The following is a 137,672-nucleotide window of genomic DNA, read 5'->3' as shown; positions in this document are numbered from 1 at the left end:
CAGAACTGCGTCGATGGCTTCTTATATCATCGTGGTTTATTATCAGGAACCAGGGTGGCCTTCATACACAATTGGCCCACTAGCTGATTATTGCTGGAAGAAGGGCTTCAGGCCAAAGACTTCTCCAATTTGATCAAGGATAGAAATCATAAAAGGGCTCACTATCTTTTAGGGAGAGGAAGGTAAAATACTTTTGTTTCTCAGGAATAACTTCACACCCTGAAGACAGAAAAGTCATACAAAAAAATTTTAAAGTTTTCCACCTGCCAGATGTTACTCTGGGGGTTCAGAGCGAGTCACCCCAAGATGTACCTCTGTGATATGTGGGTTGTTTTGAGCTAGAGGCAACCAAGACCCTATGGGCTCAAGAGAAACTTCTGCTACCACCTAACTACCTAAAAGAATTTGAATTATGGAACATGCCCACAATAAGAGATTATCAGAGATAAACTTTTTTTAAACCTATTTATATGGCAGGGCAAACTTTGTAATTACTAAACAATTGCTCTTCTTGTCATCCTGCAATGACCCTTTAAAGCCCCTCACCTTTAACTCAGAATGTCATATATACCCAGTTTTCTCTTTCTGTCTTTGAATCGCTCATATATGTGGGGTTCCCATGTGTACATATGAGATATGACAATTATGTTCACAAACTCATCCTAGAAAAAGTGCTACATACCTCATTTGCTGAATATAGCAATGGTCACCTTCAAAATACTCCCCTTGGGAAGCTATGCACCAAGTGCCTAGTCCACCCTTCAAAGCAATTTTGGAACTTTTTTTCTGGAATGGCCATCAGAGCTGTCGTTGTATTAGCCTTGACGTCCTGAATGTCATCAAAATATCTTCCTTTCAATGTTTCCTTTATTTTGGGATAAAGAAAGAAGTTATTGGGGGACAGATCAGGTGAGTAGGGATGGTGTTCCTATAGTTATTTGTTTACAGGCTAAAAACTCCCTCACAGACAGTGCTGTGTGAGCTGGTACATTGTCGTGATGCAAGAGCCATGAATTGTTGGAGAAACGTTCAGGTCATTCTCATCTAACTTTTTCATGCAGCCTTTTCAGCACTTCCAATTAGAAACTTGGTTAACTGTTTGTCCAGTTGGTACAAATTCATAATGAATAATCCCTCTGATATCAAAAATTGTTAGCAACATCGTTTTGACTCTTGATTTGGACTGATTTGGAACTTTTTTGGTCATGGAGAATTGGCTGACTTCCATTGTGCACTTTGATGCTTTGTTTCAGGGTCATGTTTCATCACCAGTGATAACACAGCCTAAAACATTGTCTTGGCTCTCCAAAAGGTCTTGGCAAACTTCGACTCTCCTTTGCTTTTGTTCATCTGTGAGCTCCTTCAGGACCATTTTTGCACACACCTTTCTCATGCCAAAATTTTCAGTTAAGATTTTCCTAACCATTTCTCTATCGATGTTTACTTGGTCTGCTATGCTTCTCACAGTCAGCTGACGATTTTGATGCACAGTTCGATGAATTTTTGCAATGCTTTTGTCAGTTCTGCTCATTATTGGCCACCCTGACCTCTCTTTATCAGTGACGCATTCTCTCCCCTCAGAAAAACATTGAATCCACTTGTACACTGCAGTTTTCTTCATGGTATTATCACCAGAAACTTGGACTCACATGTCCCTGGTTTACAGGATTATTAACAAGATTATGTGCTCCCTTGAGGGTGGTTACCTCCCAGCGGTCTGGAAAAAGATTACTCTGGCATTTGAAAGCTGTGTTAACCTAGAAACAGTGGACAAGGCTTGCTTAAGGCAAAGAAAACCCTTTTACTAGGGAAGTTATAGGTCTGGGCATGACTGCTCACCGTGACCTGCCCAGTTAGGAATTTATGATCAGATCAGCCTGTGAGGTTCCATCCATAAAATCCCTTTTTTGTCTACACATATAATAATAAATGTTGATGCTTTACACAATTTCTTATCTGTGTGAACTTGGAGGATAAACACAAACCCCTCTGTACTCGATAACAGTATCAAGTAGTGGGTGGAGATGTGCACGCTATGAGATAAGAACTTTGCAGAACACAAATTGTTTCCCAGTCTCCTCCTAGAGGAAGCTGGAACTTTGGGAATGACAGAAGCTGGTTTTTGGTGAAGAGAAGGAAAAATAGAGACAGTGAGCATTAAAAAGAGGCAGCACATGAAAAGGTGTTCAGAGTTATGCACGTTAAAGTTGTTGTTGCTGCTATGAGACGGGGTCAGAATATCTGGGTTCAGCTACCAAATGTGTCTAGTGCCTTTAAGCAAGTCACTTCCATGGGAGGTACTTGCTATGATTCCTTTGTCAAATGGGCTTCACCATCCTTAGGATTTCTTCTGTTTCTAAAATTCTGTAATTGTGTGACCTGAGAATATGCAATATTTCTAAGGGATGCTGAAGCCCTTAAAAACATTTGAACACTGTAATATTCCTGGTATTTGCTATTTAAGAAGAGTTTGCAGCTGAGTATATTTTTCCTAATATGTGCTCTTATACATTTTGCTCTTAAATGATTTTTCTACTTTTTTTATTTTTAAAGATTTTATTGGGGAACGGGAACAGGACTTTATTGGGGAACAGTGTGTACTTCCAGGACTTTTTTCCACATCAAGGTGTTGTCCTTTCAATCTTAGTTGTGGAGGGTGCCGTTCAGCTTCAAGTTGTTGTCCTTTCAGTCTTAGTTGTGGAGGGCGCAGCTCAGCTCCAGGTCCAGTTGCTGTTTTCTAGTTGCAGGCGGCACAGCCCACCATCCCTTGCGGGAGTTGAACCAGCAACCTTGTCGTTGAGAGGGACGCACTCCAACCAACTGAGCCACCTGGGAGCTCAGCGGAAGCTCAGCTCAAGGTGCAGTGTTCAATCTTAGTTGCAGGGGGTGGAGCCCACCATCCCTTGTGGGACTCGAGGAATTGAACTGGCAACTTCGTGGTTGAGAGCCCACTGGCCCATGTAGGAATCGAACCGGCAGCCTTCAGAGTTAGGAGCATGGAGCTCTAACCGCCTGAGCCATCGGGCTGGCCCCCTGCTTTTTCTAATTTTAATTGAACTAATTAATTAATTCATAGTATGCCTTTATATGGACTAGGACATTGTTCCTCCATTATCCTCCAACAGCTTGGCAAAATGACAGGGGCTTTTTTTGTTCTGTTTTTGCTTTTTTTCCAGTTTAGGCACTCCTTCCATTGGACAGACACTTGTTAGGAGCACTGTGCTCTAACCAAGTGAGATATCCAGCTGCCCCAAGTATTGTTTTTTCAATCCTCAATGTTTTAAATGTAAGTGATATTGAAGCCTCAACACATTAAAAATGACGGAGAAGTTTGTATCAGTCAAGACTAACTTTTCTGCCCACTTTCTCCTCCCTCCTTATATCAACTAAGCAGAGCAGAGTAATTGCCAGAACCTGGTACTGCAATTCCATATAAAGGGAGAAGTACTCTTGAACTGAAACTTCAACTAAGTGGTCATATGTACACCCTGATAAAGCAGAAGAAATTCTACAATATAACAGGCTGAAACTTCTTTTCAAATATCTGTGACTCCAGGTTAACCATGGGAAGTTAAGAAAAACGTAATTTTCTCATTTTCAAAATAGAGAAACTGAACGGACTGGACTTGCCTCTAGAACTGATGATACCGCTGCTCAGTTCTCATCTTGTACTATAAGAATAAAAAAATTAAACCCATCAAAAAAATTCATGTTTAAAAGTTGCTTCAAGAGGAAATTATGTGAAGGCCATAATGGGTCTCTCTGCATTATCTTTGCTACTTTCTGTGAATCATAGTTACTCCAAAATAAAACTTTTTCTAAAGTTGCCTCTGTATGGGAAATTGATTTTTAACCGTGGAAACAATTCCTGTTATATCCTTGAATTTAGCAGAAGAATAAGGAAAGGGATGTCTGCACTCAGACCTTTGTCATTTTCAAAGAGTATATTTGGTGTCCATGGAGGGTCCTTTCTTCCAAATCAGTGGCAGCAAGTAGAAAAACGTGATAGAATGTTCTATCAAAAACACCCTTCCTTTTCCAATTCAAGAATTGAAATCAGAAGCAGTAATTAAGGAATACCAACTATACATTTTGTTAGTACGTATTTGTTTTGCTTAACAATTTAAAATATTTTCCTTATAATAGAAATAATACATGTTCACTTTAAAAAATTTGCTAAGTATTGAAAATCATAAATAAATAAGTTAAAATTTCCCACAATTTAAAACTAAGCAATAATTACTGTTGACATTTTATTTCTTTCCATTTTTCTATGTGTAAATATTATTGCATAAAATTTGTATCATACTTTATTTTTATTTGGTGAGCTTACCTTCACATTTAGCATATTGTGAGCTTTTTCCCAAACCAGAAATAAGGTTTTATTGGCTGCATATTATTCCATTATGTAGTTCCATCATAATCTAGTTAATTATTTCATTATTGTGTTGAATATTTTATTTATAATTTTTCACCCACCAGTAAAATCATGGCTCATAACAAATTTTTATTCATTAAACTTTGTGTGCATCTTTGATTATGTATTTTAGATAAATTCTTACAAATGGCATGATTGGGCCAAAGAGTTTTAGTGTTCTTCACACATATTGCCAAATTGTCCTACAGAAAGGGTTTACTAACAAGTACCCACCTGAATTTGAAATTCTAGCAAAGGTCTCTCCATTTGACTTTCTTATAGTCTATTTTCACCTGTCCAACCCACAGCTCTTTTATATGAGGCTAATTCTAATCGACTCCAAAAGGTCATGTATAGGTTAAAGAAAAAACTTTTAACTATAGGCCTCAGTACAGTAAAAGTGGAAAAGATGTCATCACTTTCAGAACATTCTTGCAACCATATTAACATTAGATGCTTTTGCATTTTTCAAACCCATATTAGTCCTAATACTTACTGGACACTAAAGAACCCCAAGTGACTAAGACTAAGACAGAAAGAGAGAAAAAAAGGTGATTTCCTAATATTAAGGATCCTAGAATCCTCATGGAAACGACTTTATTCATCGGTGTTTCTCAAACTTCAATGTATTTATTTCATTACCTAGCAATCTTTTTTTAAATTGAGGTATAATTGACATACAACATTACATTAGTTTCAGGTGTACAACATAATGATTCAATATTTGCATATATTGCAAAGTGATCACTACAATAAATCTAGTTAATATCTGTCATCATACATAGACAGTTACAGTATTTTTTCTTGTGATGAGAACTTTTAAGATTTATTCTCTTAGCAACTTTCAAATATAAATACAGTATTATAGTTGCTGTGCTGTACATTACATCCCCATGACTTACTTATTTTATAATTGGAAGTTTGTACCTTTTGATTCCCTTCATCTACTCCCCACTACCCCATGCCTCTAGCAACCACCAATCTGTTCTTTGTGTCTATGAATTCTTTGTTTGTTTGTTTTTAAGATTCCACACATAAGGGAGATGATACAGTATTTGTCTTTGTCTGACTTCTTTCACTTAGATAATGCCCTCAAGGTCCACCCATTTGTTGCAATTGGCAGGATTTTATTCTCTTTTATGGCTGAATAATATTCCATAGTGTATGTATACCACATTTTCTTTATCCATTCATCCATTGACGGACACCTAAGTTGTGTCCATATCTTGGCTATGGTAAATAATGCTACAATGAACATGGGGGTACAAAAATCTTTTTGAGTTACTGTTTTCTTTTTCTTCTGATAAATACCTAGAAGTGGCATTGCTGGATCATATGGTAGTTCTATTTTTACATTTTTGAGGAAACTCCATACTGTTTTCCATAGTGGCTGCACCAATTTACATTCCCACCAACAGTACACAAGGGTCTCCTTTTCTTCACATCCTTGCCAGCACTTGTTTTTTGTCTTTTTGATGATAGCCATTCTAAGAGTTGTGAGTTGGTGTCTCATTGTAGTTTCGATTTGCATTTCCCTGATGATGTTGAACACATTTTCATGTACCTGTTGGCCATCTGTATGTCTTCTTCACAGAAATGTCTATTCAGATCTCTGCCGATTTTTTAATTGGATTGTTTGGGGTTTTTTTTTGCTACTGAATTGTATAAGTTCTTTATATGTTTTGGATATTAACCACTTATCAGATATGTGATTTGCTAATATTTTCTACCATTCAGTAAGTTGCCTTTTCATTTTGTTGATGATTTCCTGAGGATCTTTTTAAAAAGTAGATTCTATTATATAGATTGAAGGGGACAGGGCTATAATTCTGCATTTATAACAAGCTCCAAGGACCACTCTTTGAGTAGCAAAATTATTTGATTATTAAGAAAGATGAAAGTTTTGGGTACCAATTACTTAACAGGCTCCTCATAAACACTTAACAAATGTCTAAGGTTATTTTCAATATTATTATTAATGTGCATATTAATTATTTTCTGCTCCTGCAGAAGCAATGGCAAATTTAATTCAGGAAATTTTCCTTGGAAAAATATGGTAAATTTCTTCTGTTTTATGAGACAAAATAGCTATTCTCCCAACATATGCCGGATGGCACTGTTTATTTTCTGTCTCTTATTTGTGAAAGATATAGTAGAGGAGGAATGGATTCAGAAAGAAGTGAGTTTGATTCCTTTTTACTTTCCAGGGTTTTCATTGCTTTGTGTGACTACAGATATTGTTTCCAGACTCAGTGAATATACAGACCAGTAACAAAACTCCTTTGAAAAGTTGGGGGGGTGGGAATCTATTCTTCTGCTCTTTCTTTTCTTAGCTAAACACATTTAACTTATTTTTCTTCAAACTTTCTTAGGCTTTCAGTACAAGCTTTCTGTCCTTTTTCCTTCATTGGCCTCTGTGTACTCCCTTCTATCTTTTTTTTTTTTCTTTCTTTCTTTTTGATGTTTACAAATAGGGTTGAGCTAAGAATCTTTTTCGGAAAGAATCTTTTTTGTACTTAAAATGATTTTGTGATAACTCAAAGCATGCGAGAGAGGGGAAGTGATTCAATGAGTGTTCAACAGATTGAAAAAAAAGAGCTCAGAAAGGTAGGTTGTTACTTGTCCATAGTCACACAGCTCATAAGTGACAGAGGCTCTAATATGAACTTAGATTTTTCCAACCTCATGTTCTTTCAAGCATGCCATGCTTCCTTGCAAATCTGGGAGATAAAACAAGCACATGGATTGTTATAATTTAAGCCAAAGTGGATAGCAGTGACATGAATACAGAACAGTGGTATTGTGCTGCAAAGATCAGAAACAAGGAGAGGTGTTTAACTGAGAGGCTCAGACGTGGCTTTGTGGATGGGTATTTCTATGAGGCACTTGGTTTGTGAGAATAACATGAGAAAAAATGGGAAATCCCCGGACTTCTCAGAAGTAGGAAGAGCAGGTTTCAGTGGAAAAAAACCATAGAGATAAAACTGGAAAGGACAGGTTAGGGCCACATCATGGACGGTGATGCATGCCAGGTGAGGCAAGAGCCTGTCATTCAGTGCACAACTAGAAACTGTTGCAGATTCTTATCCAAGAAGTTACTTAAGCATAGCTGAACTTTAGGAGAATAACTTCAATAAAAGGCAAATTGTAACAATTGTCACTGAAATGTACAAAATGCTATCGTAGTTTTACGTTGAGGAAGAAAAACATCTGGAAAGTTGTTCCGTTTTTAGTTGGTCTAGGATAGATTTATTAGGCAATCATCGTCAATGCAGAAAAAAAACAGGTATGATTTCACGAAAATGAATTAAATTGGGGACATTTAAATTTCCTTGAAATTTATATTTCAGCTCATATGTGGATCCAAACAATGAGTACACCATCCCCAAATCAAGCAATTCCTTCAAATACTATTACTGGAAGTCATTTAAAAATTATATATTATTTAGATGCGCGGAGGCAAAATAAGAGTTTGGTTTTTAAAATAAAAGAAAGAACAAATCTACAGTAAGTTTTATTTTTAGAATTGCTGCTTTATCAACTTAACCCAGATGAAACAGTTACTCATTAGATGACAAAGTTGTTTTTTTTTTTCTCCTTAAATTCATTTCTGAGTTAATACAAATCTGACTCATTGTCACCAAAGAAGAGGAACCTTCTTGCAGAGACTTGTGCAGCTGCCCCGGGATCAATTTCTACATAATACATACTTCTTTGAACAATAATAATAATATAAATGCTACTTAATTGAATTCTGGGTTTGATTGTAACTAAATCAGATTTTTTTCAAAAAAATTGATAAATTGGACTAGAATTTTCTTTGAAAACAGTGACATTTAAAAATGTGGCAACCTACTTGTCACTTGAGAAGATGTAAATTCCAAAACACTGACTCATTTTTGCAATGAGCAAGTCCATGAATTTCTCAGAAAGTAAGATAGTGTGGTACAAAATGTCTGTAATGAGCAATAACGCCACATGTGGAAAAACTAGGATTAATGTCATTCTGATTCAAAGCTTTTAAGCTAAGAAATCCATCTGACAGAGGGATAGGAGCTCAAGTTCTTTTCAGTCAAATCAAAACAGGAAGAGCAGTAAGCAGCTAATCCTGATAAGGGAGGGCCAAAAAGGAGCAGCAAAGAAGTTGCTGTTCCCAGACTGAAAGAATTTGTGAAGTCTCCAGGAGTTGGTCAGTGCTGGGGCAAGTTGGGTAAGGGCAGAGTGGTTAAATTCACCACCTGCCAGATTTGTATTGATGTGACACGACTGAAGTGATAGAAAACCTTCTGAGGCACTCGTTAACTGGAGGCTTTGCCCTGATTTATTTAGAAGGAAACACAATATTCAGATTGAAACCTAAGAGAAAGCAGTTGTGTTACTACCCGGGGGGGTGGGGGTGGGGGGTAGGGGTGTTGGGGGGTAAACTCCTAAGATCAGGGACAGGAATACACCTGAGCATCCAGTCAGAAAGTTCTGGCTCTTTATGTCAACTCCACCATTCATTAGGCGTTTGATGGATATTGGAGAGTCTCAGAGGCTAGGGTATTACTGAAGGAGGGGCATGTTTTAACCTCCATTTGTATACCATTTGCATAACCTTTTCCTTAGGTTGTATAGTGACGTGGTAGTTGGGAGAGCTGTTGGAGATGGGGGCGGGGGTAAGAAAGATGGGGATCTGAACCCCACAGGCCCACCCCTCGCACCGACTCAGGACCTTGAACAAGATTTTCCTCTTTCTAAGCCTAAATCTCCTCCTTTGTACAATTAGAGAAAGTCTTAAATCTGCTTTGTTCTTAGAGCATTTTAGATACACATTTTTAGATATTTAGTCCTAAGTGTTGTTTTTTCCCCCCCTCCAGGTACTTTAGAGAAGAGCACAGCAGCTCTTATTTAGACCATCACCACCCTGCTTATATTTCTGGTTCAAATGCAAAAAGCTAGGTCTTCCCACAGAGGACTTAAAAACAGGTAATGATATTACGCCCGTTAGTGCACTCAGCACACACTATGAGAACAGAAGCTGGGTTCTGCCCAATAGTTTTCCTCCATCCTTGGTCCCTAAGGAGAGTGAATTGCTCTAAAAGCCCTTATTCTCTGCTGTCCTGTGGATGGCAAAATGTTACAGCAGCCCCCTTGGCCCTCCCCACATCACATTAAGAACCAAAATGACAACAAAAGGGAATGTAAACTGTTGAAGTAGTTCAAGGCTCGTGTGTTACCTTAGAGCGAAGGAAAAGTAAAAACCATTCCAACCCTTAGAACCTGTGCCCTCCTTCCACCCCAGCTTGACAACCTCACCTGCCAAAAACCACCATTCGTAGACGCATTAATGCTGAATCAAGCATTGTGTTAGCCTGATTCTATGCATTCCTAAATAGCAATGAAGAAACCGTGTTTTTTGTGTGTGAACCCATTAAATACTTATAAATGAATGAATGAATAAATGGAGTTCCCAGTGACCTCGCCTTAGAATTCTGCATTCATTCATTCATTCATTCATTCATTCAGTCAGTCAGTCATTCATCATCCATTCATTCATTAAACAAACACTGATAGGTCCCTACTTGTGCTGATGCTGTCCTAGGACTATAGATATAGTGATAAGACATGAGTCCCCCAGCAGTGAAATTTTGGCATAAAATATTATGCAATTGTAAACCTCTAGATCATACAAAATTATATATTATGCTCCAGACACTGTAATTATGGGCATAATTATATAAGAGGGAAGCTATGCAGAATGTAACTTGAGTACATCATACACTTGACCAGAACTGAATTTGTTATCATTAACAACTTCATTTGACTATCTTAGAATTTATATGGGCTTTTGGAAACATGATTTGGATATCCTGGTCTACTTCGAGAAGATGGCTAAGGAAGTCTGAACTCATAACTCCTTTTTCCCCTAAATATTCTTTGGAGCAAGCAGAGGCATTTAAAGTCATACCCTTAATCTTAGAGATTTGTACTAAAAAACAGGTTCGTTAATGTTTGTTGTTACTGATACTGACAATAGTGTTTCTACCACCAAATAAAAATGTGTAGAAAAATAGTTAATTTATATATCTCCTTTTCATCTTTTTTTTTTTTTTTTTTAACCTTCTAAGTAGAGTCTGAAGACCAGGCTAAGTGGCTTGGTATCAGACCAAAGCAATTGTTTCCATCAGGAAATTATTAATGTTATTACATTATTCTCTCTCAGCTTTCATTGCTGAAGGGAAGTGACATATTGTTTACAGCTATCAGAGCCCTTTATGCTTTATTAGAAAATCATTTGAAAAGTTGCCATATCATTAAAATCAAATTTCAAAAACGTTTCAAAAATCTCTCAGAGAACACCTAAGACAGGTATAATATAATATTACTATATATTCACTCTTTGCCTTCTAGTGTTCAGACACTGGTTGAAGGAGAAATGGGTGCTCTAAAAGTGTGGGAGAGTATCTGGGATACATTGCATAGTATTTCGTGTGATATTCCAGGCACAGAGGGGCAAGGACAGTCCGCTCAAGTTCTTGGTTTTTCAGAGACACAGAAGGAAAGACAGAAGAGCCAGTTTTGGGAACCGCACTGACAGAGATGAGAAGGCAAAGAAGCCACTCTTAGAGAGCAAAAGAACTAGGTGGAGTGAAAAATAGAGTAAAATAGTAAAAGATGAACCTGGAAAGGTAGGTTGGAGCCAGATTATGTAAGGCCATGCATGTCAGGGCAAGGCATGTATCTTCAATTCAGTAAATGATTGGGAACCACTGTAGGTTTTTTTGAGCCAAAAAAAAGAATCTAATTAGTGCTATATTTAAGGAAAATCAGTTTGACAGAAATGCGTGGACTGGATCAGGACAGGGAAAGACAAGAGGTAACATGCACGTGTGGTGCTACAGAAGATTTAAAAAATTAAGCACCATTATGAAATACCACAACACACTTATCTGAATGACTAAAATTAAAACATGTGTATACTGACAATATCAAGAGCTGACAAGGACTCAGAGCAACTAGAACTCCCACACGTTACTGGTGAGAATGAAACAGGGACCAGTCACTCTGGAAAATGATTTGGCAGTTTCTCATAAGGTTAAACATACACTATCCATAGAACCCAACAATCCCCCTCATGATTATCTACCCTAGAGAAATGAAAACATATGTTAACATAAAAAAACAACAACCCTGTACATGAGCCTTTATAGAAACTCTGTTCACAATTGCCCCCAAATGGAAAACACCCTGAAAATCCTTGAGTGGGTGAATGGATAAACAAACTACGGTATCTCTGTATCATGAATACTACTCAGCAATAAGAAGGAACAAGGTATTATGCTGAGTGAAATAAACCAGTCTCAAAAGGTTTCATAGGGTATTATTTCACTTATACAAGTTTCAAAATGACAAAGCTATAGAGATGGAGGACAGATGAACAATTGCTAGGGTTTAGGGGAGGGAAGTGAGGTAGTAGTAGTAGTAGTAGTAGTAATAGTAACAATAAAATGGCATGAGGAAGTTTTTTGGGGGTGATGAAACTGTTCTGTACCCTGATTGTAGTGGTGGTTACACGAATCTATATATGTGTTTAAAATCATAGAATTGCATACCAAAGAAAAAGGTCAATTTTATAGTATGCTAATTAAAAACATTAAAATTAAAAAAGAAAGCAAAGCCAAAAAAAACAAAAAAACAAATTAGGATGGAAAACAAGATATTTTCCATTGTTTGAAATATCTATTGGACAGAGCACAGTAGCATAAATGAAAAAAAAAGTCAATGCTAAATGGAAGGAAGGAATGGAAAAACAGAATCTTATATTGTTACATTCATCGATTAATTCAGTGTTAGCGAATACGCTTGTGGCAGATTGTATTTCCAAAATGGCTGTAAAAACATTTGTCAGCCTACATGCTCTTTTAGAACCTTGCTACTCCTCCATCAAGAGGTTTATGTCCCTATCATTTGAATTTGTGACTGCCTAGACCAAGAGAATATGGTGGAAGTTGTAATATGTGCTTCCTGAGGCTACGTCATAAACATGCAATGTACTTCCTCCTTGTGCCTTTAGAGCATGTGCTCTTGGAAGCCAGCCACTGTAGCATGAGGCATTCCAAGTAACCCATGGAAAGGCCTATGTGAAGAGGAATGGAGGTCTCTGTCCACAGCCCTGGCTGATCTTCCAGTTAACAGCCAGCACCAACTTGCCAGCCATATGAGCGAGCCATCTCGAAAGTAGAGTCAAATGAAGTGACAGTGCCCAGAGCAGACAAGCATGTGTCTGCCAAACCCTGCCCAACTTGAATATTAATGAGCAAAAGAAATGATTGCTATTGTTCTAATGTACTGCATTTTGGGGCGGTACATTACACAGCAATAGGTAATGTTTTCATTCACTTATCAACACCAACATCAGAGTGCTTTCCTGGCATGTGGTGTTCACAAGAATTCTTGTGAGGGGATGAGGCTTAAAGGGAAAGAGTGCAGGACTGATTAGTGAAGTTATACATCGGGCATAGTACTGAGTGATGTCATCATTGACAGTTGCCAATCCCGTTAGAATCCAGAACTCTCATTTCATATATTGAATAAGACAGAATGCAGACGGGTTGTGATCTGCTCAAGATCCCAGCTATTTAGTACCAGAGCCAAAGCTCTAAATCAGATCTTCTGACATGCAGTTTAGTAGTCTTTTCACTTTGCCTGTCCCTTACCAGTAACAGGTTCCAGAGACCTGAATCACAGGACCTAGAGCAGCAAATCTACAACTGGGTGCTTCTACTTCCCTCTCCCATGATTGTAACAGACATCATTACTCAAATACAGCAATTTCCTAAGCTCACTGATGTGCATGTAGACGAGAGACCCAAATTGCCATTAGTTCCCCTGAGTAGAAAGATACAAGAAAGATGCTATCACTGATTTGTTGTCAGGAGTGTCAATAGAAGACAACAAAGGTGGGCTCAAATATAAGCTGTAAAATGGTTAATTATCAAAATATATTGTGTGGGAGTACAAGGAAGGCTTTCGACATGACTGCTGGGCATCAAGGATGCCTGAAAAGACCCATAAACTTACTATTTACTGAATCTACTTAGGGATCGCTTCCCACGTCCTTGGAGAAATCTACTGTAGATCCTATTAGACAATTTCCATTTAATACTTTAAAACGTATTTTGTTGTAGTTTGGAGAAAACTTGCTACTTTAGTTCTAATATTATATATATATATATATATATATATATATATATATATATATATATATATATATATATATATATATATAATTTGGCCTTGTCCTGAATAAAATAGAATTGAAATGCATACAACATGTATAACAAGGCAATACTGGAAAACTGTACACTTTAATGGTTCTGCTCTTCATAATACACTTGGCATTCTCTGAGAACAAAGTAGGCTCAGAAAGAAACAGACCATTTCTAGGGTATGATTCAAAAGCAGGGATTACGAATTTATAGCATTGTGGATTTCAGCATAACTCACCGAGACCAGGATTCAGATTCATCTATGTACATAATACAGGACCGAGAGCAAAGCTTCTCCGAACTTGATCACAGGAGAGCAAACACCCTACAAAAACAACTGCAACTAAACTTTCAGAAAAATAATGATCACTCTCCTCTTTCTATGATTCTAAGTAGGGAATGAGCGTGGGGTTAGGCATAAAGATAATTTGAGTAAAATAAGTAGCCATGTGCATTCATTCATTCATTTGTTCGTTCATTCACTGAGTACCTAGTATGTACAAGGTATTCTGTTATACATTATAGGGAATGCAAGGATGAAACGGTCAGGGATTTTGTTTTCAAAGTTTCTCTAGCAGGAATTCCACCATCCTCTCTTAACAAACTAGAATTTGAGAACATGGGCCTAATTTGGGAACATGGGATGATATCTAAATATCGTCCAGTGGCACCTAAACATAAGAACATTGGGTTTATTCACTAGAAGCAGAATATATCACTACAATTGTCTACACAAATCAGCAGTCTTCAAAAAATATTAACAGTACCTCTCTCTCTCTCTGTCGCTCCTTTTTTCTACATGGATTACATTATCACTTGAAAAATTACTAATTGCTGGATCACTTAGATGCATTACTGTACTCTTAGGTAATTATTGTTGTTAATGAAATTCTTTTCATCAGCTCCACTTTCAGATTTGCAATACAGGCTTATCCTTTAACAAGTAACTGTTCTTTTCAGAAAAATATGCAGCAGATGTGGCAAAACAGAAATATAATATTCTTAGAAGTGAACTAATTTGGATAATGATCGAACTTTCCTTTATTGTTCTGGGAACTTTATTCTTCTAGTAATTTTTCTGTCCACATCGAATTTTCAAGAAGGTTAAAGCCATCATTTTGTGTAATTTATTCTCAAATCTTCAAAGGTCAGTACAATTCTTGTTACATCTTTTCAGATTTTTGTGCTTAGAAGCTGCTGATTTATATTTCCCGCAACCTTTTCTGGAATAGAATGTTTTAGTACTCTCCACTGGGTTTTCTTACATACCAGTCACTTGTTCTTCAACTAATAATCTTAACCCAACCACCTCTGGAAGCCCCATAATATCTGTTAAGTGGTAGTGCCCAAGAACAAGACAGAAACAAATCTAAAGTGGGCTTTGGAGTCAATCCAATCTGGGTTCCACATAAGGCTCTGCCACTCCCTATGGGACTCTAGATACATTACTTAATCTCACTAAGCCTCTGTTTCCTTATCTGTAAAATGGGGATACAACACATATTGTAAGGTCATTATGAGAATTAAGTAGGATATAAGAAAGCAGAGAGCCTGGTACTTAATAGGCACTCCTCAAATAACAATTTCCCTTTGTTTCCTCCTAAAAAAGACAATAATAAGGTGAGGATTTAATCATTAAAACATATAAACAGTTACAGATGCTCATATCCCAATCAATTTTTCTGACACTTTGATACGTAGACGATTTGACATTTCTTTCCTTTCTTCCCAATGGAAAAAAAGCAGGCTACATTAGGAAAAATGAAAATTTGGGGGACAGCCCTCATCATCACAGCCTCACGACTGTTTTCCATTTTTGTTATGGTCTGGCTTTATACAAAACGGTCACATTTTTTCACAGTCGCCATCAGGGTGTGCTTATCATGGCATCATCTCTTTTCAGGTACTAAGAGATTTATTCCCCGGGATAATGGGAAGCTGCTGAAGAAGACGGAATAGACGACTGCGGAGGTGTTGAAGTTCTCTTATGATATTGTTCAAATCTTTCTGCAGCACAGAAACTCCACAAAGAACTCCTCTGCAGTTTTCGTTACCCAGGGCTATTTCTTTAAATCCTTTGACGTCAGAGAAGGAATGCTATAGCAACAGTCTGTCAAACTGGAATTAACTCAGAAGAAAGATGGGGGTGGAGAGAGGAAAACTGCTCCCGGCGGGTACTGACTTCAGAGGAAGCAAATTGGGTAGAGGCATTCACTTAATGACATTTTAAACATAATACATCCAGAGAAATATGAAAAAAGTTGGTTGAGATGCATATGATGTTTAACTCATGCAGAGAAGAGCGACTTGACAGTGTTATCTGGAAGGCCTGGTTTCATCAGTGACAATAGTAACAATAACTTCCAAGTATTGATCACTTATTTACAGGCAGGCTCGGTGTGGACATCATCTCACTTAATATTTTAGCACCTTTATGAAGCAAGTATCATTATCCCTATTTTCCAACGACGAAATTGAGGCGCTGAGACGGGATGCAGCCGCACAGCTAGCCATGATAGAACTGGGACCTCAATGCAATTTTGTTATGACTCTGGGCTTCAGTTTACTTTCTTATATTTAGCATTCCACAATATTAAATCCAAACGGGGCCCTGGGGTCTTCTAACTCAGACCCCTTATTATGCCTCCTGAGGCTTATGCGGTACCAGGAAGGAAACTGGCCGCACCACTTGGGCGCTACTCAGAAGTATGAACCGGCGTCCAGGCGCCACGCCGACAAGAAAACGAAACTGCCGGGAATTCATGTTTTTCTTCTTTAGCAGGAAACCAGAGAGAAATAGGAAGCAGAAGCTGCTCTCGGTGCAGGCTCCCTTCGCCCCTCGCCCAGGCCAAGCGCGCTCCATTGCGCGCGCCCGCGGCGCGTCCTCGCCCGGCCCGCGCGCCTCGTGCCTCGTGCCTCGCGCCTCGAGCCACGTCCCCGCCCCAGCCCCTGCGCGCTGCGGAGTTGGCTGCTGGGTGTGGCCGGCGGATCTCGGCGGTGCGCTGAACTCCGCGCGCCCGCTCCGAACGCCAGGGGCTGCAGAGTGCCCAGCGGACTCAGGCAGCGTCGGGTCGACCTGGGCCGGAGCTCACGCCAGGTAGGCGATGGTCGCGCAAGCTGAGGCTGGTGGGTGCGTCCCGCAGGGGATCCCCGGCGTCCCGCAGGGGGCGTGAGGCCCCGCGGAACCCGGCCCGGTGGTGGCGCAGGACTGGCTGGATCCCTCCTGGTTCGGGGACAGAGGGCTCCGAGCAGCAGACCCTGCCAGGGAGAGACGGGGCTCCCGCGCCTTGGTCGCGCTCTGCTCCCGCGCGGGACTGGTCACTCGGCCGCCGCCTCCACCACTTCCTGGGCCCCTCGGTCCACTGGCTCTGGGAAGCAAGGGGGCGGTCAATATCCCTGGTCTCAAGACCCCCAGGTTCCTCCTCTCTACGCCCCTAACCCCCTCTGGGGGACGGAGAGGGAGCTCGTGTTTACACCGAATGTAGCAGTTATTCGGGACTGCCCAGAAGGGTTGTTGCGTGGACAGCTCTGGGAAAGTTCATAAAAGTTCTCCACTGGGTACTAAAAATGATCCAGTGGTTTCGTGTTAAATTTGTTTTGGAAATGATATGATGCCCAGCATTTTGGGGGTAGGGTGGGCAGATTACTAGATTTTGAATACTTGTAAGTTCAGTACATGACAAAATGTTTTCCATTTCTCTCCACATTTCTGCTTCAAAACACAAATGACTGTCTTGTATTTCGATGTTTATTGCTGTTCAGTAAGGGAAGATTGAATTTCTAAAAGTTTTAAAACAGCCTTTCATTTGTTTATAGAAGCAATGCTTTGTTATTTGCATCTCAGTCTCTTCCCCATTCTCCCACTCCTTCCTTTTCTCTTTTAGTAAAGGATGTGGATGCATCCCTCTGCCTCTCCACCACTGGCAGAATAGCTTGGCATGTGGATTAGCACCCTATTGGGAGGTTTTCGAATTTAATTGTTGATGAGATCGCTTTGTTATCAGCCCATCTCAGTGTTGCAAACTAAGACTGTGACCTTTAAGTACATCTTGTAGAATAGAGATAGAGCACACACTGCTTATTTAAGATGAAAGAGAAGTCATATCTAGTCTGCAAGGAAAACGATGCTCTGTATACCCCAAATTGCAGGCTTTGAGTCTCTTTGACATTGCACATTTCAAGATTTCAGTATGGGGCTTTTGGATTATTACTGATCCTAGGCTCTGTTGATGTAAGAACAGCCAAAGCTTTAGAGAATTTTTATAAGAGTTTATTTGAGCTTATTTGAGCCGAACTGGTGACATGCTGGGAAGCAAGATCTCAAATGCCCTGGAGAATGACAGTTTTATAGTTTCTTTTATATATTTGGGATTAAGGAGGGAACATATTATGTGAACCTGTGGGAGAAAGCAAGGCAGGGAAATCTCTAATTGGATTAAGGGTAGTTAACAAGATTGTGTGCTCTATTGAGAGGGTCTGAAAAAGAGGCATTTCAAAGGTGTGATACCTAAACGCACAAAAACAATGGACAGGGCTCGCTGAAGACAAAGATAACCTTTTACTAGGTAAGTTAGAGGCCTGAGGTGTAACTACCCACCATGACCTGCCTAGTTAGGAATTTCTGATCAGATCACCCTGTGAAGTTACTCTTGTTTAAATTTATTACAGAGCTCTTTTTTTTGTCCACAGCCCTGAAAGTTTATTGTATATCTCAGCATTTGGTTAAAGATCACTTTAAGATTTTCCTTGTTGCATTTTGGTTTGTAGATGAATTTGAAACTGAAATAGAACTTAACATGTTATTTTATTAAACATGGTTAACTCTCTTGTGTGTACACATTTATAAAATTATAAAATTAGTCAATATGGCTTGTGATCTATTTAGGTTCATCTATTTGTGAGCCATAGGCATTATTTAGGAGATTAGTCTGAGTCATTTTTCTTTGTTAACCTGTAGAATTGCTTCTTGTAGTATTTTTTCCAGCTTTATTGAGATATAAGTGACATATAACATTGTGTAAGTTTAAGGTATACAACTTGATGACTTGATACATGTATATATTGCAAAATGATTACTACAATAAGGTTAGTTAACACATCCATCACCTCACATTATTACTTTTGTGTGGATGTGGAGGGTGAGGGCATTTAAGATCTACTTTCTTTGCAACTCCCAAGTATATAATGCTGTACTGTTAACTATAGTCACTATGTTGTACGTTAGATCCTCAGAACTTATTCATCTTATAACTGGAAGTTTGTAGCATTTGATCAACATCTCCCCAGGATTGTTTCTTTGAAATCATTGGTGCTTCAGTACGCCAGTACATATTTTTATGCTTTAAAAATAGACTCTGGGACATTTTGAAAATTGAGAATTGGAAGTAAGTGTTGGACATTTTTCTGTCCTTACCAAATACTGCCTGAGATGTTGTGATTTCTCTGATTTCTCTCCGGCACGTTATTGAAGTAGAGTGACTGAATAGTTTCTTTACCTTTGCTGACTGGTTTAATCTGCATTTATTATAGGAACATCTGTTTATTGAACATCTGTTCTGCATCAGGGGTGATACATTGTTCTATTTATATCGCACAGTAATTTGGCAAAGGAGGCATTATCCAGTTTTACAGGTAAGGAAACTGCCGTTGAGAATGCCAGTGGTTATGTAGCTGTTAAGTAACTCAATTGGGATTCAAGGTCAGACCTGTCTGTCTCTAAAGTCCATGTTCTGTCCTCTGTGCCACATTGACTTAGAGCCAGGGCATGAGGCATGATCCTCAGTTATTCACATACATTATTAGCATATTTGTACATTTTCTAGTACATGCTCGAGACATGGCTTTGTTTTTCCAGGGTGATCATTACTATTCATCTGTGTTGTTATACAGATCCTCACATAAGCCATTCTTCTCTTGCCTCTCTTTTCCTGGTTAAATGTCTAGCTCAGAGTTCAAAACCTCCCTATTGCTAGGGCAGAATTTCTTCCATTGACATTAATAGGTAGTGAAAGCTTAATTATTCTTGCAAAATAATAACCCCATTGTAATGTGGGTTCTCTAGAGTCATAGATATAACTGTCATTAATGTGGAAGGTTACAAACAGGAAGGCAATTTATTTTGGATTATGGGAACCCTTAGCTATCCCTAAAATTAAACCAGAAAATATTTTGACAGTTATTTCCCTTGTAATTTTTCTGTCCCTCCCACAGCTTCAATTTCAGTTTCTGTGGAATTATTTACATTATTACACAAACATTCTGTGATGTCTCCCATCTTAAAGTTCTCCCTTGATCCAGTATTCTGCCCCATTTCTCTGCTCCACTTGTAGAAAGTATAATTTTTTGACAGAACAAAAATAAATACAGGAGAGATAACTAGAAACTAGTTACCTACAGGGCTGGGTAGGAACAGAGTAAAAGGGATGATGGAAGGAATGACACTGTTCTGATTATACCTTTTTGTATAGTTTTGAGTTTTGGAAACTTGTTAATGTTTTACATATTCAAAAATAAAATTAACAAGGTTGGGAGAAAAAAAAAGCCTCCAAAATTGAATACAAGAAACAAATGAACCAACTATATTTCAATGAATAACATCAACTCTCTGAGGGGGAAAAAAAAAGAATCTAAGTATGTTTTAGGACTTTTACTATATACCTTTAATCTAAAGATAAAAAGGGCTGCCAAAAAAATCTTGAACCCTGTAGTAGGCTGTTATTTATAGTGGTAGAGACATAGCAGTTCTTAAACTCTTTTGTGTATATTGTAGGATTCAGCAAATAAGTAAATTTATTGATATTTTTGGAGCTGGAGTTTTTACTGTGGGAGAAGGGAAATAAAATTATGAAATGGAAGAAGACATTGAAGAACTCCCTGGTGTTGGACTGGAATTAGAGTTATCAATATGAACTTGTGCTAAACATATACATACATACATATACATACAAATAAACATATATTTCCTAGCTCCTAATGGAAGGGCCTAGAAACAATGACACCCTAGTAACAGTGAGCATAACTACCATGTTTCCCTGAAAATAAGACCTAGCTGGACAATCAGCTCTGATGTGTCTTTTGGAGCAAAAACTAATATAAGACCCAGTCTTATTTTACTATAATATAAGCCCGGGTCTTATATAAGATTGGGTCTTATATTTATTTTTGCTCCAAAAGATGCATTAGAGCTGATTGTCCGACTAGGTCTTATTTTCGGGGAAACACAGTAGAGCCCAGATCTAAATGGCTGGTTCCAGAGCTGGGGCAAGGAAAGTATAAGATGAGCCTACCATCTTGATTTCTGGTCAAGATGGTAGAGTAGGTAAACACTGCTCACTTTCTCTCAGGACCACATCAATTACAACTAAACCACAGAACAACCATTACTGAGAATCATCTGAAGTTGAGCTGAACTGAAGTCCTACAACTACGGACATACAGAAGAAGCCACCTCGAGACTGGTAGGAGGGTCAGAGACGCAGAACAGGCTGGTACCACACCTGCATGTGATCGTTAAAAATAGGGAGGGATATCTCAGCTGTGGAGGTCCCCCCTTGAGGAGCGAGGGGTCCCAGCCCCTCCCCAGCCCACAGTTTCAGTGCTGGAGAGAGAAGTCCCCATAATTTCTGGCTGTGAAAACCAACAGAGATTATGGCTGAGTGAAACAGAGGGCAACTGCACTCCCAAGCTCTCCTCTTAAAGGGCCCAATGCATGGACTTACTCGCTGGTGGACTTATTCACTCTGAGCTACAGCTGCTGGGGCAGCAGCTCAAAAGGCGCCAGGGACATACGAGGAAGAACTGAGTTGTCTAGCTTCAGGGTGAGGGCTGGAGTGGCAGCTCCGGACGGAGGAGCTGGTGGAAGCCATTGTTTCTTTGTTAAGCCCTCCTCCTGCCTGTGTGCAGATGCAGACAGATGCCACATCTGCATCTCCATCAAAGTGGCTATCACCTTTCATCTGCTCTGCCCTAGTGACTCCCTGAGACCACACCTCACCCAACTTTCAGGCATACCCACACTGCTTCCAGTGGCTTTTCTGTATAAACGGCCTGCCTAGGCTCATGCTTCAGAATTTCCTAAAATCTCACAGAGGTTCAAAACTCAAACAAACAGCATCTGGCTTCAGCATGTCCTGTAACTCTAGGTGAGAAGCCCTAAGCCCGGCACTAGTGACAACTGTCCTTGTTTCATGGCTTGGCTTCCAAAGGCACCTCCAAATACAGTGCGGGTGGCAGCCATCTCTGGATTGCTTTGTGGCTCATGCCAGGTGGCCCTGGGCAGACCACAGACTGTGGCTGAATTTGGCCTGCAGTGGGCCCCCTTCCTGGAGGCCCCAGGTCTGCCAGCTTCAGATTGGGCAGACCATCACCCAGCCACCTCCAAGGACGACACACCCAAAGGAAAGACTGGACATTCACCAGAGCCCTGTTAAAGTGAACCCTGCTCTGTAGGGTCAGCCCCTGCACAGCAGCTCCTTCATTGTAGTCACAGCCAGTCCTCACAACCAATCAGACTGAGGGTCAGTCCCTTCCATTGATGTGCAAATAGCAATAAAGTCTTAACTACAACAGAAGGGCACATACAACCCACCAGATACCTGACTCTGGTGACCAGGGAGACTGTACCACTGAGTCCCACAGGACATCTACTACATAAGCCACTCTGCTAAAACCAAGAGGCATAGCAGCTCTACGTAGAAACAAATGCAGGGAGGCAGCCAAAATGGGGAGACAAAGAAACATTTCCCAAATAAAAGAACACAACAAAACTCTAGAAAATGAACTAAACAAAATAGAGACAAGCAATTTACCAGATGTAGTGTTCCAAACACTGGTTATAAAGATGCTCAGTCATCTCAGGGAGAACTTCAACAAAGAGATAGGAAACATAAAAATGGAGATAGAAAACATGAAAAAGAACCAGTCCGAAATAAAGAATAGAATAATGGAAATTAAGAATATATTACAGGGAATCAACAGTAGATTAGATGATGCAGAGAATGAAATCAATGACTTAGATGATAAGGTAGCAGAAAACACACAAACAGAACAGCAAAAAGAAAAAGGAATCCAAAAGAATGAGTAGAGTTTAAGGGGCCTCCTGGATAACATCAAGCATACCAACATTTGCATCATAGAGGTACCAGAAAGAGAAGAGAGAGAGAGAGAGCAAGTAATTGAAAACCTATTTGAAGAAATAATGGCAAAACTTTCCTAACCTGGCAGAGGAAATATATAAATAAGCCCAAGAAATGCATAGAGTCCCAAACAAGATGAACCCAAAGAGGCCCACATCAAGACAAATCATAATTAAAATTCCAAAGGTTAAAGACAAGGAGAGAATCTTAAAAGCAGCAAGAGAAAAACAAGTAGTTATCTACAAGGGAGGACCCATAAAGCTATCAGCTGATATGTCAACAGAAACTTTGCAGGCCAGAAGGGACTGGCAAGAAATATTCAGTGATGAAAAACAAGGACCCAACCAAGCCTGTTCTACCCATCAAAGCTATCATTTAGATTTGAAGGACAGATAAAGAGCTTCCCAGATAAGAAAAAGGTAAAGGAGCTCATCACCACCAAACCAGTATTACAAGGAATGTTAGAGGGACTACTTTAAGACAAAAAAAATAATAAAAATAAAAAATATGAATAATAAAATGGCAATAATTACATACCTATCAACAATTACTTTAAATGAAAATGGATTAAATGCTTCAGTCAAAAGATAGGGTGGCTGAATGGATAAGAAAAAAGATCCTTACACATGTTGCCTACAAGAGACTCACTTTAGATCAAAAGACACACAAACAGAAAGTAAAGGGATGGGAAAAGATATTTCATGAAATGGAAAAGAAAAGAATAAAAAGCTGGGGTAGGAAAACTTATACCAGATGAAATAAACTTCAAAAGGAAGGCTATAACAAATGACAAAGAAGAACCCAGTTATCCCAATTCTGGGTTATCATCCGAAGAAACCCAAATGCTACTTCAAGGGGACGAGAGCATCCATATGTTCATTGCAACACTGTTTACAATGGCCAAGATGGGCAGGCTGCCTGGTGTCTGTCGATGGGATGAATGGATAAAGAGGAGGTGTACATATATACAGTGGAATACTGCTTGGCCATGGAAGGGAATGGGTTCTTGCATATGCGTGGTATGGATGAACGTAAAGGATATTGTGCTGAGTGGAGTATGTCAGACAGAGAAAGAGAGATACAATGTGATTTCGCTTATATGTGGAATCTAAAGAACAAAATAAACAAACGAAACAGAAACAAACTCATAGATACAGAGAATGTTTTGATGGTTGCCAGACAGGAGGGAGGTTGGGAATGGGTGCAAAAGGGATTAAGAAGTACAAATTGGTTGTTATAAAGTAGTCATGGTGATGTAGGATATAGCATAAGGACTATAGTCATTAATATTGTAGTAAACTATGTATGGTGTCAGATGGATACTAGGTTTATTGGGGTTATAGATGGGAGGAGGGCTGGGGAGCGGTAAAAAAGGTGAAGGCATTAAGAAGTACAAATTCATAGTTACAAAATAGTCACGGGGATGTAATGTAAAGCGTAGGGAATACAGTTAGTAATATGGTAACAACTATATATAATGACAGGTGGGTACTAGACTAGTCACAGGGATCATTTCTTAAATTATATAAAAGTCAAACCACTGTGCTATACACCTGAAATTAATATAAAATAATATTGAATGTCAGCTGTAACTGAAACATCTAAAAGGGGTGGGGGGCAGAAGGTGAAGGAGAATAAGAGGTCCAAATTTCCAGGTAGAAAATAAGTCATGGGGATGTGATGTACAGCATAGGGAATATAGTCAATAATATTGTGATAGTGTAGTACAGTGTCAGATGGTTGCTGGACTTATGGTGATCACTTCTTTAGGTATATAAATGTTGCATAACTATTCTGTACACCTGAAACTAATATAATATTGTATATTAACTATATTTTAATAAAAATTTTTAAGGAAAATAAAAAGAGCAGCCTAGGACACAAAATAAGGAACTGTTCAAAAAAAAAACTTGATAGGGGCATATGAAAAGGAAATAGGAACTAGCTTGAATGGCCAAATCTGGGAAAATTTGAGAATAAATATGAATTATGTTAATAATGGATTATAACTCACTGAATAAAGTAAGAATCCACAAGTCCATAGTAAATAAAATAAGGAAAAGGGGAAACTGTCGAATAGACTGCCAATAAAAAATGCAGAAGGAATGATAGAAAAGTTACCGGTTTGCAACTATCATGGTAATATTAACTCAGGCAAATGCTACCATGTAATAGAGAGTTTTATGGGGAAAACAATATTAATAATATAGTTTCCAATGAATGACCAAGGGGAAACAGTGACTTTACAGTGAGGAAATCACCTCAACCAAGTGATCAAAGTTAGCATCACCAACAAGGGTAAACACGTTCCTCCTGATGTGCTTGAACTAGGGACAGCGTTACTTTTCTGTGGTATTTCTACAGCGCATAACAAAATCCAATCACGAGGAAACAATTGAGGGGCTTTCACTGAGGATAGTTCTACAAAGTAACTGGTCAGTAGTCTTCCAATATGTGAACGTCCTGAAAGACAAAGAAAGGCAAAGGAACTATTCCTGATTAGAGGGAAGTGCAAGAGACCTGACCATGAAGTGCAGCGCATAATCCTGGATTGCATATTGGATTGAAAAGTTCAATTGCTCAAGAACATTACTGGGACATGGGTAAAATTTTAGTATATACTGGATATTAAATAATAGTCTTGAATCAGTGTTCAGTTCCCTGAATTTGATCATTGTACTGTGGTTATGTGAGAGAATTCCCTTGCTCTTAGAAGATACTCAATAAAGTATTTAGGAGTAAAGGGTCAAAATATCTTCAATTTACTCTTAAATGGATACACAATAATAGTTATTACATATATAGAGAGAGTAATAAAGCAAATTGGTGATTCTAGGTGAAGGGTGCAAGAGTGTTTACTATACTACTTTTTCCAACTTTAAGTTTGAAATTTAAAAAAATGAAAAGTTAAAAATAAAATTTTAAATGTGTCCAAAACAAAACAAAAAATCTTTGAAAGGTTTCACGTACTCTGTCTACTCCCCAACTCATCGTCTCCCATTTTCTCCAGAACCCCCTCCAGAGAGACTTTATCCCTTCTATATACCATGAAACCATTTTTCTCAAGGTCACCAGAGATGTCAGTCTTGTCAAATTAGATCCCCCAGCCTCATTTTTGATTGATAGATATGTGACAGATAACTGCTTCCTTATTGAAGCATTTCCCCCCCTTGGCTTCTGGGACACTGACTCCTATTTTCATCCTGCCTCTCTGGCTGTGGTTATTTACTGTTCTGCACGTCAGCAAAGGGTACCACCATCCATCAGTTGCTCATGCTAAAAATCCTACGAGTTATCCTTAATTCCTGTTTCACTCATCCTATATCTATTCCTCTATTGGCAAGCACTAGGGGCTCTAACTTAAAAATTAGTCCAAATGTGGCTATTTCTTATGACCTCCACGGCCACTACTCTTGTGTCAAATTATCATCTCTCCTGGTTTGAACGACTAGTGTTTCAACTTCCAGCTACTGTCCCACAGCAGCCAGCATGAACTTTAAAAGATGTAAGTCAAATCAGATGATATCACTGAGTCATCCAAACCCAATACTGGGATATAAAATAGGAGGCCTTTACTAAGGTCAGGAGCTTACATGATCCTGTGGTTGCTCACTTCCCTCCCGCCTCACCACCCTCTCTGCTGTTGATGCAGCATGCTGGGTTCGTTTCTGCCTGGTGGCCTTTGCATTTACTGTTTCTTCTGCCTGGAGTGCTCTTCCCCCATTTAAGGCATGACTCCTTCATCCATTTCATTCAGTTCTTAGATTAATTTATTTAAAAATAGCCTTCCTTGTCACCCTCCGACTTTTGGCAGTATTTTTTCTGTATAGTGTTTATCTGTACTTGAAATTGTTATTTACTTATGTGCTTCATTATCTTTCTCTTAGACAGATATAGAATAAAGCTCCATGACAACAGGAACTTTTGTTTGTTTTGTTTACTGCTGAACCCCTAGAGCCTGGAATGTGCCTGGCATGTGTTTGGAACTCAGATATTTGTTGAATGAATGAATGGATACAGGAATCAATGTTTGCCAACATTTTTGCTGTGTTTTGCCTACTCCTGTTTCAAATGGAGAAGACTGTTTCAGAAAATCTTATAACGTTAGTGCTGTTTAAAGTTTTTTGGTGACATTGCTAAAGCTTCTCTGGAAGCTAACAAGTTAACCAACTTTGTTTTCCCTAACTTCATCTTTCTTTTGTCTGCCCTCTAGTGGAGGAATACTAATAAGCAGCAAATGAATAGAGTAGGTCAACCGGAAGAAAAAAATGAAAGAACCTTGATCACAAACTGGATTATTAATTTGTAAATTACAAGCATTTGAAATTTTTACTTTTCGGTGAGCTTCTATGTTAAACATAGTACGATTGGAAAAAAGGAAAAGCAAAAGGGCAAAAGTTAGATTTAAAGAGGTACCTAGCTTAGGATAAAAAAAGTAAGACTAGTTCCAAAATGTTTTGATTACTTAAAATAATTCCTGTTTAAATATACTTCTTTCTATTAAAATATTTTAAATATTTTTTCATCTTTAGTTCAAAGACATATTTTTCATAACTGTAATAATTTCAGTTAATGTTTGTTGATTTTCTACACGTCAGTTAACATGCCAGTGGAAATGCCAGTATTCAAAGCCCAACAGTTGGGTAGCAAAGGCAGCACTCTTAGTTATCATGCCTCACCACCTTCCTGCTAATGCCCCTGGATAGTATAGGTACCAGAGAATTTCCTTTGGTGCAATAGTTACGGGCAAGAAATGCTTTTAAGTTCCTCAATACTGGGTGTTCCCCAGTACCACTTTTCCAGTATGCATTATGGAGAGCTTTTTCTTCCCGAATTGCCGAGAACTGTCTCTTATTTAATCTGCTTTGAACTGGAAATCACATTAAATGATTTCAACACTCGTGTACTACTGGCTTGTTAAAATAATGTTAAAGTTTCTCTTATGTCCACATTTATATTTAAAGCAGTATACAGCTTAAAAATGTTTTCCCAAGTTTGGTTTTAGCAGGGTTGGTTCCTGTACCTTACAATTTTTACCAAGGAAACTTAGTATATACTTTGCTGGGTAAGGGTCAACTCCCACCGGGCTGCTTATCCTACAGTTGGAACCCCAAAGGGAGCATCTGTTTAGGGGGTATCATTAGTGTTGGCATCTTTGCAAGTACTTAGAGCTCTGCTGTTCTCTTCCTTATAGCTACATAACATTTCATTGTATGGGTGTACCATATCTATTCTCCTATTGATTTATATTTGTAATTTTTTTTATATAAACAATTGGGTAATGACTGTCTTTAAACATTCATTCTTACCTATTCAAAAATGCCATATTTTTAGATGCCTTACTGTTTCTTCTTTATTATCTAACTTGTAATAAATTTTAACTATAGAGAAATTGATAGCATCTGTAGCATAAAGTGAGAACGGTACCTTGGGAGGGACAAAGATGAAGACAGTGGTCCCTGTGCTCAAAGAGCTAATCATCTCTGGGTTCTTTACCTGGGAATTTCTGATGTTCTTGTTATGGTAACATTTAGCAATGGCTCGGCTCAGTTTTTCTTCCCTTCAATTTTTATGAGTTCTCCACCTAGACACCTTTACTTAGGAATTGTTTCCAATACAAAAATTGGGCTTTAACTAATTGGTAATGTGAAATTAAAACTCAGTAATGCAGCTTAAGCTGAATGAAGTTGTCTATCTGGCATGTAACATAGATTATACAGTATATTTAGCATACTTAACAAGGCTTATTATAGTGACCAGTTTTTATAAAGAAGTAATTTAAAACATTTTTTTACTTCCTCGACTTCTATAAATTATGTTTTTAAATGGAAAATGGTAGACAGCTAATTACTTAAGGAAATGGAAATTTTGTCAATAAGGGATCTTCATTGTGTGCATTGCTTATTAAATGGGCCTCTAGGGAAGCTGTTGAGGGGGTGGGGATAAACTTTTTGAAAAATGCTGTCTCCTGTCATATGGTATAAAAAGCAAAAGCAATTTGTATTTAAAAAAAATTTTTAAGTTAGATATTAGTTTTCATGGTTATATGTTAACCTTTATGGGAATTAAAATATACCAACAAGGGATTTCATTATATTTATTAATTATTCATGTGCCACTAGGGAAGCTTTTGGGGGGAAAAACATTTAAAAACACACAAAGATTACTCCATGCCTTAATATATAAAGAAGTAGAGAAATGTTGGTATGTATTTTTTCACCCAGGGTTCTGTGCTAACTAATCTTTTAGTGAGGGAACATGTTTGTGAAGTTGTTAGAGGTGATAAGGAGACGGTAGGAAGGGAGGGTAAAGCAAGAAGGGAAATGTGTGTTCACTTAAGGCTGGTGTATGTGCTACTGAGTGTTGCAGGATGAAAACATCAGTAGGAAAATCGGAGCAGTAGAATAAAACTAAATGTGACCAAGTGTAATTCAAAATGAATACACTGTTCAAGCCATCTGGTAGAGATAAGCCCCCTTTGATTGATGGATTTTGAGAAGATTAGTGGTGGGGGTAGGGAGTGGGGTGTGAAGTGGAATCCCAAAGAGCTAGTCTTGGTTATTAATTAGCTGTTGGTCTAAACCCAAGACAGCAATTGTATGGTATTTTGTTAAATAAAGTGTGATCCTGAAGTAGCAGTGGTGGATATCTGTTCATCTCAGACCAAGATCACATAGGTACACTTGCTTTTTAATTAGTAAAACCTCCAAAGTTTTATCTCGTGTCTAGGCATTATGGCTTTATGTTAGAGAGAAGGAAATCTGCAGTGGGAGAAAGACACTGAGTGCTAAGTATAATTGGTACCTTCTACTTATTATTGGTAACTTTGAGATATTTTACTTTTATTAAAGCTGTGAACACATGGAATTGTAGCTATCTTGTCATGAATATGTTAATTGCACAGGTCACATTTTCCTATGAAGCCAAGTCAGCAAATAAACTAGATTGTGATGCCTGTTAGGCATTCATAAATATTTGTTAAATGAAATTCTGATATCCTCAGTTGCCGTATTTTCATCCTTTAGCAATGGGATTCATTTAAAGATATGACTGAGTGTAGTATGTAACCAAGTCTGATAAATTTAAGGGGTTACTTCTGGTAAAACAAAAGCAAATAATGTGACTTTAAGGTGATACAAAACTGTGACTTAAAAAAAAAGACTGTGACTTCGTGATACAGGATGAACCTCACATGATCCTATCAAAAAAATCCAAGAGGTGATAATACTTGAGAGGAGTTATATGAGAAAAGACAGGCTGACACGGTTAGGATTTGTAATTTACATAATCATAATTTATTTTCCTAATGTTTGGTTCACAAAGTCTTAGAAATCCTAAAATTAGAGGGATCTTGACTTAGAGAAGGTAGTTTTAGGACTAAGTAAAAGGAATTACGCTGCTGTTTCACATAGCTGACAGTAAATTTATAGAACTTGTCACTTTAAGAGGTAGTACAGCTAAAGATACAAGCACACTGAAAATGATTTCAGTGGATTCACAGACAGTAATTTCAAGTGTATTGCTTAAAGTTTCAGGGAAATCCTTAGTCTTCTGACTTCAGCGACATTCTCATGAAGCATTTGGTTTTGGTGACATAGTTGAAATGTGTGCTCTATTCTAGCACTTACATCCTCATGTACTTATTATTACTTATCTTTTCTGATTGGGGCCGGTGTTTTTCTGTGCTTAGTGCAGGGGAGGTGTTATATACATGTTCGTTGAGTGGAAGAACAGGTCACATGATAATTTGGATTGACAATAGGTCGAGATCGTGTCATTGCTATGTACTTTAGGACTATAGATAAAAATATCTCTGTATATCTGTATGTAGGAATTTAAACAGGATACACTGAAAAATAGAAATATAGCCATTCTATATTTAAAGAATGCACTCGGCATCAGGCAGCACTTGATGTTACTGTAATTTTAGGTTTTGTCAGCTTTACCTCAAAGACTTCTTCCCCTTTTCTCTTTACTTGATTTAAAGGATAATTTAAAAAAAATTTAATATGAAAATTACTGATTTAAAGACCTTGTGATTAAACACTTAGTTTTTATAAATGGCAAATAATCTAAAACATCACAGCTAGCACACACATTTCATTTATAATACAAATGTAAAAATTGTGTAGGAATGATACAAAATCCATTTGCTTTTAATAGTGCCAGGTGGGTCAGGGGGATCACTTCTTAAATTATATAAAAGTCAAACCACTATGCTGTACACCTGAAATTAATATAAAATAATATTGAATGTCAGCTGTAACTGAAACATTTAAAAAGTGGGGGGGAAGGTGAAGGAAATAAGAGGTCCAAATTTCCAGGTATAAAACAAATAAGTCATGGGGATGTAATGTACAGCATAGGGAATACAGTCAATAATGTGATAGCGTGGGACAGACAGTATCAGATGGTTGCTGGATTTATCATGGTGATCACTTCTTTACCATATAATCACCAATATGGTAATAACTATGTATAGTGCCCCGTGGGTACTGTTGAATAACTATGATGTACACTTGAAACTAATATAACATAGTATGTTAGCTGTATTTTAATAAAAAATCTTTTAAAAATCCATTTGCTTTTAATTCCATGAATTCCTATTCATTTTTTATTTTTATGCATGACATTTACCATCCATCATGGATTATGGAATTTACCATCTCAGGTTAGATTTCAGCAACAGTGACATATCCTAGTCAATGATAAAACCCCTAATTATTATTCAAAGTGTTCAACCTAAATGGATTCATCTGTGATAACAGGATAAAGAACTTTCCTCCAATGGAATAGTTTTAGAATTGTTTCCTTGTGTAAACCAGAGTTTAGGCCTGAAGTTCTCAAACTCCAGGAGGCATCAGCAGAATCACCTGGAGTGTTAGTTAAACGTAGATTGCTGGGCTCCACCCTCAGAATTTCTTATTTTTCAGGCCTGAGAAAGGGCCTAAAAACGTGTGTTTCCAGCAAGTTCCTAAGTGATGCTGCTGTTGCTGGTTGCCACCCTTTGATTAGCTATTTGGTTAATTGAATGGTTAGCACTGTTTCTTCCCTTACACACCCGCATGACTTAACATTAATAATAGTGCCTCAATCTAGACATTGTAGGGGGGATGGGCAAGGTGCTGTTGGGGGGGGGGGGTCAGGTGTTGAAATCTTCAGAAGGTGGGTGTAGTGTGAGAAAGCCCTTCAAATAATTGGCTATTTTTCCTCCTGTCCTGTCTACCCTTTGGAGTCTTTCTTCCTTCCCCAGTCCCCTCATTCGTAGAAATCCTGGTTTGTATGAAGGGGTCCATATGGGATAGGGATGGTTTATGTCCTCTCCCAGCAAACAGAAGAGCACTCTTCCCCAGAGTCAGGGAAGAAGCCTCAGTGCTTCTCAGGGAGTTAAGGACAGGAAAATGTGGTTACGTTGCAGCACAACTAGAATGCTGAGACCATGAAGAGAATTCTTTCTTGGTAATCATTTTGTTTTCCTTTTTTGTTTAAAGTATGGCGGTTGTATTATATCTATTGATCCACCGATAGCTATATAGATATTAGCCTGAGTAGTGTTTATGGTTATAGCTTCTTCATATATTGCCCTTGTTGGGCCAAATTAGCTCTGACTTAAAGTTCTAAGGACATTTTATAAATGTGTATTATTTAATCCCCAAAACAATCCCATGGGGTAGATATTTGTGTCTCCACTGTACACATGAGAGGAGTGAGACTCAGAGAGGTTAAACAGTTTCTGGGATCACACAGTAAGTATTGTCATATTCCAACTCTGTTAGGTTGTGTGAACTTGGGTAAGGCCCATAACCTCCCTAAAATATAGTTTCCTCATCTGTAGCATGAGGACGGTATTAGCTCCTGCCTTCTGAGGTTGTTAAATGAGTTACTATGAAGAGTTTTGAACAGTGCATGGTGCATAATAAGTGCTCAGTCAATGTCATCTCTTGGGTGGCTAACTCCTACTTGGTATCTTTTAAGTTCAGGGCTCATCATGCCTCTGTACCAAGGAATCCTTTTTATGTATTACAGGTCAACAATCTCTTATTCATAGTTTGGAGCTCTAGAATGCTTTGAAAACTATAGTTGTTTTCAGAAATCATTTAATGGCAAAACCTTATGTGATTTGAACTCATTTGGAGCTACAACCTGACCTATACTAACATGAAACTTGCTAGTCTATTTTTTCCCGCCTGGTTGTGGATATACTTAGATTTTGCTGCGGGAGTACTCCTTGATTATGTGGGGTGCTTCTCCAGGGTCCAGTTGGGGTGTTACGTGATATATGATGAGCACAATTTTTAAAAACCTGAATTCTGAATTTGGAAATGCATCTGGTCCTAGGGCTTAGGGTCATGGATTATGGACCTAAATGTTTTTCTTCTTAGACTATAAACTCCTAGAGAGCTGGGCCTATGTCTTATTCATGTGTAGTCCCAATTCTTGGCACATAATAAGCATTCAGTAAATGTTTGGTGAAAGAATGAACTATGCCAGAACACACCAGTGAGGTGAAGGGAAACAGACCTGAGAACAGCACGTTATTTATTTTCTGGAACACAGATAAAATAGACTGCTTTAGTTTACAAGGCTGAATTGTTTTACTTTTGGGGCACTTAAAAATGTTGACTGTAATGAGAAATTTGGTAGCAAAATAAAAAAAAAAAAAAAAAAAAGGACCTAATGCTTACGCTACATTTTCAGCATCTCTAGCTTCTATTTTCCTCTCTTATCTATTCGCCCATGCAGCTATAGGTTTTTAGCTAACTTCTTGAGAAAGAAAGTCGTAAGGGAATATCTGTATATATTGAATACTTGGGGTGGGTAGGCAAGGGTGTATTTAAATTCCTTGGTAAGAATGATCATAAAAGCTTTAATTGCCTTACCTAATTCATTATGGGTTTAGGTTTTTTGTTTTTTAATTTTACAAAGTATGAAAATTATAAATTAGGTTTGCAAAGAGAAAAGTAGAATATTAGAGAATTTAATTATAATAACAAACTTGAAATGAACTTTTCTGATAAATACTTAGTAAGAAAAAGTAGTTTTTGCTTACATTTTTAAAGTGCAATTTAAAATATTCTTTCCTCTCTTAATATGCTTTCATGATTAGTATGAAAATTATTAGTAGCTAAGATACTTGTATTTCCTTGTCTCATATAGATGAAAATAGCTGTTCGCTAAGAGCAGTATAATTGTGTCGACATAATGCCTTACTTTAATAAAAATTCTGTGGACATTTTAAGAAGTGGAGGGGACAGCAGTTAGAATTATGCAACTATTTTTTTCTGTTTTGTTTAATAAATTGGCTTGGATGCAATGGCTCATTGGTATTTTTTGATATTTGTAACTGGTACAGCTGAATTTTTAAAAGATAACTGATATGCTGCATTCTACTCAACTTACAATACTTTCACTATATGATAGTTATTTAAAATGTGTTAAATGAATCAAATATTCATGCTGAAAAAGAACTTAGTCATAAGAGATCCACAATGGTGGAGTAGATAAACACTGTGCCCGCTTCCTTCCGTGAACACGTTGAAATTACAACTAAATTATAGAACAATCAACCTGGAAAACCACCTGAAGTCTAGCCAAACAGAAGTCCTATGACTAAATATAAAGAAGCAGCCACACCGAGACTGGTAGGAGGGATAGAGACGCAGAACAGGCCCCACACCAGCGTGTGGTGGTTGAGAATCAGGAGGGATATCTTGGCCACAGAGGTTACTCCAGGAGGAGCGAGGGACGCCAGCCCTCCACACCAAGCTCCCCAGCCCAGAGTACTGGTGCCGGGAAGAGAAGCCTCCACAGCATATAGTTTTGAGAAACAGTGGGGATTCCGACCGTCCAGGTAGGACAGAAGGCTGTGGGAAACCCAAACATCCTCCTAACAGCCTGCATGCAGACTGACGTGCTCGCCAGCACTCACCTTGGGCTCTGGCGGAAGCACGGTGACTTGGGGTCCTCAGAGACAAACGGGGAGACAGGCTGAGGTGTGTGGCTGCCAGGGGAGGAGTGGAGGACAGTCGGCATTTTCCCTGTGTGAGGTCCTTCTCCTGTGCAACTGACAGGAGGGCGCCATCTTTCTTGCATTGAGCCCGCCCCCACCACGGCCAAATGTGAATCTGATTGGCCTGGTGAGCTCCGTTGTTCTGCCCTGCTGACTCACTGGGACCCTGCCTCACACAGCTCCCCAATGCTGGAGGCACTTTCTCCATGAGCAGCCAATCCTGCCCTGATTGTACTTTCTCTGGGTCTTATGCTTAGAGAAGCAGAGTAAGTTACTCTGTGGAAAGAGGAAAAACAAAGATATGAAGAGGAAAAAAAGGACAGCTAGAGAAAGAATGCTACTGGTTTTTATCCTCTCATCTCTTACTGTGGTGGTCATAGTCATGCCTTTTGGTGGTGTGATTCATCCTAAATCCTTAGAACAAATTTTTCTTTATTAAGCTATTTCAGGTGAATTTATTTACTGGAGAATGAAGTATTGTAGGTGCTAGGGATATAGCAAAGGATAGAGTGAAAAAAATTCCCTGCCTTTAGAGCTTACATTCTTTTTTTTTTTTTTTTTTTTTTTTTTAGAAGAGAGAAAGGAAGGAGAGAAGGAAGAGAGGGAGAAGGGAAAGGAGGGAAGAAGGAAGGATGGGAGGAATAGAGGGCGGGAGGTTTAAGAAGGAGGGAGAGAAAGGAAGGCTTGTTAGAGTATGACTTTCAAAGGAGAATCATTTTCTTTTTTTTTTAAAGATTTTATTGGGGAAGGGGAACAGGACTTTTATTGGGGAACAGTGTGTACTTCCAGGCCTTTTTTCCAAGTCAAGTTGTTGTCCTTTCAATCTTAGTTGTGGAGGTTGCCGTTCAGCTTCAAGTTGTTGTCCTTTCAGTCTTAGTTGTGGAGGGCGCAGCTCAGCTCCAGGTCCAGTTGCCGTTTTCTAGTTGCAGGGGGCACAGCCCACCATCCCTTGCGGGACTCGAGGAATTGAACTGGCAACCTTGTGGTTGAGAGCCCACTGGCCCATGTGGGAATCAAACCGGCAGCCTTCGGAGTTAGGAGCATGGAGCTCTAATAGCCTGAGCCACCGGGTCGGCCCATTTAGAGCTTACATTCTACTAGGAGGAAATAGACAACAAATAAGCAAATACATGCTGGATGGTTGGGCCTTTTAGTGACTTTATATATAGACAGGGTAAAGTGCTTAAGTGGGTTCATATGTGCTATCAGCGAAGGTCCCTCTGAGGAAATATCATTTGAGCAGAAGTAAGGGAGCAAGTGATGAAAACATCCAGGGTAAGAGCATTTCAGGCAGAGGGAAGAGCAAGGGTAAAGATCCTGAGGCTGGAGGCTACTTAGTGTGTTCAAGGAACATTAAGAAAGCTTTTGAGTGGTGGGAGCAGAGTGAGTGAGAGAGAGACTGATAGATGAGGTCAGAGGGGTGTGTGTAAGAGGTTCTGTGGGACTTTGTAGGTCAAAATAAAGAGTTAGGCTTTCCTCGGAGTGGAGTGGAACACCGTTGTAGGATTGAAAGCAGAAGAGTGATGTGTGTTTTAATAAAAACTATCACTAATTGCTATGTATAGAATAGACTGGAGAGTGGTCAAACGCAGTAGAAAGGTGAGAGAGATGGTGGCTTGGACCAAGGTAGTCAAAGTGAACACAGTCAAATCCTGGATTTTTTCTTTTTTTTTAGTTTAAGGTGTACAGAACAATGTAATAGACATTTACACCCCTCACAAAGTGATAACGCCCCTCCCCCACTGGATTTTTTTGAAGGACTAACTGATATGCTTTGTTGATGGTACAGATGTAGGAGATGAAAAGAAAGAGAAGTTAAGGATGACCCTCAGGTTTTTGGCTTAAACAATTGGAAGGATGGAATTACCATTTACTGAGATGCAGAAGACCTGAGGGGTTCAGTTTTGAAGCATTAAGTTTGAGGTGCCTGTTAGACGTCCAGGTAGGGATGTGTATTGGTGCCCTCGGAACTATGGTAAAGTATTTCTCACTGGACTCCATTCCAGTACTAATTCTCTGTAATTTAGTCTCGAATGCTATAGCTCAAGGTTTCTATTCCATCCTCCGATCACATTCCACAATAAAATCCTTTAGTAAATAATCTATATTTACTAAATAATTTCAAGTTCTAGGAATAATTGACTATTTCAATTGAGTTTCAGAAAGACCAAAAAGTTATATATCAATATTTTCAAAGTGGATTGATATGTAAATGGAGAACTGAATCAGTCTGTCTTTATTTTTTATAGTTGCTTTGCGTTGCTAATTTTGGAGTAAACACATTGAAAAATGAGTGAACTGGAACAGTTAAGGCAGGAAGCTGAACAACTGCGGAATCAGATCCAGGTAAGAGCAAACTTCTTCATTTTGAAATTTTAACACTTTTATTCAGTACCAGCAATGACAAAAATTGTTCATTAGTCATCATTCTACATATGTTAAATAACTTATGAGGCTAGAAATGGTCTTTTTTTTTTATTATGCCGCTAAAGAACGCTTCAAAAATCATTAGTAACAAATCAACTCAAAACAGTAAAGAGCATAAGAAACGAAACACAAGCTCCATCTTTAACAAAACTAAAAGACACTCCGAACTACATAATAGGATGAGGGAGAGTTGTGAGACACAGTGATGCTTTAGGGTGTGGGAAGGCTTCTCATACAGAGTACGTCGCACTCTCACAGGAACAACTGCAATAATCCTTTCTTTGAAACAATGGAAACAGGTGCTTCCATGGACTGAGGAGTATCAAGGAAGGCAGAGAAAAAAATGAAATAATACAGACATGCTATCTTTTAGGAAGCCTCTTGTTGACAGGGTGGAGGAAAGAATCTCGTGTAGTCTGGCACTACCTTCTCTTTTTCTCAGGGAAAAGTAAGAGCTAAAACACCTTACAAATATAAATGAAGACCTTCCGCACAAAGCAGGGAGAATCCCTAATAACTTGGAACACTGCTGTTGCCCTCCCCAATATGATCCTTTTGCAATAGATATTTCAGAAGGACTCATCTAATTTGAAAGTGAGGAATAAGAAAAAAGGAATAAGCACAGGCTCTATACAAGGATATTACAAGAAAAGAGAGGGAAGGGAGCAGGACAAATGGTATGGATGAAGAACACTCACCCCCAAAAATGTTGATTCTGAGTAGATTGAAGTCCTGACCGTTTTCATTGCCAGGAATTTAAAGAAGTTAATGATTTAGATGTGAATAAGAACTCTTGAGTTGATACCTTAGGTGTCAGAACAAAGCTGTCAAAACAAAGGAAGGATTTATTTAACCTGGGATGAACAGAGGCAGCTTCGTGAGTTAATCTCTGAATTAAATGTTGCTACCACCACCAGAAAGGATTCTCCCCCATCTCCACTTTGGGTGATTTGCTCCAGATGCTGAGCAGGACGTACTGATTGGCCAAGCACATGGGCATTTGCCCATCTCATTTTTGAAAAATCTGTTCTCTGTATTTATGAGCTTGTTTTATTATTATTTTTTGATTCCACAAATAAGTGAGATATGTAGTATTTGTCTTTCTCTGTCTGACATTTTAACAATGCCCTCAAGATCCATCCATGTTGTTACAAATGGCAACATTTTTTTCTTTTTTATGGCTGAATAGTGTTCCATTGTATATACAAAGGGTGCCAAAAAATATATATACACATTTTAAAAAGGAAAGAACTGTTAAAATTATAATACAATGAATGACACTAGTATTCATTTGACTAACGCCATCTTTTGAGCAAATGTTGTACTACACATTGCTACTGTAATTCAATTCAACTTCAAAAAGTAATGCATAGATAACATCTCTTAAAATGTGTACTTTTGTTGGCACCCCCCCCCCCCCCCGTATGTACCATATTTTCTTTATCCATTCATCCATTGATGGACACTTATGTTGTCTCCTTATTTGGCCATTGTAAATACTGTTGCAATGAACGTGGGGTGTCTATAGCTTTTCAAGTTAATATTTTCATTTTCTTCAGATAATTACCAATGGGTAATAGTGTTCATAAGAGTAAATTCTCCTCAATGTAAAGAGAATCTTTGCATAATGTACATTTGCAAGTAATTTCTGTGAAGATATTTGTAGATTTATTATATTCCAACATGATGTTTAATTTTTGCTACAGATTTGCACTATTCAATAATTTTCACGTGTAGTTTGTTAATTGCCTTGTTAATGTTAAAGTAACATTAACAATGAGGATAGGGATTTTAGGTTTGTCCACTGCTGTATCCATGGTACCTAGAATAGTATCTGACAAATAGTGTTCAACAGATTTTTTTTTTGAATGACTGAATTAAGAAAGGTGACCTAAATGATAGTTCATTTTCATAAAGCTTAAAATCAGAGAGTTCTTTTTTTAGAATTTAGTCTTCAACTTCTTCATTTTTGGAACATGGCTCAGGCCATCACTGTCATTTCTAGAAATTCTTTTCATTGTAGGAAAGTAGGCTAAATCATTCCTTGCCAAATGAGATTTCTCAACCCATAATTTGCCTAGAATGAGAGACTCAAATCGTATGTTTGTGTAACTACTTATGAACATCCTTACATAGAAATATCCTAAGTGTTTATAAATAGGTTGAAAGGGCAGCCAAAGGATTGTGCATTCCATCTTTGCTGCGAGTGGAGGCAGGCATTTTGCCTTTGGCTGACTGGAACACATTGTTCATTTGGGACTTATATTCACAAGTTACTGTGTGCCTCCTCTTTGCACAGGAGCATGCTAAGCACAATAGGGAAAACCAAAGTTGAAGAGGATACCATGCTAACCTTTGAGGGGGATCATTTTTGTTTCAAGTCTAGTAGGGAGAATTAATTAGCATATGATTTTCTGATGTATATGAATCCTCTAACATATTATTAACCGATAAATTTGGTTTTAAACAATTTGTTCCTTATTAAATATGTTCTTCCCTTGCCTTTATTTATGTTGTTACATTGATTTCTGTTTCATTATGTTCCTTTTGGTAATTGCCTCTAGTTGTGTAGAAATTTAAGGTCTCTTTGAACAGCTATAGCTTAGGCATAAACACCAGCTTACATGTTATGAATTAATGCTATTAATATAAATGCTATTAATATAAAAACATAGATGTGACTCAGTATAAACAGTTGCTATTACATAAAAAAATTGTTTTCCTGTGATGCCATGTCTTTTTCTCATATTAGATCTAAACTATTTTATTTCTAATGTCATCTGTATCCAGTGTACTTGGAAAGCATTTTAAAGAAGTGTTATGTATTTAAAAAAAGTTTCTGAAGTGACCTGAGTTAACTATAAATATCTTTCCTATCACCTCAACTTCTAGATGCCAGAACAAGTAGAACAGAACTCAGAACTCTTTCTTTTTCTGAAGCTTAGTAACAAATATAACTGTGGTTACTGCAGCCTTATTAAATCAACTTAGTTCATTTTTACTCAGGGGATGCAATTAAAAATCTTTTAATCATAAACCCAAAGTATATTTGCACAATAGAGTACAATTGAGAGTCCATAAATAAATCACTTGGTCATAGGCAGATGAGTTTTCAACAAGGTTACTAAGGCAATTCAATAGGGGAAAAATAATCTTTTCAGCAAATGGTGCTGCGACAACTGGATATCCACATGCAGAAGAATGAATTTTGACTCCTTCCTCACATCTTATATACATAAACTCAAAATGGTACCTAATTGTAACAGCTAAAAGTGTAAAATTCTTAGAAATAAATATAGTTTTTAATCTTTGTGACATTGAATTAGGCAACAGTTTAATATGACACTAAAAGCACAGCAACAAAAGAAAAAAATAGGTAAATTGGACTTCATCAAAATTAAAAACTTGCGTGTCATAGGATCCTATCAAGAAAATCAAAAGACAATCTATAGGATGGGAAAAAACATTTGCAAATTATACATCTGATAAGGGTCTAGTATCCTGAATATATAAGAACTCTTCTGTCTCAATCCAGTCGTCTACCGATGGGCATTTTGGTTGTTTCCATGTCTTGGCTATTGTGTATAGTGCTGCAATAAACATAGGTGTGCATAAATTTTTTTGAATTAGAGTTTTGGATTTCTCCAGATAGATACCTAGGAGTGGAATTGCCAGATCATAAGGTAGTTTCATTTTCAGATTTTTGAGATACCTCCATACTGATTTCCATAGTGGCTGCACCAATCTGCAATCCCACCAGCAGTGCACAAGGGTTCCCTTTTCTCCACATCCTCGCCAGCACTTGTTGTTTGTTGATTTATTGATGATAGCCATTCTGACTGGGGTGAGGTGGTATCTCATTGTGGTTTTATTTGCATTTCTCTGATGGTTAGTGAGGTTGAGTGTTTTTTCATATGTCTGTTTGCCATCTGTATGTCTTTTTTAGAAAAACGTCTCTTCATGTCCTCTGCCCGTTTTTTAATTGGGTTGTTTGTTTTTTTGGAGTTGAGTTGAGTGAGTTTTTTATAAATTTGTGATATTAACCCCTTATCAGATATATCATAGACAAATATCTTTTACCATTCAGTAGGATCCCTTTTTGTTTTATTGATGGTTTCCTTTGCTGTGAAAAAACTTTTTAGTTTGATGTAATCCCACATGTTTATTTTTTCTCTTCCCTTGCGCGAGGGGATATATCAGTAAAAATCTTACTCGGGTAATGTCTAAGAACTCCTATATCTCAACAATAAATAACCCAATTTAAAAATGGGCAAAGGATTTGAATAAACATTTCTCCAAAGAAGATATATAAATGGCCAATAAGAACATGCAAAGATACTCATACATGAAAAGATGCTCAACATCACTAATCGTTAGGGAAATGCAAATCAAAACCACTAGATACCACTTCACATCCACTAAGATGGCTGTAATAATAGTAATGATAAAAAGAAAACAAGAACAGTGTTTTTTGGGATGTGAAGAAATTCTTGATTAGAACCCTCATACATTTTTGGTGGGAACGTAAAACAGTACAACTGCTGTGAAGACCAATTTGACAGTTTCTTAAGTTAAACATTGAGTTACCATATCAACCATCAGTTCCACTCATAGTATATTCCCAGGAAAATTGAAAACATAAGTACACACAAAAATTTGTACGTGAATGTTCAAAGCATCATTATTCATAAAAGCTAAAAAGTGGAAACAACTTAAATGTCCATCAATTAATTAATGGATAAACAAAATGTGACATATCCATATAATGGAATATTACTTGGCATAAAAATAAATGAAATGCTGATACATGCTACAATATGGATGAACCTGGAAAACATTATACTAAGTGAAAGAAGCGAGACACAAAAAGTATTGTATGATTTCATTTATGTGAAATGTCCGGAATAGGCAAATCCATAGAGATAGAAAATAAATTAGTGAATACCCGGGGATGAGGGAAGAGAGAATTGGGAGGTACAGTGTTTCTTTTTTTGGAGTGATGGAAATGTTCTGGAATTAGATAGTGGTGACAGTTGTACAACATTGTGAATATACTAACCACTGAATTATACACCTTAAAATGATTTAAATGGTTAATTTTATGTTATGTGAATTTTAATTCAATAAAAGTTTTTTAAAATAAAGATTATGTCGTACAGTAGAAAGTATATTTGCAAATCTACATTTTTCAATGAAAATATTTAAAATTCTGTCTAGTGATTTCCATGTCTAAATGTATTATAACCATCTTTCTTTACTTCAGGATGCTAGGAAAGCATGTAATGATGCAACGCTTGTTCAGGTAAAAGGATTTTTTTTTGCATTTTAATAATTTACATGAAACAGCTTGACACTGATGCAAATGACATTCAGATTCTTCTTATTAGTATTTAATTGAAAGAAAAATGAGATCTCTATTTAAAAACACTTTGTAATTTGTAAGATGCCATGCAAGTGCTTTTTAAAGCATACTTGTTAAAATAGAAGTCTGTAGAAAAAGAAATACTATAAAATATGTAGATTCTTACATGTTTCTTTTTAGGTAGCTTCTAATTCTTTTTGAAATGCCCTGATTAAGTTTTTTTTTCTTATATAAACTCTTAGGAAGTTTAACATTCATACTTTTCATGAAGGAAAGCTTTATGTGCTTTATAAATATAAAACTGATTTTCTTACAGACAGTTAAATTCTAAATGTTTTATTCTTTGATCATCTATTATTAGATTTTTATTTGGGCCTTTTTTTTTTTTTTAAACCAAAGTTGGGCAGGGGTTGTCCTTTCTTTTTAGTTAATAGTCTACAGAAGATTTTCTCACTGGAAGGTATGCAAATAGCATAATTTTAAATTAATCATACTTTTTCTTGAACAACACATTGATCCTAGAAATGACTGTGTAATTACACGTATTTATATTAAATTACCTTCAATTGCTACAAATTTGTTCTTTGTTTGCTTTTTTGCCTATGAATTGTTTCTACTTTATTTTCTGAGCTATATATCTAAGCTAACAAATAACATTCATGTCATTTTCTAAAGATCACATCAAATATGGATTCTGTGGGTCGGATACAAATGCGAACAAGACGTACACTGAGAGGTCACCTGGCTAAAATCTATGCTATGCATTGGGGATATGATTCAAGGTTTGTACCTGTCATTTTCAAACTATCAGCAGAATTATTTTTGTTATGAATCATCGTTTACATTTCTTTTCAAACAAACATTTTTTATAGTAAAAAACAAACCATATTTATGAAATATTTGCAGAAAATGCATCCAGTATGAACACTTTGCTTTCACTAAAATGTTCTTTGACCCTTTAAAAGTTTAGAAACCTTAACTATGACAAATAAATTTCCTTTCTCAAAAATATCCATTATCAAGTTATTCAGGTAAACTGTTTAGGATTTCTTTTCTTTGCAGTGGGGTATTATACTTTGTTTTTTGATATGCGAAAAGCAGTTCTATTGTATATTAACCTTGAAATTTTAGTTAATAAGCAAACATTTCTTGAATGTTGCTATGGACAAGTTACTAGATATTACTATAGTTATTTGTTATCTAAATTCACAAAGGATAGAAGCACATATCTTTAGTACTCAAAATTCCACTTTTCAAGATGCATTCTCTTTTGCTCGACTATTGGATTAACTCAACTAGCAGTTATTTGTCTCTATTTTACTTTCCTATGACATTATTTTATACCACTCCTCTGACAATTTTCACTTACTTGATTTCTTATAAATATGTGTAAAATATCTCCAATCTCCCCCACATGGTAAAGGCCAAGGCTAGGAGGTATTTCTTGTGTCGTACCCATAACACTGCCTCACATTCACAAGCTCTGTTGATGCTTTTAGATTGAATGAAATATGGTTGTTAGGCTTATGTGCACTCTTATTGTCATTAAATTTAAATCAGTAAATACTAAACCAGTCCCCTATATCTACCAGAATCTTGAATAAGAACTAGAATATTGTCATTATGAAAGTGTTGAATCATAACCAGAGACATTTTTAGTGATATGTCTCCATTTTGCTAAATTCTACATTATGTTGAAAATTTTGACATGCAGAATAAATTTTTTAAAAGTCGGGACACTATTTTCTGGTATCAGGTTTTTAATGAGAAAAATTATAATTTTCTTTTCTGAACTATCTACATTAATACAATTCATAACTAATTTAAATTTCTTTTTTTCCTCTAAGTGTGAAATTATTTTTATTTCTTCTTCTAGGCTACTAGTCAGTGCTTCCCAAGATGGAAAATTAATTATTTGGGATAGCTATACAACAAATAAGGTAGAATTTCTTAATTATTCTTTTAAATAACTGTTTATTTGGTTTAATATCCACCAATTCATTCCTTTATTCTGTTATTTCCAACTTTAATTTCCTTCTAAGATTAATCTATTTCATTTATTTTAATCTAGATCTTCTCTTGAGTCTTCGTGTTTGCTTTTGATATGTAGCCTCATTTTTTATTCCCAAGGACGACTGCCGGGATATTATTCAGTGTGTTTTACTGGAGTCTCATATTTTCGTATTTAGAAAAGAATGTGCATCAATTTTACACATAAACAATTTTTCAAAAATTCCCATTGCCTAATGTGACAATGATCTGGAGATTTTTATTTCTAGTTGTGGGCAAGCTAGAATGCTAGTATGAAACTTTTCTTTGGTTTACTCTAAGCATTAATTTGTGTTTCTAGACTGCTCAGAAGAGACAGCAGATTGGAGGCAAATTACAACTTGTTTGGATCTCTTAGTGAAAGCCAGTGGATCCCCTAATGTCCCTGAAGGAATCCCTGATGTAAAGGTGTTGAGTGGTAGTGGAAAAGCCTTAGGAAAACTTGTACAGGTCAAATACCTCAAATTCTGTGTACACTTACATCACTATTTTTATTAAAGTTTTAAAAGTGCTGTTTTGTGAAGTAAATAGTATCTTCAGCCTGATTTAGATTTTAAAGGTAGCTAAGACATATTTGTATTTTAACAGTTTTTCTATATTAATTGGCATTGAGCGTGTCTTTCAACTACATTTTCCATACTTTTAAAGTTCTTTGTATGGACCTTTATTTCACCTTGCTATTCCTTAAATCTTGCTGCCTGACCTGCAAATGATTGGTGTTGGGTAACAAGGTACCAGGCAATGGTGTGAGTAGATCAGTGTAAACTATTACTATTGTTTAAATTTGAGCCCAGAGTGTGGGACCTGTTATTGGAAGAACCATCTCTTCATGAAGGAACCATTTTAATCGACTCTGATACTAGTATTATTCGGTGTTATGTTGGAGGAATTTTGAGCACTACTGCAAAAACAAAGAATTTTTATCAAATTCTTTAATATTTTACAGTTAAGATTTCAAATTGCTGTATTAGCATTGAAACATCCTATGTTCTTGCTTCTCTTAAAAGAATAATTTCTGAAGAGCACTTAAATCCAAATTATTGAATAATATAGAAAACATAATAGGTATTTTAGTATGTGTTAGTATTTTATTTTTCATTGTTCACTTTTTCAATCCATTGCATTCTTTATATTTTTGCTTTAATTTTTTGGATGCATTTAATTTTTAGTAGTATTTGCTTCATTGTAAATAAGTTAGGAGGGTGACTATTTTTGTAATCTTTACTTAGTAATAGTTTTTGTGCATTGTGTTTGTTCTACAGATGCATGCTATTCCTTTGAGGTCCTCCTGGGTGATGACCTGTGCTTATGCTCCCTCTGGTAATTATGTTGCTTGTGGAGGACTGGACAACATCTGCTCTATATATAACTTAAAAACCAGAGAGGGAAATGTGAGAGTGAGCCGAGAATTACCAGGTCACATAGGTGAGCTCCATTCAATATTATCCTTTCCTACCAAACTTGACTCCTCCTGAAGAATGGAGCTGATCAAGGTGAAGGAGTGACAAATTGTGCTCAGCTGGCTAAAGGATGAGTACTAATCAAGTGAGAGTAGAACTTACTATTAACTAACTTTTTAATATAAATGATGACCACAATTCTATTTTTCTTAAAACGGTATTATTTTTGTAAAGAGGGTAAGTTTATTGCAAACTATTCAAATAATAATGAAAAATACAAAAAGCAAGCAAATATTTTCTGGTATAGTATTTGGTTAGCAGCATTAATTAGGAAATGTTGCCACTTATCAGGTTTCTGCCTCTTCTAATTCTTGGCAATACTATTTGACCATGCTTTTTACAAAACCTCTATAATGGCATTTCCCTGCCGTTTCCATATTTTGAAACACTGGTGAATTCTGAGCATTCAAATGTCACCTTTTTCATGAAGCTGTCACTGAGGTGGTGGCTCTAATCTCTCACCATACTTCTAATCTTTCTCCAAGGTACTTAATCCTGTCTGCCATAGATCATAAGCATTTGTGTAAAGGAGTCTCTTTCTCTTAGGTAATTGTAGTAGGTGGAAGGGTCTGTGTCTGACTCAAGTTTGTAACTTTCAGAGTGCCCAACATGATACCGTTGAAACAGTAATTACCTAATAGTTAGGTGAAGTAATTAAGGTAGAACGACAGATTACACTGACAAACACATGTGCCCAGGTATTCTATTTTTAAGAATATATAGTAATATTTCATACGCTAATTGAGTTACTGAATCGTTGCTGTGTTCCTCTCTGCTGTAGGCTACTTGTCCTGTTGTCGTTTTGTAGATGACAGCCAGATTGTTACAAGCTCAGGAGATACAAATTGGTAAGTTTATTCCAGAAGAACACTGATTTGGGGGTTGAGAGTGGTAGTAGGAACTAACATAAGGAGACAATAGTCATTGTTTTTATTTACTTTTCATTACAGTGCTTTATGGGACATCGAAACAGCCCAGCAGACTACCACGTTCACTGGGCATTCTGGAGATGTGATGAGTCTTTCTCTGAGTCCTGACATGAGGACTTTTGTTTCTGGTGCTTGCGATGCCTCTTCCAAGTTATGGGATATCCGAGATGGAATGTGTAGACAGTCTTTCACTGGACATGTGTCAGATATCAATGCCGTCAGTGTAAGTGAATAGCATTTCTAAGGAAAATTCTTATAAATAATATGCTCTTGTAACGTGGAATCCCTAAATGTCATATTTATCTGTTTTAATAAGACATATGGAGGACCAGAGCCAATATTTATTGAATACTTGCTATGTGCTAAACAATGGGCTGTGTACTTGGCATGTTATTCTATTCAATCCTAACCAACATTCTAAAACTGAAACTAAGGCCCAAAGTAGTTAAGAATCTTTAGTACCAGTTAAAAATCTTTAGTACCTGCTAAGAAGCCAAGGTGGAATTTGATTCTAGGTTTGTTTTACCCCCGAGCCTATTATTATACTGCCTCACATGATTTTTGTACATGTCTATGAAATAAATGTTTGTTGCTTTTCTTTCTAGTTTTTTCCAAATGGATATGCCTTTGCCACTGGCTCTGATGATGCCACTTGCCGTCTCTTTGACCTTCGTGCAGACCAAGAGTTATTATTGTATTCTCATGACAATATCATCTGTGGAATCACCTCTGTAGCCTTCTCAAAAAGTGGGCGCCTCCTGTTAGCTGGTTATGATGACTTTAATTGTAACGTATGGGACACACTGAAAGGAGATCGTGCAGGTTAGTAACAAGCCGCATTAGGTTGTGGTTTGGGTAGGAAATATGAAGAGTTCCCATCAGTTGTTTGAGGCTCCTGGAGACCCTGGAGCTGAGGAATTGGCAACCTAGCAATTCTTACTCATAGTCACTGTTGCCCTTTGAGTGCAGTTATGGTGCATAAACCAGTTACTTTCCTGTTTTTTGAAGAGTTAACATCTAGTTCTGTCCTATTTTCTTGTTTGGTAAATTTTGATATAAATGTGAATAGTGAATATAATTCAGTGTGGTCTTTTCCAAATTAAAACTTTCTTATAACCTGACAGGAAACATAGCTTAAGTGCTATGGATCATCTTCCTTCTAGAACAGATCTTATCTGGGACAGGACATATACTCACTGTCGTCCTTTGCAGCTTCTATACTATAATTATAAAATATTAGTATATACATCAAGTCATATTGAGAACAGTCAATAACAAATTACACAGAGTGATTTTTTTTTCAAATTAAAGAATCAAATAATTCTACATACTGTGTTTCCCCGAAAATAAGACCTATTCCAAAAATAAGCCTGTTAAGATCGTCACCAGATGGAAGCATTTAGTACGTGATGACAAAGTTCCAGATGATGACATGACTGTATTTGAATAAGTGTAGATTGTTGGACGTGAAAAGACTAACACATCCCCTGAAAATACGCCCTGATGCATCTTTTGGACCAAAATTAATATAAGACCCGATCTTATTTTCAGGGAAACACGGTAGATTGTCACCAAAACATAGGCGTTCTCTGACCCCCAATCCATATTTTTTGCTTCCGAAAGTAGCTTGACGCTTAGGCATTCTCTGTTGAGAGTTTGGCTTTAACACCGCTTCTCCCACCTCATCCCACCCAGACCCATCTTCCAATTTTTCCCATTTTGTGAATTTTGATTAACACATCAGTCAGTGTTTACATAATTAGAACTTTTTAACAGTACTTACTGCTGAGCAATGAGGTCTGTACTGTTATTTCTTTTGCTATGCAGCCCTTACTTATATTCTCTAGGGTTAATATAATTTTTTGGCTTATAATCGTAGTTTTGATGTACTTCTCACTAATTATTCTTCAACCTTTCTGCCAGTTTTGATATGTCTTGGAGTGGATCCATTTTCATCCATTGTGCTGAGTATTCAGTGGACCTTTTCAATCTGGAAACTTACACCCTGTAGTACTAGGATGTTGGAGGTTTATTTAATTGACAGCATTTCTTATCCATTATCATTCTTTCTAGAACTCCCATGATTCCGATGTCTGACTTCCTTGGACTTTCTTTAGACTTGATTACATTTTCTCCTATTTTCCATGTCTTTTTTTCCCTTTATGTTCTAGAAGAAATCCTTACCTTTTTATTCAATGACCTTTCTGTTAAGTTTTGATTTTTCATTTTTGCTACCATCTTTTTGAGATATTTTTGTTAAGGTATCCATTCTTTTTTTCATGAATAAAGTCTCGTTTCTCTGAGGTTACAAATGAAACCCTTTTTTTATTATTATTATTAGTTTCAGGTGTAGAAAACAATGTAATAGACATTTATACCCCTCAAAGTGATAACCGCTGTCCCCCAATCTACTACCACTCTGACATCATATATAGCTGTTATAGTTCCATTGATTCTATTCCTAATGCTGTGCTTCACATCCTATGACTATATATATATACATATATATACGTATCATATATATGTATACATACGTATATATATGTGTGTGTGTGTGTGTGTGTGTGTATATATATAATTGTAGTTGACATTCATTATTGTTCAGCTTCAGGTGTACAGTGCAGTGATCAGGCATCTACATCATCCCTGAGGTGGTCTCCCTAATGGGACATGTGTCTATTGGATACCCTACAAAATCTTTACAACATTATTGCTTATATTCCCCAAACCGTCATAACATTATTGCTTATATTCCCCAAACCGTCTTTCGTGTCCCCATGGCAATTTTATAGTTACCAATTGTGCTTTCTAATCCCCTCACCTTCTCCTTCATCCCCACCCGCCTCCCATCTAGCAACCCTCAGTTTTTTCTCTATGTCTCTGAGACTGTTTCTGATTAGTTTGTTCATGTATTCTATTTTTTAGATTCCACATATAGGTGAGATCATACGGTATTTGTCTTCTCCGTCTGACTTATTTCATTTAGCATAATGTTCTCTAGGTCCATCCATATTGTTGCAAATGGTAAGATTTCATTCTTTATGGCTGAGTAATACTCCATTGTATAAATATACCACAATGAAAGCCTTTTTTGAAGTTTTCCTCTTCAAGCATAATCTTTTGTGTGTTCCAAGTTGCTTTGTTTCCCCTTTTCTTTTTATTTCTCAGCCCTGTCCTTATTTTTAGAGTATTTCCTTAAAACTTTGGTTACTCTTAGCTTGTTTAGTGCCTGGCACTGTTTGAAAGCCCTGTGCACATGGGTGGTGTGTACTGCCTGTTGGCCTCACTGAAGGATAATCTCGCCAGGCTTTCATTGGGGAACCGCTGATATTATAGATCTTATGGACTTTTTTTTCTCTTGGGCTAGCCAAGTTCTCTTGAGATGGATTTTCCATTTTTCTACCTGACATGTATAAGCTCGCTGCCAGTTTGGGGCTGACTTCAGCAGGAAAGCTGTGGGGCAAAACAATTAGCAAGTAAATTTTCTTTAGTCCCCATTTTCAGCACAGTTTCATCAATCTCAACTATGCCAATTTTCTCCCAGTTAAGAGATCCTTTTTTACTCTCTTTAGCAAATAAGTCTCCAGTCTCCAGTTGCAGGAGATCACTCACTTAACTGAAGAGTGGAGAGAGACCTGGGGAGTCTGTCCCTGGACACTTTGTATCGCAGTCCTAGTTTGTCCCAGCTTTGCCCCCACCTGGTTCCAGAGAGGATCATACCACTCGCATCTGATCCTTTTGAAGGTTCTGCGTGTAGTTTTGTTTCTCGGCTTACCAGAGCATTTGCTATGAACTCGGCATTTTGCGGTCCACTAAAACCACTCCTACCATCCAGCTTATAAAGTTTTGTTGCCATTGCCTGCTCCCATATCCTCACTGTACTGGTGGGTTTTTGTCCTTACCCATTTAAACTCCTATACAGTTGTTGAGGTTTCCAAGGGAGTAGAGGGGATATCAACATTCCCAGGAATAATTTTCCACAACCTCTTTAAATAGAGTGTAGAAAAGTTCAGTTTGCATTTTGCAAGTATACTTTCAGAGATATTCCATTGTCCAAAGCCAATTACTTTTTTAAGGTATTAAGCGTTTTGCTTGGATTAAGTCAATTAGTATCCATAAAACGAAAATGTGTTTGTTTTCCTTAGTTTTAACATATACTTGAGTTTTACTTTTGCTTTGCTTACTGGTTAGTTTCAACATGTCTCAACTGGATACTTTCATCTTAAAATTGAACCGTTGCTTATTCTCATACTAATGCATAGTCCTTTCCAATGTGTCTTGGAGTAGTTAGCCACAGTTTTCATTTTTCGTTATTTCAACACATAATGGTAAATTTGCCCATTGCCGAATGTTACCATGCTGAACGTGCTAGAGAATATTAAGACTTAGACAAGATGAACTTCTGTTCCTGAGATCGGATGAAAATGCTTAATTACATATAGCAAGAACACAAATTCAAACACAGTATTAAATCAAAAATTCTTGTGAGAATTTGATATATTCTATTTTTTAAAATCTTTACATTTCTCATTTTCCTTCCAAATATTTGGGAATATTTCATTTTATGCTGTGTGGTAATCAGAATGTTGAGATTAATATACAAAAGAAACTAAAACTAGATGAGTTTGGTGGTTTCAGAAAGTTATAATCAAAACATTCCAGCATTTGGTGGTTAACAGACGCAAGTCAATTATGTAGGTATTTTTCCAGTGGTGATATAAGGCAACTTCGTTCTTTCGTTTTTGCTGTTCTTGTGGTAATAGACTACTTCATTGAACTTCATTTAAAATTTTGTTGAAAATAGCATAGCTCAGTGACAAAATATGGAGTATCATGAACTTACTAGAGGTGTAGAATAATAGCCTATATCTATTTTCCTACATATGAGAAAACATAATTATGAAATAGTTTTTCAAAAATGAGTAACACAATTTGATGCGTATGTCAAAAATTCATGTAGTGCAAAGAATTGTATTTTACTTAGATGTCCAGCTTATCCCCGGACCTCAGTCTCCCCACTCAGAGGAATCTGTTCGCTTTTAAGTGCTCTTCCTGATTTTTTGCACATACACTTGTTTAATTCTAAAACTTGCCCATTGTTAACTTTTTTTTTAACTTTTGTTTTTCAGGTGTTCTTGCTGGTCATGATAACCGTGTCAGCTGTTTGGGTGTAACTGATGATGGTATGGCTGTGGCAACAGGCTCTTGGGACAGTTTTCTTAGAATCTGGAATTAACAGTGCATACAAGTTTTCTGTTCTCCGTTGATACCTGGAGAAATCAGTGCTACAGCCCATAGCTGTGAAAAAAAATTCTACCTTATATTTGCAGGTGAAGATTTTCTATTGAGATTATTATATAGAAAAAGAAGCTTTCAGTAAACTACAAAAAAAAAAAAAAAAAAAAGATATAGCAAACAAGGCAAAGGTGCTTGCTGAGATCAAAAGGACCAATGTATTAATTTGAGGAGTTGAGCTAATTTAACCCTGATGAATTTTTGCTTTTCTAAATCTAAGTCTTTATTTTCTTTGTGTGGAACAAAATGTACACATTATAGCAACCTGTCGTTTGTGTTTGCATTTTTCAAGAACTACATTTTTAACTTTGTATACATAAGAACTGTCACATTTTTGAGTTTTGTAATGAAGGAACCGGGCACAGTAATAGATGGAGGTAACACCACGTGTGTCCTCATGTTTCAAGAAGGTCTCCTTGAATTCTGACCTTCCTTTTTAATCTAAGAGATCCTGGTTGCTTAATGTTTAAGAATGCTAACAGCTTGGTACCTCTGAGGGGAGTCCTTTTGATTATCATTAGTTTCTGGTGCATCCTTTGCCATTCTATCAATTTAAATAAGCGCTCAATTTCAGTTCTTTGAGGGGGAGATAATCAGAAGGCTAGGGAATAGAGATTTCATTCTGAAATTTTAGTCATATGTAAGAAACTCTTATTTTATGAATAGTAGATAGCAGTAATCACATATAAATGGTTCTTGGCATTTTAAAAAGCAGATTATGATCAAATGACATTTAAGTAGCCCTCTAAATAGTGAGACTTTCCTATTGATTTCAGATTCTAGAACTGAGTTTGTAGATTGTATTCATTATTTAATAACGTTGATGAACATTTGGATTGTCCATGCATCAGAAGAATTTTCCCCAATGTTCTCCATCAGGATGTATCGAGATAGGAAATATGACAGCGTTGTATTTTTCAAAATGTAAAATCTGACCAGTCATTAGACCTGATTGGTTTATATTATGTGAATTTATGTTCATATAATATAAAATCTGAATTGGTGTAAACTGTGACTTCAAAAGGAAACCTTTTACAAAGGAAATATTCAAGTTCTTTGCTCTTCTGTAATAGTTCTTCCCTTAGCACAAAATACTGGTTTCTAAGTGGCATGACTTTACTTCAAAGAATAGCTACACCCAAGCAACTCCATTTTAAGCCACAAGAAAAAGTCCAAAAGCAGTTCTTCAAGGAGTCAGAGGAAAATACTAAGCAATTCATTTCCGTGTTTGTCAATGGTATACTAAAGTGTCTATTACTAGAAAGGGCCCTCCTAGATTTAAACAAAAATACTTTTCCCCTTGGATTTTCTCCTACAAATAAATCTAAATGATTGACAATGGAAGATTGTTAGTCTTGCTTGATGGTGAAGTCATGAGTTATTCTGATATACAGAAGTGCATTGTGTGTTGTTAACTCAGTAAACTGTTAGTTACTGGTGAGATATGTTTCTATTAACTTTTGATCACCTGTAACCCTAAATACTCCCAAATTTTACATGTCAATTTTCATTTTTATATTGTGAATATGCTAATAAGTGTACCAATTATAATGAAGTCATTGTCAGTTTTGTTTAACACCAGTGATAGTAAAAAGAATAAAATGAATAAAGGAAGATTAAGATACAGAGCCATAAAAAGTTGTAGGTGGCAGGCAAGAATGTATATTTATACACAGATTTCTATGAACTTTTTGCTGTTAATGTTTGTAGACTATTTATATTACTTCATAAAGGCAGCTCTTTGAGATAAGGCAAGAATATTTAGAAGGAACATACTCATTTCCAAAAGAAAGGGAGGGGGTGAGGCTTTGCCATGTAGTTCAGCAATTCATTCCAAAATCCTGTTCAAGAAAGCACTTCTGCCATGTGGAAAATAGCTTTATACAGAGTAGCTCCTCTGCTTTGAAAGTTATTCTAGGAAAAAGATGCTTTAGTCAGAGGCACAGACTACAAGAATTCTGTTCTTAAATATGTTGATAAAAATGATTTAATGTTGTTAAAGTTTCTATAGTTTTAAAAGCAATTCCCATAATTAAATATGTATGAGGCAACTGAAAACTACCAAGGTTGTGGCTAATTATACATATGACCAAATGGTGACCTCATTGCCACATTAACTTACTAGTTTGCTTTCGAGTGCTATGGGTTCTAGTTGCTAAATATATTTACTTGCAGTTTCAGTTCAGCTGGTTGTCTAATTCTGTTGTTCAGAAGACTTCCTGAAATCAACAAATGTATATAATTTGAAAAAATGTGGTTTGAATCTTAGTTTTTTCATAGTTAAAAATATGGCCAAATATACCTTTAGGGAATTCGCATCATCAAGAATATTGCAGTTATCTGATGTCTATTAATTTTTTTTTTTTACTTTAAAAGATACAATTACGTGCCTCAGCAGGTTTATTTGTATTAATCACTTCATAAAGAGTAGTTTTTAGAGATCTGGCAAGAATAAAAGGCATATAGTCTTTTCTAAAACAAGGTAATAGAGACCTGCCATTGTGGTTCACAAGTCATCCCAAAAACCTGCTCAAGAAAGCACCGTAAGCTAGGTCCCTCCCTAGCTCATCTTTTTATAGCTATCATTCCGTGGTTATACACACCATGTTGAGCTCCACCTTCACACAGGCAAAGATAGCACCAGAGTCCTAGACATGATGGATGTAGGTGCTTCTGGAATATGGGGTAAGCAGTTTTAACGTTAACCTGTTTAAAGAGAAATGGATCTTGACGTCTCCAAGTGACAAAATGAAATTTTTAGTGTTAAAAAATACTGTGCCAATATTATATAACTGCCCTTTTCCAGCACTTTTGAGGTCTTAGATTTAATAATAAATTAAGACTTTACCTGCTTTAAAAGTGAAAACCTTCAGGGAAATTTATGCTTTGATTACTGATGAATGTCTCACATTTAAAATTGTAACACAATTGAATACTTAACAGCTTAGTTGTGTTTAAACTTCTGGAAACTGATTAAACAATTTACCAGTGGGCCCATCATTTTAATAATGATGTTCTTTCTAGAATCTTTAGTGTGTGAGTCAGGCTAAAAAATTTAAGTACTATGCTCAACTTGTAGTTTCTCCTTTGCCATTGTGGAAAACAATATTTTAAACCATTTCTCACCTCCTGTTAGAATTTTTAAAAGACCCACAAGCTAGACCATCTTTCTTGTGAGAAAGGGTAGCAAAAAGAATAAAATTGGTATTTTAAATGAGATTAGACAGAATGTAAAGTACACTTCATATTTACTAGTTTTTCTCCCACTGTTCATGTTGAGTTGCCTTAAATTCAGTGCTGTATTTAAAATATTGGTTACCATAGGTACTCATGAAAATGGTTTGTAGTTGAATGTCTAAGCTAGCACTGTTTTAAAAAGTAATTTATTAATCAGACTGATGGTACACCTTGTATTTAGCAAATTTGTTTGCACATTAATAAAATTCTTAAGTTTTTTCTTTAAATCCAATTGTTGATCCTATAAGTTATGATGATGCAGCATTATGAAAAAAGTTGTTTTAACTGGTGTTCAATGTGCCCCACAAAATCTTACACCATATAGTATTTTTCTTAATAGAACACTTCAACAATATACCTGGTAGATATTTGAAGCCTTTCTGTCTTTTATACAATGGTGCTCTATCTTGTTTTCTTTTCAAAGAAGCGTCTGAACACTTGTATTTGCATATTCTTATCCAAAGGCACCCACATCTAAGTGGGTTTTTAAAGTTAATAAGATGTTTTTCTTCACCTAGAATGGTTTCTATACACTTGTGGCCAACAGACTCAGAATATCAGTAGTATGACTGTGGGGCAGGTGAACCTACTAGATTAAAGCTCTTATAAAAGCTTTAAACCAAACAAATGATGGATTTGTACCATGATTTAACAGTGTTCTTTGATCTTTCTTGCACAGTGATTCATTCCTTTATGTACAGTAGCTCTGTGAAATAATACTGCTGTGAATTCATAATGTAATCAATAAAGTTCTTTAACCCGATTTCAGGTAGCATGTTTTAATTTTAGTAGACTGAATCATTAAGTGTCAGAACTAAACTCCAAGCCTAATATTTCATGCTCAGCCTGATTTCTTTATCTAAACATTGGCCCTGGGATACCAGAGCAGAGATTGGAATGCTTCTGACTTGTACTTGAAGTACTATGTTAGCTTACTCTTCAAGGGCCACAGATTTTCATTACAAGGCAAAATTAAGTCATTCTTTCCCTGGAGCTCCCTTAGGATAATTTAGTTTCCTTCTGTGTAATTTTTAAATAAACAATTCTATTGCTTATACTATTGATTAAAAGTTTTTACTTTCATCACCACAACCTTGTGGGAGGATGAATGAGTAAAACTTTCAACACTAGGCCAGGTGTACTAAATGATTTAATAAAATCAAAAGATGATGAGCCAGTCTACCCAAGGTAGCTTATACACCTCCCATAAAAATTAAAACTCACTAAATGCCAGTATAAATGCTACATTTGTCAACTATCAGGCAAACAGGTTTTATTTTCACCTTGCAAGCTTGCATACTTATAAAAAATGTAGTTTTGTAAAAAGTTTGAGGTTATACAAAGTTTATAAATAATCCTGCAAACACACATAGTGAACAATAACTCTGAACTACATCAGCTGTAAATTACATAATTTCTGTAGAATTCACGGGCTTGGCCATAGGTACACTTACTTCTAGGCATAAAGGTTGGGTTTCATTATTTTAGTGTTCCATTTCCAACATTCATACATTTTCAAACTTGACCAGGTGGAACATCATTCAAACTAGTGATGGAAAACTTACTACAAATTTACTATACCGGGACCACAATTCCAGTAGTTCACGAACTTTAGCATGCATCAGGATGACCCAGAGGACTTGTTACAATATCGATTCCTGGTCCCCAAACCTAGTGTTTGATTCAGTTGGTTTGCGGTGGGACCCAACAATGTGCATTTCTTAAAAGTTTACTGTTGATCCAGGGACCAAACTTTGAGAACCACTTAAGTATGCTAATGAGGTGAGACCAAACCATTATGCTGTTAAGTTCAAATACTTTGTATAAAGGTTAAGGCCCTGAACTTGGAACCTAAATTAGCAGTAAGCAGTTTTAGGCATCAGTTTCATATTGCAGGTGTTACGTGATCCCACTTGGTGGCTTGTACCATCTTTTGGTTATAAAGCAACAACAGCTATAAATTAATATTTATTTGACACTGCATCCTAGTATCTGACTGGCATAAAAATATATTTTTGAAAGGCTTTTATGTTCTTAATAGTGTTATATTCTACTTAAAATATCCTGAAAAAGTGTGTTGCACCTGCTGTGAAAAGACAGAACAGCATCCAGGAGCCTTGAAGGCACAGAAAAGGAAGTACTGAGTATTAAAAGAAGAAAAGAGCCTGAAATGCTATCCCTCCATGGAAAAGAAGCATGAAAACACTTGGCCAAATGCACTGTGTCCTCTGTGATTGTGCATTTCTAGCAATTACGTACCGTGTTTCCCTGAAAATAAAACCTGCCCCGAAAATAAACCCCAGTTAAGATCATCAGCCAGATGGATGCATTTAGCACGTTACGATGTTCCAGAAAAAAGATGACCTGACTGTACAGGTATTTGGATAAATGCAGATTTTTGTATATGAAAAAATAAGACATCCCCTGAAAAATACGCCCTAATGCGTCTTTTGGAGCAAAAATTAATATAAGACCCGATCTTATTTTCGGGGAAACACGGTAGGTGATGCAGACTGGGCGGTCCTCAAGATTACATTTTGCATAGCAAAGCCCTAGAATGTCATTTTCTAATGTTTCCACATTAAGTTTCAATTAGTTTTCAACACAAAGACACAATACTTGAATCCATAAACATTTCATTAAGCTAAAAAATACAATGACAATTTTTAACAGTGCCCTGGCAAATTCATACAATTAAAAGTAAACCCACCGGGGTGAGGGTGTGAGGGGAATCCAGCAGTGTGCTCAGCAAATACCTTAAGAACAGAGTCTGTACACGACTGTAACCACCCAAAACTCAGACCTCCCTTATCTTTGGCTTTTTTTTATCACTTCAAACTTGACTCCTAATACTGAGATAGGAAGCTTTCTTTACTGTCGTCACAGCTAAAGCTGAAAATGTTTCTTGAGAAACATATCAGGAAGCTATTTAGACTCACATACTTTTAGTAGACACTATTTAGAATAACTTTATACTGCTTTACATCGGTTTTAATGGGAATAAAAGGAGTAAAAACAGCATATTAGTGGCTTACATATACTTGCCAAAATAGCAAGTGACTGTAAGTTGCATAAATAATACACACAAGAACATTCCACATTCCCTCCTGCTGGTTAGAGCACACAGTGCAGTTTATAAAACAAAAAAGTGACTATTCCCATTAGACGTCAAAAATTAGTTTTGAGAAAGAAGATGAAAGGAGTACCTCTAACTCCTGGATGCCAGGAAGCAGAGTTTTTCAGAATCAGAAACGAAGAAAGCCCTAATTAAGAGCAAGGCCCCACCCCTCAGGGGTCACATAGTTGGTTCTGCTGCTTTTAACTAATTCATTATTTTAACACATCCAACAATTTAGCCTTTTCTTTACCCAAAATTTAAACTAAAGAGACGTAACACTCCTCAGAAATGCAAACACCCTGAGATAGATCATTACCAGAATCTACACAAGAATTTGCTATTTAGGTACAGTGAGCACAATTCATATTTAAAGTCATTTCATGAAAATAACTGCCCCAAATTATCCAAGTTCCATTTTCTCCTATGATGATCACCAAAGCCATCTCTATGGTTAAGATTCTTCTTCATTGCTTGAATGTAGAAACTGTTTAGTAAAATTCTCCAGCTGACTTTTAAGTTGAACGGCTTTATTTCTAATTAAAAAAAAAAAGAACAAAACCATCTAATTATAAAGGTCAATGAGAAAAAAATGCATTCCACCCAATCTTAAAAATAAAAAACCACTAGGTAGCTGCTGTAAACATTTATCTGAACTCAGATTAAACTATTAACAACCCCTTTTTAGAGTATTTATTATATGTGCTACTATAGCTTTTCAGTAAACACAGATTCCAACGTCCAGGACACAAAAGAATGAAAAGCGTAGGAGGCAGTGGAGTCAGACCTATCACCTTAACATGGGACTTACAGCCTAAGTCACATACAATACTAGAATCATACTTGATGCAGACAAATGCCCATAAAAAGAGGAAAAAAGGAACCAAAACTGACAGAGAACACAGATTTGTGTGTCCCATTCTCAAACTGCCAGGACACACACACATACTTGAATGAGCTTCTCCCTCTCTTTTTTCCTTGGGCTTGTTTTGTTGAGTGCATATGCTCGAGGTCATGTAAGTTAAATGTACATATGAACTTCACTGTATATTTCTTCAGGCAAGTCTCCTGAAGTACTAGGTAATTTAAATTCTATCTGAATGGCTGAGCCTTAGCTAGTAACAGTTGAGATTGCAAATATTATGGAATTTGTTATTGAAAATTTTCCTGTTAGAAAAAGGTCAATTTGCAGATCAAAAATATTCATACTTATCAACTCAGTCCTGCCCAAATCAGAGAGCTACATAAGTGCCAATAATCTGTTATCATTTATGTTTTACTATAACAAGATGAAACACATTTAAAAACCTACCTAGGTTAACAAAATAACTTCTACTGGATGTAGTTTCACCAAATTTCAAAGGCTGTATTTGGAATGATCTAACTTAAAAGAGCAATGGAGTACTTGAAATTCACTTGGGTATGTTTGTGGTGTGTGAAAAGAGGCTGGGTCATCTCGAGAGATTCTGAAACTGAGGTTCAATGAGAATGTGAGTGCTGATCAGATTAAGAAACCCTAGAGAGATACTACCACAGTGTTTTAAATATGTCCCCAAATTCAGGTTACAAGGACAGTCTCTCCAATTTGCAGACAATGCAATCTGCTCTTATATGGGGGTTTGTATGTAGCATGTGCTCTGGTAAATAGCAGCAGGGATTAAATGATGCTTAAGGATTCTCCCAGACTCATGAGCCAGCAAATGGGTTAATAAAGCTGACAGTTAAGAACTGCCAAGACAAACAAATGAGAAACAAAAATTCATAGACACATACAATAGATTAGTAGTTACCAGAGGGTAAAGGGGGTGGGGGGTGGGAGATGAGGGTAAGGGGGATCAAATATATGGTGATGGAAGGAGAACTGACTCTGGGTGGCAAACACACAATGGGATTTATAGATGATGTAATACAGAATTGTACACCTGAAATCTATGTAATTTTTAACAATTGTCACCCCAATAAATTAAAAAAAAAAAACTGCCAAGAAATACAGACCATGTGTACTTCTGATCTTGTCCCCAAAAGCATAATTTATTTATACCCCAAAGAGTCCATGATAAATTACATTAAACCAGAATTCTACATTATAATAGGATACTTTATTTACTTTTGTTGTTTCAAATTTAAGTATATTCAATAATCCCCAATGAGAATGGAAGTCATGGGTCTTAGATACACATGAGTAAAAACTTGTACTTTGAATTGCAGAACTTATGCTTTCAAAAGGGACTAAACATAGCTTAAGAGTTGTAAATTTAGATCTAAAAAATTCCATTTACTTTGATGTTTTTTCTTGTTGAAATTAGCCTTCATTGAAATTGCAAAACTATGGAATTAAATACAGAAAATTATAATTTAAACCAACACAGAAAGCTAAAAGTTTTAACACAAATGCACTAGTGACTTTATCAGAAAATATTCATATTGAGAAAAAATGGTTCAAATACCTTAAAAGCTTTGAATTGTTTTGTATTTCCTCCAATTCATCTATCTCTTTGGAAAATCTAGCAATTTCTTCTTCTAGATGTTTTTGTGTAATATCAACTTGTTGGCACAGGCGAGCAAAAGTGGTTGCCATTTCCCTTAAAATAAAAAATATTTTATCAGCAGTCATGAATGTCCTTATGTCCTTTAAAATGAATAGGCTTTCATTTAAAGCTTACAAAAAGGAGATCACACGGTAAAAAACATTTAAAACATAAGGTATCAAAGAATAAGAACAAGGTGCTAAGAATGGTACGGGGAGGGTATGGCACTTGTGAGCTTAATGACTGTGGGCTTAACTTCATCTGGCCTCAAGACAATGCTCAACAGGTGATATTACCTCTGATATATGGTTGTGAATATGAATAAGCTATAAAAAGGCAAAAGATGGGTATATTTCTTCAGAAGCCTTATTCTTGTCTCCTACCCATAAAAATTTCACAAACTCCTATGACGTAGACAAAAATACTTTAAATTATGGCAACATTTAACCATATTTCTAGAACCAATAGGTTACATTTATTTTGTATACTAGGTTTAATATGTTAGCATTGCCAAACGTTATGTTTATATTTTGCAACTGGGAGCATGCCTGGTAGATAATCTATCTCTGGACTATGATTAAACAACTTTCTCATCTTTCTCTGCAACTATTCTCCTATGCATCTTCATCTTTGCCCTGGTCTTTTTCCTCTCCCTTCTCGCCACATCCCACCAACTACCAATATTAGACAAATGAAGCATCTTTCATTATTTTAATATTTTATTAAATTAATATTTTATCAGTATTATTTTAACTGAGTAATTAGTTCAGGTTGCCTCCATTAGAGTGTGAAGTCCTCTAAAGAAAAGGATCAAATTATCTTTAACTTTTTATTTCCCATACGTCGAACATAGTTTTTGTCACATGGTAGGCAATTAACAAATATTTGATGATCAGATGAATGGAGAATTTCATTAATGTTGTTTCTACATATGTGAACCTCAGCTGCTTTCTGCTGGAGGTCCAGGTATCTTCCTTAGATGAAAGATCTTCCTTAATACTAAAATTATATAAAATAGCTCAATAAATTTTTGGTAGATGAATAAATGAATGAACTAAATCAGTGGTCTCAAATCCATGCCCTCATTGTTTCCATTCTCTATAAGCTCTATGTTAGAACAGGCTTTCATGTTGTGTCTGAAACAGTATAATCTCCCTGCAAATTCTTGTCTCCTTAATCTAAACCATTCAATACACACACCATTGCAAAGTTATTTGTTCTAGAGCTAAATATTAATGATATCACTCCCAGGAGTCCTAATTAGCCAACCCCTGTCCTAGTGTTAGGTTTATACTCAAATGTACCCTCTTATGTACAGCAGCTCTCACTGAAATTCTCTCATGTTTCTCAACACATTCCTTTTCCCCTACCTTCTTGCTTTCTGTTTGAGCGGTTTTCTCTGCCTAGACCATGCTATTCTGCACATTCTACTACTCCTTTAGGAAACCTTTATTGATCCACTATCCTTTATGATCTGATTCTAGAGTCTCATATTATGAGGTTATCATATTCCTTATCACATTTCACATTTTATTATAAATATTTACATTATTTCTTCTATTAAATTGCAATTGCCTTTAGCTCAGAGAACTTTTTAATTCACCTCTCAGTAGCATCCAAATACAGAATATTATGCATTGATTTAACTGGAGGTCTACATATTTTTACTAAATCAATGAAACAAATATTTAAGATACATGAAAGAAGACACTCAGTGGACCCAGGTATTTATTATAATAACAAAATGTGTTCATATTGTGGTATACTTTTGAGCTATTCTCTTATCTGTACATTTTCTGCATGTATGTCATACTTCAATAAACCTTTTTTTTTTTTTTTTTTTTAAACCAAATACGAAGCGTTCAACTTACTGTTGTACTTGATGGCTGCAGTTTGCACTCGTGAAGCTAACAATCATCTGCAGTTTTTCAGTTGCGTAGTTCACAAACTGTTGTTTAAAGGCTCTCTCCTTAGCACGGGTGGTCCAGCTCAGCCTTTCGTAAAGATACAAAGCTCCATACATACTTAATGAAACCGATATAAGTTTCCAGCCTACAGTTTTCCAAATCTGTAAGATAAATTTGCAACATACTTCGAGAAAGAAAAACACTACCAGGGAGATTGTACTAAAAGGCATTTTAGAAAACTCATCAGTTCCCTACAGATCTTTGAGTCAGTTCCATTTTTAAAAAACGTATCTTCCTTCTCTATGAAAATCTGAAGTAATCAGAAATCAAACAAGCTAAAAAAGGAAACAGCACATAAATATCAGGCAAGAACTTTTGTAACATGCCAGACATTTGGTAAGTTAATTCAATGTTTCTCACAAAGGGAGGTTAATTTCTTTTCGATCAGAGGTTTCAAAAACCAAAACATGTAAGTATACACTGTTAATGATATGAAAATTGAATATGTAAGAACTACTTTGTAATCATCAATACTTTAAGGCAGATCCCTTTGGCATTCTGAGAATGCTACATAAGAAACCTGGATCACTCTTGTAACTCCATGTACAAATATCATTTCTTTATGTGTTGTGATGGGAAATAGAAAGCATTAAGGACCAGCTAGTTGGTGTTTCTTTCCTAAAGATGTATTTTTTAAAAATGTATGTTGTAATTATTTCACAACACACATATTTTTATTAAATCATTAGTTTGTACACCTAATGATACATAATAATACGTTATGTCAATTATATTTCAATTTAAAAATAAACATTTTTTAAAAATTTAAGACTAAGCTTGTGAAACTTCTTCATTCACTAATTTTAACCTACAACTTTGCATGTTATTTTACAGATCCTGTAAATAGAAATAAATATACCTTTCTCTTTGTGATCTAGCAGACAGCTCTGCAAAAATTTCAATTTCCATTATACTAAAAAGTATTGCTTCTTACCACTCCTCCAACAACGATGATGCCCATAGACGTTCGAGATGTAAGAGAAGCTAATCCTGTTATTAATGTAATCATGAGTTCTTCCTGTGATGCATTATCTGGCGTTGCTGGATTGGTAGGAGCAGTAGGAGTAGAAGCTAAAGATCTGGGGAGCTAATAGGATTGGGAAAAAAATAATCATTACAATTAAACAAATACAAATGCAATAGTTACATTTATAAAATTCTGTTCCATTTCTTTTAAAATTATAGTAGTAAATCAATGAAAAGAAAGACTCCAATTAATGAATTTACCATAAACATAGGAAGAAAATAGAAATGGTCTGAAACTTATTTTCTATGACAAATTATTTTCTATATCAATATCGTCAAGAATAATGAATTTTCATAGTATATAATGAGTCTATCTGTAACAGTAGGCCCTCAACTCTTACATTAAAACTGTATTTAAAAAATGTTTTCACCAGAGACACAATCCTTTAAAATAAAATTGGACTTCACAATTAAAGTTTCACACTTAAAAAATACATCATAAGAAAATTAAAAGACAAACCACAGACTATAAAAACATATTTTGAAACCATATACCTGATAAAGGACTTTTACCTAGAATATATAAAGAACTACAAGTCAGTAAGAAGCCAAATAACCCAACTAAAACTTGGGCAAATGATTTGAATAGATGTTTCATAAAACAAGATACATGGATAGCTAAAAGCACAAGAAAAGATGTTCAAAATCATTAGTCATTAGGGAAATACAATCAAAACTACAATGAGGTAACACTTCACATCCAACAGAATAAAAAAGACAGACAATAACAAGTCTAAATGAGCATGTTGTGAAACAGAACCTTAATACATTGCTAGTAGGAATGTAAAGTAGTGCAGCTACTTTGGAAAACAGTTTGGCAGTTCTTCAGAAAGTGAAACATGGATTTGCCAAATGGTCCAGCAATTTCATTCCTAAGTAAGTACTCAAGACAATGAAAACAGATGTCCACACAAAAAACTGTACATCATTTTTCATAATCAAAAAGTACAAACAACTCAAATGTCCATCAACTGATGCACGGATAAACAAAATGTGTGATATGTATAATGGAATATTATTCAGGAATGAAATATTATTCAATATAAAAAGGAACAAAGTACTGGGGCAGCTGGATGGCTCAGTTGGTTAGAGCGCAAGCTCTTAACAACAGGGTTGCCGATTTGGTTCCCACATGGGCCAGTGGGCTGTGCCCTCCACAACTAGCTTGAAGACAATGAGCTGCCCCTGAGCTTCTAGGGGGACGACCGGATGGCTCAGTTGGTTAGAGTGCGAGCTCCTAACAACAAGGTTGCTGGTTCAATTCCCGCATGGAATGGTGGGCTGTGCCCCCTGCAACTAAGATTGAAAATGGTGACTGGACTTGGAGCTGAGCTGTGCCCTCTACAACTAGACTGAAAGACAACAACTTGGAGCTGATGGGCCCTGGAGAAACACACTGTCCCCCAATAATCCCCAATTAAAAAAACAAAATTTTTTTTAAAAGGAATGAAGTACTAATATAGGCTACAACACTTGTGTACAATGATGAACCTTGAAAACATTATGCCAAGTGAAATAAGCCAGTCAAAAAAAGGACACATTTTTTTCATTCCTTTTATAGGCAACATTCAGAAAGGGCAAAATGATGGCTACAGAAAGCTGATTAGCAGTAGGGCTGGAGGTGGGAATAATGACGGACTGCAAAGGGGCACAAAATATCTTCTGGGGTTAATAGTAATGTTCTAAAACTGGATTGTGGTGATGGTTTTACAACTCCATAAATTTTCTAAAAAATTAATTGATAAATTCAAAAAAGTTTTTAAAAACATTTATATTCATTCCAATTTATTTTAAATCTGAAAGCAAAAACTTTGAAGAAAATAAAAAAAGTTTCAAAAATGAATGATGAATGACCTGAAACAGTACAGGACAAAAACTTTTGGAATTGGCTTTCCCTTATGCATAGTATACCTAATTCAGAAATGGCTCTGTGACAGATACTAACTCACAAATATGCAAATTTGACACAACTAGTTCGATTAGAGAAAAATCACATAAGCAAAATGAAAAAGGAGAATCTCAACTGGTAGAATCAAAGACACATACCTGTGTAGTAGTACAGCAATAAACACCTGATAAAAAGCCTACTTTAAACAAACAAAAAAACCAAAAAAAAACCATACCTGAAAGATAGGCTCTGATAATCCTAGAAGCACCCTCTGAGCATTCGTAGGGCCCAAGAAACGCTGAACAAGGGAAGACCAGCCCAAGGAAAAACGAAATACAATATCCTCTTGAAAATCTGAACATAACTTGTGGCAATTTAGGTCATAGCTTAGATCAAATTTCTTGCAAGGAATCAGTGTGTGTAGTTTATTCTGTACACCAGCTGGAAGTAATGGCTTCAAATTTTCTAGAAAGAACAAAATTATGACATTTACTTTAAGAAACAATAAATAATGTTCTACACTTTATAAAACACCTAAAGGAAAATGAATCCTTTACCAACAAAATAAAGAAAAAAACTACACATGAACTTGTCGATATATTACCAATAATTTCTTGCTGGGACTGAAGCATTGAAGTGTTGACTTCATTGGTGCACCGATCAGCCAAATTTCTTCCCATACCATCTTCTATGTGCTTATTTAACTCCTGTTAAAAACAGTAAATGTCTACATTATTTTTCTCTTTCACAATATAAGCAGATTTTATAAAACTCTAAACATGTAGTAAGCACTAAAATGATCTTATTCTTATCCTAAGAAGATAACTTTTCTGTGCACTTTATATACAAAATAGTTTCCATTTATTATAAGAGTGCACAGGTGATATTAACAGTTCAGTCACATACTGATGGCCATAAAGACACTAAAATGGACAAACCACTATATAAGAGTATAGAACAAGGTAAGGAAACTACCTGAAAAACTTTTAACTACAATTTAACTTTCTTACATTTTTATATACTTTCAGTACACTTGGAGTAGGATGAAACTCAGAACAAAATTCATCAACCAAAACAGAGAGTCGACAAATTTCATCTGTCATTGCACATGAAACCTGAAATATGAAAATCAAAAGTAAAAATATGAAACAAGATTATCAACCACTCAAAAAAATCAAACTGAAAAAACTTAAAACAGTCCTTTAAAGCAACAGGGATAACGTTTTTAGCATCATCAAAAATATTTCCATTCCCAGTTTTAATCATAAAGGTACTGTTACCCACCTTGTTTGCCACCTCCTCTGTAACCGCCTTGATTTTTTTCTTAACATCCAGTGTTAAAAGGTTCATTTGGTTTCGGATAAAGTCCAGTCTGTCAATTTGATCTTCCCTCTCTTCCATTGAATAAACCCTATTATAGTATGAAGAGTAATTAATATTCAGGGTATATTAAAAATCCCAAAACAATTAAACAAGGGCACTTAATTATGTATCGAACCATCTGTTAGCATTATACAAGGAAAAAAACTCCTATTTCAACATCAAAAAGGATTCAAATAATATTTTACTTATGTTTTATAGCTGGTTGGACATGAACTACTTTCTCGCTCATGTGGCACCTGAATCCCACAAAGGATTAATGAGGACTCTAAGTTTCCAAACACTTCATAGACATGAACTGAACTCCCAAGACATTATGATTATACAAACCATCCTCAAATCACATCTTCTTTGTGCCATGTTTAGTTCAATGTCCTGTATTTTTAAAAATTAAGAAGCTCAATCCAGCAGACCAAATACTCACTTTGGCTACTGTAATAAAGCAATTGAGCTGAAAAGGACATAAATGGCAACACAATCTCATTATACAGAAATAATGCATAAGGGGCTGAGGTCAGACGGGATTCTGTTTTGTTTTATAAGCTAGAAATTCTTGAATTTTGTAGATAACATTCTTGCAAAAGTGTTGCAATTAGGCAACAGATTTAGATATGAATGGAGTTTTGTTTCCAGCATTATCAAATACATTTAAAATTCACAATTAAATGTCATCTTGGACTTAATCTTTAATGTTTCATATCTTTCTTTTGATTGGTTTAAGTTCTGCTAAAAGGTTCAACTGAGGCTTAACATCATTATGTTTGTCACATCTAATAACATCCTGGTCTTTCTTTCAAGTGTACCAAGGTTGTGAGAACTACCCTTTTCTTCAAAAGTGTTGACACTTTCATATATTCATTTTCACCTTTATAAAGTAATAAATGAATAAAATGGTGCAGTACAGTATGATATACAGGGTAGTGCTTACCAAACTGACTTTCCAGCTGGCAGGTAAAATCACTCTGTTTGTTTTACCAGCTGATAAAAACCACATTGGCATAAAAGAGTGATTTCAAGGTTATCAATGTATGAATTTATAAAAGATGACTCATGGGTTGAATGTAAAAAAGAGGGTCACCTGTTTTGGACTTCTTCAAGAAATTCAGCCTGAAGAAATGGTTCTTCCTCTGCTTTAAAGATATTTTAAAGCCACCAAACATTTTAAAACCACAACTCATACAGGACAATACCAAGATCCAGGGAATGTAAATGATGTATGCAAGGCTGTAGAATAATATTTACAGTTTCTTCACTTAAAAACATGCAAGTGGGCACCAGTTACACCCACAAGGCTGATTTTAGTAGGAAAAGTATTTATAACAACTTAAAACCTTAGTCTAAGGAATTCATATTGACACACAAAAAATTACATTTTTATTTTGCAATAAAATGTATTCATACCTTTTCTCTGCTGCTGCCACGTTTATTGAATCCATTATGTTTTTCACAGTATCTAGTATCTGTTTAGCTCTGATAGTGTGCTGTTCAAACTTTGTTTTCACTGCTGACTGCGAGATACACTCCTGCGAGGGGCCCAAGCCATAACACATTACTGTAATTCCACCCCAACATTTTTAGGAATTTAAACACAAAAACTTGCTGTTTATAACTTTAACCAAAACAGAAATAAGGATAGAAAATAAATGCATGATAAACACAACTTAAAATTACAAACGTTAAAGAAATTACAAAGATTCAAAAGTAAAAAGGGCTTTAAAACAGCAAGTCCAAATCTTTGTGTAATTTCACACAGTAATGTGCAATGGTTTTTTTACTGTATTTATTTTAAAAAATAAATAAATAGGATACTATTTTCAATGTTAAAAAAGGTTTTTCCTTTAGAATTAATTTTATTTGTATCGCATTTAATCTACTTCTAATCTATCTTGATTTTTCTCATATTTGCAATAGATAACCTAACAAAGCTCTTTACTGAATTACAGAATTCTATCATATTAAAAAAAATTAGTTGAATGATATGATTCACATAGGTTATTAAAAAGGACTTTTACAGATTAAAACTTGAACAATTTGAAAACTATTCTTTAACAACAAATAACCTACGTATTACTTTGCTGATAGAAATATAACTACAGCTATTTCAAAGATAATCCTGTTACTGGCATTGGTTTGTGTGTGCCTACAGGTCCCAATGATACCCTATCTCATTTGTTTCACTTTCAAGATAAATGCAACTCACAATCTGTTAATACTCATACAAAACAATTAGAATTTCATGACCAGTGCTTTTTTTAAATAGAAGAGAATGTATCAGAATGCATCACATATAGTGACGGATGTTTATTTTGCGAAATTTTGGTTTCAATTTCTATATATGTGCAAGCTACATGTTATTTAAAATATTTATGGTAATTCATCATTGAATGTTTACAAAATTATTAAATTAAAATCAGCCTTTCAGTTTTACTTCACAGAAAGTGAAACTCTGTACTGACATCACATTTGAAAACAACTACAAATGTTGACAGAGGGATACTATCAGGTCTTTGAACAATCAAGAAATGTTCACCTGGGTCACAACATCAGTAACTATAACAGATGTTTTGTTAAGAGGCCATGTTTATTTTCTATGATAAACTGTTTAAAATTTGGGGTATACCCCAACTCCAATATTTCTTTGAATTCATCTTCTTGAACCTCTTTTTATATATCAGTAGTACAAAGTTGTAGTCATTACTTCCTAAACTAATTACTATCCTTCATTAAATAGCTTACAGATTTTAAAAGGTATTCACTTAGTATTCTAGTCCTGTATTTATTATCTTGAAATCTGTATGTTACATATTCATTCAATATACTATTTATAACCTATGCTTAGCCTTCATGTCTCTACAATCTCTAAAATGATCATCTGTTCACTTCCCTAAAATAGAAAAGACTTTTAAAATCTTTTTGCCATTGTAGCTGCCCTCTTCAGCATTTTTTTTTTTTTTTTTTGAGGTGTAGAACACAAAACAAATTCATTTCTGTAGCTATAGAGCACATGAGGGTAAGTCATTTAGTTAACAGCTTATAAAGACTTAACTCAGAGACTATTACTTCCTTCCATTGTATAGTCTCACTTTTGCTTGTGGGTAAGCTCATTCATTCAGCACTGTATATCACTAATCATGAGGAAACTAGTAGTGGGAAGTTACAGCATTTCTGTTCTGCACATGCCAAAGCAAAAACCAAGATCTACATAACATTAAACATTTAAAGTGTAAACTGCAGGTTTTTTAACAACCAAAACAAAACTTAAGTTTTATTTTAAATATCTGTATCTCATAAATTGCCAAATTAATCTCCACAAAAACTATAACGCATAAAAATATTTTAAAGAAAAAAAAAAAGGTTAAAAGAAATTCTATGTTCCTCGATGAAGCAGATCTAGATATCAGCAATGAAGACCCCGAATTTGTAGATAACAGCACAGTATTAGAGCTAGACTAGACAGAAAAGAAAAGATCTCCAAAAGTTATTAGGCAATATGTTACTCATTGATTCAAAAATATACAATGATAAGTATAAAGAAGAAAACACACAATATTCTTCTAATTAAAAAGTATCCCACAATGATGTTCTCACTGATCAGAAAAAATCAAGAGTCAACCTGCAAAAGAAATACTCTATTCTGAAATAAGCACAGGAAATGCTAATTTAAAGTTTCATTATTTAATTATTTCTGAGCCCTCAATAGACTAATATGTTTATGAATCTCCATGGGGAATATATATACTGTGCAGCAGTTCCCAGACTTATTTTATCAGGAACTCTAACTTTCCATGGAGAAGTTTAACATCTAAAGAAGCCAGCTAGTAATTAATCATACATAGCTACACATATGTAAATATTAATATTTATGTGTAATTAAAACAAAACAAAGTTGTTAAGGCTCTTTGATAACTCAATAACATCCACCACTCTTAACTTATTATTTTGAAATATTTTAAAATGAAGAAGTACAAGAAAGAACACCAATATATAATATACCTTTCAAGTAAATATACCAAATGTTAACATTCAGCCTCATTTGTTTACCTTTCCTTCTCTGATGCTCCATTCAGATAGGTATGTCTATACATAAAGATATACCTATATTTTTACATATATATGTATACATATTCCCGCTAAACAATTTGACAGTTCATTGCAGCTGCCACCACCTTACTACTAAATATATTAACATGTGTCTCCTAAGAACGGGGACATGTGCCTACAGAACCAAGAACCAATCACTGTATTGAGAACATTTATCACTGGGATAATACTATCAACCTAACAGAGTTCATTTTCAAACTTTACCAGCTGTCCCAGGAATGTTCTTTACAACAAACTCACTGATATATTACCAAAGAGTTACTTTATATCTCTTTTCCATCACATAACCAAAACTATTAAAAATAGTTAATGGCCAAACATTTGAGCAAAGAAATTTACATTTGTAAATGGCCTTTAGAATATATACCTGTCCACATACAGGTTGAAAACAACAAGAAAACATATTAATGTTGATTTTCTTGATTGATTTTACTTGATTTAATTTCCAAGCTTTGGACTTTGTACTCTATTCTGTTCATTAATATTTAATTCTTTTGAACAAATGATTCTTAAAGAAGCCCACGGCAAAAATCAGACTGTTTGATAATAATGAACTTGGTATAGTTTTTATTTTCGCAAAAATCATTTTATGAGACTACAAAAAAAGAGAATTCTAAAAATGAAAAGAAAATGTGTATAAAGTCCGTATTCTGTGATCACAATACAAAAAGTTCAAGAAATAACCAAAAGTTGGATGAAAAGGATCAAAACACCTGAATTTGAACTACTGGAATGGGCAATTCCAAAACTACAATTAAAAATAAACAATGAAAACTAAGCTAGATACTAAAACCCACGAAATACGTCCAAAGCTACATTCAAAGACAAATTCATACCCTAAATTCTTCCGTAAACAACAAAAAGCAATTCCACTGAAAATGCTTTGGACATTCAGACAGAACTTTTGGCCTAGCTGATTATTTCTTTAGGTAAATTCAAATAATTTTAGCTGACTCTCATCTTAGATCTATAATAGTTTCAATTAAAAGTTCCAAATTCTAAATCCTGACATTCTCTATGAGTTTATTTAAAAGCTCTTGCTCATAAAGTTTTTTTCCATATATAACTTTTAGATTCCCAAAATGAACGTTGACAATAAAAAAAGTAAACTGCCAATTCTCTTCTACAAACATTAAAAAGAATAGTTCCTAAGTCTGCCTGATTACTGCAATCACTTGGAAAGCTTTGAATATGTACAGATTCCTAGGTCCATCGTAGCCCAACTGCATCTGTCCCTGGCACAGGTCAGGAATCTGCAGATCTCTAAAGCACCTCATGGGTTTTCCAAGACCAGCCAGGTTTGGGAACCAGTGCTCCACAGGCACGTAGTTTATTCTTTTCATTCCTACCTCTTCAAGGAGATATTCTGGGAAAGAAAAAGCTGCACCAGGAACCAATATGAAGAAGGGTATAACAAAATAGTATTATTATTTGGTAGGAGAAATCAATGGCAAACAGGGAGGGAAAGAGAAAGTGAGGGAAGGGAAGGGGAGGGAGAAAAGAAGGAAAAGAAGGAAGAAAAGGTCAGTAAGTAAGGAAAGACAAAGGAAACAGAACAATAGATCCTTTCCCCAATATTTTCCCCATGGATGAAATAACTGATGAGAGAGAGGAGAGAATTAAATCCCTTGTCAAAACAAAAGGGAAAGAAAATAAACAAAATGATCTTTGAGTAACTGGGACTTCATGTATCCTATAGCCTAGCTAGAGAGAACATCTGCCTCTAAATAATTAGAGATCTTACCAAGATAGCTGGTAGTGGATTTTCTTTCTTAAACACTTTGTCTTCACCTACCTAACAATCTTTCTGCCTCTCACCAAATTAAAGACAGGGGATAGTGAACAAATGTTTAATTTTAAAAAATTCTGCCTAGTACATTCAACATTCATGTCCTTACTATTAAAGCAGTTACTGTTTATAAGGAAGAATAATTATAGGTGGAAGTTTTTTCAGGTCTGCAATCTTTGTGTTCACTTGTGGGTGAGAAGAGGATATGCAATCTAAGCAGACCTAGATTAAATAAGGCTAAGTAAGAATTCAGATGTCTTTTAACATCTGAAAAACTTTCCAGTCAAATGAAGGATGAGTTTTAATGTCTTTAAATAAAACACCTATATCAAAACATAAAGAAGTATCCTCCCTCCCCAATGCTTCACAAACATTAGCTATTCCTATGCCTCAGTAATTCCTACCAGATCCCTAAAGTACAGGACCTGTTTCTTAGTTATTTTTGTATTCACTCATGTGTTCAGGACATTTGGCATAAAATGTGGAGAGTAACAGGTAACAACAGTTTTAGAAATGTAATAAACTTTTGTCAAATGACATTAACTATGTTATGTTTCTCTCTATAAATACTATGGTACAAAAGAAAAAAAGATAATCTTCACTTTGCTCTATTCCAACCCAACAGCCATTACATTTGTTTAGTCTTGCCCCAAATTACATATAGAACTTCCCTCAATGCAAAACACAAGCAATATTAGAAAGTAACTTCTCATTTAAATACAAATACGTAAGGAAAATGATTAAGAAAGAAATTACAATCTTTAATTCTCAATTCTTACGGATCATCCATTTTGCAGGGACTTCCTTTCTTCAAACTTTCCTTGCTTCACTTGCTGTGTCAGTAACTACACTAAATAACAGTAAAGTTATTGACAAAGATAAATAGTGAAAATAGAACATTATGATCACTCTCCAACCAATGCTAGGGTTTTACATTAGCCAATACATTCACAAAATCCCTACCTCAAAGATTTGTTCAAAATTCTGAAACTCTTGTAATCTTGACTGAAATCCTTCTGCAAGTGCCCCACCTGTAATAGTTAGGTGAAGATTTAAAAACCTAGTATAATATAGCAAAGTAGGATTTCTAGCCGTTTTTATAACCTACACTTGTGTGTCAAAAGGAAATGTTTAATAAATACATACCACCTTCTGGCATCCCCTGTGCTTTGTGCATTCTAGCATTAAGAACTTCCTTTGCAGAAATAAAGAAGATACGATTCCGTGCTTCTAAACGATCCACAACTTTGAGCTCTTCCACCAAGAAATGTAGGCATCTTTCCATGTGCTGTCTGCGTACCTAGAGAAAAACAGGATATTAAAAGAATTTTAATAGTTAAACAAATATAATTACAACAGACAGCTAAACTCCAGGCCTACACTAAACTCCATTTACAGTGATATCATAACAATAGCTCCCATATACTTAACAAATCCTAATTATAATTCAAATATAAAAACTTTGATACTTGCTGACAGAAAACCTGTCTCTTAACTTAAAGTAGTGATTCTTCTTTGAACACTTAATTTAAAATTCTTATGGACCAAAAATACTACAGTCATAAAACATATTGTAGACAAATATTAGGACTTAATGGCATGGGAAGAGGTTGCTAATTCTGTATTAAGGACGTACATAATTATATAACAACAAAGAAATGAAGTGTGTGTGTGTGTGTGTGTGTATGTGTGTGTGTGTGTATTTATGTAAGTTAATAGGTGGTATGCAAGCAACACCCACAAAAATGGGTCGCATTTTTATATCTTTATGCTTTTATTTTCCAAATTTTCTACAATGAAGCTATTTTTATTTTGAAATCAGGACATAAATAATATATTTCTCTTCTTTAAAACACTGAAATTAAAGTTGGGGAGAATGCACTAGCCAGGGATTAGAGGTGCAATGTTAGGTTTAAGATGAGCACATGGGTATTAAAATTAGGGTTAAAATTAGTTAGGGTTTAGTACTCGCCTTTAGCATTAGGGCATGATAAGAAATCTCTATGTAAACTTATAGACACAGATAATAGTTTAGTGGTTGCCAGAGGGTAAGGGGGGTGTGGGGTGGGGGGTGGGAGATGAGGGTAAGGGAGATCGAATATATGGTGATGGAAGGAGAACTGACTCTGAGTGATGAACACACAATGGGATTTATAGATGATGTAATACAGAATTGTACACCTGAAATCTATGTAATTTTACTAACAATTGTCACCCCAATAAATTTAATAAAATAAAATTAAAAAAAAAAAAAAGAAATCTCTATGTTAACACTTAATACAATTAAGCAAAATAAGAATGGGGAAGAACCATTTATGGGTGACACTTCCTAATTATCTGATGGCTAAATGAGACCCCAATTTGAAAGGGTATGATTATAAAACAAGAGTTAATAATAGCAAGATATAAAGCTTCATAGTAAGCAAAATTCTAATTTTGAGTGTGGGGGGAACAATGAAAGCAAATAATCTAACATGTGAACAGTGATGGGATAGTGTGAATTTTAATTTTTTAATGCATTTTCTAAATTTTTTTTTACAATAAACAGATACTACTATTAAAATCATAAAAGTAGTACCAAGCTAACATTATTTATAGACCAAATGCCAGATATTCTATTCTTTTTAAAAAGAAGTTTCTAAAGTCACCAGTATGATTAATATAAAAAACAATAATACCAAGTGTTGGCGAGGATATAAATCACCTGAAACTTTCAATCAGCTGGTGGGAATATAAACTGGTTCAAGCACTTTAGAAAATTCTTGGGCTGTTTACGAAAACAGCATATCCTTAACCTGCAATCTAGCAATTCTAGATATATACCTATAGATTACTGATCTCTGCATTATTGATATTGAGTCAGATAAATCATTGGGGGACGGGCTGTTCTGTGATATAGGATGTTTACCATTTCTCTGGCCTCTACCCACTAGATGCCAGTAGCACATTCCCCCAGTAGTGACAACAAAAACATCTTCAGACATGGCCAAGTATTCCCTGGGGTTAAAGCTGTCCAACCCCTCGTACTGAGAATACTGGTATATATATCTGACAGAAATACATTCCTATGGTCACCAAAAGACATGTAAGAATAGTGACAGCACCATAATTCCTAATAACTAAATACAGGAAAATCACCCATATGCACATCACTAACAGTACAAATAAATCAACTGCAGTTAATCGCAGGATGTAATATTATGCAATAGTGAGAAATGCACTTCAACTAAGCACAAAAGTATGGATGCCTATCCCAAACGTAATGGTGAGCAAGAGAAACTTGACACAAAAAAGTAGATGCAAAATGATTCTATTACACAAAGGTTAACAACTTGAAAAATTAATCTAGGATGTTAGAAGTCATGGTAAGTGGTTATCCTTGGGAGGGAGAATAGAGGATGGAACAGGGGGATCCTGGGCTGCTGGGAATGCTCTGCTTCTTGATGTGGATCCTGACAAAAGTGTGTTAAATTTATAAACAGCACTGAGCTGGACACTTATGATTTGTACACTTTTCTGTTATACTTCAATAAAAAATTAAAACAAAACAAACAAAAATGAAGTGTCAAGATCGAAAATGAATAACGCTTTTATAACACAATTTTCCTTCACAGTAGCTTAATACTTGTCTATCACATATTGACTTCAGATTTTCTGTAATTATACTCTTTTCTCAAGTAAGAGAATAGCTGCTTATGATGTTCTAGTCTATAGGTAGTTTTCTTGAATAACAATGTACCTGAGTATATTTCAAAACTTACAGGAAAAAAATAACTTACGTCTTCCATATATTCTGGCTCTGAGGCAGAGGCATCCCAACGATTATTCAGAATGAAAATATTAGGCTTGGAAAGTCGCTCATTTACCTTGTGAAAAAAATGTTTTTCCTGAAAAACATCAAATGCCCAACAATATGTTCATTTTTAAAAGCTATATTTACATTTTTATATAAAGCTTTACTTTAACATAAAAATTTGTACCATTTAGATAACAGTGATTAACACTCGTTGATAAAGTATCCCAAAGCACTCTGAGCATTAAACTTTTCAAATATGAGAAAATTAAAATAAAAGAAAGGGAAAAGTGGAGCTATTCCTGCTCCTGCCATGTGTCTTTTTTGAAACTGAATTTTAAAAATATTTTATCTGTTTCTGCTATATGAAGGACATAAAAGGAACTGCTGGCTATAACCATCCATATTTTCAAAAAGCTACCTCAAATTGTTTTTAAGATTTAGACTAAGTAAATTAGTAACAATGTAAGACATATGTACAACAAATCATAATAAACAACAGAGAAAGGTATGTGCCATAAATACTATAAATAAATGCTGGAACTATTCAAAGGAAGAAGACACCATATCTAGTTGAAATTATGAAAAGCTCCACAAAGAAGGAAGTAGTGATAAAGATGAGCTTGAAAGTATAGATAACAGGGCTTTTTAACATGATGAAAAGTTGGGAGGGGGAAAGAATTGTGGGCAATGCACAGCATAAACAAAGGCATCAAAATCAGAATGTATATCAAAGTTTGTTTATCCAACATCCAAATAATGAAGCTATTCTAACAGATTTTAAACACTGATCATCTGTTATAGCATCAGGTTATAAACAACTATCAGTGTTGTCAAAGCAGCCTGGGTACATGATATGGATGGGGCCACTGGATCATACAAACACCAATAACACAGTGACTGCTGATAACACCAAGGTTACATAGGTGTTTGGCCATTTATATGCTTTTGATAAATAACAATTTGAAAATATTGCAGTATAGTTTGAGATACAAGATTATCTAAAATCTGGAAAGTTTATTTGAGATGAGTCTGGTTCTAGACATTCTGGATAAATAAACTTCTAAGCTTGACAGTGGTTTAGAGTGTACACAGGGAAGGCTGGAAAATGTTGACAAAACTCAAAACAGAAGTCTTGCCTGTCATACAGGGATGTGAGGTGTTGGTGTTATATTTTATTCAAGAGAGACTTAAGTCAGCATCCTAACAATTCTGGTGCCCATTCCTTCTGAAACAGGCAAATAACCACAGTGAATGTCAACAACACACACGTATCATACCTTGAACTCCAAGATTCACAAGAAGCTACTGCCATCAAACCCTAGATTGCTATTCAAACCCTGGGAACACGCAAGACCAGAATCAGCACTTCAGGTCCCATGGAAACACAAACCCCTTCATTCATCCTTGATATCAGAAGTTCTTTCTAGTCGAAATTTGGATTTCTCTCACTTTTTGGAATTAAAACACATACCATTTCATTTCCTACCACTCAAACATAATAATATGATTAAGTCCTACCGTGTTCATTAGTGTTGATTCAGAGTTTGCAACCAAAACGAAGACATCAGCATCTAAGCAAAACTTATCAATCCAGCTATCCAGCTCTGTAGTGACATCTGTACCTGGACTAATGGAAACAAAATAAAAATTATATAATATTTTTTAAAAAGAAAATTTCGATTACAGAAAGACAATTTTTTAAACTTTTATAAATTGTTTAATGTTTAAGGACAGATTTCTACCAATCATCAGTATGAAGCCTAGGAGATTTAAATTATTTTCTCACCTATAAGACAGTCGTTGTGGCAAGTTTAGAGTGTGTGCTTTATATAATTCTATATATTTATTTTGCTGACAAGGAACTCCCAGAGCCTACCCAGTTGACAATAAATGCTAAAAAAAGGTTTATTTACTAAAAACAAATAACCTCATGGCTTTTAACAAAGCAAGTAATATGGTCAATATTTTAACCTTTTAAGTCTTAATGCTTTGGAAGACTAAAATATAAGTACAAAAACCCTAAACTAGGCTAATACACAATCAAAAATGAAGGTATAAGCAGCTATGTCCAGTACAGTTCAGAAAAGACTAAGTGCTTATAAGTAATGAAAAATAAGACTGTCTGCTAGACATAAATTTAACATATAATCTGTTATAAAAATTATAGTGCAATTATCTACAGGTTGGTTTGATGTATCCTGTGGCAAGTTGAAAGGTTGGTGCCATGGACACAGTCTGGCCAGGAAATAAAGCAAAATTAATTAGCTTATAGTTAAACCAAATATTTTTATTTCACAAGCAATTTCCCTCTCATCTGATCTATTTCTGTTGATTACTTGAAACACTCTTCCAATTAAATGGAGAGCCCAGCATCAAAAAACAAAATAGTTTCCATAGAACACTGAAATTTTAACTGAAGAAAATGAACACACCAAAATTAAAAACAAAAACAAAAAAAAGTCATTTAACTACCTTTTTTGGTTAACGACATTGCTTAATAGGTATGCATTACCATTTTATTAAGCACCAGTGTAGCAGGATGATTTTAAAGATACATAATAAATGCAGATTAAGTAGAAGAGTTGGAAAACAAATTCCAAGAGTACTGGATTAATTCTTGAACAATGAAAAGCTATATAAACTGTCCAGCAAAATTATTTTGGGAAACTTCCTCTCAAGAATAAATTCATTACTAGTTTAAAAAATTACCTATTTAGAATTACTTACTTAGGTATCTAGAATTAGACATTCTCTAAGGCCCAGCTACTCACACAAACTACAAAATCAGATAAACAAAGAAACAGTCTAGATAAACAGAGAAACAAAAGTGGCCACCCTTGAAATCTCTTGTAATAGAACTAGACTGATAAATTAGCACTTTTATAATATCATTAAAATACAAAAACCAACACCTTAACTGTTCCTTAACAATATAGAAAATGAAAGTAAAGCAGCAATTGAACATTTAAAATTTGTATGTACTACACGCTAAAGCAAGCAGCATTATATTATTAAAAACACCTTTACAAGGACAAAACGCAATTCATACGTAATTTTACCTGTCCACTAAAACCAGGTCATCTCTCAAGAGGGCACATTTTGCCTTTGGCCAAAACACATGCACGAGAGAGCCAGCTTTCAAGTCTTTGTCCATATGAAGGGCGTGGGCCAGCTGATTAACTGTCTAAAGCATGGAAAAGAAAAAACAGAACTCTACTTGTAATAAAATTTAATAAAGACGTAAAATACTATGGTTTGGTGCAACATTTATTTTTGTAAAACATGTACAAAAAGCAGAACTTTAAATAATTTAAAATAAAACCATTTGAGCAATCTTGAGAAACTTCAGTTTTAAAATTATCAACTAGAAAAAATAACTGGTACTCTTAAAACAGTTTACTCATATCATTCTGCAAAAATAATCAGGGCTACATTCTAAATGCCCCCCAAAATGGAACGGTGGCAATGGAGTCCTATGTAACCCCTAAAATTGATAATGTATGTAGGAAAAGAAATGTGTAATATATCAAGAGAAAAAAAGCAAATCAGAATATAGCACATGATATAAAACCACTTTGTTTAAAAAATACAGAGAAATACAAATTTAATTCTATACCAAAGGGTTTCCATTGGACAGGGGAAGTATGTGAGTTTTGGAGTTTTTCTTTTTATCTATTTGTACTTTCTGTCTCTTCTAAAATGAATATGTATTGCTTAGCAATAAAAGGGAATAGAAGAAACATCAATCAAGGAAAGGGCATCAGCACGCATACCTCTACAGTTCATTTGATGTGTATCAGATTTTAAAGAGAAATATCTATTTTCAAATGAGCACAATACTCCTGATCAGGGTTGAAGTGAATCTTCATAATGACCATGTTAAGTAGGTTTTTTTTTTTTTTTTTTGGCTTGCTTTCATAAACTTTATGATGGAATCATAAACTCGTACTAAAATCTTGATGCCTCACCTATAAAATTAAGATTTTAACAAAAGCACCTATCAGGCAGAACTGTGGTGAGGTTTGAGTTATTACAAGTATTTAGAACAGTGCCTGGTACATAGCAAATATGTAATGAAATATTAGCTGTTACTGTTACATTTCTTTCACTAAGTAAACTATTAGAGCACAAGATTCAAAGTCTGTTTACACCTTAAAGCAAGCCACCAACTGAGGTAAACAAATGTAAATTCTGGAGTAGGGGAGAGGAATAAAAGAGCAAGAAGGAAGAGGACTGGAAGTAGAGAGCACAGATCAGAAAAAATGAATGATTTCCTTAAAATACCACAGCACACTTGACTTTGAGGATCTAATGCCATAGGTTGAATTGTAATTTGCTAAAATTTTTTATTACAAAATAAGTGATTCCTTCATTTGTATGGGTTAAAAGTGTGAAATATATTTTCATACACATCATCTAATTTATTCCTCATAACTAAACTGAAGGGTATATTACACAGATTGTTACCTGATCTAGATCAAAAAGCAAACTCACAACACAAGAGCCGGATCCATGCATTCAGCTAGTTTACCAAAAACTAAAATGGCATGGAACTTCAAACATTGATCTTCTGTATTTGTGGGAGAGAAGTTAAGACTTAAGAGAAAGTGACCATAGTGAGAAACAGTGTCTTTACCAATTGCTTTCATTCCAGTCAACATCTTACATCTAATATTTCTTTTTTTTTTTTGCTGAAGGAGTTTGGTGGCACTGAATTCCTTAAGACATTTATGAAAGGTAGAGAACTGTCATTGGCCCTTAACTGATAAAGGTATAACATAACGTTTATTCATAAATATACTTACTGAGTACTCCAAAGGTAAAACAGTTTCTAAAGGCACAAATGTGTCAAAAACAGATTCCAAGGGCCCAATTTTTTACACAGTTTTCTTTGAAAAGGCAAGATTTGAGATTAAATAGAAATAACACACTTCAATGTTTTCATTGGGAAACCTCAATGTTTTCATTGGAAAGTTTATTTTTAAAATGTAATACGCTTTTAACTATAATTTACTTATATTTTAAGTTAAGGACAGGATTTTGTCACCTAGTAATTTAGCTCTGAAGCAAAAGAATTTTAGAGAATTAAAAATATAAGTAATGGCTTAAAAAACTATGACTACATATTAATGGGTCTTCCATCTCCAGGACTGCAAATATCTTACATATTTTTTAAAGAATAGGACACTGTTTCAGATACATTATATTGCTAAGGTCAAATATAATACCTTCACACTCTTTTTTTCATCTGATCCTTCTGTCATAAGGTAAGCTTTATCTCCATCAGTTCCTTCAACACTCAGTAAGCAATTGGTTGTATGGCCAATCCCACTAGGGAGGACTTTATCCCACAACATTGCATTGATAACAGAGCTCTTCCCACTGCTTGTCCTGAAGAATGAACATACAAAATCATGAAAAACAAAATACAACAGTAAAAAACTTTCTTTTTTCACTGGGTCTAAGGCTGACTTTTCTAGAATTGAAATTTTGTTAAAATTTCATCAGACTGAGTTTTTCATGAAAGAGATGACAACTTAATTTACACAAATATTAGCAATATACACTTCAGAAAATAGCAGAAAGCAAATCCTACCTTTTCCATAAAGCTATTGTTGCCTTTTGTAACTTTCTTTTTGGGGCAATTTGAAAACACAACCCCAAATTCTGTGCTACTTGACCAATCACAAGATGTGGTCTAATGTTCCATCTTCTTAAATCTAGGCTGGACCTTTTGCACATCCACAGCTAAATACCTATTTCTCCTTCTCAAGTAGGACAACTGAGTCATCACCTTTCCAGGAGGCCTCTTCCCTCCCACTCCTACTCCACCCTAATCTGAGGCAGGGGCTCTTTAATAGACTTACCTCATACTAGATTCTAAGGCCCTGAGTATATGGTCAAGTGGGAGAAGCAGACAATAAAAACAGAAACAAAACAACAGAACTCTGTGAAAATGTTTTAAAGTCATAAACAGGTACTTTAGTACAGAATAACTGAGAAGGAATACTTAAATAGAGTGAGTGATAAGGGAAGGTTTCTGAGGTAGTAACACTTAGGATGAGATCTGAAGACTGAAAAGGAGCCAGCCAGACAGAACAAGGCAAAGAGAATTCTAGGCATACGAAATTGCAAGTGCTAAAGCCCTAAGTAGGAAAACAGCTTAGAAGGCCAATCAGGTCAGTTTAGTGAGTAAATAAATACCTCTATTGGTACATAGCACATGATACCTGAGCGACCAAGTATGAGCCTAGTATTCTGTCTTTGCATCCGTATTGCCTGAAAGTGCATGGTACATAGGTAGTTAACAAATGATCCTTAAACGTATGGAGAAGCTGTGGCAGAGATCACTCTGTCACTCCAAACAGTAACATTAACGAATGGCACTTCCTACTGTCCCCCTGGGAATCATGAGGCTGAGAATCTTTTGTAAGACACACCTGATAATCAACAGAAGCTTAAAGGAGTTTAAGTGACATATTATGCGTATTATCTGTATTTATACTCTTATAACTAGCTAAGAAGCCAATTCTTAGAGATGAGCATCCTTAAAAAATAAAAATATGATTGACCTTCATAAAGACTCATTTCATACCAGGAGCTAAAATGAACAAATTCTCTTACATGCTAATGACTTTAACAATTAACACAGGCAGAAACTGTTGTGGAGAGAAGGGGGAGGAGCAGCACTTGTTGAAACATCAGAAACAAAGATGGAGAAATGACAGGGAAAACTGATTTCTGGAAACTACCCTCGAGAAGAAATAATAAAGAATTACCTGCCAAAAAAGGCCACTTTCATGAGTCTCCGAGACAGCACCTCGCCAATGATGGAAAGCTTGTTTTTATACCCATGGATTTCTACCAGATCATCCTCAGTAGCTATTTGATTAAGTTCTGGATTCTTGTATGTTGCTACAACATTGAAATGGTATTAGAAAAAAATGATATAAGTGAATACTAAGTTAATTATACAATGGGATACCTACGATGCGCATATATTTTGGCTTTGTTCTATATTAACATGCCATCTGAAAAGTAAAAATGCCCATAGCATTTGAATATTTGGTAAAAGGTGAGTGCCCCTTGCCAATGGGTCATAAGAATCCTGCCCAAAAGAATTTCAAAATTATTAAGAATTTCAGGAGCCCACTCAAAAGGTATTTATTTTTCATCTGGTTTCAAAAATACAAAATATCCAACTAAGACAAAAATGTTTCTGAACAGAGAAACTAGAGCCTAATATTCACCTATTATTGTCCTCATCCTGATTGGATTGTCAAATCTTGAGCTGAGAAGATCCACATGGCAAGAAAGAGTGGAGTTTGAATGGGGCCCTCCAAAGTAAAGCTATGATTCAAGGTCTCCAAGCTAAGTAAGACTTTGCTACCTTAATCGCCTCTTGTCTGCTTCCCACAGGGATGGAGCTAAACAGCTCATTTCACATAAAAAGAGAACTTGCAGACTGAATCCCACCCCAGCTCCAAACTCCCCTCTTCCAAGGACAGGGATAACTGCGAAAGCCTGAGTTTGAAAAGTAGAAAAGCCTTTCAGCTTTGTTTCTATTTCAGGAATACACATGCGCAGTTATATTTTTATCATCTGATTCTGCAGGTAAAAATATAGTGATTCATTTGGTTATCTGAGTGGTTCTAATTAAGACACAAACACTGATACAGCTTACCCAGTGGTCATCTAATTCAATTAAGCTTTACATAGCTCATCATACTTTTCAAGTGAATTAATAAAATATGTGTAACTTGGTAAAAAAAAGTTAAGACTGGCTTAAGTATCATTACATTCACCTTTGTTTTTCATTTTATTCTTGGTCTTCCTGATTTATTTGTTTTTTTTGGGTTTTCCTGCAACATTTTTTCTGAGGTTCTACAACTAATAAAATCAAATACCGATTCTAAAGCATAACGCTCAATCTATAACTGGCTCAATACACAAAAGATGTTATATTTAACTTCATTTTCACTTCCTATCAACTCTTTTAGAATAAAATACTATTCAGTCACTGTGCCAGCTCAAGTTCTTTCCAAATTGGAAACATAAAGATTCTACACCAGTATTTTTATTCTCACTCCAACAAGACTTGAATTGTGTCAGATTTAGTGATAGAGACACAATAATAAGGCATGATCCTTACCCTTAAGTGAGGAAGGGTAAGGAGGGACAAGGAAAAGTTTGATTCTACCAACCTACCAAATGTTTCCCCACTGTCACTGTAGAAAGTTTACAGAATCCCTCCCTTTTCATTGGACCCCTGAAGGCCAGATAATCTTAAGAAACAGAAAAGTTTTCAACAGTTATCTCCAAAGCAGTATTCCCTAGTAAGACATTCCTCACCACCTTTGTTTAAACAGTTACACTCATTTTAGGAAAACTGTTCTTGCCCTTTCCCACAGCATACCAGCCTCATTTGAAAGCATAAAATAGGTCTGAGATCTTGGCTTAACAGCTGAGTTGGGGAGGAGATAAGTATAATGGCTAAATGTGCGCTGCCTCATTTTTAGTCTGGGCATTCACTAGCTCTGTGATCCTGGGCAAGCTGCTTGACTTTTCTGTACATTGGTGTTATTTTTAAAAGGAGTGATTAAAATTGTGCCTCAATGTTGATGAGGATTAAATGAGCTATAACTATTACTGAAATGAGTTAATACATAATTCACTTCACAGTTAATTATATAATTCAAATGAAATTTATTCAATTTAATTATAATTAAACGCTTAGATTTAATTTATATCATGTATAATAAATGAGTTAATGGTTTTTAAATGAGTTATTAATATAACAATATACTTAGAATAGTACAAACACTTATTTCTTAGTTCTTATTACTACTATTTAATCTTCCTTTGGAGGGCAGAAATGGGTTTTATTTGTAATATCATCACTCATCACTCATATAGCACAATGCCCTATATAAGTTTTCAGTAACTAAGGTTGAAAGAATAATGCACCTTTGTATATTTTCAACAGTAATTATTTTAAAAACTTTATAGAGAAACTCACCTTCAACAAAATGTGATCCTTCAGTAACAAACTCCAGTAACTGGTCAAAGATTTCAGTAATTGCCTTCTTCGCCAGCACAAAGTGCTTCAGCGGAGAAGCAGTTTCTGCCATTATGCTACTGGGAGATGAAAACAAAAAGTTAGAAATGCACAGATTAAATTGGATCACAATCACCTGCAAATTAATGATACTTTCCAGCGACACTAACTCCCCAATGAAATAAATTAAACTGTCAAAATGCTTTTAGATAATTATTTTGGGGGGAGAAGTTTTAGTCAGACAAAGCCTTCTTTTGAGTGATACTCCACTAAAATAAGTGAACTCCACTAGCCAAAATCTTAGTTACAATTTCTAATTTATTTCCCTTTGGTGAAGATGAAACTAACTGTGGCTAAATTGTGACTACATGTGACTCTTAAGTATATATATCACGGAACAGAATTAGTGAGAAGCCAAGTTCACAAACAGTAAGTGATTAAGTTTCTCAACCTGGAGCTCTAGGTGGATGGCAGTGGATGTGCAAAGTGAGGAAATACAATTCCAAGATCATAATTCAATACTGACGTTTTGAATTATGTAAAGAAGGAATTCTCATCACAACAAGTAAGGAGGCAAGGCTTAAAGTGAGCATTGAGTTTTCCAGCCAAAGTACCAAGACTTTCAAGGAACAGAAAAAAAAAAAAAACAAAACTGGGGGGGGGGGGGGGCAGCTTCTCATGAAAAAGACACCAAACAAAAACAATTAAACACCAATCAAATCCTGGGGTGTATGTGTGGAATGTAGCAGAGTGGCCATAAGGAAGGCGAGCATACCAGAGGGTCAGGAATCATCGGGGCGAAGGAGCTCCGTGGGAAAGGCGGGGTGACGGCAACGACCCGGTTCAGCCGGTGAGAATCACCTACCTCGGGAAATCCAGGCCTTCCACACCAGGCACGGGAGCCCCGCCCGCAGGGCAGGGGCCAGACCCCACCGCCGCCCCGCGTGCGCCGGCCCAGACCCGGTTCCCCTCGCCCAGGTTCCGGCCTCGCGAGCTCCGCGGGCCGGACCCGGCCGCCAGCCCGGCTCGCTCGCTCCTTTCTCGCAGGGCTGTGGCGGCGTCTCGACACAGAGCACCCGGCGCACGACTCTCCGACTTCGTCCCGGGCCGCACGAAGGTCACCCCTAGAGAAGTAAAACGGCCAGCGGCCAAGACAGAGGGCACTCACACTGTCCTGGTTCCGACTTGTCACTCAGCATTCGCAGGTCAGCCGCAGCCCTCAGGCCGCTTCATCCTCTTAAGGGAGGCTGGCAAGCTGGGAAGAGGTGGGAGGCGTGCCAAAAGGGCGGTCACTTCCGGTCTCTTGCTGTGCCCGATTTTGTTTGGCTCAGTGGCCGGAAGTGCACTTATGTCGAGCGCCATTTTTGTTAAGGGCAGAAGGCAAGGTTTGTGCGGGCAGGGAATGCAGCAAGGGAATGTTTTGCTGTTCACTCCCCACCCCCTGCCAACTTCTGCTTCCCCTCCCTTCTCCTTGCAATGTTTCCAAAGCTCTGACCAGCCTAGTCATAGGTAGGTGCCAATGGCTAGTTTAGTCAGGGAGAGCTAAAAGGAGGTGGGGTGAGGTGGGGGTTGGGGCTACCAGACAGGAGGGTGCGGACTTGCTGGGCCAGCAGCAATAATGGAAAACCCATTTGACCTCTCCACTACTCTGTTCTGTAAGATTGGCTTTCTGGACTTGGAGCAGTGAGTGTATGTGTGTGTGTGTTGAATTACTTTAGAGGTGAGAAGAAATTAGGAAATTGATGTATCATCTTTGACTAGTTTTTCTCAAACTTTGTACTTAGGCGTCATCTGGGAAACTTGTTAAATTGCCCATTCTGATTCATTGGGTTAGAGATGAGGCCTGAGAGTGTGAATTTCTAACATGCTAGGGAAGCTGCTGCAGCTGGTTTGTACATGGCTCAACAAAATGTCCTGGGATTTCTTTCTAGAGCTGGCAAGTGAGATGCAGTTTTGCAAGTGAAGCCACTTCATCTTCCTGAGCCTGAGGTACTTCATCTATAAAATTGGAGTACTAGTAGTACCTACCTTGTGGATTGTTCTGAAAATGAAATGGGTTGATAGCATGTAAAGTGCGTAGATCACTGCTTCACACATAGTAAGAGCTGGATAAATATTGTTCTGTTGCAACAGGTGAATATCAATAAGCAAATGCAATAAATCAGGTATTCTGAAGAAGAAAAATGGCAATGGGATAGACTATCTGAAGGAAAATAAGAAAGAGTGAGCCTCACAGGATGGTCCTTTCTAAGGAGGTAATATTAACTTGCTTTTCCCAGGAAGCCAGTCCTTGGAATAACTGGAGGAAGAGTGCCCAAAATGGGAAACAGGGAAGTCCAGAGGTCCACAGGAAAAAGTGTTATGGTGAATGAAAAGAAAGACGACCAATATGTCTAGGATGAAGGGAGAGAAACAGAGATTGGGGGAAATAAGTTTAGAGAGGTAGGCAGGTGTAAAATCATATAGGCCAAGATCAGAAATTTACATTTTATTCTAAGTGCAATGGCTTGCTGTTTTAAGCTTGGGGAGTAATATGATCTAATTTACGTTTTAAAAGGTCTTTTTGGTTGCTCTGTGGGTGTTGGACTGTACAGATATTCCATACAATGTTTATTAAAGGGCCCAGTCCATTGGCTGGAATTGCAGGCATTCCATTAAAAGAAAATGGCTTTTAATATTAGCAATATACGAAGTCCCTGAGCATAATTGCAAAATAAGCTGGAATCATTTGACTTCACAATTATTTTATGTTTTTTAATCCCTTATCTCCTTTCCCTACCCTCTCCATAAAAACACATACATAAGCACAGTATGCTAATCATTTCTGCTAGGAATTCTTGGAATTATAATTATCAAAATGTGTGTATTTATCTAAAAACATTGTGATGCCAATGACCCAGGGCAGTCTCATACTTTGCTGGCAGGAGGGTTACAGTGTGTATCAGTCAGGTTTTATAGGGTAAGAAACTTACTGGAAGAAATTGGCTTATGGGATTGTGAGGGCTGGCTAGGCAAAATATGTATGTAGGGCTTGCCATCCCATTAAGGGCAGAATGGAAATTCTTGGGCAGGAGCTCACACTGCAACCTATAGGCAGCATTCCTTTTTAGTGGGCACCTCAGTTCTGCTCTTAAAGCCTGTTAACTGATTGGATCAGCCCACCCAGATTACCCAAAATAATATCCTTTACATAAAGTCAACTGATTGTAGATATTAATCACAAATACTTTCCCAGCAACACCTAGAGTAGTGTTTGGTTGAATAACTAGGTACTACAGACTCTCCAAGATGACACATAAAATTGTCACATTGTTATGAGCTATTTGGCAAAATTTATAATGTGTAGGCCTTTTGACTCAGCAACCTTAGGAAAAGAATCGCTTTAGCTGTAAATACATAATCAAATAAATTCAAAATACAATATATTCAAAAATACAAATAAATATATAATAATCAAAATATTATTTAAAATCATGAAAAATTGGAAACAATCCAAGTGTTCCCCTGTAGGAAATGGGTTAAATAAATTATGGTACATGCATAGGATGGAATATGATGTAATCATTAAAGTTTGTTTTGAAAAAGTACATGACATAGAGAAATGTTCACCATATTGCCACAGTATATAAAAATAAGATATTTTTCTAAATCATATGTAATACATATATTTTATTTCTGGGTGGTGATACATTACTGTTTTTTTCTTTGTACTTGTTTGTTTTCTGCATTGGGCATGTATTCCTATAATGAGAAAAATCTAATAGTTTATATTTTTAATGCTTAATAAAACATATATATATAAAACTAATAACAATAATATATTTGATAAGCACTATAATTTACAATGGAGTTAAGGCATTTAGCAAAAAGAAATCAGATTTTAAGGATGAATTTCAAGCATCAACCAGCATGTAGAAGGTGAAAGCATTCACCACCCTTGAGATCATTCACAGGTCTGTTCAACAAATATATTGAAGAAGAAACATTTTAATGGAAAACTACAGAACTTGAAATCTGAAGACCTGAGTTTAACTCTATACTATGCCACTTAAGAGCTATGTGAAACCCTTAACTACTTATATCAGTTTTGAGCATAGGGGATCTCAAAGGGATCTCTTATTTTATTTACATTGTTTGAATTTTGAAAATCATGATGGTATCCCTTTATTAGTTCTGTAAATAATAATGTTTGATATAATTACTGTGTTTTAAAGTAAAGGTGACATTGCATGTTATGAATTATAAAAATAAGTGTTTTGATATAAGTAATTAATCCACTGCTTTTCTTTTTATGGAATAGACTCATAGGCAAAAACTAGCAAAGTAAACAAAGAAAGAAGAAAAAAATTAAAATATAAAAGCTGGAACAAATAGAAGTTAACAAAAACTAAAATTTATTTTAAAAACTTATATATTTGACATATTACTTCCAACTCTGTTCTTGAATGTCAAAAATAAGGGAGATACAAACCAAGGGGGAAATAACTAGACATATAATATAGATGCCAATACATATGAAAACTTTTATGAAGTGTAAAATTTCTGAGAAACCATCAAATACCAAAATTAGCCCAAGAAAAAACAGCTATTAAGTATTTAAAAAATTGAAATGGCAATTTCCCACATATACAAAAAAAGAAGAACGAAGAAAGAAAAAGAAAAAGAAAAGCCAAGCCTAGATGATTTTAAAAGTAACTTTTTATCAAATCTTTAAAGAAAAGATTAATCTTATCTCACACAGGTTTTTGCTGAGTATAGAATAAGAGAAGAAACACCCCAACTCATTTATAAGACTAGAATAACCTTGATTCTACATTGGATAGGAGCTGTAAATAAAGAAAATCACACTTATGAATATAGAGGCAAACATCCTCTATGAAATATTGGCTAATTGAAGCCAACATTGTATTAAAAAACTTTTTTTTTGTCCAAATAGGGTTTTCCTAGGGATACAAAAATAACATAAAAATCATTCAATGTAATTTATAATATTAGTAGACTAAAGGAGAAAATTCACATGTTTATCTCAATAGGTGCTGAAATACTCATTGCTCAAGTTTACTACCTACATATAATAAAAATTCTTAGAATACTAAGAAACGTGACAAAGGCTATCTACCAAAACCTGCAGTAAATACACTTATTGGGGAAACTTTAGGAGTCTTATATCTAAGACTAAGAACAAAAAAGGAATGCCTGCTCTTGCTACTTCTGCTCATTATATTAGTGAAAATACTGACAAATTCTGTAGAAAGAAAAAGAGCTATTAAGGACTGGTAAATGGAAGTAGAGACAAATATGTCATTTATGGCAGATCATATGATTATTTACATTAAAAATTGAACAAAGATATTTGAACTAAAAAGGCTAAAATCTGAACAAGATTTCTGTACACAAAAGCAATGTTTTAAAAAAATCAGAAGCCTTCCTATATACCTATAATAACCAATTAGAAAAGAAGATAGCACGCCAAAGCAACCAAAATTCTAAAGAATCTAGGAATTAACTTAAAAATTGCATATGACTTTTATGGAAAAAATTTAAAACATTAACAAGAGACCTCAGTAAATGGAGAAATATACAGTGTTTATAAAAGGAAAGATGAAACATTGTAAAGATGTCAATTACCTCTAAAATTACCAATAATTTTAATGTAATTCCAATAAGACTTTAGATGGAATTGGAACTAATTCTAAATTAGCATGGAAGAAAAAGTCCACCTATAGCTAAAACAGTTCTCAAAAAGAAGAGCAGAGAGGATAAATTCACACAACCTGATATTAAGACAATTGCAAAACCATAATATTCAAAGCATAATGTTATTGTCAAAGCATGTGATACCGTTGCAGGAACAGACAAGCCTATGGGTACAGATAGAGACCCATATCCCAATTATGCCCGGGGAAGGTTGATATGTCATAAAATTAGTATGAATCACTGGGTAAAGATGCATTATTTAACAAAGAGTACTGGGGGAAACTGGCTCACTTGAAAGAATAAAAATAAAACTTGAATCATACCAACACACAAAGAAATCCAGACCTACAACATGGATGGATGGATCTTGAGATTATCATGCTAAGCAAAATACAAGTCAGAAAAAGTCGAGAACCATATGATTTCACTCATGTGGGATATAAAACTGAAAGCAACAAATGAACAAAACAAAACTCATACACCCAGACAACAGTTTAGTTAATACCAAAGGAAACGGGGGAGAAAGGGTTGTAAAAGAGGGAAAAGGGGGTGAAATATATGGTGAGGGAAGGAGAACTGACTGGGTGGTGATCACACAATGCAATGGATAGATGATATATTATAGAATTATACACTTGAAACTTATATAATTTTACTAACCAATGTCACCCCCAATAAATGTAATAAAAAAAAACAACAACAAAAAAAAACCTCAGACCTAAACATGAAAGTTACAACCAGAAACTTATTGGGAGAAAATGTAGGAAAATAATTTGTGACATTGGGGTTAGAGAGGATTCTGTAAATAAGATGCGGAAAGCACAACTTGTAAAGGAAAAATATGATGATTTTTCTACATTAAAATTAAAAGATTTCTGCTCAACCAAAAACATCAGTAACAGGTAGATGACAATATGAGAAACTATTTTTTGCAGTGTATATAGTCAACAAAGGAGCAACATTTAAAATTTGTGAAGAACTTCTGAAAACTAACCAGAAAACCCAATAGAAAAGTAAACAAATGATATGGAGACGCACTTCACAAAGTGAGAAACCAAAATGATTCATAAACATATCAAGCTATTTTCAACCTTCTGTGTTTCCCCTAAAATAAGACCTACCCCGAAAATAATCCCCAGTTAAGATCGTCAGCCAGATGGACGCATTTAGTACATTATGATGATGTTCCAGAAGATGACATGACTGTATTTGAATAAATGTAGATTGTTGCACATGAAAAAATAAGACACCCCCTGAACATAAGCCCTAATGTGTCTTTTGGAGCAAAGATTAATATAAGACCTGGTCTTATTTTTGGGGAAACATGGTTGTTAGTAATCAGATAATGCAAATTTAAACACTAATATACTATTTTATGCCTCCCAGATTTCCAGAAAATTAAATTGTATGACATTGTTGATGAAGATGTAGGAAAACGTGATCTGCGGTAGGAGTATAAACTTTAGCTGTATTGGATAATAATTTGGAAGTATTTAATCACAAGTATACAAAAAAAAAATTCCCCTCTCCCCAAGAAAACAACCAAAACCCCAAAATATTTCAACACATACAGAAATGTTTATGGTAGCATTGTACACTAGCAAATACTTAGAAACAGAAAAAGGCACTCAATTCTGAATTGGAGTTCAGAAAGGTGACAGGGAGGTTTCCTGCCTTATATAGTAAATCTCCTTGAGGACAAGAACCATAGTTTATTTTATCCTTGTATCTCTAAATATATGGCTTGACAGTAGATATCCCATAGCTGTTAAATTGAAGAGTAGTGTAATAGAAGTTTTTAAAGAGTTGCAAAGAATCCATGGACTATTGGAGAAGAATTTAGTGACATTACACCCATTGTCCTTGGGTACAGTCACACAATTAACAAACAGGGATTAGAAATCAAAGTCATATATGCTTTGGTCCAGTACTCTCTAATACATCATTTACCCTTCAGGTGTCTGGTAGGACATTCCATGAAAACAAAATAGGGCACATTTTAACTTTTTTCTAAAGAAAATTCTTTGAAAAGTTGTTGGGAGGTGTTTATTCTAGTTTAAAAAGTATTTGACTAATGATGTTATAGAACCATTTTTCTAAACTATAAAAAAGTTTAGATCAGAATTTTGTTTTCTCAAATTTCAGTCATTCATGTATCACCTACCCAATTTTTTTCCATGTCCATGTATCATTATTTACTTTGTTTTTCTTTAAATCAATTTGCTTTTTTCTTAATAAATTAGTTTTGTCCTGAGTAAAATGATACATGAATCATATTTGAGGTGCTAGTTGTATTTTACAACATACAATTTACAACCATGAAAATAAAACTAGGTACTATATACAATTATTTTTATATGTTGTGTAGTTTAATGAATCTGGATTAGATGATCTCTGCGGTAGCTCCCAAACTAACATTCTGTCATTCTAGGTTAGTTTTACTTCAGCATTTTAGTTGTTCACCAGAGACCATTGGATCAGTGCCATAAAGAACTTAACCATCCTCTTGTAACCATAAAGAACTGCTTAGTAAGATGTGCCATGATATTCTGCTTAAAAGACGCATTGAAATCTATAAATTCAGCACAACCAAATTGTTGTTAGACAGGAATACATATTTATAGGCTATAAAAGCAAGTGATATGGTATATGGTATAAAGGGAATCACGTAACACAGTTCATAGAGGGAAGAATTTTTATTGAAAATCTACTCTCACCTTGTTAATTGGAAAACCTTTAATCTCTTGAGACTTTCTGAAAACCCACATGAGGTGAGGAAGAGTTGCAAAGATGAGGGCAATTAGCCATAGAATATAGTTTGAGGCCTATGTTTTAGAAACATGAAGAATGCCGTAAAGAAGTAAACCTGAATAAAGTGAACCAGGTAGATAGGAAAAGAGAATTCAATCTTCTCAGTTTCAGCCAACCAAAATTCAGAACAGCATGGTGAATGCCCAGTAGGCAGAGGATTGAAAAAGAGAAAAAAGGAATTACCCACCAGAAATTACTTTTGATGGGTATGTTTCCAATTCCTGATATCAGCTTATTCTGAAGAGTAAGGGCAAAAGTTTCAATTATTTCCAACTGTAATGTTTTTCAGTAGTGGACATTATCTGGATCAGATATTAAAAATACCGAATTTTTGAGTTTTCATTCAAAACATACTTTTCATTAAAATTTTCAGGATATAATTCATTCAGCTCAATATTTTTAGCAAGGTTATGCAGGTTATATTCATTTGCCTATTTAAAGCCACAAATAAACAACAAACTTTTAATGGTTGTGATAACAAAAATTCCTTTTCAAAGCTGTCTAAATAATCATTTCTCTTCAAGTATGGAATAAGACTAGTAGATAATACAATATTCCTATTTAGCAGTGTGAGAAAATTGTTTCTTTTTAAAATGAGTGAATTGCTTTTCACAAATGTGATTTGTTTTGGGTTCAGGTAATTACCAGTGTTACTAAGGAGAATGAACTTAACAAGGAAGTTGTGGTGATTCATGCTTTAATATGGAAAGTCTTTATCTAGAAAAAATTTTTTAAATCACTAGTATGAAGTAGACTCCAAACAATTCTGATAGGCTCTTAAAATTTTTAGTTTTTCAACTTCCAAATTGAACATTTAACTTCATATAAACATGAAAACTATGTGACTTTTAGCTTTGTGAATTTATATTTTACACCACAAACGTACATAATTTTTTCTTAGATTTTAATGTCTTAAAAGAATTTTTTGGAAAGCTAAACCAATATAAAGCGTTTTTGTCGATCAATAAACTCAATGCCATTAATGAAAATTCTCTTTAGATCCTCTGCATCTTCAGTCATCAGAACTGAAAGTGAGAGGCAAAATTTTATTTTTAATTTATAACGATGAGGCTCAGTTGTAGGGTAACCTAACCAAATTTGCTTCTCCATTGGGATTAACATTAGCCTTAACTATTTATTTTCACTTAAATTCTTAATGAGTACTGATTTTTTTTGGTGAGCCAATCTGCTTCCCAAGAGGATTATAGCCATTTGATTTTTATTAGCTTTCTCAAATTTACATAACATAGTGCTTTTTAGGCATTACAATTCTATTAAAAATTAATCACAATAGTTGGGGCATTATATTAAACTAGTTGCAAAAGATAGTATGATTGGCAAAACAAGGAAAGTTAAGGTTAATGGTAAAGTGCCAGGAATTAAGTAATTCAATGCTTTGTAAGTCGGATTCAAAAATTAGGAATAGTGTAAGCTATTGGGAAAAAAAAGCCTATATACTTTATCTGCCAACAATTCAGCAATCACCTACCAACACACTATAGGTCCAGTGAAACTAAGGAACTGGTTAATGTGTGATATCATACATTCAGAGAAATCTAAGAAAAGTGATTTAAAATGGTAAAGCTGGCAAATGAACAAGTAGGAAGAGGAAAGGCTTTTGAGTAGTGCACAATCACTTTGAAATGATGGAGTGCAGGGGAAATGCTTTGGAATTTCAAAAGCAGTAACTCATTCCAAGGTGAAGACAAAAATAGCAAGAAAAAAATGACCTGTCACTACGTTTACTGCTGCCAAGAATTCTATTGTAGTGCTAATAAACCTCTTTATCACTTATGTTTTCTCACACTTGAATTGTGGTTCAAGTCACAAAGAATATAGTGGAAATGCCTGTCTTTGAGAGAAAAAAAGAATTAGAAAATTTCTCTCTAGGTAGGTTTGTTTCTCCAAAGAAGTTCATTAAGCTAAAAATAGACCAGCTACCTCAGCAATTTGGTCAGTCAGACATTTGAAAGCTGAGTCAGTCACAAGTTTTTATTGAACAAGCTGTCAGTGGGATGTTGCCTCAAGCTGCAGATTCTTCAAAAAATACAAAATTATGTTTCTAAAACTTGGATTTAGTATCTTTTTAGTTTCATTATAGTACTGTTAATTTAATTACCAACACCTAATCAAATGTAAAGCAATAAAATACAGAATTAAAAAACAAAACACCAAGGCATTACTTAAGGTTTGTTTGCTGAAAATCAAGTTCCTGGAGATGGATGTATATCAAAAAAGTGTAACAATTACCAAAAAAGCAGCTGGAGGGCTAGGTTAAGTAGTCATGAAAAATATCTCAAGGACGACGCTTACATATTTATGTAACATGGCGTAATGGAAACATCACTAGACAGGAAGCCAAATAACTTGGATTCACTTCTGTCTGCTACAGTGGTTTTGTGACCTTGACCTAAAAACAACCTAAGTTTCTATTTCTACAAGAAACTTAGAAAACTAGTTTTAGACCAGATGGTTTCTAAGGTTTTCTTCTAATTTAAACAATTGTAATTTTAAGTCTTCTAGGAAACATTTGTATCAGATAGCCCTCCCTACCTGGAGTTACAATCAGATGGAATGGTAGTTTCTAGGAATACAGGTATGCATATACAAGTATGACAAAATAGTAGATAAAAGTGATTGGTGGTAAAAACTTTTTTTCTGCCATTCTCAAAATAGCCTATATTCCCATGGTTTTTGAAGTGGGAAAATCATAGGTCATAAATTGGTTTCAACTTTATCAATATTCCCGAACAATATTTTTGTGAGCTGTAGTGTTTTTTAAGTTTGAGGCCGCTGATACACAAAGTTTTATTTTTTTGAGGCTGCTATTTAGAAGCTGCTTTTTGTGGTTGTCTCTCTTTCCCTCCCAATACATATATTGAAGTCCTGGGCCCCCGTACCTCAAAATGTGACCTTATTTGGGGATGTTGTCTTCACTAAGTTAAAATGGGGTCACTGGGGGGAGTCCTACTCCATATGACTGGTTCCTTGTAAAAAGGGAAATATGGAGCCCGACTTGCATACAGAGGGACCACCACCACATGGACATGAAGACGGCCATGTATATCAGCCGAGGAGGAAGGCAGGGAACAGATCCTTGTCTCTCAACCGTCAGTAGGAACAAACTGTGCCAACATTTTGGTTTTGAACTTCTAACCTCCAGAACCGTGAGACAATAAATTTCTGTTGTTTAAGCCACTCAGTTTGTGGTACTTTATGGCAGCCACAGCACATTAATATAGAAGCTAAGATGATTTTACCATGATCAAATGTAATTTATACATTATCACGCCAGCAACCCCTTAGCTCCCACATCTTCCCAATTCAGTATTAATACTTCAGGTCAATAAATGATTTGACACCAACAGTTTGGGCATGACTTTGTAGTTGCATAACTGGAAATGAAACGTGAACAGGTTGAGTTATGAAATGTTGCTTTCTCATTGTCTAATCCCTTACCAGTTCCTCGCCACCCACATCTTACATTACTTAACATATATCGGGGCTAAAATAAAGTGATGAGTAAAAAAAATAAAAAAATAAGACTACCAAGAAAACCAAAACCAGATCTTTTCTACTATTACACTGACCTTCTAGTGTTATTAAAAGAATCACACAGATGGAGAGTCCAGTGATTGACTTGGGGATAATTACTGATGGGGAATGCAAAAGGAGGGTCTGGGTTATTAATGGGAGTATCAGTGGACTTAATTGTACATTATACTGCACTTTAGTGCTGGTAGTGCAGCAGTTTAATGACTTTCTATATGAAAAACTGAGCTTGTTTTGAGTTTAAAAAAGTTAATAGCACCTATGGTTACAAAAGGAAAACTAGTCATTTTTTTAGTACATCTGTTTCCTATCAATTCATTAAATCAGAGCACATGCAAGAAACAGGATGACAGTCACCAAGAGGGGTTAAAACTATGAACTACTATACACTGAAAACACCACATTTAGTATACAATTATATACTGAAAAATGTAGCAATGCCAAGAAAATTGGACAATTAAAGAATTTTGTTTAAGGCAATTCTCATAAATTGTGTTTAAAATAATTCATTTTAACATCTCCAAAAAAAGTCATATTTATTATTTTACATTAACATTATGGAAGTTAAAGAGAATAATCAAGTTGTCTCATGGACTGGAAGGTGACTTAATAATTCCCTTTCATTTCCAAACCTCATCAAGCAGTCACTACATTTATGAGGTAAGTCAGCTGAATGCTTGAAGTCTAGATGAATTTTAAGATCTTCTATTTGTCCTGTTGAATATTCACAGTATTGACATAAATAAATCCCTTCAGATAAATGTGAATTTAAATGCTTGCAATATTCCAGCATACTTGAAAAGCCTTTCCCACAGTCATCACAAACATGAGGAAAAATTTTAGTATGTTCAATAGCAACATGCCTGTTAACATTTGTGTGAAGTCTACTCCGAAAACCACATACTTGGCACACAAAGAAGTTTTTACATTTGTCAAAGGTAATTTTGCTCAAGAGGCTGTACTGTCCATGTTCTCCATTGTTATACTTGTCACTTAACTCTATTAGTTTACATGCGTGTTCATTTACCACATGGCTATGCAAGTCTTCTGGGTCATTAGTCTCATGTTCACAGAACTGACACAAGTACTGCTCATCACAGCTGTGCTCCTGGAAATGTAGATAGAGTTCACTGCTTGAGGAGAACTGCACATCACACTGCTCACACCAATAAAGGTGATCACTAAAATGGGTGTCTGCAATGTGCTGGCTGAGGTTCTCAAAAATTACTGTCTTATAATCACAGTATTTACAAATGTAGGGATCCTCTTCATGCAGTTTGGCGTGTTCGATCAGAAGCATGTTGGTAGAGAAACTTTCCTTGCATACTCGACACACATTTGAATCAGTACGCTTATGCTTCAGGATCATATGCTGCTTTAAATCTGAAAAATATTTGCTGTTGAACTCGCAAAGTTCACATTTGTAGAGGCCACTGCTATTAGCTCTCAGTAAGGGCCATTTCTGCTGGGCAGTCACATTCAAAGCTTGGCTCTTGTCAAGGATCTTGCAAAGTTTAGCTGGCGGCTCTTCCTCAGTTTGGTCTTGGAGACTCTCAGAGGAATTGTTTTCTGTCTCTATATCATAATCTTCAGAAATTGCATGCACTTCTGCAGCAATTGGAACATCTTCAGCAGTGTGAACTTCTATAGGGCTTTCTTGAGTTTGTTGGTGGACTGATTCAGGTGAATCACATTCTTCATCACAAATTTCAATATCAGTAGATTTTTCTGAAAAATAAAACAAGCCTATTATTGTTAAGACCTGTTAAATAACTGGCAAAAAAAATTACTTTATGCATTATTTCTTGATTGATCTATACAAAATATGCAAATGCTATTACTTAGTTTCCCTAACCTGTAGAAAAGGCAGTGTGATCTAGAATTCTAAGTACGGGACTGGGAACCAGATAGTTCTGATTTCTGTTTCTGGTCTTGATTCCATCTGTAAATTTTGGCAAGTCATTCGATGTCTCTGTATCAGAATCATCATCTGTAAAAAGGGATTTTGAAAAACATTTATATCAAAGCATTAAACATTAATTGTTATAACACAAAGCACCAAGTATTTTAAGTATAATTTTGAATTTCAACAGGAACTAAGGACTTAGATTTAGCCATGAAAAGAGGTTACATATATCACAGACACAGAAAATCTGTCCAAACAAGTAACTGTTTTTGCTTTCATGCCCCAGTTGGACTAGAACACACTTTTCAAAATTACTTAGGAATTTTAAGTTTAAATTATTGAATTTGAATGAGCCTTTATTCTCTCAGCCCAGACACAGTATTGCCAAGTTAGCATGGAGAAGCTGAAATAAGGTCCGTATAGAAAACTGGGCTTCAACATCATGTCGTTGTTGTTTTAATAGACTTATAATTTGGGATTCTTCTGTACAAGAGATTTGTTTTTTCTCATTTATTTATTCAATCATTTATTTATATCAGTATGGACTCATGGCTATTTATTTTATATTTTGGGTTATAACTCAATTTTTTTCTCCTCAAATTGTTTCAGCTTTGGCTATTGGGAGTTCTTTTAGTTGGCTCCTGTGCTCCTTTGGCATATCTGTAGTGTTTGTGTGTGAGAGTTTTGAGTACTTCCTTATTTTCTGGCACTATAGGATGCTTCAGGCTCATCTTGTATATTTTCTGCCCCAGAACTAGAACCAGTCATTTCTCCAAGAAGCCCTAGTTCCTTTTATTGGAGAATGGTATTAGAAACCAAGATCTGGGCACTAGATGTGCTCACTGCTACTGGATGTCTTTTTTTTTTTAGGGGTGTCATTTTTTTCAGGTAACAGAGCAAAAAGTACTTGTGTACACTGCCATGTATTGATAGACATACCTACAAATATTTTTGTATGTAACCATATGTGTCTATATTAGGCCAAACATGAGTTCATACTGATGTCTCTCTCTTTTAAAAAAAATAATTTCTGTTTCTGTATCTGTAACAGGAGCTCAAGGGAAATGGGAATTTTGATGATTTCAGAGGAGAAGAAAACAAATGCAAGTTGTTATCATTCACCCAATACTGGAGAAAAGAGAAGTCAGTACAAAATGAACGATTGAAAAAGACCAAATCCTTCATCCTCTATTCTTTCTTTCCATTAGCGCTCCAGACTGCAAGGTGAAAGATATAGCTGAGTGGATGAACTGTGTGTAACATTCTTAACTTTTCATTATAAATGCTCCCAATTCTGGGTCACTTCTGCTTTGCCATCAATTCCTAGCCAACTAAAATGTATTTAGGAAAATGTACTTTTTATTTATATATCTGAAATAACTCTAAAAATTAAAATTCACTTAGTTGCTTTCTTACAAAAAAAATTCTTGTTTTCTTGCATTTAAACAAATTTAAACACTTGCCCATTTTGAAATTGTAACTCACCCACATTTTCAAATACGGAAGAAATGATAATATATAAAAGCAATTTAAAGAAAAATATCTTGGAAAATATAAGATATACCTTTGTTGTCAAAATATTTTAAATCTGGTTGTCTCATAGAACAGACACTATAACAATGGTCAGAAAAAATTCCATTGAATCCATCTGCAATTCTGCTTATTCCAGAGGAATCTGAACATAAAACAAAATTTAAGAATTTTCAAGCACAGTAAACATACATACATACATTAAATGACAATCACTCCTTTATCTAACATATAAATTTTCATAGTATTTGCAATAAAGTATTAATATTTCCCTCAATTCTGATAGCTTTTATATTTCAGATGATATTAACATAGAGCTTTGAAAGAATCGCAAATTATACAATATAAACTTTAAAACTGCGATACACACAGATACATTTCACTTACTGTCAGAATACCACAAAATATAAATGTGTTAACTGCAAAAAACACTGAATTAACTACCAAGAAGATATGCCACGTGATGCAGAGAAAGCATAATGCACAGGGACAGTGGTCTGAGGGCCAGTTAGCAGTAAGCCAGGCTTAATTTCCTCAAATGTGAAGCATGTGTAGGTTGGCTGGGCTAGTAGGTATGACTGGGACCATCCCAAGTCTATGTATGAGAGGTATATGAGTTAGAGATAGCCAGAGAGACCTCTCTTCTTAGTACTGCCAAGATAGCACAGACAACCTCAACCAAAAGATATAAAATCACACAATCAAAATAAAAGTTTTTATTCCTGAAAGTAATGTATAGGATAAAGATATTTTTCCACAATGATGCAAAATATCTTCCAACAAGGTTATGGTTGTGCATTAAGCACAAGCTTGGGAAGCACATAGGCAAATCCCAATTACGTTGTGTAAGTATGCAGCCTTGGATATCTACTTTCAAGTATCTATAAACCATGAAGTTGTATGGAATTAAATAATGTCTGTCAGTTCTGATGTGTGCCCAGCACATGGTAGATAATGAAAAATACATATTCAGAGAATTTATTTAAAGTTTTCTTATACCTAATAATTGACCCAGGTATTTAACTCTTATCTGATCATTTATGAGAAAACAGATGGGAATACAATTGCATGGAAATTAATCCACAGCCCAACTTTAAAATCATTCACTGACCTGAATAACGAGAAGGGTGTAAAGTCTTCCTTTTTCTCTTTTTAGGATATTCATTCATATCTTTTCAATCTAAAAATGAAAAATAATTTAAAATATGTCGCAAATAACTGTTGTTAATACTGTTATAAAAAATTCCTTCTAACCTAAGAATTTACAGGCAATAAGAAATTTGTGTGTCACGTGAAAATCTACTTCATAAGAGAAATGTTAAAATGTTAAAAAAAAAGCTTCTGTTTATATTTTGGATTTTTCTGATCAAGTTTAAAGGCAGGGCACCAATTTCTGTTTTCTTTCTTAGTGATATTAAGAACTCTTTTTCAAATGTTGATGTAATTGTGAGAACTGGATAATTACAATAAGCCTTATGCTTAAATTATTTTTTTTATAAAAAGTAAATTGAGCCTATGGCAACATATTAAGAATAAAATAGTTACATTTCTTATAATTGGGAGTATTTTGATAGTTTTCAAGCAAAAGGTGGATATGATCCCTTAAAAAAGTATTTTTGCAAATCTGTATCGATCCCCTGGCTTCCAGAAAAAATACTTATCACACAGATACCTATCACATAGATACTTACCAAATTGCATCAAAATACAATTTTCAAGAAAAAAATCACTTTCTTACTTATTAGGTCACATTCAACATTCTACTGAGAACAAAACAGGTACGGCAACCATTGTACAATTAAATTCTCATGGACTGTTATAAAATTGACTCATTCGTTTTACCACATTCTACTTACTTGGTATAAATTCTTAATATGGCAGTGAGGAAAAATGAATTACACTGAAGTTTTCATAGGTGGTAAAAAATGCCTACAGGAAAAACATGACAGAAGTCCTATCAGCAAAAATGTAGTTCATTTCTGAGATTCAAGAATACAATGTTACCAAGATCTTTACTCAATTAGAAAGTTATACAAAAATTAATTCACGTATAATATTCTTTTGAACACACTGTATTAAATACTAAAAATTACTTATATTGACAAATATGTGAGTATATGTAAATATGTCATATTTCTTTGAAATGAATTTACTTTCTAAAGCTGTATCTTAACACCAAAGTATATAAATCTACATTAATTTATTCAGTCATGATGAAAGCCAATATAATGAAAGCAAACACCAACCCACAGACTTTTAACTGTTTAAGTCCTTATAGACTATTTAACAGTAGAATAATAAAAACGATCACTTATTGATCACCAGTTATGTACTAGGCTGTGCACATTATCTTATTTAATCCTATGATATACAAAATCCACAACCCTCAAAATATTTTGTTATTGACACAGAAACTGAGGCATAATAAAGTCAAGGGGAAACTTAATAAGTGGTAGGGTTGGGATTTGAACAAATATCTAATCAATTTTAAAGCCCAAGTTTTGGAAACAAACAGGGAGATAAAGTGATCACCCCAGTTCAAGTAACAGATTGTCAGAATCAGAACTACCTCTTCCATTTCAGTTAGTGTTCTTTCCTCTGTAGCAGTGAGGAATGTCAGAAGGAATGTTAGAAAAAGTGGTTTTCTCCATCAGTTTTATATGCTGCTTTTCTTACCAATAAGGTGATATACAAAGCAGATAAAACTTGGCATCATTACTAAGACCATCTCATTTCTAGTGGTGAGGAATTTGAGGTGCACATACTATTTTTGCTGCTTCATTAAGTTTTGGGTATATCAGCACTACAGGTGATGTGATCATATGGTACTAAGATAGATCTTTTTTAGTTTATTGAACATCTTTTTAACCCTTATTTTATTTGGTCTTCACAACTATTTTGTGACGTATATAGTGAGGCTACTATCATAACAATCATGTGAGGTACACAGAAGGGCTACTATCAAACGTGCCCCAATTTTACTGATGAGGAAAGAGAGTCAGTGAAAGTCAGATCAACTAAGTGCCAGAACCAGAGATGAAAAAGCATGTTTCTGACTCCTGGATTTTGAACAACTGTGAGTAAACCTTTATCGCTAATCACTGCTACAAGCAAGTTACATCTTGCTTCCACTTCTTACTCAGCCACTAATTGGGAGGAGGAGAAGGGAACCATCCAAAGAACTGAAAACCAGGAGATTTACGGAAATGATATCAACATAAATAATGCCTTACTTAACAAAACAAATAGCATTTCTTGAGCCCATCCCAATCAAGTGCATTCAAAAATTAAAAACAAAAAACAAAAGCTGTTTTCATATTTTATGTAATAAACTAAAATTTCAAGACTTATTCCTAATCCTTCTTTTGTACACTTCCAGAATTTATACAGCTAAAAACTTTACACTTCACGTTTTAAATGCTCTACAAGTTTCAGGGAGAATACTGAAAACTGGCAGCTGAGCATGTTAAAGTAGCCTCTTGTTATTTCAGAAGACATTTCAAATTCTTTCAAACATGAAGAATAAAAAAGTAAGAAAAGGAAACCAAGCATGGCATTAAAATTAATGTTGCAAGCTGGCCAGGATTCAGACTGTCAGGTGAAAGGAATAGGATCACCTTGATCAGTCAAGATTTGACTCCTATTTAGGGCTGAACAATCCCCAAGGCTTATTAGACCTCCTTTCAACAAGATGGGAAAATGCCTCCTCAAGACCAAAAGTGCTACCCACACTTCATTTCAGCAAATGTTTTTATGTGCTTTTGGATGCATAAATACCGCGATGAAGAAGTTTGACTTTTTACTTAGAGATGTCATCTAAGCATTTGTTCACTAGTTCTCCTCTCTTGGGGAAGATTCTGAATCCCATGCAGCTTATCATTCACTCCTCCTTCCCCACTTAAAAGCAAACTATAAGAAAAAACTATTAGAAAATTAGAAAAATAAATAAATTAAATCATGTAGAATCTATTCACCCTGAAAAATCAGAGTTAACATTTTGAAGTACAGACTACTAGACATTATCGTATGCTAAGATATGAATATACATTTTACATTTACAAAAATGAGATCATGCCACACAAAACATTAATTTAAAAAAAAATTTACAAAACTCATGTCAGCAACTTTCCACTTGTTTCTTTTTCAACAATAAGAATGTCTGTGTACAAAACAGACTACACATAATAGGCAGTCAGCACTGACATGAAATAGAACAATCTTTTTTTAAGGACTTTCTTGCAATGTAAATATTCTCTTAAAAATAAGACAAGCATTTACAATAAAAAGCTACATTTTTATATTAAAGAGTTTTGAAAGCACGTTCTTTACACCCTCATTTTAAAATAAGCATGTTTTCCAGATTTTAGAAAAATATAAACACAAAAATGTTGCAGGAGAGCTTGAACTAGAACCCACTTTTATGTCCAACTTATTGTCAGTCTTTGCTGAAGTACCACTCTTTAGCTCTTCACAAAGAGATAAACGGCTTCAAATTCCTCGTCTCCCTAAATTGTACTAAAAAACAAAACCAAAAGGGGTGTATAAGCACCCTAAAGAGCGGCTTGCTTAGACTAGAGTTTGGAGTCCTGAGCGCCTGTACCGACGGCTTCCTGCTGCGGCTGAGGCTCGGGGCACGAGCACGCGGATGCGCCGCCGGAGGGTCACCATGCCACCTGGAGGGGCCGGCGGGCCAGCGTGGCACCGACGGGCGTCTGGAGCCCAGACGTCGCAGGACGTGCCCGTCGGTGGGGCCGGGCAGGAGGAGCCACCGGGCCTCAGCCCTCCACCCTCGCGCCTCGCAGCGCCACACCTAGGCCCAGCGACTAGCGGGGACTCCCAAGCACCGACATTAAAGCGCTTAAGGAAAGAAGCCGTAGGGGGCCGAGGAAAGCCAGGGTGGCAGCGTCCTCAGCAGGGGGTGGAACAGCCTTCGCGATGGGGGAGGGCGACCGCAATCCCGCCAGAACACGAAGGCAGCGTTTCGGTTTAAAAGACGCCATCCGGTCTTTCCTGCCTTCTCCCGCTGGAAGCTGCGCCCGCACGCCCGCGTCTCCTGCAGCAGCCCAGCGCCCCGCTGGCCCGCCCCTCCGTCACACTCACCAGGTCCCCCGGGGCCGCCGGGCCAGCCCAGGCGTAGCTCCAAGGCGGCGGCGGCCGAGCGCGGGCGGAGGGGCCGCGCCGCCCTACCCGCGGGCTCAGGGCGGCGGGCGGCGTGCGGCAGCTCCGGCCCTCGCGCTCGCGAGCACTCGGCCGGGCGGGCCCCGCTCCCTCCCGCGCGCCCCACGCCTTGCCCGCCAGGCCCCAAGCCCAGGCTCCGCGGCCGCACTCACCGCCTCGCTCTGCGCCTGCGCCGCGCACCTCAGGGTCCCGCTGGGAGGGCGGGGAGGTGACGAGGTGAGAGTGGGGGCAGGGGACCTGACAGCGAGGCCGGGCCTCACACCAGGCCTGGGAGGGACCACCGGCCTTTAACCCCGGGGGTGGTCCGGCAGCCCGCGCCCCCTGCCGGCACCTCTGCGCCGCCGCAGGCCCTTTCCGCGCTGGGTAACGCTCCTCCCGCGACCAGCGGGTGATTCCAGCCCTAGAACCGCTCCAGGCGGGGCCGCGCTGGGAATTTACCCCGCCCGCTCGCAGCCCTTCTCCTGCCCCGAAGAAGGGGGAGAAGCGCTCGCGCCAACAGCCGCTTTCCCACCCCGCTCCTTCAGGGGACGTGCGAGAACGGTCTTGCAGGGCTGGGCCAGGCTGATGGCATTTCAGACCTTAACGAGTGGCAGCAGCCTGCTGGGGACAACTAAAAGGGCAACAACCGCGTCATGGTTTTACTGACGTTCGCCAAAGAACCACGCAGGGCTGGGATGCAGTCCACCGGGCAGGAGGGCGAACTCTTGAACATCGTGAGTCATTATTAGGCTTCAGCTGGATTCCTTGACTCAAGAAATCTTGGCGGAATTAATGTGAAATTATATGGGATTGGATTAGATGGTTTAATTCCTTTTCCGACCTTGAGTTTCTATGAGCAGATGTAGAAAGGATTAAATGTATAAAGAAGCACAAACAAACGGTGGGCACGGTTTCAGAAATGAAAATTCAAGAGTGGTCATATGTTTAATCTTTTTGACAACGAATTGAGGTTGTTAGTCCCAATTTACATATTAGAGAAGTGAGTTTGTGAGGGGCTAAAGACAAGGTTTTACTCTTTTTTGTAAAAAAAGAGATTAAGTGAATGAATGACTCCCGTTTACTTGGGATTATCACCTGCCCACGGTGACTCGGATAATCAGGGCTGTAATCCGTGTCTTTTTATCCACGTCCACTGCTTTTTCTGATGACCACATGCTTACCAACCAACTGCGGGGTAGTCACAATCACAGACCTTATTCCGAACTCCCCAACTATCTCCCAGGAGATATTGCCATGTTTGAGAGAAACACTGATTTGTGTGGCTCAACTTTTATGAACTCACAACTTTTGTGTGTGCTCAGCCCAAACAAACAGGAATGTTTACGAATGCTGGCATGGCCTGATGAAGTACGAAGAGATTTAGTGGCTTTTTATCCTAGTATTGTTAGTACTTGGCGCAGAACAAGGAATCCACATATGTTTGTTGAATTTATAAAGAACAGTAGGTATTGCTTCCTCCTCTTGGCTGGTTGAGCTGTTTCCCAATGTGATACAGTGGAAGCCACAAGGGGGTGTTATGGGACCATTTTCAGTTACTGTTTTGTTCACCCTTACCTTGTGCCAAACAAAATCTTCACATTCTAGGCTGAAGTTTTATTCCAAAACATACATTTTGTAGTGAGAGCACGCCCTCACCCAGTGTATTACTTAAACAAACAAAACCACACTATTGGTGTTTACTCAACAAAGTGAATAAGAACATCACAGTGTTTACATGTCATTTAACATAATCACAAATCAGAAGCAACTTGAGGTTCCGATTGGCTGGAGTATGTTTCTAGTTTCATTTTTGCATCTCTCTTTTCCTCTCTTTCCACTTGAGGGTGGTGACTGCGAGAATAAAACCCTCAAAACTCAAGACTACCAAGTTCTGGAGTTAAATATATTCTGTTATAACTTTGAGGGGATATTGAATCATCATTTTTCCAACTTATTGCCACACTTCGTAGCATAGCTTAATTTTTTCCTGATTGGAAAAGGGATACATGCTTATCACATAATGGAGATAATAGAAATATATGAAGAATAAAATAACAATTTATCATAATCTCACAACCCAGAGCTAACCAATGATAATGTTTTGCTCAACATGGTTCCTTTATTTTTTATATCTATATCCATATAGAATTGTTTTTTCAAAATTAGGATAGTATTGTTTGTTATTTTGTAACAGCTCTCCTCCCCCTCCCCCATTTCATATAGCATGAGTATTCCTTATGCTATTAATGTTAATGGCACCTTGGAATTCCAGTATAAGTGACCATACAGTTAAAAGGTGGATGATTAAGTTGTTTCCATCTTTAAAAATGCTTTGCCAATTTGGCAAGTAAAATAACAGCATTCCATTTTAATTTATATTTCTTGGGGTTTGTGTGTGTGTGAACTTGAATAGTTTCTCATGTGTTTATTGGCCATTTGTATTTCTTTTGTGAGTTTTCAGTTTATGTTTTTTGCCCATTTTTCTACAGCCTGTTTATATGTTTTTTAAACTAAACTTTTTAGCTTTTTACTAAAGATATAGGTTGCATATATATTTATTTTATAATTTGTTGTTTCCTTTTTTATTCTGTTAATGGTACAAATGTTTTAAATCCATGTTAAAGCGGGTCTATGAATCTTTTCTTTTATAGGTTTATTATTGAACTTATGCTGAAATAATCTTTTCTTCTCCCTAAGCTCTGATTGCATTTTTTTCACTTTAACTTTTTTAATTTATCTGTAATTTATTGTGGGGTATGAGATGAGAAGTCTCTCTTTTTCTGTCATAAACCTTTTTTCTTATTTCTCTCCATTTATATGTCATATAGCCTGAAACTAAATTTGTAATAATAAAATAGCTTCATATGACACTCAAGTAACTTCCTAGCATTGGTTTTTCAAACTTTAACTGCATCAGAATCACTAAGGAGGTCTTGTCAAAATATAGATGTCTCTGTTCTATGTCTAGAGTTTCTAACTAAGTTTGGGCTGGGACCTGAGCAGCTGTATTTCTAACAAGTTCTCAGGTGATGCTGCTGCTGCTGGCCCAGGAACACCCTTTGAGAACCACTATCCTAAGACTTTCCCCACCCATCTGCACACTAGCCAAAAAGTACTCTAACTCTTCCACGGATAGGCTGTAGCTCTTTCTCATCTGTGTGTTTCAGCATGTTTCTTCCACCTGCAATCCCTTTCATTAGTTTCTTTCTGTAAGATCAAGCTCCTAATTTATCTCTTCTATGAAATCTTTGATTTTCCCCAGCTGAGATCTCTAATCACTCTTTGGAGATTTCACGGTATTTAGTACATTAAGTCCACTTCTGACCAGAGATGTATTTACTGTGAAGATAATGAAGCTTAAGTTTCAAGTTCCTTCCATGGCATGAACATCTTCCAAGATGAGGTAGTTAATTTTGTATTTATAATTTTATATTCTTTTTTTAAAAAAAAATTGGTCCCCTTAATTTGTGTAAACTGTCCTCACAAAATTTGGCTCCACCCTTGTATTGTGTCTCCACCATCTTTCAATTCTGGTTTTGTTATATTCCAATCTGCTCCATCTCCCTGCTTAGCACAGTGTCTTGCATAGTGCCTCAACCATTTTTTAAGTAAAACGTTTATTGCATGTCTACCTTATATCCAGCACTGTACTAGGTACTAGGGATACAGTGTGAGCAAGAGAGATATGGTCCTTGTTCTGCTGGTCGTTACAGTAGGCTAGTTAATATGGGCAATTAAATAGCTCTAGCATGTGACAATTAAACTTATATAAGGTAAGTAAAGAGCGTTACGGAAGCACATGACAGGTGACCTAGCGGGGTCTAAGGAGGATGGGGCAGTAAAGAGTCTAGGTATTAAACATTAAACTTGTTGAATGAATTGATAAACTCTTTCCTGACCACCTAGCCTGCTGACACTAGTGCAGACCTGACTGAGTGATGTATTCCTGACTCAGACGTGAGGCAGCTGCATGCCATAGTCTCGCGTCAGGGACCTCTCATCCCCGAAAGCGACACCGGGACTCCATAATTCTAAGCCACCTATCACAGCAGATGTCCTCCAAGCAGCCAGCCCAGTGCTTTCAAAACCAGCAAGCCCAGATCTAACTAGTCAATCAACCTACTGAGACATTTTGCTTTCTTAAAATAGGAAAGAAACAGTCTTTTAGCTTTAAAAGACTTACTCCATTTCTCCTTCCCTGAATCTTATCTCTGAGAGCCTACCTAGAGTCTATATTGGATGAAATTCTCTTGAGGCTGTAAAACTTTTTCACTCAGTACTCAATTTTCATGTGCTATTTAGTCTTTTTTTTTCCTTTAACTGAATGAACACATGAATGAATGAATACAGTCTGACTAGACGTCCTTATTAGAATACTATTAAGGAAAACTTCTACAGTGTTTGTATGGCGTTTTTCATTTTCTAGAGTACTGACTTTATTTACAGTATCTGGGAATGAAGGTCAAGTGTTGTATCCATTTGACAGATTTAAACTTGGACACACATACCTGTGAAGATCCGAAGACTGAACCATATGAAAGGAGATTGACATTAATAGATGATAAAAAGGAAACATTACTCCAGTACATAAGTCTATTTATTATCCCTAGAACTATAACTCACTGATTGTTTAGATCTGTGGTAGGCATTAACGCTATTCAACAATATCCAATTTCACGTGCTTTCTGCCTGCAGTGTAACCTATAAGAGATTACACTCCCTGTCCCGTTTGAAGTTAGATAGAGCCCTATAATTTGCTTTGCTCATTGAAATGTCAGAAGTGTTAATGTGTTACTTCTAGGTGGAGGCATTTCATTTCCAGTGCTTGCTTCTCTAGTCCTCCCTTCCTCTGTCTGGAGAGCTATCAAGACCCATAGAAGACATGACACAGCAAGAAACACACCTTTGTTGTATTAAGTTGATAAGCTTTGGAATTGTTTTTTATTGAAGAATCACTAATTTTTCAATAATCACTGACTGATATAAGGGCTAAGTTTAAGACTATACATTTTCTTCATCCTAAAGAACAGAATCTGTTAAAATCTATGTTCCATTAGTGTACTTAAATTCAGTTATTCACTCACTTAACAAGCATTTATTAAAAACTACTATTTGCAAGACAACTCTGGTAGCCACTATGGAGGGAACAATACAAAAATACGTTTTTCGTTACTTTTCTGGCAGCCTTCCACTGAAAAATCTATGGAAAACTGTTAGAACTGTAATTTTCTTGGAGTATTTTCATGTAGCAGTTCGCGTGTCTTAGACCAAGTGGTGCCACATTACTCAGTGGTAACCATGGGAGCTGCTTTTGATGATCAGAAATATCCGGAGTTTACCTCTTCTAAGCCCAGCTTTGACTAGCCCAAACTGACTAGCACTGTTTTTCTTGTTGTTGGCCATGAGACTCAAAAACCAGAAAGTCATTGTGGATGAAAAAAAAGGGGTTCTATGGAACGTAACCTCACAGGGTGATCTGATCATAAATTCCTAACTGGGCAGGTCATGGTGGGTAGTCATGCCCTAAGCATATAGCTTTTTTAATAAAAGATTTATCTTTTCCCTAAGCAAGCTCTGTTCATTGTTTTTATGCATCTAGATTAACATACTTTTGAAACATGTCTTTCTCAGACCTCTTAGAAGCATAACCATGCTCAAGAGAGCACATAATCGTGTTAATTATTCTGTAATCCAATCCTGCTTTGCTTTCCCCCACCTCCATGTAATCTTCCTTAAATTCCCTCAATTTCAAATGCATAGAACAAACTGCAAAACTGTTATTCTCCTGAGCATTTGAGATCTTGCTCCCCAGCACATGTCGTAAGTTTGGCTCAAATAAACTCTTACAAAAATTCTCTACCGGTTTGGATGTTTCTTACATTGACATCATAATTACCTGTAATGCTTGCTAATCACAATAAAGTGAGTGGTGGAAGACTCTGGTGTCTTCCCTGGTAGACTGTATGCTTTGTGAAGGTAGGAAAGGAGTCGGCTTTGTTAACTGCTGTTCCCCCAAACGCCTGGCATTAGGTGATTTGACCCAGACAAATCACCTAATGTTTATCATATGAATGAAGAACAAAAGGAAAGGATACATGAAATTCATACCACACTATAAATATTTGCACAATGTTTAGTCCATTTTGTGTTCAAAGAATATTTCATAGCAAAGATTTACTTAGTGGACATTCCTTCTTATTTTTGATTTTCCTCCAAAATATGCTTTGACCTGTGAAATCTATTTTGAAATAGGAAAATTCATGGGGAGTTTTCAGGGGAAGGGTAACATCAAAGCAAATTTAGCTTAGTTACCCTTAGAGCTGCAGGATTTTCAGGTATTTTGCAAACATTAAGAAAAAAAAAAGATTTAAAGAGGAACATCATAAGGAGTGCAGATCTTGATTTTTTTCTGCTCTTCCCAAATGTAAAATCCCTTTGTTTAAGGATTTAAAATGGGTTATGCATCATTGATTTGCTCATAAAAATGATGAGGTTTGGTATCTTCAAAGGGTATTTTATTTGGACAATAATCTAAGTTTATTGTTTCAATTTTTAATCAGTGTGCCTTTTGGGTATTTTTCATGGTTTTCTATAAACTTTTTCAAACATACACAAAAATAAGAGATGAATCTTCATATGCTTATCACTTCATTTTCAATAATTATCAAACTATCCTTCACTTGCTTTATTTTTCCTTTTGCTCTCTCATGGACCTCCCTCCTTTCTTCTTTTCTTGTTTTTCTCTCTTTTCTCAAGTATTTTAAGAAAATCCCTGATCATTTCACTCCTACGTAATTCTCTATAAAATATGGACTTTTCTTTTTATATGAACACAATTTCATTTTCACAACTAACAAAAAGAACATTAACTCCTTAATGCTATCAGAGACATAAATTTCTCTGTCTCACACATCTTGTTTTCCAGTTGGTTTGTTCAAAAACAAGATCAAACAGGCCTGTAATCAAATCTATTTTTCATGTCGTTTTTTTGTCTCAATTAAGCTGAATACCCCCCTTCCTACTTTTTTCATGTCATTGATTTGTGGAAGATGAATTTACATTTTTTACTTTCATATGTTTTAAATTTTGTTACAAACAGAACTCTGAAGATTTGTACTGTAAGGAATCTTGCATCTCTTAGTGTTTTGCTAGTTTACAAAAAGCAGGCAGAGTTTAACACCCCCCCCCCCGCCCCCAAAAAAAACCCCTGGGGATGAGGGTAGAGAAATTACTGTGATTTTTTTTTTTTTTTTTTAAAGATTTGTATTGGGGAAGGGGTACAGGACTTTATTCAGGGAACAGTGTGTACTTTAGGACTTTTTTTTTTTTCCCAAGTCCAGTTGTCCTTTCAGTCTTAGTTGTGGAGGGCGCAGCTCAGCTCCAGGTCCAGTTGCCGTTGCTAGTTGCAGGTGGTGCAGCCCACCATCCCTTGCCGGAGTAGAACTGGCAACCTTGTGGTTGAGAGGACACGCTCCAACCAACTGAGCCATCCGGGAGCTCAGCAGCAGCTCAGCTCAAGGTGCTGTGTTCAATCTTAGTTGCAGGGGGCGCTGCCCACCATCCCTTGTGGGACTCGAGGAATCAAACTGGCAACCTTGTGGCTGAGAGCCCACTGGCCCATGTGGGAATAGAACCGGCAGCCTTCGGAGTTAGGAGCATGGAGCTCCAACCTCCTGAGCCACTGGGCCGGCCCTGAGAAATTACTGTTTTTATTAATTTATTTGGCTCTATAATATTACACAGCTATTGAGGTGTCACTTTCCAAGGAGAAAAAAAACATCATGAGTACAACATAATTAATTCAGTCACATTTTCCAAGCATATCACTAGTAACACTTCTTTGGCTGTTTCACTTTTATCTCTGTAAGGACTTCTGAAAATTAAGGGTTAAACAAAAATCAAGATAAATTGTTGAGACTGAGCCTTCCAGTTCCTTATGTAGCATGTATCTTACCTTCTTCCTTAGAAACTAAATCCTGACTTGACTGGAGAGTGAAGTGTGTCTAAAACAATGTTTCCTAAACCTCCCTTGAAGACAGAAGTGATGTGAAGACACAGCTCTGGCCAATGAGATGTAGGCAGAGGTGGTTGTGAAAGTTCCGTTTTTTGACTCTCATGGCCAACAGCAAGAAAAGCAATGCCACTCAGTTTCGGTTACTCCATGTTTGGAAAAGGTAAACTCTGTCATATTCCTGATCATCAAACGCAGCTCCCACGGCTACCATTGAGGAAGTGACACCACATGGTGTAAGATGTTAGAGGTGCTCCTTTCAAAAATAGTGATAAAACAGTTCACAGAGAAAGAAATAGCAATGGTCTTCAAACATATGAAAAAAATACTCAATGTTAATTCATAGTAATATAAATACAAATTAAAACTACCCTGAGCTATCATTTCTCCTTGTCAGGTTGGCATAAATCCAAAACTTTGGCAACAGACTCTTTGGAGTGGTTGCAAGGAGGAAACAGGCAATTTCTTGAATGCAAATGATACAAGCCCCAGGGGGAATACTATTTTTTACAGATAAATTTACCATTCAGTTGATAAATCTCAGAGGTACTGTGGGTTTGGTTCCAGACCACCACAGTAAAGTGAATATCACAATAAAAAGAGTCACATGAATTTTTTGGCTTTCCAGTGCATACAAAAATTATGTTTACACTATACTGTAGTCTGTTAAGTGGGCAATAACATTATGTCTAAATAAGCAATGTACATACCTTAATTTAAAAACATTTTATTGCTAAAATATGCTAACCATCATCCGAGCCCTCAGCAAGGTGTAATCTGTTTTGCTGGTGGAGGTTCTTCCCTGGGTGTTGATGAAAATACATTATCTGTGGAGCACAATAAAGTGAAGTGCAATGAAGTGAGGTATGCCCATATCTGAAAGCAATGACATTATTCTTTCAAAAAGAGATATCTGCACCCCTATATTCACCGCACTATTATTTATAATAGTCAAGACATGGAAACAACTTTTCATCTGTAGATGAATGGATAAAGAATTTGTGGCATCTATACATGATGGAATATTATTCAGCCATAAAAAAGAAGGAAATCCTGCCATTTGTGACAACATGGATGAACATCTCCCTATGTTTTCATCTAGGAGTTTTATGGTTTCAGGTTGTACATTTAAGTTTTAATCTAGTTTGAGTTAAATTTGTGAATGATGTAAGATAGGGGTCCAGTTCCATTCTTTTGCATGTGTATATTCAGTTTACCCAAAGCCATTTATTGGAGAGACTATCTTTTCTCCAGTGAGTATTCTTTGCTACCTTATCAAATATTCGTTGACTGTCAATGCATTGGTTTATGTCTGGGCTCTCAACTGTGTTCCATTGGTTTATGTGTCTGTTTTTATGCCAGCACCATATTGTTTTGATTACTATAGCTTTGTAATATAGTGTGAATTCAGAAACTGTAATGCCTTCAAGCTTTGTTCTCTTTAAAGATCGCTTTGGCTGTTTGGGGCCTTTTGTGGTTCTGCACACATTTTAGGATTGCTATTTCTATTTCTGTAAAAAATGCCATTGGATTTTTGATTGTGATTGCACTGACTTTATAGATGGCTTTGAGCAGTGTGGACATTTTAACAATATTAGTACTTCTGATCCATGAACATGAGATACCTTTCCCTTTACTTGTGTCTTCTTCATTTCCTTTCATGAATGTCTTATAGTTTTCAGTGTGTAGATCTTTCACCTCCTTGGTTAAATTTATTCCTAAGTATTTTATTACTTTTAATGCTATTGTAAATGAGATTTTTTTCTTTGTTTTTGAGGAAGTTCACTGTTAGTGTATAGTTTAACTAAAGGTTTGCCACTTTTGTTTACCTTTCAAAGAACCAATTCTTAGTTTTGTTAATTTTTTCTAATGTTTACTTATTCTCAATTTTATTTATTTCTACTCTAACTTTTGTTATATCCTTCCTCCTGCTAATTTTGGGCTTAATTTTTTTTGTTTTTCTTGTTCTTTCAGGTGTAATGTTTGAGGATCTTTCTTTTTTCTTAATGTAGGCATTTATGGCTATAAAATTTCCTCTTAGAACTGCTTTGCTTTTGCATCCCACAAGTTTGGGTATATTGTGTTTCCATTTGGTATATTATGATTGTCTCAAGATATTTTGTGATTTCTCCTTTGATCCATTGGTTATTCAGAAGTATGTTGTTTAATTTCCATGTATTTGTGAATTTTCTAGTTTTCCTCATGTTATCTATAATTTTATACCATTGTGGTCAGAAAAGATATTCGATATAATTTCTATCTTGTTAAAATTTTTAAGACTTGTTTTGTAGTCTAACACATATTCTATCCTTGAAAATGTTCAATGTGCATTTGGAAAGAGTGCTGCAGTTGGATGAAATGTTCTTTTGATTTATAGTGTTGCTCAAATCTGCTATTTCCTGGTAGTAGATCTCTGTCTAGATCTATCCGTTGTTAAGAGTGGGTACTAAAGTCCCAAGTATTACTGTATTGCTGTTTATTTCTCATTTTAGTTCAGTTAGAGTTTGCTTTCCCCCACGGTCCAAAAGTAGAGTTCTTATGCAGCCTTTTTGTAAGCTGAAATGGTGTAAAGCAAAGAGTATCCTCCACTATCTGAAAGTTTGCATTATGCCACTTTGCTGTTATGAAAGACTTACATTAGTACCTGTCACTAACAGAAATAAATCCAAGGAGGATTTTTGCTTTTGCAGAAAAAGCCATTACCACACTAATGTAGGTGTATTTAGGTCTTCCAATGTTGGGTACATAAATATTTATAATTGTTTTATCTTCTTGACGAATTGACCCCTTTATAATTATATGACCATCTTTGTCTCTTTTGACTATTTTTAGCTTAAAGTCTATTTAGAAAGTCTATCCCTGCTTTCTCTTGGTTACCATTTGCTTGGAGTATCTTTTTCCATCCCTTCCTCTCAGCCTATGTGTGTCCTTAAAGCTAAAGTGAATCTCTTACCAGCAGCATATTATTGGATTTTAAAAAATCCATTCATCCATTCTTTTTCTTTTGATTGGAGTACTTAAACTATTTATGTTTAAAGTAATTATTGATAGGTAAAGACTTACTATTTCCATTTTGTTAATTATTTTCTGACTGTTTTGTAGATCCTTTGTTCCTTGCTCCTTCTCTTGCTGTCTTGCATTGTGATTTGATGAGTTTTTATGGCGGTATGCTTTCATTCCTTTATCATAATCCTTTTTGTATCTACTACAGGTTTTTCCTTTGTGGTTACCACGAAGCTTAAAACATTATAAAACATCATATAGTTATAACATCCTATTTTATTTTTTATGTTTATTTTTTATTGGGGAAGGGGAACAGGACTTTATTGAGGAACAGTGTGTACTTCCTGGACTTTTTCCAAGTCAAGTTGTTGTCCTTTCAATCTTAGTTGTGGAGGGCGCAGCTCAGCTCCAGGGCCAGTTGCCATTGTTAGTTGCAGGGGGCACAGCCCACCATCCATTGCGGGAGTCAAACCCGGCAACCTTCTGGTTGAGAGGAAACGCTTCAATCAACTGAGCCATCTGGCCACCCGGGAGCTGGGCAGCAGCCCGTTGACTTCATTATAGTTGCCGAGGGCGCAGCTCGCAGACCCATGTGGGAATCGAACTGGCAGCCCCATTGCCCAGAGCTCACTTGCTAACCAACTGAGCTACCGGTAACATCCGCCCCATAACATCCTATTTTAAGCCGATAACATTTATAGAATGCATGTCATGTGCCTGTGTTTATGCTACTCACTGGGGAATACAAAGTTAATAGAAGAAAGCCCCTACTCCTGAGAACCTGATAGTCTTCTGGGTTAGACAGGTGTTACCTGGGCTGGGAAGTGCAGGGTAGGAAGTGCTTCTTGGAATATTAGGAAGAATCAGCCATGTGACAAAGGAGGGGAAGATTGTTGGCCAGAGGAAATGTGTATACAAAGGAAATGAGAAACAAACAAACATGATTTGGTATTTCTGGAAGAAATGGTCAAAATTGAAGTTGGATATGTTTTTAGACAGGAGAAGTGGAAAGGGCCAGGTCTGGGAGAGTTTTGTTTATCTTACTAAGGAGCTTAGACTATCCTGTAGCAAATAGGAAAAGATTGGTAAGGGGTAGCATAACCATCATATTTTCATTTTAATGGTGACTTCTAGCAACAACAGTATAGATACTTCTTTGATGGTAGAGAGAATTAGAAGCTACTGCATTTTTCTAGGTGACAGATGATAAAGACTTAGAAACAGAGCAATAGTATTAAGGATAGAGAAAAGGGATAATTTCAAGAAGTATTTAGGAGGTATTGTCAGAATTTGGTGATAATAGGATGTTTGGAGGTGAGGAAGAGGTAACAGTATGGAATGAATTCCAGTGTCTGGCTTGTGTGATTGATTAAAAGTAGATTAACGGGCATAGGAAATGCAGTAGTGGAGCAAGTCTGGTGGCAAAAGAGGATGATTAACTTTGGTCTTGTTGAATTTAACATACAACGAGGGTTTGGAAGGGAGGTCTAACACTGTAAGAGGACTGGGTCTGAGGAAGTGCATATATGGTCAGCATTCAAATGTCATGGCTTACATGCCTAACATGGGGGCTGCTGTGTCAGATTAGTGCATTCACTGGTTCCTGCTTCAGAGTATTTTCTGCCATTAACATTGTCAAGAACCTGATACAAGTGATAGAAATCCAATTTGGATAACCTTAGGCAGTAGAGTACTGTTTCACACCCAGCAGAGAGAGCAAATACAAGTTGTGGGAGCCTCACAGAGAGAGAAGTCAACAATATGTTAGAACCTGGAAGCAGATACACAAGAGTTCGCTAACTTAGCCGACCACAGCAAGCTGAACTGTGTCAACATTCACCAGTCAGAGGTCACCAGGAACACACTTGGAGTTAAACAGAGTTATGTTTACTTAGTTTTCTGAAGCAAGGGCGAACACACGCCAGAGCAATCGTGGAAGCATCTCAGTAACGGAGAATTAGGATGGGATTCTTATAGGGGTGGGTTTGTGCTGTGTGATTCCAAGGAGGGATTAGGGAAGCGGGGTGTCACCTCTGGATAGGATATGGTTGAGAAATGGGGGAATTTCATCTCAGGGTAGGATATGATTGAGAAATGGAAGGATATCTCAGAAATCATTTTTTCAGGAGACTGAAGGAACAAAACCAGACAGGATGTTGTTGGTAGCAAAGCACGATCCACTTAGAAGAAAAGATCGTTAGTCATTTCTGCAGCTTTGGTATGGCCTTGTATAGAAACACTGTCTATGTGACCTTGTCCATGTCTTTGGAAACAGTGTTCATATTCTGTTAGGAATATCACCATCTGAATATCTGCAGGGCTGAATTTCATTTTCTCAGGTCTAACTGCCTGCAAGAGGGTAATTCCAAGAAGCAAGACAATTTTTACAGCAGTATCCTGGACAGGCTCAAATTAGATACAACAGGCATAGGTATGAGTGGGACTGAAATTTTGAGAAAGTCTATACGAAAATGAAAGTCTGCTGAAGAAAGCAGTTTGGCCTTATCATAGACTAAATGTCTGTCTCCCCTTCAAACTGCAAATGTTGAATTCCTAACCCCGTATGTAATGTTGTTGGCAGGTGGGGTCTTTGGGAGGTGATTATATCATGAGGGTGGAGCCCCCATTTTGGGGATTAGTGCCCTTATAAAAGAAACTCCAGAGACCTCCCTGGTCCCTTCCATCATGTGAGGACACAGTGAGAAGACAGCTGGGTAGAGGAAAGGGCTGCTGTTGCATATCAGAAGCCTAATAAAAGGATTTAACTTAAAAATATGTATATATATTACTTTGATAGAAGTAAAACATTATTTTAAAAATCATAATAACTGAGAAAGGAAGGTAGGCAGGTGGGAATGACTGGTACCAAGAAACAATTCTCTTTCCCTCTCTCTTTCCCTCCCTCCTTCCAACCTTCCCTCCCTCCCTCTCTCCCTCTCTATCCTGTATCTCTCTGTGCTTCATGTGATTCATTTTTCTAGGGATGGCTCCTAGCAGCTCTGGACTCATTCTCACAGTTTTGCTGATTGAGAGCAAAGGATTCTTTCTCCCAACTTCAGCTAGTGTAAGAATGACTTCCACATGTCACTCCATGGCTTTCTTCTTTATCTGGGAAGCCTATTTTGGTGTCTTTAGGACCCTTCCTCCCAATATGGATCTACTTGGTAATTATGGAAATATTTGTAAATAAAGATTGCATTGGCTTGTATTTGCAAATATATTTCATTTTTCAGAACAACTTGGAAACTCATAATACTTTCCAGTGATAGCAGTTGCTATTACTATTTTGATGAGGTGATAAAAGAGAAAAGTATATTAGTGACTTGTTTTCTTATACATGTTAAGAAAAACACCTACTAATGTGGTACCACATCTTTACGGTCTAGTGGTTCTCCCTTCTTGGCAGGACTTGGTCTTTGCTATTCACCTGAGATCTTGCTAGAAATGCAGAATCTTAGGCCCCAGAATCTGAGAATCATTGTATCAGAATCTGATTTAGTTACTCTGGAGCCTGGCCTTTTATTATGATTATGATTGATTATTATCATTATTATTATTTAACTTCCCAGGTGCCTAGGTTGTTAACTAACAATCTGAGTCAGTCATGATTCTGTTTCTTCTTATTTGATATTTGTGACTAAGTTAACAAACAGAGTCATTGCTTCTCAAAAATTTGTGTGCCTATAAATCACTTGGGGGGGTCTTATTTTTTTTAAACTTTTTATATTGAAATAGTTACAGATTTACAGGAAGCTGCAAAGACAGTACAGAGTAGTCCTGTGTACTGTTCACACAATTTCCCCCAATGGTTACATTTTGTATAACTTTAGTACAGTATCAAAACAAGGAAATGTATATTGGTACAATGTGTTGGTATAGTCCTGTGCTATTTTATCACCTGTGGAGAGACCTGTAACCATAACTGTAATCAAAATGCAAAACTATTCCCTTATACTCGCTTATACACAAAGATCTCCCTTATACTACCTACCCCTTTATAATCACACGTATCTCTTTCTTCCACTTACTGTCTGACCTCTGACAACCACTAATCTGTGTTCTGTCTTTATATTTTTGCCATTTTGAGACTGTTATGTGAATGGAATTATATATCATGTGGCTCTTTGAGATTGGTTTTTCTTACTCTGCATAATGACTTTGAGATCCATTCAAGTTGTTGCATCCAGAAGTAGGTTTTTCTTTCTACTTTTCATTCTGAAATAACTATAGATTCATAGGATATTGCAAAAACAGTACAGAGAATCCCTGTGTTATTTTCACCCAGTTTTCCCCAATGGTACCATCTTAGATAACTAGAGCATGATATCAAAACCAGGAAATTGACACGGGTACAATCCACAGACCTTATTCAGATTTCACCCGTCTTAGGTGCACTCATTTGTGTGTGTCGGTGTTTGTGTGTAGTCCTGTGCCATTTAACACATGTAGATTCCTGTGACCCACAATACACCACAATCAATATTCAGAACTATTCCATCATCTCAAAGATCCTTGTGTTACCACTTTCCAGTCACACCCATCCCCCTTCCTTCTTCCACCCCATCTCTAACTGCTGGCAACCATTAATCTGTTTTCCATCTCTATAATTTTGTCATTTCAAGAATGTCACACAAATGGAATCATGCATATGTAGCTTTCTGAGATTGGCTTTTTTCACTCAATATAATGCCCTTGAGATCCATCCAAGTTGGTCCATATATCAATAGATTGTTCCTTTTTATTGCTGAGTGGTATTCCGTGGTATGGAGGGACCACAGATGGCTTAATTATTTATGCACTACAGGACATTGTGCTGCTATTTTTTTTTTTTTTTTTTTTTTTACAGTTTGGGGCTATTACAAAGGAATATACTATAAACAATGATGTGCAAAAATTGTGTTTTAAAAAAAACAAACCCCAGGCTTTAGACCAAGTAAATCAGGATCTCAGGGATGAAGCCCAGGCATCAACATTTTTAAAAAGTTTCCCATATAATTCTGATGTGCATCAAGGATTTCTAAAACCTAATTATATGGGAAACATTTTTTTAGAAATCTACAAATTCTGCAAAAATCATTTATTAGCAACAGTTATCATTATTATGTACCTCCCAGATGCCTGTCATTGTGCTTATTTAAACCCCTTAACAACCCTATAGGACATATATTATTATTATTTTCCCTTTACATATGAGAAGACTAAGGTGTAGGCAAAATGGATGAAGGAGGTAAAAAGGTATATACTTTCTGTTATAAAATAAATAAGTCCTGGGGATGTAAGGTACACATGGTGACAATAGTTAATAATACTGCATTGCATACTTAAAAGTTGCTAAGAGAGTAGATCTTAAAAGTTCTTATCACTAGAAAAATTGGTAACTATATATGGTGATGGATGTTAACTAGGCTTATTATGGCGATCATTTTACAATATATACATATATGAATCATTATGTTGTACACCTAAAACTAGTATAATATAATGTCAATTATATCTCAAAAAACAAAACCATCTTTTCCTTAGACACACCTGTTAAATATCCTGTATCTTAAATTAATTGTGGTTCCAGAGAAAAATTTTATTAGTTTTCTTCTTTTTTATTATTATTTTATGTTTTAAAGATTTTTATTCAAAATACAGCTAATATACAATATTATATGAGTTTCGGGGTACACCATAGTTGTTCAACATTTATATACCTAAAGAAGTGTTCACCATGATAAGTCCAACAACCATCTGACACTGTACTATGCTATCACAATATTATTGACTATATTCCTTATGCTGTATGTTACACCCCCAAGACTTATTTGTTTTTTACCTGGAAATTTCGACCACCTATTATCCTTTATCTTCTCCCATTTTTAATTATTTAATTACAGTTGATATTCAATATTATATTACTTTCAAGGGTATAGCATAATGGTTAGAAATTTATATAATTTAAGAAGTGATCCCCCTGACTAGTCTATATTATTGACTATAATCTCTATGCTGTACTTTGCATCCCCTGACTGTTTTGTAACTACCAATTTGTACTTCTTAATGCCTTCACCTTTTCCACCCTACCCCCACCCCCATCCCATCTATCACCCTAACAAATCTAGTACCCGTCTGACACCATACATAGTTATTACAATATTATTGACTATATTCCTTATGCTATACCTTACATCCCCATGACTACTGTACTTCTTAATACCTTCTCCTTTTTTCACCCACATCCTTAACCCCCTCCCATCTGGCAACCATCAAAATGTTCTCCATATGTATGAGTTTGTTGCTGATTTGTTGATTTTGTTCTTTAGATTCCACATATAAACAAATCACATTGCAGCTGTCTTTCTCTGACATACTCCACTCAGCACAACATCCTCCAGATCCATCCATGCCACCACAGATGGCAAGAACCCATTCCCTTCCATGGCCGAGCAGTATTCCATTGTATATATGGACCACCTCGTCTTTTTCCATTCTTCCATCAGCAGACACCCAGGCTGCCTTCACATTTTGGTCATTGTAAACAGTGCTGCAATGAAGACATGGATGCACATGTCCCCTAGAAGTAGCGTTTGGGTTTCTTTGGATGATTACCTAGAATTGGGATAACTGGGTCCTTCTTTGTCTCTTGTTATAGCCTTTGTTTTAAAGTCTATTGTATCTGGTATAAGTATTGCTACCTCAGATTTTTTTGTTTTTCATTTCCATTTTCATAAAATACCTTTCCCTATCTCTTTACTTTCCATGTCTCTGTGTGTGTTTCAATCTGAAGTGATTCTCTGGTAGGCAACACATGTAAGAATTTTGTTTTCTTATCCATTTAGCCACCCTATGTTTTTTGATTGGAGCATTTAATCCATTTACTTTGAAAATAATTGTTGATAGATGTATAACTATTGCCATTTTATTATTCATAATTTTGATTTTTTTCCCCCTCACCTTAAAGAAGTCCCTCTAAGATACTTTGTAATACTGATTTGGTTGTGATGAACTCCTTTAGCTTTTTCTTGTCTGGGAAGCTCTTTATCTGTTTTTCTATTTCAAATGATAGCCTTGCTGGGGAGAGTAGGCTTGGTTGTAGATCCTTACTTTTCATCACTTGGAATATTTTCTGCCAATGCCTTTTGGTCTGTAAAGTTTCTGTTGAGAAATCAGCTGACAATCTTATGGGAGCTCCCTTATAAGTTACCAGTTGCCTTTCTCTTGCTGCTTTTAGGATTTTCTCTTTGTCTCTAACCTTTGCTATTTTAATTACAATGTGTCTTAGTGTGGTCCTATTTGAGTTCATCTCATTTGGGACTCTCTGTGCTTCCTGGATTTGTCTATTTCCTTCACCAGGTTAGGAAAGTTTTCAGTCATTATTTCTTCAGATAGGACCTCAATCCCTTGCTTTCTCCCTTTTCATTCTGGTACCATTATGATGTGAATGTTGTTACACTTGATGTTGTCCCAGAGGTTTCTTAAACTATCCTCACTTTTTTTTTTTTTTGGATTCTTTTTTGTTTTTGCTATTCCGATTGGGTGTTTTTTGCTCCTTTGTCATCCAAATCGCTGATTCGATCCTCTGCTCATCTAGTCTGCTGGTGATTCCTTCTAGTGCATTCTTCATTTCAGTTAATTGTATTCTTCACTTCTGACTGGTTCTTTTTTATGGTTTTATATCCTTTTAAATGCTTCCTATCTCTTTGTTGAAGTTCTCACTAAGTTCCTTGGACATCCTTATAACCATTGTTTTGATATCTGTTTCTGGTGAGTTGCTTTCCTCCATTTAATTTAATTCTTTTTCTCCTTTTATTTGGGACATATTTCTTTGTTTCCTCATTTCAGGTGCCTCCCTGTGTTTGTTTCTATATATTAGGTAGATCTGCTATGTCTCCCCATCTCAGCTGGGTGACCTTATGTAGTAGATGACCTGTGCAGTCCTGGCACAATCTCCTGGTCACTTGCTGCAGGTGCTCCAGGAGTGTCCTTTATGTGGGTTGTGTGTATGCCCTACCATTATAGTTGAGCCTTGATTGCTATTGGCACATCCATGGGTGGGATTGACCCTCAGGCTGATTGGCTATGGGGTTTGGCCATGTCCACAGCTTATGGGCTGCTGTGTGGGGGGCTTACTCCAGTGAGTGGGATTCACCGCAGCAGGCTCTGGTGCCTGTTGAGACCGCCTTTTGGGTGTGCTGCTTGTGGGACTAATTGGGCGGTGCTCTGCTGTGGTCTGCAGCCAACCTCTAAGTATGTTGGTTCTGGGCCTCTTTGGAGGGGCTCCAGTGCAGGCCCAGGTCAGCCACTGCCTGTAGAAGCTACCTTGTAGAAGCTACAAAGCAATCTGCAGTTTTTCACTGTCTGTGCTAAACCTGGAGGCAAGTGGGAGAGGCCACTCTTTGAACTGAGGACTGCTGCCACCAGTACCGGGCCTGGGGTAGCTCCACAGAAAGCCTAGGCACCCCGAGGAGAGCTGCTGCTGGCCGGCTCCCTTAAAGTTCAGCCACTAATAAAGCCTCATGTGGCACTGAGTTCGGTGAAGCAGGGTCTTAGGGAGTCACTAAAGTGGGAAGCATTGTGGTCATCAGGTTAATATAAACTCTGGTTTGGTGCCAGTACAGAGCCTGGAGCTACTCAGAAAAATCAGCGCACACTGAGGCCAGTTGTTGCCCACCTGGGACCCGTGGGCTCTGATAGTTTTCCAAGAAAGAGTGCAATGCAGGCAGGGCTGGCTGATCACTGAAAGTGCATTGCGGGAGTTCAGTCAGGTGGGGTCCCAGTGAGTCTTCAGGGTGGAGCCCCAGAGCTCACCAGACCAATCAGATTCTGATTTGGCCATAAGCATAGGGGGCGGGCTCAACACATTAAAGATGGTGGCCACCTGCTTGGCTGCATGAGAGGAGAAGGACTCCACACAGGGATGATGGCAACTGTCTTCCAGCTCTGGCCTAGAAGCCACATACCTCAGTCTGCTCCCCGTACACCTCTGATGCCCCCTGAGTCACCATCCCTCCATTGGAGCCCAAGGTGAGTGCCTGCAGGCATGTGAGTCTGTGCGCATGCCGTTTAAGAGGACGCCTGGGTTTCCTGCAGCCTTCTGTCCCACCCGAATTATTGGTATCCCCACTGTTTTTCATAGCCAGATATTGTGGGGGCTCCTCTTCTTGGCACCAGTATTCCAGGGTGGGGAGCCTGAAGTGGTGCTGGGGTCCTTCACTCCTTGGGGAACCTCAATGGCCCACGTATCCCTCCCTATTTTCAAACGCCACGCGGAGGTTTGGGACCAGCTGGGTTCGAGTCTCTGCCCCTTCTACCAGTCTCGCTGGGGTTTCTTTTTTATATCCTGAGTTGTAAAACTTCTGTTCAGCTAGACTTCAGATGGTTCTCTGGGTTGATCATTCTATAATTCTAATTTTTATATGTTCATGGAAGGAAGCCGGCAGTGTTTATCTACTCCACCATCTTGGATCTCCTCTGTTTTCTTCTTTTTTTAACTTAAGAAAGTATTATAGAATAAGACTTTAAAGAATCTTATAGGGAAAAAGCATCCCACAACTCAAGGATTATAAAGAAAAAAGGTTTGGGTCTTTAAAACAGTATCTTACTCAGTTAGAAGCCAAGTGAACTTAATTACCATGTGAATAATTCAGAGAGGCAAATTAACTGCAATAGGAAAGATTTTGGTCTAGTGTGGTCTTTTATATCCATCCATGCACTTCAAATTATATGTGAATAAAAAAAAGAGAAAGGAAATGATCTATGTCTGGGCATGGTCCTGTTGATTGACCAAGTTACCTTAGTAAAGTGTGTGGACTAGAAGGAAGTGAGGGAGATAGACTCAAAAATCTTTGAGTAGATTTTTGGAGGGGCTTTTCTAGTACTTGATGATACCAAATGCTAGGGATGATAGGGAGCATGATGTCCATTGAATAACTTGATTATTGGCCCATTGTCAGATGGCCAGAGTGTGTGAGTGTGTGTGTGTGTGTGTGTGTGTGAGAGAGAGAGAGAGAGAGAGAGAGAGAGAGAGAGAGAGAGAGAGAGAGAATGAATGAATGAATTACAGCTTTAGCCAGGGCCAGTGAATTTCAAAGTCTGAGTCTGCCTAATCTTCCCTTCCTGACTGTCTGTCCTGTGGATTTTGGACTTCCTCACATAGCCCTCATAATCAAATAAGTTAATTCCTTGTCATACATCAGAGAGAGCGAGAGAGAGAGAGAGAGAGAGCGAGAAAGAGAGAGAGAGACAGAGAGACAGAGAGACAGAGAAATGGAAAGGATTAGTGGGAGGAACAATTTGATGGGGAGAATCAGGAATTCTCTTTTGGACATGCTCATTCTGAGATGGTTTAGGTGTCCAAAGGGAGAAGCCAAGTAGGTGCTTAGATGGCTAATAAACATGAGGGCTGGTGACATAAATTTTGGGAGTTATAATAACAAAAATGCTTATTTCAAACCATGGATCTCATGGAGTCAAATGGGATCACCAAGGGAAAGAATATAGAGAGAGAAAATGAGGGGAGCCATGACTGAGCCCTGCAAGGTCCAATACTTAGTGCTCCAACAGAGTGGGGGAAAACCAGAAAAGAACATGAAAGAGGAGTGGTCCTTGAGGAAAGAGAGAATCAGGGAAGTGTGATGTCATACCTAGAAACCATGAGAAAACAGTGTTTCAAGAAGGGGGAGGCCAAATGCATCTAATGCTGGTAAACTGTTGAGTACAATAAGGTGGCCATTGGATGTGACAATGACAGTCAGTGTTTATGTGATACAGTTTGGAGCACTTTTATAAAATCTGGAATGTCAGTTTTTTCTCTCACATGAGGTATTGGGAGGTAGTTGTGGTCATTATTATGTTGCTTAATGAGGAATCTAGGCTCAGATTGATTTCTGGGAATTGGTCAAGCTTAAAGTAGCCAGTTATGGCAGACCTGGATTAGAACCAGATTTCTTCATTCTAGCTCAGACCTCTGATTCTAAATCCTGGTTGGCATAGAAATCATCTGTGGAGATTTCTAAAAACACAGACACCTGGGACCCACCCCAAATATATCTCGTTAAGGAACTCTGGAATGCAGGCCAAGGAATGAACATTAAAAAGAAATTAAATACAACTCAACAAGTAGTTCCAACGAGAGGACGGGGCTGAGGACCACTCAGGCTGCAGTGCGTTCTGAGCAACCTTGAAATCAGACTTCCTGGGAGTACAGTCTACGCTCGGTTTGGTTAACCTAGTTCACAAAAGTCAGATGGCACTTCTTTGAGCTTTCTCGGGGTGGAAACGCTAATTAACCCCACATGTTAATGCCTTAGTTCAATCTGTTAAAGTGTTTTCTTATAATGAGTCTCCTGCTTCTGAACGGAGAAAGCATTTCCCAAAAGACAGTGTTTTTCCTTTGTGATTGACCTTCCAAATTAAACTTAGTTGTCTCATCAGGTGAATTTCCATGACCAGGTCCCCCAAGTTGGGAATCACTTAGTGTACTGAGAGACGGAACTGCTGCGGACATGTGGAGAGAGTTATCTGCAAGTTTATGAAATAGGGCTCGTCGAAAATATGGACGATTTGACCTATTACAAAAGAGAAAATTGTACTTTATACGAGCAGGCAACTTAAAGCAGGGACTCAAACTTACTATGTACTGAGGGACTGTCTCTAAAACGTTAGCTGCCGCTGCTCACTCACTGATGGGCATTTCCAGCTGTTCTCTGAGAGGTCCTGCTGTGCCTCTTTTTCCTGGGAGTACAGTCAGTCCAGACTCCCTGCTTAGACACGGCCCCTTAGAAGGACCGTCTTGCATTTGCTTGTCATTGTTATTTTGCAATGTCTTTTCCCTCCTCTCCTTTAGAGCTGACTACACATTAAAATCATCTGTGAACTTAAAAAAAAAAAATGATACCCATGCCCCTACCTCAAGGAATTTAATCTCTTCATCTGCTGCTTTTATTACCATGTGTTTGGAATAAACACATGCAGGTAGCCTCTGCACCTTTAGTCTCTTATCAAACTAACCCATCCTACATATTCCTGACAGGTTAATCTTTCTAAAACCCATCTTGATGACTTTAAAAGATTACAGATTAAAAATGACTTTCTCTTCACACTGTGTGCAAAATTTAACTCAAAATGGATCAAAGACTTAAATGTAAGAGCTAAACCTATAAAATTCTTAGGAGAAGACATAGGTGACTTTGGATTAGACAATGGTTTCTTAGCTATGACACCAAAAGCACAAGGAATAAAAGAAAAAATAAATTGGGCATCATTAAAATTAAAAACTTTTTGTGCCTTAAAGGATACACTGTTTCTCACAGATAGGAAGAAAATTTTTGCAAAATATAGCTGATAAGAGACTTTTGTGTAGAATATATAAAGAGCTATTACAACTTAATAATATAAAGAGAAATAACTTCATTTATAATAGGCAAAGGAAGAGGCATTTCACCAAAGATAGGCAATGGCCAATAAGCACTGTGAAAGATACTAAACGACATAAATCCTCAGGAAAGTGCAAATCAAAACCACAATGAAATAATCACTCCACACCCAGTAGGATGGCTATAATACAAAGACAAATAATGACAAGTGTTAGTGAGAATGTGGAGAAATTGGAGCCTCATACATTGCTGGTGGGAATGTAAAATAGTGCAATAGCTTTGGAAAATGGTCTGGAAGTTTCTCAAAAAGTTAAACATGGAGACATATGACCCAGCAATTTCCCTCTTAGGTATATATACCCGAGAGAATTGAAGACCTGCATTGACACAAAAACTTACACCCAAATGTTCAGAGCAGCAGTATTCATAACAGCCAAAATGTGGAAACATTCCCAATGTCCATCCACTGATGAATGGATGACCACAATGTGGTGTGTCCACACAACGGAATGTTATTCATCAATAAAAAGAAATGGTATACTGATACATGCTACGACATGGGTGAACTTTGAAGAAAAAATGTTATGCAAAGTGAAAGAAGCCAGTTCCAAATGACTATATATTTTTTATTCCATTTATATGAAATGTTCAAAAATATACATATCTATGGAGCTAGAAAGTAGATTGTGGTGGTCCAGGGCTGCAGGGGAAGGATTATTGAAGGGGTGACAGGCAAACGGGTAGTCTTTTTAAGGTAATGAAAATGTTCTAAAATTGATTTGCAGTGATAGATGCCCAACTGTGTGAATATGCTAAAGCCATTGGATTGTACACTTAAAAACATGACCTGAGTGTTTGAGTGCCTTCACCTGGTTTTCACAACTATCTACCATTAGGGCTTCTCCTATATTCAAACTTCAGTTTTACCTCCTTTTGTTCTCCTTCCTGTACAAGCAGTAGGTGACAGTCGAACTGGACATCGCAAGGTTTCTCTAACATACCTTGCACTGCCCTTTCTTCTCATGTGCCCCATGCCCCCGTCTGCATGCCATACTTAATCTTCAAAAGTCCAAATGAAATGCCTCCTCCTTCATCTCTGCTCATCTCAGATTTCGTAATATTTCTGCAACATCTTCTAAGGGCACAGTTACGATAGAATATGGAGGAAACTCTGCCTCTCCCCCACTTTGTTATTCCCCCGGTTGTCTCCACTTAATTGCTTTCACCCTCTTTTCTTAGTTATTGCAAAATATGTGAGAAATATAGTCAATATTACTTTTTTGGGGGATGGGGGGAGGACCTGAAGGTACATTGTAATTGCCATTTTGCTTAAGCTGTTTGTGAGAATATGCATGTGTTGAGTAGTGAGCATCTAGAATCTGACCATCAGTGTCAGGTTGCCCCAACCAGAACACACCTGGGGTGAAAGAAAGCTGGAGGAAAGTGAATCAAGTTTCCAGATGTCAGCTTGTAAAAGCTCCCCTTTTCTCCAGTGAGTGGGAGGCGGCAGGCACAGGGAGTCCGTTGCTGAGCTGGGAGCCCTCCCACACCATCTGTCGCTGGCCTCCTGCGGTGACGCTGTGCGCCTGGTGGGAGGAGGCAGTGGGCACACGGAGAGGAACAGGACGACCGCCCCTCAGATTGCTTTGCCCAGAGGTCCTCCGCTTCCTCACTCAGCCTGAAGGGTACTTTCCAGGTCTTGGTAATACAGTTCAAGGGGAACCTAATTATTTGTCCTTAATCACATGTGTTAGTGTTGAAATTAAAACTCTAAGAAGGGAAGCAGGATTACAAAACCCTACTCAGGCATCAGAAGAATATTTGAAGTAAGACAAGTGTGCAATTTTAAGGTTCCACATTTTATCTTTCATGAAGATTTCAGAATTCCAGAATTGTTTTGGTTGGATTTATCTCCTTACCCGAAAAGTTCTTAAATTAAAATTTTGGAAAATTATATAAGTCTCAGGTTAAGGTAATTTAAACCGAAGTTTGCCCAACATCCAAAAGCATTACACTTTTTTTTCATTAAAAATTACTTAAGTAATATGTGCTGTAGTAACAAATTCTAGCACTAAGGAAGGAAACAGCCTTCAGCATCTGGTTTGTATGTTAGGGCATTTAGCTTATTCTCTCTTGAGTTCTGTAAACAGAGAAGCAGTACATGTACCATGTGTAACGAGCATGTGGTTTGGAGTGGGATGGACAAGTCCAGACTCAAGCAAGGATGTTTTCCTTTAGGTAAATTGCTTAATCTCTCTGAGTCAGTTTCCACATCTGCAATACTCCTGAAAGGATTGTTTATGAGGATTAAATGAGATAATAATGATTAATGACAGCATATAGTGTTTGGCCCTTGGTTAAGTTTTAACAATTGAGAGCAAACTAAAGAACTGCATACAGTTCTCTTCTTTACTCAATTATAAGCCCTTTCAGGACAAAAACAATGTAAGCATGTCTTATTCAGATCCCACAATGCCAAACAGGAGTAGAGGCTCAATAAATGTTTGTTGAATGAATGAATGAACAAATGATGGTTTATCAGAGTCCTTGATATAAATGAGTAATAAATTTTTCAACAGAGATTTTGTTTTGCATCTTTTTTTGTTTGTTTGTTTCTCTACATGATTTTTCCCTTTTTCTGAAGTCATCTTGCTTGTTTGTTTTATATAAGATTTGAATGAAGCTTTAATATGCTCTGGATGCTTCACTTGCAAGTCTTCCCTCCCCACTTTTGGGAGTAAGGCAGTTACTATTTTCTGTTCCTGCTTAAAGATGGAGACTCAGAGGACACAGGATTTATATAGCACAGACTTTGCAGTGAAATTAGCTTAGAATGTTTAGGCTTCACAGTAATAGAATTCACTCTTCTTAAAAAAATTTCTGCTAAACCCTCTTTCCTTCTGCTATTCTGTCATGTATAGGAAATCTATTAAACAAAACTCGCCTTTAAAGTTCTTTTTCTTCTCAAAGAAAGCACTTCCCACGTGAGAAATGGTGTTCCAAATAAGAAGCATCAAAATAAATAAACAATCCAGGTGAAAGGAGGAGGCAGATGATGGATGGTGTTATTTAGCTTGCCACACCCCCTTCAAATTTTTTTAATTGTAAAATATTGCACATTTGTTCAGAAATGTACATCAACTCATTTGCACAGCTTAACTCATATTTATAAAGCAAACACCCATGTAAGTGGCACTCAGGTTAAGAAATTAAGCATGGTGAGCCCTTCATTCTAATCCGTGTATCAGTTTCTGATCCCAACACTTTTCCTTTCCCCAAAGGTATAACTTATCCTTTTGTTCATTTAGTCATTTTCTTGCTTTTCTTTATAGTTATACCACATATGTGTGCAATATCTTTAAACAATATTGTGTTGTTTTTGCTTGTTTTAGAACTATATAAATCATACTGTGTAGTATATTTTTTGTATCTTTTTTCTTTTAGCTCAGATTATGTTGTAAGTTACCCAATTGTTGCATGTAGTTGAAATTTATTAATTTTGTTTCTGAGTGATATTTCTGCATAAATATACTGTATTTTTAGCCATTCTACTGTAAATGGATTGCTTCCTATGTATATTTTTGTATATGTATTCTGGTTCATACATACACATGTTTCTCTAAGATATATGCCCAGGAACATAACTGGTACATCGCTGGGTATGTATATCTTCAGCTTTACTAGATACTACCAAGTTTTCTTCCAGAGTGGTCGCACTGATTTACAACCTTACCAGCAATGTATGAGAATTCCAGTTCTCCCCATCTTTATCAACACTTGGTACAATCTTTTAACTTGAGTAATTCTGGTGCCAGTATAATATATATCATTGTGGTTGGAATTTGCATTTCCATGATGACTAATGAGATTTAGTACCTTTTCATTGGCAATTTGGATTTCCTGTTTTGTGAAGCATCTGTTCAAGTCTTACTCATTTTTCTATTGGATTGTATGCCTTTTTCTCAATCGATTTGGCTTGTCTTTTATGGGTAACATAGGTGGATGTTGATAGAGAATGGAGTTCTGTGGTTATAGCCAACATTTCAGAAAAGTGCCAAGTGCAGTTTTGGTTATTGTGTATTCAGTCAGCTCTCCTTTTCAGCAGTTCATGAGTTTGCTGCACTTGAGCCTGGACAAGCGACTTTTGGTAAGATTTGAGTAAGTTCCATCAAGGGAGGGAATGGGAAAGGAACCTCCCCACCTCCACCTTCTATCAGGGGATCATTTCATGGAGGACATCAAAGGTCTGTTGCTTGGGAAAGGCCTTCAGTTAATTATTACCCAGAAGCAGAGAGCCGAACATTGTCTGATAATCCCCTGTACTGGTGAGTCCCCTTTAATCAGTGCTTTGAAGACAGTTAAATTCCCATTAGGCCCATTAGTTCATCTGGAAACTAATGTTTACTTGGAAATGAACCAAATGACAAGGGGACTTTCTGAAACAAACCCCTGGAGAAATGCATCTTCCTTTCCCCTAAATAAAGATAAAGTGGAGGGTAGAGAGGAAAGTAGGAGAAAGTTAATTGCAGTTTCTAATAAATAAGCTGCTGGAGCATTTCTGCATGTCTTTAAACATTGTTTTAAAAGAGCTGATAGGCTGACTCTGCAATATAATGACTGATCATTTCTACATTTGAACGTTGTTTCAACCTGGAGGATGAGTCTTATTAAGAGTTTTGTTTTTTTATAAAATAATGCTTGAGCCTGGTTAAAATTTTGCAAAGCATTATATCTCAAAAATGGAGTTACAGCTTTTGGTAAGCTCTACAAGGGCAGGGATTTGGTTCTCTTATATTCACCATTGTTTTTCCAGAGCCTAGAGCAGTGCCTGGTACATGGCAGAGACTCAAATGTTTATTGAGTAAATGAATGAATAAATGATTTTTTTGCACTTGTGGGTATTGAAAGCATATAGCCTAGTAACAGAAGGAAACAAAGATGATGCTTATTATTGTGTAAACACATGCAAGCACACACACTACTTTAGTTTGACCATGTTTATGACTTTCCAGGGAGAAAGAGGCAAAAGTTCTACCCTTTACAAGATAGTGCATATAAATAACTGGTGATTATGAGAATAGTTTTACAGTCATAAGATACAAGTAATAAACTTAAAGATAAGGTCTTAGCTCTGGAGGGAAAAAACTGCTTTTCCCCTCTTCCGTTTCTTAAGGATCCTCTGACTTAATAATGCCTAATACAAGCTCCATACATAGAAGGTTCTCAAAAATGTACGCCAAGGGTAAATATCGTTTCAACACAGTTTACGTGGAATTATAATTTAATTCTTTGCAAATCACATTTTTGCCGCACTTTTTGCCTGTTGGAAATAAACTCTGAGGCAGGGTGTGTGTGGGTGGGGCAGCATGGCGCTCACCTGTGTGTCTACAGGGCACACACACCACCTGGTTTTGCTTAGCACTCAGTCACGTTGGCTGAAAGCACGACTCAGTGCTATAAAGAATTGTTGATGGCACTGGGGATGATTCACGTGAAGAAAGAGAAGTCTTTGGAGAGGGGACAAGGCTGCCATCTTTGATTATTTAAAGGTTTAACCTTTCTCAGGAGAGCTGAATGTGGACACTGGATGCTTCTCATAGGAAGATTTTTATTTGCCACATAGCAGCTGAGGAACAACTTGATCTTAAAACCCAAACCAGAGGAGAAAAAAGTTTTATTCCTTTTCTGGTTTCATTTTTTCCAAGGCCTTTTTGAGGGTACCTCATTTCCCCCTATTATTCTTTCCCTTGTTTTCTCCAAGGTTCACTCTATGCTTCAGCAGGAAAACTCCACCTCTCTATCAGCATATCAGCTTCCTGGGGAATGATGATTGTGGGGACAGAGCCAGGAGTGCAGTGTCCAGGCTCTCGGCCTCACGTGGAAAAGTGCTGGCTCAGGTAGTAAACGGCCATCAACTGTGATTGGATGGCCATCAGCTGTGATTGGATGGCCATCAGCTGTGGCTAGTTGGCCGTCAGCTGTAACCAGTGAGCAGTTGGCCACTAATATAACTGTCGTGGCTACACTAGCAGCAAATGGGGGCTAGCAAGAAGATGGGGGCTGAGCTAGCAAGAGTGGATTGCAGTTAGCAAGTAAGGTTGGTTGGCAGAGAGAAGTGGACGGCAGGTTGCGGATAGTGTGGCTCCTGCTTCCTGTGTCTCTAACCCAGCCGCCAGTGAGAATATAGCAGTATGAACCCCCTCTCCATGGCTCCGTGGGTGTTCCTTTTTGGCCTCACTGTATCCTGCGTTCTTTTGTGGGGAGCGGGACCAGAGACCCCGCATGACACTCTGCATGACAGTGATTCTTTCTGGTTCATTGCTTAGGATTTCAGGGCTTAGGATTCCATGGTTACAGTCAGTTAAGAGTAGTATACAGTTCTATGTTTGCCTATAAAAACGAGATCTGAGACAAGTGGTAAGACATGAATCAATTTCAGGACTAGCGAAACCTCCACAGCACTGCTGATGGATGTATTGCTAAGGTCTCCTCCCAAATCAAGGGCAAGTTTTAGTCTCCACAGACAGTGTTGTCTCACCCTTGGTAGTGTTGGTGCGTTACTTTGTCACTATTATGTGTGGTATTAAAATATTAGTTTTACCTCGATTTTTGTTTGGATGATAAAAATCTCAATTATTGGGCTATTACACATCAATCTTTTCTACTTTAAATTCAGAACTCATCCCCAAGTAAGTTAAGAAAAGTGCTGTGACTTAGGGAGACCCAGAGTGGGAATAGGAAGCGTCCAGCCTGAAGTCTGCTTCCGAATCCTTATATAATCTTAGATAAAGTGCTCAACTTGTTGGCATCTCATTTTTCTACCCATAAAATAATGTTAAAAAGAGAAATTTACCATATTCTTCCTGTTGAACGATAGAGATATGCTTTAAAATTCTTGGCATGTAATATTAAATTGTCCCTGAAAATGAATAGTGTAAAAATGACTAACTTTGAGTCATTAAGTCGTATGTTTTTAAAAAGAATCTTTATTCATACTTATAGCTTTTTATTTTTTATTTTTTTTATTTTTTTACAAGCAGGGCTATGTGGAGCAGGCTTTGGGGCACTCATTGGCTGAGGTTTAGAGAGTGAATCACAGTGAGGAAGCAGGAATCACCATGGTGAACTCATCCAATGAGAGAGAGGGCTGGGATTGAAGTGTGGTTAGTTTGAGGAATAACCCCCCAAAATGTCAGCAAGTCCACCCAGCAGCCTATCAATTCAACAGCGTCTCTCTACCTGTGGTGTGGTAGAAAGGTCAGTGTTAGGAAGCTTGGGTTAGCTCTGCCTCAGCTACCAACTGGCAGCAACCCTGAGCATGTCCTTAACCTCTCTGGGCTCTAGTTTCTTCATTTGTAAGTCCAGGGGGCTCGGGCTACATCCTCACTGTACAGCAGCCCCCAGCCACGTGTGGCTCTGGAGCACTT

The 137,672-nt window shown here is 36.6% G+C and overlaps 4 protein-coding genes across 15 annotated transcripts; 2 read left to right on the top strand and 2 right to left on the bottom strand.

Moving 5' to 3' along the window:
- Positions 1–16,472: 16,472 nt before the first annotated feature.
- On the top strand, positions 16,473–56,334 carry GNB4 (G protein subunit beta 4). Of its 2 annotated transcripts, XM_019751977.3 has the most exons (11): positions 16,473–16,765; positions 19,198–19,299; positions 37,062–37,158; positions 42,503–42,541; positions 43,277–43,383; positions 44,478–44,541; positions 45,913–46,075; positions 46,892–46,958; positions 47,061–47,262; positions 47,645–47,861; positions 52,169–56,334. In XM_019751977.3, exons 3-11 carry the CDS (start codon positions 37,102–37,104, stop codon positions 52,273–52,275), a joined length of 1,023 nt encoding a protein of 340 aa, XP_019607536.1. In that variant the 5' UTR covers positions 16,473–16,765; positions 19,198–19,299; positions 37,062–37,101; the 3' UTR covers positions 52,276–56,334. The 2 variants fall into 2 exon arrangements, with proteins under 2 accessions (XP_019607536.1, XP_019607546.1); XM_019751987.3 differs by lacking the exon at positions 19,198–19,299.
- Positions 56,335–56,829: 495 nt separating this feature from the next.
- Positions 56,830–87,506, bottom strand: MFN1 (mitofusin 1). Of its 6 annotated transcripts, none has more exons than XM_019751911.3 (18): positions 87,388–87,506; positions 86,181–86,299; positions 83,941–84,076; positions 82,390–82,552; positions 80,221–80,345; positions 78,680–78,788; positions 77,145–77,252; positions 74,512–74,665; positions 74,329–74,396; positions 68,877–68,998; positions 67,380–67,506; positions 67,106–67,210; positions 66,700–66,802; positions 66,331–66,560; positions 64,116–64,268; positions 63,086–63,282; positions 61,134–61,268; positions 56,830–59,222 (listed from the first exon to the last, which is right to left on the bottom strand). In XM_019751911.3, exons 2-18 carry the CDS (start codon positions 86,290–86,292, stop codon positions 59,141–59,143), a joined length of 2,229 nt encoding a protein of 742 aa, XP_019607470.1. In that variant the 5' UTR covers positions 86,293–86,299; positions 87,388–87,506; the 3' UTR covers positions 56,830–59,140. The 6 variants fall into 6 exon arrangements, with proteins under 6 accessions (XP_019607470.1, XP_019607501.1, XP_019607489.1 ...); XM_019751942.3 differs by having other exon boundaries at positions 86,181–86,296; positions 87,388–87,496; XM_019751930.3 differs by lacking the exon at positions 87,388–87,506 and adding an exon at positions 87,085–87,218 and having other exon boundaries at positions 86,181–86,296.
- Positions 86,687–101,756, top strand: LOC109458487 (uncharacterized). Its single transcript, XM_088794346.1, has 4 exons — positions 86,687–86,705; positions 86,981–87,728; positions 88,151–88,208; positions 101,237–101,756. Exons 1-3 carry the CDS (start codon positions 86,687–86,689, stop codon positions 88,161–88,163), a joined length of 780 nt encoding a protein of 259 aa, XP_088650472.1. The 3' UTR covers positions 88,164–88,208; positions 101,237–101,756.
- ZNF639 (zinc finger protein 639) lies at positions 98,799–107,481 on the bottom strand. Of its 6 annotated transcripts, XM_074328223.2 has the most exons (7): positions 106,816–107,039; positions 106,132–106,230; positions 103,572–103,644; positions 102,827–102,895; positions 101,750–101,860; positions 100,135–100,269; positions 98,799–100,007 (listed from the first exon to the last, which is right to left on the bottom strand). In XM_074328223.2, the coding sequence occupies exons 4-7, from the start codon at positions 102,882–102,884 to the stop codon at positions 98,857–98,859; spliced, it is 1,455 nt and encodes a 484-aa protein (XP_074184324.1). In that variant the 5' UTR covers positions 102,885–102,895; positions 103,572–103,644; positions 106,132–106,230; positions 106,816–107,039; the 3' UTR covers positions 98,799–98,856. The 6 variants fall into 6 exon arrangements, with proteins under 6 accessions (XP_074184324.1, XP_019607625.1, XP_019607607.1 ...); XM_019752066.3 differs by lacking the exons at positions 106,132–106,230; positions 106,816–107,039 and adding an exon at positions 107,046–107,481; XM_019752048.3 differs by lacking the exon at positions 106,132–106,230.
- Between the last annotated feature and the right edge of the window lie 30,191 nt (positions 107,482–137,672).

The sequence above is a fragment of the Rhinolophus sinicus genome, chromosome 17 (genome assembly GCF_057876585.1).
Source record: "Rhinolophus sinicus isolate RSI-liver-muscle chromosome 17, RSI-T2T, whole genome shotgun sequence".
NCBI lineage: Eukaryota > Metazoa > Chordata > Mammalia > Chiroptera > Rhinolophidae > Rhinolophus > Rhinolophus sinicus.
This window is presented reverse-complemented; position numbering and strand designations above follow the sequence as displayed.

What these genes read in the sequence shown, in the direction of transcription:
- ZNF639 (XM_019752066.3), bottom strand. Translation starts at nt 102,884, where the DNA reads ATGAATGAATATCCTAAAAAGAGAAAAAGGAAGACTTTACACCCTTCT. An exon ending in ACACCCTTCTCGTTATTCAG is followed by an intron (nt 101,861 to 102,826) that starts GTCAGTGAATGA and finishes TTTTATGTTCAG; the next exon opens with ATTCCTCTGGAATAAGCAGA. An exon ending in TCACACTGCCTTTTCTACAG is followed by an intron (nt 100,008 to 100,134) that starts GTTAGGGAAACT and finishes TTTATTTTTCAG; the next exon opens with AAAAATCTACTGATATTGAA.
- MFN1 (XM_019751911.3), bottom strand. Translation starts at nt 86,292, where the DNA reads ATGGCAGAAACTGCTTCTCCGCTGAAGCACTTTGTGCTGGCGAAGAAG. An exon ending in ATTTTGAACAAATCTTTGAG is followed by an intron (nt 68,999 to 74,328) that starts GTAGGGATTTTG and finishes GGCCCCTCGCAG; the next exon opens with GAGTGTATCTCGCAGTCAGC. An exon ending in AACAATTCAAAGCTTTTAAG is followed by an intron (nt 59,223 to 61,133) that starts GTATTTGAACCA and finishes TTTTTTAATTAG; the next exon opens with AAATAAAGCCGTTCAACTTA.
- GNB4 (XM_019751987.3), top strand. Translation starts at nt 37,102, where the DNA reads ATGAGTGAACTGGAACAGTTAAGGCAGGAAGCTGAACAACTGCGGAAT. An exon ending in ATGATGCAACGCTTGTTCAG is followed by an intron (nt 42,542 to 43,276) that starts GTAAAAGGATTT and finishes CATTTTCTAAAG; the next exon opens with ATCACATCAAATATGGATTC. An exon ending in ATAGCTATACAACAAATAAG is followed by an intron (nt 44,542 to 45,912) that starts GTAGAATTTCTT and finishes TTTGTTCTACAG; the next exon opens with ATGCATGCTATTCCTTTGAG.